The sequence below is a fragment of the Cyanistes caeruleus genome, unplaced genomic scaffold (genome assembly GCF_971803275.1).
Source record: "Cyanistes caeruleus unplaced genomic scaffold, bCyaCae1.hap1.1 HAP1_SUPER_29, whole genome shotgun sequence".
Taxonomy (NCBI): Eukaryota; Metazoa; Chordata; class Aves; order Passeriformes; family Paridae; genus Cyanistes; species Cyanistes caeruleus.
The window spans coordinates 351,415-491,494 of NW_028256297.1; the positions used below are offsets into that span (position 1 = coordinate 351,415).

General features: G+C 49.1%; 6 protein-coding genes and 1 pseudogene across 10 annotated transcripts; 3 read left to right on the forward strand and 4 right to left on the reverse strand.

The window, feature by feature from the left end:
• Positions 1-13,192: 13,192 nt before the first annotated feature.
• Positions 13,193-14,952, forward strand: LOC111944444 (uncharacterized). The gene is made up of 3 exons (XM_023947193.2): positions 13,193-13,996; positions 14,108-14,413; positions 14,695-14,952. The coding sequence occupies exons 1-2, from the start codon at positions 13,820-13,822 to the stop codon at positions 14,387-14,389; spliced, it is 459 nt and encodes a 152-aa protein (XP_023802961.2). The 5' UTR covers positions 13,193-13,819; the 3' UTR covers positions 14,390-14,413; positions 14,695-14,952.
• Positions 14,953-20,061: 5,109 nt separating this feature from the next.
• Positions 20,062-28,959, reverse strand: LOC111924460 (uncharacterized). 2 transcript variants are annotated; one of them, XM_086874962.1, is made up of 5 exons: positions 26,357-28,917; positions 26,040-26,207; positions 25,368-25,734; positions 24,529-24,823; positions 20,062-21,163 (listed from the first exon to the last, which is right to left on the reverse strand). In XM_086874962.1, exons 3-5 carry the CDS (start codon positions 25,696-25,698, stop codon positions 20,428-20,430), a joined length of 1,362 nt encoding a protein of 453 aa, XP_086731088.1. In that variant the 5' UTR covers positions 25,699-25,734; positions 26,040-26,207; positions 26,357-28,917; the 3' UTR covers positions 20,062-20,427. The 2 variants fall into 2 exon arrangements, 1 of the variants encoding a protein (XP_086731088.1); XR_015282440.1 differs by lacking the exon at positions 20,062-21,163 and adding an exon at positions 22,412-22,833 and having other exon boundaries at positions 23,107-25,734; positions 26,357-28,959.
• A 19,032-nt stretch (positions 28,960-47,991) lies between these two features.
• LOC111942969 (olfactory receptor 14J1) lies at positions 47,992-48,941 on the forward strand. The gene has a single exon (XM_023946021.2). The coding sequence runs from the start codon at positions 48,009-48,011 to the stop codon at positions 48,939-48,941; it is 933 nt and encodes a 310-aa protein (XP_023801789.2). The 5' UTR covers positions 47,992-48,008.
• Positions 48,942-62,087: 13,146 nt separating this feature from the next.
• LOC147645196 (serine/threonine-protein kinase pim-1-like) lies at positions 62,088-67,087 on the forward strand. 3 transcript variants are annotated; one of them, XM_086874964.1, is made up of 6 exons: positions 62,088-64,665; positions 64,789-65,009; positions 65,296-65,353; positions 65,663-66,029; positions 66,425-66,530; positions 66,900-67,087. In XM_086874964.1, exons 2-6 carry the CDS (start codon positions 64,879-64,881, stop codon positions 67,054-67,056), a joined length of 819 nt encoding a protein of 272 aa, XP_086731090.1. In that variant the 5' UTR covers positions 62,088-64,665; positions 64,789-64,878; the 3' UTR covers positions 67,057-67,087. The 3 variants fall into 3 exon arrangements, with proteins under 3 accessions (XP_086731090.1, XP_086731091.1, XP_086731089.1); XM_086874965.1 differs by lacking the exon at positions 66,425-66,530; XM_086874963.1 differs by lacking the exon at positions 66,900-67,087 and having other exon boundaries at positions 65,663-66,470.
• A 5,276-nt stretch (positions 67,088-72,363) lies between these two features.
• Positions 72,364-72,482, reverse strand: LOC147645197 (5S ribosomal RNA; annotated as a pseudogene).
• A 33,160-nt stretch (positions 72,483-105,642) lies between these two features.
• On the reverse strand, positions 105,643-107,137 carry LOC147645198 (maestro heat-like repeat-containing protein family member 7). The gene is made up of 5 exons (XM_086874917.1): positions 106,993-107,137; positions 106,556-106,743; positions 106,331-106,468; positions 105,923-106,037; positions 105,643-105,750 (listed from the first exon to the last, which is right to left on the reverse strand). The coding sequence occupies exons 1-5, from the start codon at positions 107,131-107,133 to the stop codon at positions 105,643-105,645; spliced, it is 690 nt and encodes a 229-aa protein (XP_086731043.1). The 5' UTR covers positions 107,134-107,137.
• An 11,795-nt stretch (positions 107,138-118,932) lies between these two features.
• LOC111922545 (uncharacterized) lies at positions 118,933-124,133 on the reverse strand. Of its 2 annotated transcripts, XM_086874968.1 has the most exons (5): positions 121,354-124,133; positions 121,174-121,224; positions 120,425-120,969; positions 120,109-120,173; positions 118,933-119,999 (listed from the first exon to the last, which is right to left on the reverse strand). In XM_086874968.1, the coding sequence occupies exons 1-3, from the start codon at positions 121,732-121,734 to the stop codon at positions 120,511-120,513; spliced, it is 891 nt and encodes a 296-aa protein (XP_086731094.1). In that variant the 5' UTR covers positions 121,735-124,133; the 3' UTR covers positions 118,933-119,999; positions 120,109-120,173; positions 120,425-120,510. The 2 variants fall into 2 exon arrangements, with proteins under 2 accessions (XP_086731094.1, XP_086731093.1); XM_086874967.1 differs by having other exon boundaries at positions 118,933-120,173.
• Between the last annotated feature and the right edge of the window lie 15,947 nt (positions 124,134-140,080).

Sequence of the window (140,080 nt, forward strand, 5' to 3'; positions counted from 1 at the left end):
GGAGCTGGTCTCCTGGCCCGTTTATCACAGCTTGGGGGCTCGTCCGGGATAGCCACGCCCTGAGGAGGACCAGGGACGGGACGGCTACCCACCTTATTGGGCCTCCAGGGGACAGCTGGCTATATTGGACCCAGAAGAACAGCCTGGGATTGACATCGTAGAAGAGCGCCGGATTGGGTAAGCCACCGGTGGCGGGAGTAGGAGGCGAGTGAGTGGATGTGTGAGTGAGACAGGGGCTGGCAGCTCAGACCCCCGGGGCAAGTGCGGACTGCCCAGTACCGCGGTTCCGGACTCCCACGAGGGGGCCGGCCGGGAACAGCAGGAAGCGAAAGAGGCTCACTTGGGCCCAGAGAAACGAGTGAGGCGTCTCCTGGGGATAAAAGCCCCCCCTCTGAGTGCGCAGAGGGTACCTAAGAGAGTGAGTGGTGCACATAGGGGTAGGCCCCTCTACTGAAAAGGGCTAAACGGCCTAGGCTGCTCCGGGCGTGTGGAAGGCCTAGGTGAGTGAGAGTCACACGCAGGCAATCTAGGTAACTCCCGGGGTGGTGTGTGGGGGTGCCTAGGTTAGGTGTGAGTGAACACACCCCCCCCGCTTGGGTACTCAGACGACCTGACCGGGGAATTGGAATTGGGGGTCCCCAGGCCCTACCGGCACCAGGCGGTCAGCGAAGGGCCCTCGCTTCCCAGGGTCTGTGACACAGGACGTGCTGAAAGGCTCTAGTTGTCGCGGCTCAGTCTCGGCTCAGGGGGTTCCTGAGAAGGGAGGTCGTCAACCTGCTGCCGGAGAGCACAGGGGCAGGTAGTCTGCGCGGGCGGGCGAGGCAGCTAGAGTAATACACTCACGCATCCCTTAGCCGAAGCCATTCCCTGGTGGGCGGAGCGGCTAGGAGGCAAGGGGGAATTCTCCCACCACTCACTTACAGTCAGCCCTCGCGCAGAAGCTATTCTCACTGGAGAAGGGGGATAGTCAGGGAGCGGAGGGGCAGGGGGTTCCGGGGTGAGCCTTGCTGACCAAATCTTGTGGACGGCACTGAGACAGGGACAGGGGAAGGTCCCAGGAGCGTCTAGTGCTAGGGTCCCCTCGACGTCGACCCAGGAGTGCTCATAGTCTTCGCTGGCAAGGGGGTCAGGGAGGCGAGGCGCGAGGGGAACGGGATTGGGGTGTAGGGAGGGGCAAGCGGAACCTGCAAGCCCCGCTGGGACCTAACCCCCGGGGCAAGCGGAGACTGCAAGCCCCAGAAAATTCAAAGTGTGAGTGGAAGGCCGGCCGAGTGTAAGAAATGGTGTGGATTCCTGTGTGAGAAGATTGAGTGTATTCCCTAGTGTGAAAGGAGAGAGTGAGTTCCTAGAGTGTGAGTTTTTGTTGAGGTTTGAAAGGTCAGTTGTCTGTCATTAAAAATTTTTAGTTTGAGTAGGAGCACCTTTATAAAGTTTAATTTAAGTAAGGGCCAGTTTTAAGTTAGAGGTTGTGTTGTCTGTCAGTTCCAGTTTCGTTCGAGTAGAAGCACCGTAAGTTTTTTTAAGTGAAGGCCCGGAGATAGGAGGAGCAATGGGACAGTGTTTAAGTAAGAGATTAGGTCCCAAGGGGAATGAAGAGGCCACCAGAACCATTCCCCCTGTTAGGGCAAACGTTAAATTGCTGGGATGCACAAGAGGCCACCAAGGGCCTAGACCGGATCAAGATGATCCATTACTGTATAGAGGTCTGGCCCAAACTAGAGATGCAAGGACAGTGGCCTTGGTATGGTACTAAAGATCCTTGGATGTGCTCCCAACTGTACCAGCATCTGAAAACCAGAACTGAGCCCAGAAAGAGTATCAGGGTATTCTAGCCATACCTGCACCAAAAACATAGAGGGACATAAGAAAACTCTTAAGCCTTTTTAGATATTGCAAACTATGGATGGAACAATATACCCAGAGCATCAAGTTTCTTTATGAAAAGCTAGTTGATTGTGAACCCATAAGGTAGACAGCTGAAGATGAAGCGCAATTAAATCAGCTGAAGGTTAAGCTGTCCTCAGCACCAGTTTTAAGCCTGCCTGACTTAAAAAAAGAATTTGATTTGTTTGTCAACTCTGAAGAAGGGACTGCATATGGGGTTCTGACCCAGGAATGGGGAGGATGTCGTAAGCCCATAGCCTGTCAATCCAAACTGCTGGACCCGGTAGCTTGTGGGTGGCCCACCTGCGTGCAATCAATAGCTGCTGCTGCCATTTTAATAGAAGAGGCCCAAAAGCTAACCCTACAGGGTAAGATCAGAGTCCACACACCACATGATTTAAAAACAATCTTGAGCCGAAAGGCTCAGCAGTGGCTGACAAATGCCAGGATATTAAAATATGAAGTCATCCTAATAGTTACTAGCAATTTGAAGCTAGTAACCTCCAAGGGCCTGAACCCGGCACAATTTTTGTCAGGGGAGCCTCTGCCTGAATTAGAACATGACTGCTTAGAATTGGTAAATCTCCAAACCAAAGTGAGGGAGGATGTGGGAGATGTACCCCTGCCCTATGGGAAGGTACTATTTACTGATGGTTCCTCCAGGGTGGTGGAGGGGAAAAGATATTCAGGGTATGCAGTGGTCATAGAGGTAGGGGAAGGAAAACTAAAGGTCCTAGAAAAAGGGAGACTACCCCCCAGTTGGTCAGCTCAGTGCTGTGAGGTTCATGCTCTAAAGAGGGGTCTGGACTTGCTAGAGAAAGAAAAAGGAACCATCTATACACATTAAAAGTATGCCTTTGGGATAGTCCATACCTTTGGTAAGATCTGGGAGGAGAGAGGCTACCTGAACTCCAAAGGGAAGAACCTGGCACATGAAGGGCTGATTAAATCAGTATTAGAGTCCTTGACCAAACCCACAGAGATTGCAGTGGTCCACATGAAGGGGCATCAGAAGGGAGACTCCTTAGAAAGCAGAGGGAACCGACTTGCTGACCAAGCAGCTAAAGAAGTGGCCTTAGATCCAAAGGAATCAGTAAAAGTTTTTAAACTGGATGAGGTAGTAACTGAAGAGGACGGAAAGAAGGAACCAATATTTACCAAGAAAGAGTGGGAAGTAATAAAAAATTAGAACTGTCTCAAGGGGAACAAGGGGAATAGTTAACCTCAGATGGGCGAAAGTCTCTGAACAAGGCCTTAGCCTGGAAAATATTAAATGAGATACATGAACTGACTCATTGGGGAACCCAAGGGTTGTGTGATCATTTTCTGAGAGAAAACCTATACTTGGGAGCAACATCTAGCAAAGGCCACCTGGTTAGTCAACACCAGAGGTTCCACCAACCGAGCAGGTCCTGCCCAGTCTGAGTCTTTACATGTAGCAGACGGAGACAAAGTCCCAGTAGTACATGTCAGAGGTCTGCTAGGGAAGACAGTTTGGGTCAATTCTACCTCGGGCACAGACAAAACCCATTCGTGGGGTTGTCTTTGCTCAAGGACCAGGTTGTACATGGTGGATAATGCAGAGAGATGGAACGACACGATGTGTACCTCAGGGAGACCTGATCATTGGATAAAAGGTTACTGCCATTGTCTGTACCTTAAACCACGCAGACATGAAACAGAAGGAAATGTGTAAGTGTTGAAGGTATGAGCAGGTGAAAGATGGTATTTTGAGTGAGTAAAATGAGAGAGTGGGGAATCCTGCAGCTCTCCAGCGTGGGGGGGGTCTGGATTCAGTAGCTTGTTGTGAGGCTTGACAGGGGCATGATGGATACGCTGCTTGTATTTTTTTTTTTTTGGGTGGAACGGAGGGGAAGTTTCTATGTATGTAAATGTGTGCAGAGTTAGAATGTTAGTTTTGGCAGTAAGTCGACGATATGGGGATAAGGGGTGGAAGGTCCTGGGTTGATTATGATGTTAAATTGTGTCCCCATTTGTCCACCTAACTCAGACACAGGTTCTGTATTCTTAAAATTCCATCTGAGAGTAAAAGTGAGTGGAAAAGAAGCACCAAGTCTGTTATCAGACTGTATTTGCTCCCCCCCGCATCGGGAGTTTTGACTACAGCACAGACAGACAACAAGACACAAATCGCCTTGGCTTTCCAACTAGCCGGAGCAGAGAGGTCTTCCTGGACCGTTTTCTTTACCTTTTTCTGAAACAAATTGAACTTGCTCTGGACTGGGGACTTGGGGGAGCACCGGGAGCTTGCACCAGTGGACTACCGGGAGCCCAGCCTGGGCAGCGGCATTTTCCAGCGCCAGAGGGACTGATAACAGAGCGAACACCCCCAGGAAAGAGACCCTCTGAAGTTTGTCATCTCTTCTGAAGGGCGAGAGGTTTTGTAATTTGATATCATTCATTTTTGTGCTGGGTAGTGCTGTGCCTGTGAAATGAACAGGTTTTTTTTCCACTTCTCTCAGAGAAATCTCTTCCCGAACTGGTTGGGGGGGGGGGGGGGGAAAAGAGCCACGTGGGTTTGCTTCCCGGGGGGAGCCCCCCCCTGGAAGTTTTCTCCCAAATTTGCCCTAAACCAGGATAAAGAGGCAGCCAGAAATAGACTGAGAGAGAAAGAATATAAACAAAGACTGCAGAACTCTGCTGAGTGAGTTGGTTTAAGTGGGAGTGTTCTTAAAGTTCTTGTGGTTGTTGCTGTTAAATATTTTGATGTTAGCAAAGTTGGTTGAATGAAACCCCCCCCCCCCATTAACTTCTCCCACAGAACATTCTCCAAAAAGGCAACTAAATTAAAGAAGGTGGGAGAAGAAGGACCATACCATCTCTCCTGATTCCCATCTCTCCTGATCCCCCCAAAAAACCTAAGAGGCAAGACCGGGTGAGGCTAACAGGGAAGGTGAGCCATGAAGCTCCCTAAACTAGCTCATACCGGACTCTTAGGTGGACTGATGTTGGTCCAGCTGGTGAGCCTTGGGATGGGGGACAGTGGAGAAGCATGTATCCCCTATATGATGGAGAGGATCTAGGATCACTGATGAGGGTCCACAAAAACATCAATCCCACCTGTTTTGATCACACCAAAATGGAAACCTGTCAGGAGGAAGGAAAGACATATTGGATTACTAGAAATACTGCCTCATTTAGGCAAGGTCTGCTTGGAGAATGCCCTGTAGGAGAATCCTGGCTCTGCTTTGAACAAGAAGGACTGAATGATGTAATAAAGGAAAAACAATTGAAGATAAAGAAAGGTGATCTGGATGAAACATGAGGTAAGAACCTATTCATTGACCTGATGGAGAGAATCAGCAGAGAGTTAAACTTAACCAATTGTTGGGTATGGATGCTAGCTTTAGAGCAGGCTGCAGAGAGCTGCAGAAACTGCAGGCCCATGGTCTCTCAGTCCTGCCTGAGAAACTAGCCTGGGAATTCAAAGGAGGATTTCAAAAAAATCCTCAGAGACAGAAAACAACTGCCAGGTGTTGTTTATCTGTCCTCTTGTTCTCCTTGCAGGAGAGAGTCAGAGGGGTTGTGTGCCACTGACCAATGATGGTGATGTAGCACTTTGCTAACCAATAAGAGTTTCTTTTCTGTACTTTCCACGTATCTGTCTATAAGACAGGCCTGAAGCAATAAACTAGAGGAATTCTCGTGTTGAAACTCCCTTGAGAGTTTGTGTCGTTTTTTCTAGCCGTTCCCAATCGGAACGACAGTTGGGTATGTGGGAACACCCAGATGTCAGATATTTGGCCCTGGGAAGAGATCAGCCTGGCACCTTTAGACATTCTAAGGTGGAAATTAACTGAGCAGAAACCCCAGACAGGGAACAGGGGACGAGAACAATGGGATCTGAAAACAAGAGTGATTGGGGAAGAATGCATTAAAAGGACAGGAAAAAGATACAAAACCCCTGTGGGAAAAATGGCCTGCAAAAGATACGTGACTGTGGAAGACTCAGGTAGCAGGTGGATCCCTCAAGAACCAAACAGGTATTGGGCCACTGGGAGAAAGGAAAGGGGGTGTATTTATCATGAGGGGTACAAACTGCATGAGTGCGCAGAAAAAGGAATAAACCCTTTTTGGGGGTTAAGAGAACTCTCAAAATACTGGGAACATCCTACAGACACACAGGACACTTTCTGGAAGACCCCTGAGTATTTATTTTGGATTTGTGGGAGCACTGCATATACCCACCTCCCAGGGGATTGGGCAGGAAGCTGCACAATAGGGATAATAAAGCCTGCTTTTTTCCTCCTACCTAAGAAATCAGGGTCATACTTGGGAGTCCCCTTGTATGATAACTTAAAAAAAGGCAGTCGAAAGAGAAGGCATGTAATGGACCTAGGAAGCAATCAGAAATGGAAGGGGAAGATCTGGACCCCTGAAGAAATAATTAAGACATATGGACCGGCCACGTGGGCCCAGGATGGATCCTGGGGGTATCGTACCCCAGTCTATATGTTAAATCGAATCATCCGTCTCCAGGCAGTATTAGAAGTGGTGTCAAACAGAACTGCCCTTGCTTTAGACCACATCAGCACACAATTGGCACAAACCAGGGCTGTAGTCCATCAGATTCGGCTGGCGGTGGACTACCTATTGGCAGATGAAGGAGGCATTTGTGGAAAGTTTAATTCCTCTGAATGTTGCCTGGAGATAGATGATAAGAGTGAGGTAATCAAAAACATCTCAAAAGAAATACGAAAGATAGCTTATGTGGGCACCCAGGAATGGACTCCTCTGGTGAACTCAGACTGGTGGAATGACCTTTGGTCCTTCAAGGGAGGGTGGTGGAAAAAAAAATAGTCTTTATTGCTGTCTGTGCATTTGCAAGTTTCTTGTTCCTGCCCTGTTTACTCCCCTGCCTAATCAAGACAGTGACTACCACAGTACAAGCAAGCATCCAGATCCTTGAAATAAAAGATAAGAAGCAGGCCAGGATCATGTTAATGGAAACTCAAAGTCAGGATCGAGAGCACAAAACTGCCAGGGAAATATATGAGTAATATCGAGAATTAAGAGATAAATATTCCCAAGAGCCAGAAGTTAATGGTTGATGCGGGCTAGAGCCCGATCAAAATATAAGAGGGGGGATATTGTTAAGAATAATATGTTACAGTTGCTGTTTGTAAACTCCTTACTTACCTTGTACCCCTGTCGCAAATTGCTGTACCCCATATTTCTTGTTCCTTGTTCAGCCAGGCCCTGCCCCCTCTCCCAAGTTGCTGTACCCTGTGTTTCTTGTTCGTGTTCAGCCAGGCACTGCCCCCACTGCTCCTAGACTCCCACATGGCAACACTGTACCCCTTTCCCGAGTTGCTGTACCGTCCTGAGGAGGAAGATGACATACTGACTTTTATGCAAACGAGAGAGACCAGAGACTTATGGGACACACCCAGACTGGAAAAAACCCTGAAACAATGAGCCACGCAAAAGGGAAGGAATAGAACCAGCACCATCTAACAAGGAAGACCCAGAGGAGTCCCCTGGCTTCTTTCCAGAGGCCGACATAACCTCGAGGATACTCGACTGGGATGACAGCCTACACTACGAGCCCGAAAGGAGGAGTCTTCCCGGGGACTCCCGTGCGGAAGGAAGGCCCAGCTCTGCCCTAGTGACAGAGGTGCACAGATCCTCCTCTTCTGTGGTGTCCAGTGGGAGCAGTGGCGGTGTGCGCGACCCCTCGGGCCCCCACCCCAGAGCTGTCCTGCTTAATAAAGGCCTTTTTAAAAGGAGCTGGTCTCCTGGCCTGTTTATCACACAGTATAGCGTCTGCTGTTTTCTGATCTCCCTCTTGGACGACATTCCGTGCCAATGCAGCCCATGTCTCCCTTCTTTCCCATGCGATAGCCTCACCCAAATCACGCTCTACCCCATGGACAAATTCATTTCCCATAAGGGAAGGTGGTTGCAACCACAAGAATGTGGAACTAGGTGGAGTTGACCTTAAATGAAATATCCAATAATGAGCTTGTTTTTGTACTATGTTTGAGCCTAATAATTGATGATATATAAGTAGTTTTAGAGTTGCCAATAAATGTGACTTACTGATCATTCATATTGAGTGCTGTTTGTCTCCCAGCAAACTCATCATAATCTAGTTTTACAGTTGTATGAAAGGTTGTATTCCAAACTTACTAGATGATTCAATACATCAGTTTAGTAATTTCTGTACCTTTACTTCTCCGGAGAAATTCTCTTTTAGTCAGACACCAACACCTCCACATAAGCATAGCTTTATTTTTATTGTAGTACTGAAAGTAAGTTCAAGCTGAACTGATTGTGATGAATTGGTGCCCTCCATATCATTACACACTGAAATGCTGTTGAACCTCAAAGCCTCAATTTTTCCAGAGGGAAACTGAGACACAGGAAAAATGAAAGGGAAAAATTCCCTCCCAATCATTCCCAGATCTGGGGAAAAAAACCAAAAAAAACCCCCACCCATGCCTCAGTTTCCCTCTGGAAAATTCCTCCCGTTTTCCAGGATCAGGATGGATTTCCATGGAAAAATCCCATTTTTCCCAAATCTGGGAGTGGTCAGGAGGGAATGTTCCCAAATTGGGATTTTAATGAGAATACGACCTCAATCCCAGAAAACAGTAGGGATTTTTCCAGAGGGAAACTGAGGCACGGGTGAGGTTTTTTTCCCAAATCTGAGAATGCTCAAGAGGGAATTTTTTTCCCAATTTTTTTGGGGGGAAAAGAGGTGGATCCAGGGAGCCCCTTCATTTCCTCATGCCTCAGTTTCCTTCCAGAAAAATCCCTTCCATTTTCTGGGATTAGGATCATTTTCCCATTAAAATCCCAATTTTCAAAAAATCTTGGAATGCTCATGAAGGTATTTTCCCTTTTTTTTTTATTTTTAGGGATCCCTTTCCTGTGCCTCAGTTTCCCTTGGGAAAAATCCCTCCTCCCAAGTTCTGGGTGGGGCTGGAATAATTTTCCCATAATTCCCTATAAAATTCCCAGTTTTCCATGGGAAAACTGAGGCACAAGAAAGGGATCCCATAAAAGGAAAGAAAAAATGGGGAAAATTCCTTCCTGAGCATTCCCAGATTTGGGAAAAATGGGATTTTTCCATGGAAATTGATCCCAAATCCCGGAAAACGGGAGGGATTTTTCCTCAGGGAAACTGAGGCACAGGAAAACAAAGCGGATCCTGAAGGAATCCCGGAATTTCCCACCGTTAACCGGAGATTTTTCCCGGGATTTCTCCCCCAATTCCTTCCTGTTTTTCCACCCTGGATGGGGTCAGGAATGGTTCCAGTGATGCTGATCCTTTGGAATTCCGTGGGAGCTTCAGATCCGTGCTGGAAGAATCTGAAGTGCCGGGAGCCGGGAGGAGAGGCCGGAATTCTGGTAAATCCTTGGGATGGGCCAGGAATCGGGAATGGGGAAAGGGAAGGGATGGGAGCAAGGAGGGGGTTTGGGAATTGGAATTTTCCCAGAGATATTTTGGGTTCAAATGGCAAAAACCCCAAAAATTTCAGGGATTTGGGAATCCAATCCCAAAAACACCAAATATTTGATTGATTTGGGAATTAAATCCCAAAAACTCCAAATATGTGATTGATTTGGGAATTAAAAAATGGAGGGATTTGGGTGTGGGAATTTTCCCAGAGATTTTTTGGAATCAAAAATCCAAAACAAGATCCAAAACAATTTGAGGGATTTGGGAATCAAATCCCAAAAATTTCCCCCCCCCCGCAAAAAAAAAGGGTAAAAGAGAGCAAATTGCAAGGAGGAGAGGTCTCTAGATGTACTACTAAAGCAACGTGTCCAGCTTTCATCTTTCAAGAGTGTCCCTGAGAAATAAATGTATCAGTGGAAAACACATAGGTAATTATTTATTTAGAACCAAAACACTGGGATTTTACCCCGTCATCCTTCAAGAGAGCTTGTTCCTGAGCCAAGAGCAGCCACTTGGGAACGTGTCCATCCTTTCATTCTCTTTGACACGGGCAGAACAGCAGAGTTCTCAGCAAGGACCTGCAGCCTATTCTGACTTCGCTCCAGCAAAAACTTCATTATCCTGAGATTATTCCTATCACTCGTGTAATATTTCAAAGAACTCATGAATTTGCTCCTGAGAATTTACTGTGAATCCTTATGTGCTTTGATGCACATTCAGTCTTTAGATTAAATAATTGATTATCATTAAATTAGACTATCAGACTGAGCATCACACATAACATACTAAAGCCTACCCTTAGTCTTTCCTACTCCCAAATATATGAAAATCTCAAATTGGCAGATTTGTTGAGCTCTGTTACCAAGACAACATTGTTGGGAGTTAGGTGTTTTTTTATTTTTAGTTCTGGCTTGCCTGTGGAATTTTTACCCATTAGTTTCAGAGAAAACATAACTGCGGGTACTTGGTGGGTGCTTGTGAAAAAGACAAAGAGTTCAGTTGGGCCCAGGGTGGGAAGGGGGCAGGACCCAGGGGAGGGTGGGGACAGTTTGGCGGCTTCTTCAGCTTCGGAGAAGAACACTTGGGGCGCAGAGCTATTGCAGTGCGGAGAAGGGAATTTATCCATCACCCAGATGGAGCTGCTGCTTCTTCTTCTCCTTCTTCCCTCTTTGTAGGTGGCCTCGCAACCCCTGTCCTGCCGGGACGTGTGGCAGTGCCAGCCACCGCCGCGGAGCTGCTGATCCACCTCAGCCACCGGCCCAGGATCTCAGCTCATCCCTGCTGTTCCAGCTGAGTGTTCCTCAGAGCCCTGCAGGAGCACCAGGACTGACTGCCAACCCAAGAGGGTTTGTGAAGAAAAGCCTCTCCTCCATCCTTTCCCGTCTCAGCCCAGAAAGCTGTCACGGGGTCCCTGGTTCTGTTTTCTTGCTAACACTGTAGTTATTGTTGTTTGTTTGCCTTGTTATAAATATTAGTAAAGAACTGTTATTCCTATCCCCAGATCTCTGCCTGAGAGCCCCTTGATTTCAGGATTATCATAATTCGGAGGGAGGGGATCTACATTTTTCATTCCAGGGGAGGCTCCTGCCCTCCCTAGCAGACACCTGTCTCCCAAAACTGAGACATTTCCATGAGTAAATTTTAAAAATTTTTCAGTGAAATTCTTATTGATAAATTTGGCACCATTTCATTTCTAACAAGCTGTTCCTAAAGATCCCGTCAGGCTGTCTTAGACACTTTGGGCAAGGGATTCCTTCCAAGCTGGGCCACTTGGGGGGGGGATGGGGGCGGCCCCAGGGCGGAGGGCAGGGTGTGCAAGGGCCCTTTGTGACATGCTGCAGCACGGTCACCGTGGGATGGTGGCAACGGGAGCAGATGTCAAAGGGCCCTTTGTGACATGTGCTGACATAGGAGCTGGCGGTGACAGGGCCACGCCACGGTGCTCAGTGCACGCGACGGGTCAGGACGCGCCAGAGCGGTGCTGTGAGGAGCCCCCGCACAGCGCACTCCTTTGTGTTGGACCTGGAGCTTTTCTGAGCCCTTATTACTGCAGCTGAACTCAGGACCACTCCACAGGACTTGGGGACTTGGAGCTTGTCCCAGGCATCTCCAATCCCTGCAGTCACTGCCCCTGAGGCAGACAACAAATCCTTGACCAGGAGACTCCTGTGCTTGTGGAAGGAGCCCTCAAGAGCCGACTGCAGGACTTGCTGTCCTGTAGTCTTGCCAGGACTTCAGTCTTGCAGGTGCCTTCCAGGCACGACTGCAGGACTCCCTGACTCCGAGCTTTTCTCAGGCAACTCTCCTGCAAGTAGCCAGACATCCAGTCACTGCCATGGAGCAGCGACCCCCGAGAGTGCCCAAGTTGGCCTGGGTTGAAGAGGAGGAGGAGGAGGAAGGCCCTCAAACTGCCCCAGCACAGGAGACTGAAGAGGTGCATCCGTTCCAGCTGTCATATGTAGTCAAATACATAAACTAACTTAACAACATTCTAACAACTTTACTACAACAAAATTTCACAAAATTCCAGTAACATCTGGTGAAATTGCACAAAAATCCCACAAAATACACTGAATTTTGTTAAAACCCCACAAAATCCCAGAAAAATCCCAGAAAATTCCCTAAATCTTCACAAAACCCCACCAAATTCCAGAAACATCCCACAAAAGCTCCTCAAATTCCCACAAAAATCCCTCAAATCTCCTTGAAATAAAAAAATCACCTCATGTGAAATGAGGTACACAAAGCCAAAGGCCAGCTGAACCTGGCATCTCTGAATGGGTCTTCACATTCTTCCCAGGAAGATGAATGGCAATCACTATTTTGGCAGGGAAACTGCATCAGTTGGCAATTTGTTGTATAAAATGTGCTTTCTGCTCCTCTCACAGCCAAAACTCCTACCCATTTCTTGGAAGTCCTTCTTAGATAAGGACCGTGTTCAACTGAGTGGCAGTGAAGCCAAATGGCAATCCAGCAATCAACTGTCCTGTACACAATCTCCTCCATCCACGTGGAAGGTTACTCATGGGCACACAGGAGGAAGGAAGAAACCCAAATGCATCATTGGACATAAAGTCAGACGTGTTGAGGGATGAAGAAATCTTGCAGAGATATGGAAAGCTGCCCTGAAAACCCAGTTCAGGAAGAGCCTGAGCTGTTTTGTGCTTCTAGGCCTGAAGATGCTCAGGATCTTTCCCAGATGCTCAGCAGGCAGTAGGATTGTGCCTGAATCTGGCTCTGGAAATGCCAGTGCCTCAGCTGAGAGCTGTGGCAATGATTTCTATTGCATGGAGAGGGGCCACAGTCCTGCAAGAGTCTTTCAGCAGAGCAAACAGCAGCCTGGAGGGTTGGCAGTGCTGGATCTGTACCACTGCATGCTCATCCTTCACCACAATGCAGAGCTGCCCTCAAAGCTGCCATGGATCACTTTTTAGATTTCTCCTGTTGCATATATTTTGGAGAAGTTGTTCCAGGTGGCTTTGGATGGTGATCCTGTAGGAAGCAGCCATATCATCCTGTGATATCCTCACAACTAATCCTAACTTCTCATTGCCTTTGCTTTTATTTGGGTTTTTATTGATTTGCTTGGTTGGTTTCTTTGGGTTTGTTTGTTTGTGTTTCTGTCTCTTTTGGTTTGAGGTTTTTTGCTTTTTTATAAATGACTGGTGAAGTTGGCACAGCCAAACTCCAGAAGTTGTAAACCAGGCTTGACTTTCCAGAAATTGCTTTTGGCTGGCTTTAGCTGCATTCCCCAGCATCAGGATCAGCAGTAGATATTTGCAGGTTTTGCTCTGCATCATCAGCTTGCCCAGACTTGGCTCAGTGTTTCACCAGTGGAGAAGACAATGGATATTTTGCCAAACTTCCTTTGCAACAACAAAACTTGGGGCAGCACGACAGAAAAGAAGAAGAGAAAATATTCCCCAGTTAGAACAGAGCCAGAGTCCCACCATTTTCCCCTCCACTTTTCTATATTTTCTACATTTAGAGGCAAACCTTCCATCTCCAAAAGCTTCCATCTCCCACTTCCTGGTGCCGTTTGCTACCCTTTAGCCTTGACCCCCACGGATCTGAGTGCTGTCCATGTGGGGCTGGGGATGCTCAGCCTGGAAAGAGAAGGTGCTGGGGAGGCCTCCCTGCAGCTCTAGGAAAGATGGGCACAGAGAGGAGAAGGCTTTCAACTGCAGGAGTGAGATTGAAGTTGGATCTAATGAAGCTGCTCTTTTCCACTCAGGCTGCTGGGGCACTGGCCCAGGCTGTGCACAGAGGCTGGGGATGCTCCATCCTTGGCAACATCCAAGGCCAGCTGGGAGCAGGGCTCTGAGCAACAGATTCTGGGGGAAGATTGCTCCGCTTGGAACAAGATGGTCTTTAGGGTCCCTTCCAAGCCCAAGCACCCAGGGATTCCATCATTCTAGCATCCCCCTTGTCCACTTCAGCCTGGGCCTGGACTCCTGGCAGTGATGTCACAGCGCACGCTCCAGCTAGAACTTCCAGCATCCAGCAATGGCCACAACACAACCCTTGGCTCCTTGTGTCAGCACGCTCTTTACCCTGCTCCAAGGCTACCCTTGTCACCTTGTTGTCACCTGCTCCCTGATTTCCCCAGCAGTCCCCAAAGCTCCCCATTGCCTGGATTTTACTATCCATCCCTGCATAATGTCTGCATTTATTCCAAAGAAGGTATGGTACTATTCCACGGAGGTGGACACCCCGCAGCTGCCTGGGTGGGCTGGAGCTGTGTGGGACAGTGTGGGAAAGGGACCCCACTGCGTGATTTTGCTACCTCTGCAGGCTGTCACAGACAGAGAGGAGGAGATGGAGGTCGATATACAGATTGATAGAGAGGAGGACATGGAAGTGGACATAGAGGAGACTCGAGAGGAAAAGATGGATGTGGATGTGACAGAGATGGAGGAAGAGATGGAGGTGGATACAAAGACTGATAGAGAAGAGCGCATGGAAGTGGATGGAGAGGAGACCGGAGAGGAAGAAATGGAGATCGAAATGGAAGACCACATTGAGGAGATGGATATTGATGGAAAAGATGATGAGGAGGACATGGTCTTGGGATGAAGACCGATGCCAGCAGCAGAACAGGCAGGTGCTCCTCACAGGCAGAGTGGGCCCCCTGCTGCCAGCCTAGGGCTGGGCTGGGACACGCTAGCCCATGCACTGGATTCTGGTGGCCATCCCTGGCCTGGCCTGGGCTTGCTTTGGGCCACACAAGCCCTGTTCCAGTGCCTGGGCCACAGCCCCCAGCCCCAGCCAGGCTCACTTCTGGCAGCAGAGTCCCACTGTGCCGGTGTCCCAGCCCGGGAGCACATGGAACACCCCTCCATGCCTGACTGCACTGACCGTGCTACTTGTTTTTCTTCCAGGACTGAGGCATATCCCAGACACAGATGCAACCTTCTGTACATAGGTTTTAGAGAGGTTATGTTCGCAATAGAAGTTTTAGAGTTTGCTTAAATCTACTGTAAATACGTTTCATATAGTTTGGTTAGATATGTTCTTAGGTAAATAGGTTCTATAGTTTCTTGTTGTTGTTACTAATATTCTGACAATGTAAATATGTTGTGTAGTTCATTTTTGTTCCTTTTCTTCTACAAATAAACATTCTTTGTTTTTCACACCCCAGTTCTCTTTGCATTTGCTTCGGGCACATTTGCAAAGTTGTGCTTTCCACTCGCTCCAGGTTCCCAGGGCTGGATGTCCCGGAGGGAGCTGGCACAGCCAGCCCAGGAGTGGGCTCCCTGTGCACAGGGGGTCCCACTGACAGAGCTCACCCTCTCCTTGCAGTTTCTCTGCACACACTTGGGAGCTGGAGGGGCAAATCCCAGTGGGCCCTGTCCCATGGCATCCCACATGGGAGCAGGGCTCAGCCTCATCCATGGCTCTTCCCTGGCTAGCTCCAGGGCTAAGGAGGCTGCACTGGGCTGCGGGCAGCCTGCTTCCTGGGCACCCTGAGGGGCTAGAGCCAGCCTGGAGGGAGCCTCAGCACAGGGGCCTCTGGCCTACATGCACCAAGATTTCCTTTGGAAAGCCCCTCTGTCACCACACTCTGCTACAAGCACAACATCAATTGTTCCTCCTAGTTCAAGGGGAGACCTTAATTGGCACAAATTTGTCCCTTGGACTTTCTAGCACAGCAAATGTCAGCGCTTGTAATCCCTGTTCTGCACTCCCTGCTCGCGCACCAAAACATTGGAACCTGCCAGAACATCTTGAATTAGCCCCAACCTGCAGAGAGCTACCCCCAACCACACAGGGACATTGATGGGCTGGGGCAGAGCTGAAACTAAAGTATTTTAATGCCAAGGGACAGGATTTTTTATTGCTGAATTCATTCTCCCAGGACAAGAATGAAAGCTTTCAGTCTCCTCACCTGCCACACATGTCTATTGCCAAGGTTTGCTTCTGGGTTATGACTGATTTTTATTTATCTCTTCGCAACTCTGATGCTCTTCCTGCCTAAGGTGCAGAGATGATATTTCAGATATTTCAGAGCCAGATGAGCTCAGCACAGCTTGTGCAACATGCAGAATTTCCACACCCAGAGATCTAGGCCATGCAAACTGATGCTTTTTCATCTCTGTGCAAAGATCACTGCAAGGATGTCAGTGATGTACCACACACTTCTCAGAGCTGTCCCTTCTATCCAGCTCTCCCCAGTCACTTCACACACTTCACTCCAAGCACTTTCTGATAGAGTTCAGTTGGAATTCATCCAGCTTTTTCTTCATTTTCTCCTGAGCTGTCTCCAGACACAGTGTGTGGGCACTGCAGCAGCATTAACGTGGCACCTCCCTGACACTGAGATTCATGTCACAACTTTTCATCAAAAGCAGCAAAGAAATGATTCCCACTGGGTCCCACACGGCTCCCTGGCAACTTTGTGCTGCTGCAGCTCCAGCACCAGCCCTGGTACACAGCAATTTCAGGAGGAGACACACAGAAGGAATCAGCCATTCCCAGAGAAGAAACATCTGTTTGCATGGCCCAAATCCCCACAACACTGCAGACTGTGCTGACCCTGCAGACTCTGCATTTGCACTTCAGCCTCTGTGCCTCACTTTTCCTCTCACTAAAGTCCCCCCAGTTTCCCTCATGCTCAGATTTATCCCAAGAGAATTCAAAGCAGCATTAGGAGCAGGGAGAGATGATGGGAGCTGTCTCAAGGCTCAACAAAATTTCTCAGGCCTGACAATTCTAGCCAAGGACAGAGGGAAAACCTGCATGAAAGAGGTGTGAAATCAAAGCAGTCATCAAATTTAGGTAGAATGAGAGAAGCTGAAGAGGTTTTCAATGTTTGCAACAAGCTTGGCAGCTGCAGGCACAGGAGGGATGTGACATTTTCCCCACCGTAACAACTCTGGGATGCAAATTGCATCTCAAATCCTTCTCCCCAGCTCTGGGACTTGTTCAGCCCACAACATGGTGCTGGATTTTCAAAGCAAAGTGGAAGCTGGTCAGAGAGGTGGCTTGCAAATCCAAATCACAGAGGACAGCTTGGAAGCAGCAGCCAGAGCAAAGAGAGGATAAGCCTGGCACTGGGGTGCAGCACAGCCACACAGCACATGCCTGAAAATCTGAGAAATGAAAGAATTTGCCACAGGAGATACAGAAGGTACTTGATGCAATCCCTGCCTCCTTCATGACGCATCAGCATGCAGAAGAACACAAGGATGAAGATGACAGCACCTTCTGCTGCTGCTTCCATCTCCTGAGTCAAATCTCACCAAAATGTCTCACTCTTGGGCATTCCCAAAGCCTCAGATTCTCTCAGTCCTTGCAGGATTTCAGTGCTGAGCAGCATGAAGGGAGAAAAAGGCACTTGCAGAGACCAGAGATGCATTTTCTGCCTGAGGTGCATTTCACTGCCCAGCTTAGTTCCTCTAAAACCATTCAAATCAGCCCCTTGGACAGCACCAAGCCAGCAGCAGAACATCAGCGCCTGAAAATGCTTGGAAATGCCATTCTTTGAGATTTCTCTGCAGCTCTCCCATTTCATGGTGCCATTGCAGGGCTTTATCCCATCACTCAGCACTTGCAGCAAGTCTTGGCAACCAGCTTCAAATGGATTTGTAGTGCTGAGCAAATAAGAGGCAATTTGATTTTGTCTCCAGTGAATGAAATTTCACCTCAATCAGATGAACTCCGTGTTCTGTGATTGGCCATGTATAGAGCAATGGCTAGCTGGCAAAGGTCATGTTCCCATGCAGCAATTAGCTGAGAAAGAATTAAACAACAATAGAGTACCTTTGGTTTGAGATGTTGGAAGGTCAGAAAGACCTTAGTGATAACTGTTAACTGAGAACAGGACACTGTGATCAGACGAATGAGAATTCAGCACAGATGAGAGACCACAAGAATGTGGGACTAGGTGGAGTCAACCTTAAATGAAATATCCAAGAATGAGCTTGCTTTTGCACTATGTATGAGCCTAATTATTGATGCTATATAAGTGGTTTTAGAGTTACCAATAAATGAGACTTGCTGATCATTCATATTGAGTGCTGCTTTTCTCCCGCCGAACTCATCAAATGGCGCCCGAAGAACAGGGATCTTTGGAACCTTTGGAACCTTTGAGACCTTAAAAAGGAGTCGGAGTCGGCCAAGGGAGTCAGCGACAGGGGACGGGTCCTCCGCAGCAAGGACGGCGAAAAGCAACAGCTGTGATCACACAGTAGCGTTGCCGAGCCCAGGCGACCTCAGAGGAGAATCCTGCCATAACGTGCTGCTGAAACCTTGTAGGGGCTGCAACAGCGCTGACGGTAAGATGGAAAGGCAAGCAGCATATGATTTATTTACCTGCTTTTTAGAAAAGTGACAGGTTAAAGATTTTGATTTGCGCAAGGAGCTTCCTGGACTTCTTGCTTATGGGTATGCTCAGGGTTGTTTTCAGAATCCCCATACATGAATTAAGTGAGTGGCGAAAATTTGGAGATAAATTGCGGGAAGCTACTTTAGATGATGATAAAACTGCTAAAAAATTGGGAAAACTGTGGTGGACAGTTCATAATGTTCTTTTGCAGTATCAGGCTGAACAGGCAGCTGCCACAAAGGCATCTGCAGCTATGTCAAAAAATAGATTATTAGAGGGAGTTAATGAGTGTCCATTGCCACCCGCCACGAACACAGTAATCTTGACCCCCCCCCACGCAGTCACTGACCCCTGCTGCAGCTGCTAATTATTTTGTGCCATCTCCAATTCCTTCACCTACTAACCTTGATTCTGGAACGGAGCCTTCGGCACTGTTACCATCCTCCCCTATGGGAAATAAATCTGTCCCTGGGGTAGGGCGTGAGTTAGGTGAGGCATGGGAAAGAAGGGAGACATGGGCTACGTTAGCACGGAATATTTTGCAAGAGGGAGATCAGGAAATAGCAGATGCTGTATTGGAAGTAGCATGTCCCGTAACCTTTGCACTGATGCAAGGGGGAGGAATACAAGCTCAAATTACAGCTTTAGATTGGAAATGGTTATCACAGTTGTGATCTACAGTCAGTCAGTTTGGAGTGACCAGTGAACCGGTTAGACAGATGATTGATTATTTGTGGAGCATACAGATTTTGTTGCCTGCAGATTGTAGGAGTATTATGAAATTGATTCTTAGTCAGCATCAGCAGTTGTTGTTTAATGCACACTGGCAAGCTTATTGTCAAGAAAGTGTAAATGTGCAAAGACAGGCAGGTGATCCACTGCATGGATTAACTTTGGAAGAATTTATGGGATTAGGAGCATATAGTTGGGTAGAAGCACAAGCTATTTTGGGGCCAGACAAGTTGAGAGAATGAATGCAGTTGGCACAAGCTGTGTTTGATCGGATTAAGGAGCCAGGAGGTATTCCATCTTATATGGGTATTAAACAGGGGCAAGATGAGCCATCTGGAACATTTATTGATAAAGCAGCTGCAGCTATGGAGAGGGCAGGTGATCCTGTGTCGTTCCGATTGGGAACGGCTACAAAGAACGACACAAACTCTCAAGGGAGTTTTCAACACAAGAATTCTCCCTAGTTTATTGCTTCAGGCCTGTCTTATAGACAGATACGTGGAAAGTACAGAAAGGAAACTCTTATTGGTTAACAAAGTGCTACATTACCATCATTGGTCAGGGGCACACAACCCCCCTGACTCCCTCCTGCAAGGAGAACAAGAGGACAGACAAACAGCACCTGGCAGTTGTTTTCTGTCTCTGAGGATTGTTTTGAAATCCTCCTTTGAAATTCCCAGGCTAGCTTCTCAGGCAGGACTGAGAGGCCATGGGCCTGCAGTTTCTGCAGCTCCCTGCAGCCTGTTCCAAAGCTAGCATCCATAACTCACCCTTTCTGTTAGAAAAAATAAAAAGCAGTGTTTGTTACATCCTGCTGGGCCCTTGCAGGAGAGAGAACAAACACAGCACAAGAGGGTTCTTTACTAGAACTTTGAATGGATGCTGATCTAGAATTAATCTAGAATTTTGGCTTATGTTTTGGTATTTAAGATTTGTTCTCCTTGCAAGGACTTGATGGTTGACTCTAATGTCTCTAATTCAGTGAATTAGTACACACACTATATACAACACTATATACAACATTGTTAGTCTGTTCGAATTGACAGTCTAACATGTCAATAGAGTAGTTTGAAAGAACACCAAAGTGATAAAAACAATGCACAATGCAATTTATGCTGCTTTGATCCCCTCTTCTTATCCCTTTTTTTTTTTTTTTAATTGGATTTTTTCTTCAAATATAATTGAGGGGTTTTTGAGGGATTTATAAAGTTTACATGGTTGTTGTTATTGTTCGTCGGGTTTGAACTAAGGATAGATAGGATGCAGACTCGTTTTAGGATGATTCTTGATTATTAAAACAGTAGTTTGTGAATTCTGGGAGGTTCAGGGAACTCGAAGTTACCATCTCCTCGCGGCTGGTTGTCAGCTCTGTAAACACAAGACTTAAAAGGTACAAGGTGAGTAAGTTTGGGTCCCGCAGGGACTGCAGGACTTTGGCGCGGCTCAGGCAGCTGGAGCCGATGGACACGGCACCGACTCCGAGGCATTTTCTCCAGGCAGGTGCGGAAGGTCTCGGCGGAAGGATTGCTGCTTTCTTTCCCTCCCCCCGCCACCTTTATGGGTGTGTGGGGGGGCGCTGGTAGAACTCGGATGTGTGCGCAGCACGGTTCGCTCTCCTCTCCCCGCGCCTCCCAGCTGGAGCGCGGGGGGAGCGCGAGGGCGAGCGCGTCTCGCGCACGCGCTGGGCGAGCAAGGCCGCCGGCCCCCCTTGCCGCTCTTTCGCCGACACTTCGGATGCGGGGGGGGCGATGCCCGCCACGGGCCTTGAGCTCGGCTTTTTCGGGGTTCTCGCGGTCGGCCGGCGGCCGCTCGGGCCGCGGCCGGTGGTGGCGGGCAGGTGCAGGGGGAGCGCGAGATTGCTGTCCCTCCTCCCCCCACCGCTCCTCTGCCGGGGGGAGCCGCGCGCCCCGCCGCGTTGGTACAGGGGGGGTTGGTTCGCCCGGGACCCCCAGCGGCGGCGGCCCGCGGTGTTTTGGAGTTGCGCTCGGACCTCTCGGCGGCGGCGTCTCACAGCATTCCGGCGCCGCGCTTGGACCCCTCGGCGGCGGCGGCCCAGGGTGTTCTGGACCCGCGCCCGGACTCCTCGGCGGCGGCACCCCGCGCGCCGGGCGCTGGGGGGGCTGAAGAGAGGTTCCTCTGCTGGCAAAGACCGCGCGCCGAGCTCCGCAGATGGCGAGCGCTTAAACCTCTCTGGAGAGGGAGATTTTCGGGCTGCAGATTGCTCCCGCTCGCTGCCAGAGTCTTCTGAGGGTCCGGGCAGAGCCCAATGAGCACTCTGATGCTCTTCCTGCCTAAGGTGCAGAGATGATATTTCAGATATTTCAGAACCAGATGAGCTCAGCACAGCTTGTGCAACATGCAGAATTTCCACACCCAGAGATCTAGGCCATGCAAACTGATGCTTTTTCATCTCTGTGCAAAGATCACTGCAAGGATGTCAGTGATGTACCACACACTTCTCAGAGCTGTCCCTTCTATCCAGCTCTCCCCAGTCACTTCACACACTTCACTCCAAGCACTTTCTGATAGAGTTCAGTAGCACATCGGATTTCATCCTGTTTTTTCTTCATTTTCTCCTGAGCTGTCTCCAGACACAGTGTGTGGGCACTGCAGCAGCATTAACCTAACCCTGACACTGAGATTCATGTCACAACTTTTCATCAAAAGCAGCAAAGAAATGATTCCCACTGGGTCCCACACGGCTCCCTGGCAACTTTGTGCTGCTGCAGCTCCAGCACCAGCCCTGGTACACAGCAATTTCAGGAGGAGACACACAGAAGGAATCAGCCATTCCCAGAGAAGAAACATCTGTTTGCATGGCCCAAATCCCCACAACACTGCAGACTGTGCTGACCCTGCAGACTCTGCATTTGCACTTCAGCCTCTGTGCCTCACTTTTCCTCTCACTAAAGTCCCCCCAGTTTCCCTCATGCTCAGATTTATCCCAAGAGAATTCAAAGCAGCATTAGGAGCAGGGAGAGATGATGGGAGCTGTCTCAAGGCTCAACAAAATTTCTCAGGCCTGACAATTCTAGCCAAGGACAGAGGGAAAACCTGCATGAAAGAGGTGTGAAATCAAAGCAGTCATCAAATTTAGGTAGAATGAGAGAAGCTGAAGAGGTTTTCAATGTTTGCAACAAGCTTGGCAGCTGCAGGCACAGGAGGGATGTGACATTTTCCCCACCGTAACAACTCTGGGATGCAAATTGCATCTCAAATCCTTCTCCCCAGCTCTGGGACTTGTTCAGCCCACAACATGGTGCTGGATTTTCAAAGCAAAGTGGAAGCTGGTCAGAGAGGTGGCTTGCAAATCCAAATCACAGAGGACAGCTTGGAAGCAGCAGCCAGAGCAAAGAGAGGATAAGCCTGGCACTGGGGTGCAGCACAATGTAGTGGTTTAAATTTGCTAATTTCATTTCCCGGCCAACGCACCAAATAAATGTCATGGTTTTAAAGCAGCAGCTAAAAAATTACTAGAAAACTTACTTATTTCTTGCTGTGAAATATGTATTAAAAGAAGAGCAAAACAGGCTTAAAACTTAAAAGCAATAAAGAAAGTTTATTAACAGAACTACAAGAATAAGAAAACCAAAATAACTTCCAGAAAACCTCTTTCTCCCTCACTACCCAAATATTCCTTTGTTTACATGACAACATAGATACAAAAAACTTGGAACTTCGGTGTTTAAATCAGTCCCAATTCCTGTTAGAGTCTTTTCATCAGTCTTTGTAGAGAAACAGAAGTCTTCTTCTGCTAATCTATGGAGTTTTTCACAGAAAACCATTTCTGTTACAGCTTTCTATTTTCCTGATGCCAGCTGCCCGGAAATCCTGTCATCACTTCACTCCTCCCATTTCACATCACTCTGAGGTGTGTATGGGTCAATGAGTCTAGGGATGTCATTTTAAGGATGAGTTATTCAAAGGCAAAAGTTCTCTTCATCGGTCTCTGTGAGCCTCCCTGGAAAGAGAAGTTTTCTCTTTGCCTCTCAAAAGGCCACAAACCTTCAACTATTACTTCTCCCTCTGTTTCAGGATCTCACAGCATCACAATTACTCCACCTTTTGTTCAAAATCCACACTTTGAACACTCCATTCCTCCCAATATACTCTGTCATCAATTAAAGGAGCTCTTTTTCAGGACACTATTGTCCATCTCCATAGCTTTAACAGAAAAATATTTCAGCTTAATTAAAGCATCTCCTTATTCTCTCTTCCTCATCTAAAACTTAACTCTTTCCTTCATGGTCTTTGATGGTTTTATGATGTCTTTTCATGTTGATTGTCTCTCTCTCTCTGGGAAAAAGGAGTAACCTGCAAGTCTCATCCAGGTAGTAAAAGAATTAAAGGCTTGGAAAGCTGCAGATGTTCATGGTGTCAGGTTTCAGTCCAGCAGCAGAAACTGCAAACCAAGCCAGGACGGCCGGCTCCGTTTCTCCCCTCCCGCCCTCTTCGACCTTGTCCGGCCTAGAGGGGGGGAGGAGGCCGAGACAGAGCCTGTTACCTCGTCAGAAGCCAGAAACCAAAGAGAACAAGAGAGCCTTGGCTTTACATCTTAAGATGGTGTTCACAAGTTGATCTCACTTTTCAATGGTCAAAACTGCTGTCAATTCTTAGAAATGACCAATAATTGGTCACAAGAAAAGACTCCCATCAGCCACTCGCAGCTTCAACTTCCTCCCAGCTCCCAAAGCTATCTTAAAGGTAAAGTCACCCCATGACACACCTGTCTTCCAAAACGAAGATAGATGGGGAGTTTCTCCATCCTCCTTACCTTTGTGCAGCCGGTAGAGGTCTTGGTTCCCCATGCTCTTTTTGTGGGGCCTTTTGTGTCTGTCCCCCTCCACTATGGGGGGGACGGGAGTTGTGTCTGTGCCCCTCCGACTTAGGGGGACAGGGGATATTTGCTGCCCCCTTTCTCCTCCTGGGAAGCCTGTGCGGGCTCTTTGTCCCCCTCTGATTTGGGGGGTGCCAGTGTTGTCACCATCCTGGCAGCCCCCAACCGCTCTTTGCCCTTTGCCAGGCCAGGGCTGTTCTCTGTCCCATTGCAATTTGCGGGGCTGGCACAGGCAAAATTCCCCTCCTCTTTGTGGGGGCTGGCAGTCTCCCCTTCCCACTTGCACTAGGGGGCTACTCTGAGCTCCATTAATCTCTTATTTTGGGGAGGCTGGGTATTTATCTCCCTTTAGTGTTGTGGGCCCAGGGATCATCTCCATCCTCCTCCAGTTCTGAGGGGGCTGGGAGTAGTCTCTGCCTCTCACCGATTTGGGGGGACTGGTGAAGGCTCCACCCCAGTCTGGTTTTGAGGGACAACCTGGAGAAAAGGCATCAAAAGCTTGACAAAGGCTGAAGGGAACGCTGTGATTACCCCTTTTGCCAAGAGGTTCCCTTAGCTGAAGTTGCTAACAAGGACCAGAATTGCCAGTCCGCAGTGGCTTTCGGGTTGTTTTATTTCCTGGGCCCTCAGTCCTGCGTGGGACACGGGAACTGGGTCCTGCAGAGGCTGCGGCAAGGCATCAGAAATGCCCGCCCAACCTACCACCCAAGGGTGGTAGAAGATCTGCTCCAGCACTGGCCGGGCCATGGGGTGCTTGGACAAACAGCAGCGGATCAGATGTTGGCACTCTGGGGAGAGAAGGCAGAAAGCGGCACTCACTTACAGAAGGCTCCTGCCCAGCTGCTCCCGACACCTGCAGAAGCCGGGCCACGCTGCATGTGCTCGGAGCTGCCCTTGGCGGGAGAGCGGCACGGCAGGACAAGCATCCCCTCCTTCAGCCAAGTGTGCCACACCCAGCCTGCCACGGGCCACCTGCTGCAGCCGGCCCTTGAGGGCACATGGACATCCCACGAAGCTGCGGGAGGGCCGGGCTGGGCTGCACGGTGCCACCTGCGAAAGCCTGCCTGCTTCAGGCCGCGTACCAACCTGGAGAGACCTCCTGCGGGAAGAAGAGCTGCCCCAACACGATGTCACGCTCGTTCTCAAAGGGCAAGTACCCGCACACCATCTCAAACAGCAGCACGCCCAGGGACCAGATGGTCGCCCCATCGCCGTGGTAGCAGTGAAGGCCGATCCACTGGGGCGGGCAGTACGTGCGTGTTCCTAGGGGAGACGGGCTGTGCGGCTCAGGCGCAGGCTGCTGCTTTCTAGAGCCTGGCACCAGTCTCCTGCCAGAGTCAGGGGCTGCAGCCATGGCCACAACTTCCCCCCAAGGCCTGCCTGCCTCCCCCTGACAATGGGCCAAAGCCAAGAAACCATTCTGCAAGGCTGACAAGGCCAGCGGAGCAGCCCAAGGCCTTGCGGGCTTGCCAAGCCGAGGAGCTGGGGCCCGGCTTTTGCAGCCCCTTGCTGTCGGCAGGGCCAGCAGCTGGCTCCTGGGGCACAGCACCTGCCCCGTGCCACATGGCAGCCGGCTGAATGCCGCACCCCGCGGCCCAGGAGGGAATGGGGCTGTGCAGTGCCTAGCACTGGGAGCAGGGCCCGCGGTCTGGGCTCACCGGCAAACTCTGTGTAGGCCCGCTCCTGGAGGAAGGTGCCGCAACCAAAGTCGATGAGCTTCAGGTCGCCAGTCTCCGGGTTCACAAGGAGGTTCTCTGGCTTGATGTCCCGGTGCAGGACGCCGCAGGCCGTGCAGTGCCATACGGCCTCCAGCACCTGCCAGAAAAGCCAGCGCGCCGCCTCCTCGCTCAGGAACTCTTGCTCCAGCAGGACGTGCAAGAGATCCCGAGATTGCTCCGGACGCTCCAGAACCAGCACGAAGCTGTCAGGCAGCTCGAACCAGTCGAGGAGCTGGATGATTCTGTGGCAGCCAGAGCCCACCTTCTCCATCAGCACGATCTCCAGCAGAACACAGGTGCCATCGGGCTGTGAGGACGAGACTATGCCTCCATCACAGGGCCTGATGCTGCCCTGTGGCTGCAATGCCCTTGCCCGGGATGCCCCAGTGCCGCCTTGGGCAGCCTCCCTGCTGCTTGGCATTCCTCCCGCCCGGGGGCTGATTGGGAGGTGTCCCCTGCCTGGACCCACCACCGCTGTTTGGCATCCCCTGGCCTGCCGTGCTGGGCCTCGCACGCTGAGCCCACACCCGCTGCCTGCGGCCATGTACCGCCCTTGGCCCCGGCCTTATCCCTGCTTGCCACAGCCCATTCTGTCCTGCTGGCCCCACTCACTCATCAGCTCGTCCCACTGCAGGACCGTGTCCTGGGCCACGCACTTGATGGCCACCTGCAAGCCAGGAGAGAGGGGGGCTGAGCTCAAGCCTTCCTGGGCTGGACTCTGCTGTTGTGGACAGCCGGGGCTACAGCCCGAGGCTTTGCACAGGGGGGTCCCAGGAGCAGCTGCAAAGCAGAGAGGTCTTGTTTGAAGCCCTGGCATCAGTGCCTTCTGCAAACAGCCAGCAACCAGGCTGCCCTCAGGAGCCCTGGCCTGGCCTGGGAATGCCCCCCAAGAGCCCCATGGGAGCCTCAGACAATTCCTTAGATCTCACCTGCTGGTATGGAAACCTTGTTGGTAGTCGGTGGCTGTATGGGAGCAGCTTCCTGGAGATGGAGATAACTCCCTGGTCCCTAAGGAATTTTCTCCTCCACCAGGCACGGGCTGTTGCCAGCTGGCACATCCAGCACCGTGTCCTGGGAGCTGCGGTCCAGCAGCTGCTGGCTCCTGGACACTTGCTGCTCCTCCACCTGCTCCTGAGATGCCTCCCCTGGATCACGCTGGGCTCCCACTTGGACCTGTGGGCTTTCCCTGGCCCATGTCAGTGGTCAGGGTTGTGCCCGTGTTCTTGAGGTCCAAGGGTCCAAGGGAGCTGGGAGACCTGTCCCTGGGCTCTGCACCTTCTGCAGGCTGACAGGTCTGGCTGAGCCTCTCTGAGGGATGGAGGCTGTCAGAGATAGTGGAGGCGCCTGGCACCATGGACATTCTCTGACAGCCTGAGCTTCTTGCATGGGTGGCGGGTCTTCTCTGCTGTGTCATCCTTGTAAGGGCTGAGGCTCTCCCAGGGATGGTGAATCTTGCTGGGAGCAGCCTCCTGAAGGGATGGCAGCTTCTGGAGAAGTTGGGCAAGCCACAGCAGGGCAGGTGACCTCACTTCATCAGCTTCTCCAGTTCTTTCCACATTGCCTGCCACATCCCAAAGAAGAGCGGCACAGATGTCCCATTGTGTGCCCAGTGCCGGATCATCACTTCCTGCAGCTCTTGGGCCATGGCCATGCAGGGACCGCAGCTGCAGGAGCTCTCCAGAGGGCTTGTGGGAGCACCTGACCCCCTGCAAGGGGTCGCCTGAGGCCTGGAGAACCTGGGAGCTGCAGGGGCTGCTCGCTTCCTCCATGGGCCTCTGGGCCTAACCCTGGGGCACTTCCATCTCCTCCTCGTCTGCTGCCTCCATGGTTGCCAGTAGCCAATGGCCCACCAGACAGCCACAGTGGCCAGCAGCAGGACAAATGCAGGCATCAGGACGCCATCGTCACACATGGCTACGGCACGTCCCATGGTGACTGCACTGGCAGCTGCGGGGGCTGGCCCGGTTTATATAGGGCTGGCGCGGTGATGTCACAGTGCTGTGGCCAGCACAGCTGTGTGACATCACGGCCCTGCATCACCCCAGCGCTCAGCCCCTTTGTGACATCACGGCCCCACCCAATTCAGGGATAACACAACCGGCTCATCCCTGAAGATGAACATGGCCGCAAAAAGCCTGGAAATAAGAACCGGAGCTCAGTCCCTTGCAATGAATCCTTCCCTGGAGCAAGTGGCAGCACATCAGGAAGAGTGCTGCTGCCATCTGTGTCAAGCCCCAGCTCCCAGGACACTGCAGCTGCACCAACTTCAAACAACCACTACTCTGTGCTGGAGAAGATCCCCCAGAGACAAAGGGAGGTGAAGTTCCTCTGTCTCTGGGGAGCTCTCCTGAAATGGCTGGCGAGGACTGCAAGACTTTTTTCTTAGCAGCTCACCGACTTCTGCAGAGCCTCTGTTCTAAATCAATCAGGATATTCCAAAGAGCGCTCATTCTTGTCCCACTGCTCTGATTTTGACTGCCACAGGGCTCCTCTCTTCCCAATAGCTGGCACATGCTGCGTTTGGATTCAAGATGGGGATGCTGTGGTTCAGTCAGGGGTGGTTTGTTTTCTACTGAGCAGGGCTTGCCCTTTTCCAGGACTTTGCAGTGTCCCTTGGTATAATGCATGTTTTCCACTGGGAAAGGATGGATGAGATGCAAAGAGAGATGCAAAGAATGCATTAGAAAACCTGTACTGTGTCTGTGTCCGTGTTTGTCAGGTGACCATCCGCATCCTGGGAGGGGATAATGTAATTTCTATATTTTTTTTATAAATGTATTTAACAAGTCAACTTTTATTGTGCCTCACATTTTTGGCCACCTTCGTCTTCAGCTGAGCTTTCATTGCACCCAATTTCTTGCTACAGTGACAAGAAGCATCTCTGTATTCTTCTCCTGACCTTCATTCCTTGTCCTCTACCCATCCCACCCCGCACCAGGGAGCGGCGACCTTCCTGGGGCAGATCCAGGAGGATATCCAGGACCGTCCTTGCCTGGGACGGGTGCCAAGGAGATCCAGGAGGGTTCAGCTCTAAGTCCTGGGACACCCTGTGCCGTGCTCCCAACAGCCACGATTTTTAGGAAGGAGCCACAGCAGCCTCCTGGCCATCCATGGATTTTTCTTCCAGGAATTCGCTGTGGAGCTTGTTTCTGTTTTCCTGCTCTTTCTGAGCTCTTCTCAACATGGCATGGAGCTGGAAGAGGTGGGGAGGGGGCAGAACACACAGCTGGGGAACTCTTGAGGGCTGCTGTGTCTCTGGCACCCTGCTTTCCTCCTCTCCCTTTCGTGTAGCTGTGGGCCGGGACGGAGCATTTTTCTGGGGGAGCTCACGGTGCCCTGGATCCCTGCCCTGAAAGGAGAGGGCCTAGAGCGGGCATCTCTGCCCTGCCTCACGCAGCCAGGCTGTCCCACAGAGCTCCTGCAAAGCCCTGCTCCTGCCCGCCAGGGCATTAATTAGCGAGGTTTTAATGAGGGAGGAAGGAACGGCGCTCATTAGGGAGGGGATGGCGGGGAGCCGCTCCGAGCCGAGGGGGCGAGGCCTGAGCGGGGGGGCGGGGCCAGCGCTGAGGGGAAAAAGGGCGGCAAAAGGCTCAGCCCTGCTGAGGGGAATCGTCGGGAAGGAGAAGACAGAAGGAAATTGCTGGGGAAAAGGGAGACACACACCCCGAACGGTGGCTGGGGAAAGCTCCACACACTGCAGCCTGCATAGCCCAGCCCCAAACCCAGGGGAAGCCCTGGCTAAAATCCAGGATAAGCAGTGCTGAGGGTCCAAGGAATCAGGGCCATGATCCGTGTGGAGAGTGTCCCTGACGGGAGGAACGTGAATGGAAGTGAGCGAGGCTGGGGCAGGAGGGTGAGAGCGAGCAGAGAAGGGGGAGCCTCTGTCCATGGCAAGGCCCAGGGCAGCCCTGTCCTGGCAAGTGGGCAGGGAGCGGATCCTTGAGCTGCTGCACGTTTGCACTGCCCTCGCTCAGCCGGGAACCCCCTCATTGCCCGGGGGGAGCTGGTGGCAGTGGGGAGTGGGAGAGGAAAGAAGCGGAACACAAGGATCTGTCCTACAGCCACATGGACTGCAATGCCGTGTTCATGGGCTGTGCCAAATGGCTGCCCTGTTGGGAACAGAACCAGAAACCTCCACCAACATCCTAATTTACTGCTCTAGAGAAAGAAAAAATTCCCAACTTTAATTCCAGGGAGGATAATTTAATATCTCCTTGGCATCTGGAGATCTATTACCTGAATCCAGTCATGAGTTTCCTTTAGGTCTCCACCCTCGGGACCAGTTAAAAGATAGTGGGGTTAAACTCTTTCCCACTTGTTAAATCTGGATCATCCTGTTCTGTGAGGGACTTTCTTGGTTGCCACAGCCTTAACTTGCTGTGAGGCTTTAAGGATTAGAGAGCCTCCTACTCACCTCACTTACCATTAAAGCCGTGGCTGCACAAGTTTACAAACAATGGGGCCACCTCTCGCCAAGTGGTCTAGCATTTTAGAAAAAGGGGCCATTGGTCTTCAAGAAGTGCCCTGTAGTGTTCCTGCACTAGAACTCCTTTGGCCTGCTTCTGTTCAACACCCACATAAAATTCAAATTCTTTTTCCCTGTTTGGAAGGGCTAGGGCAGATTCTTCAGTTCATCTGCTTTTTAAGACTTCAAAATTCTGACAGTAGTTTTGCCCACTGAAAAGTGACATCAACCTGTGAACACCACCCTTTAAAACTTAATCCTGGGAATTTCTCTTTCTCTTTGGTTTCTGGCTTTTGAAGAGGTCACAGGGCTCCGGTTCAGCCTCCTCCTCCCCAGGTCTGACAAGGGCATGGGGGGAGCAGGGCTGGCCAGAGTTCTGCGGTTCCCGGCGGGGGATGGAGACTGTGAAGTGACAGGAGCCCCTTCCCAGAGGGAAGTACTCCCATCTGTACTACTGGACTGCCCTGACTGTCAGTCTTTGACTTCTTCAAAGGGTCATTGGCTAAACAAAACCTTGGTTTTGCCTGCTGACATTGCTGGTCAGGCAGTGTCCCAGGAGATGCTCTTGATGGTTTCCTCTTTTCCAGGGCATGGCACTGGAGAAGGTCCAGACCCAGGTGATGCCACTGAAGGAAATGTGCCCGCATCCCAGGGATGCTCAACACTGACTCCCCCAGCCCCTCAGTTCCCCGCTTCTGGTCACAGCAGCCCCTGCCTGTCTCCTGCCACCCACACTCTGGTCATCCGTGCCTGCTCCTGGACATGGGGCTCAGCCAGGGCTGGTGCTGTGTGGGCTTTGCTGGTTGTGCCAGCTGGACACTGGGGTGAGAGCTCCATCTCTTTATTTGAACAGAAGAGCTGTGCTGGGCCCTGCCCTGGCAGGAGGGACCCACCTTCAGTCCAGGCCACAGAGCAGGGCGGGTCCCTTCAGGGACACAGGGCCTTGCTGTGGGTGGTGGCAGCATCTGCACAGCAGCAAGCTGGTAATGCAGCTGTGACAGGGACAGTGGGCATGGAGATGTGAAATGTGTGGTGCAGGTGTCCCTGAGGGAGGTGTTTGGCCTTTCTTGTGAAGCTGCAGAGGGGCACCTATTGAGAGAGGAGATGACTGAGGTCCCAGCTGCAGCTGGCACACAGGGACCCTCCTGCACAGCGGGAGATTCTCACTGTGCTCAAAGATTCCCTCTGAACACTAAGAGGGGAGCTTGTCAGAAGTCCCAAAAAATATCTGGGAAAAGGTTTTAGGTTAGTTGTTGAGACTAGGTACAAATCTCCAGCGGGAAAAGAGCCTCTCCAGTAGGCTGGGTGTTTTGGGGTGTCTTAGTTCTTCCTAGAATAAAGATTACCAATTGAATGCAATTTCAGTTTTTATTCTAGATGTGTAAAAATGTTCCAAGATTATCTGAATTCTAAAACTACCTTGAAAAATCCTGAACTACAATGGAAATAAGGAAGAAATGTTTGTAGATTTCTTTCTACAAAAAATATTTCTAAATATTTCTAAAAATTTCAAATTTCTAAAAATGAAAAGCAAAGACAAAACGGGGTCACCTTTTCAGAATTCTAAAGCTCCTTTGAAAAGTCCTAAAGAACTATGGAAATAGGGAAGAAATATTTGGGGTTTACTTTCTACCAATAATAATTCTAAAGAGTTCTAAAAATTTCTAATTTCTAAAAATGTAAAACAAAGACGATATGGTGCCCCATGCCTGGCTGCTGCCTGCCCAGCCAAGGCTGTGGCCAGCCAAGCAGCTGTGCCAGTGCTGGTGGTACCAGCCAGAGCCCAGAGCAGAAGCCCAAAGGTGTTGCTCAAACCCTTCCCTGGCAGGAGGGGCCCACATTCAGGCCTGGCCAGGCACCAGGGCCAGCACCTGCAGGGACAGAGGGTCCTGGGTGGTGGCGGCACAGCAATAAGCTGAAAATGGAGCTGTGGCAGGGACAATGGACACTGGCTTGGAGATGGAGGATGACAGGTGCAGGTCTCCCAGACTAACGTGTTTGGCAGGACATCTGGAGGTGCAGAGGTGCTCCTGTGGAGAGAGGAGGTGGCTGAGGCCCCCAGCTGCCGCTGGCACGCAGGGACCCTCCTGCACAGCAGGGCCCAGAGCGGCCAAGGCTCCCCAGCACGGCTGGAGCTGCTGGCACAGCTTGGCCCAGCTGGACAGCTGCCCCTCAAGGCCCCGGCGAGCAGGGGATGGCTCTGGGCAGGGTCCCCGGCCAGGAGCGGGCCCCAGAGCGCCTCTGCCTTTCAAGGGCAATCTCATCCCTGCTCTTTCTCCTGCCCACCTTGCTTTGCCTCTGCCCGCTGCTCCTGGGGCTACTCTTGGCCAGGCAGCCTCTGTGGGAGCCAGCACTGGCTGCAGCCCCAGCGGGCTCTCCAGGACAAGGCACAGCAATTAAGAGGCCAATGAAAGGCCTGGGCAGCAGCAGAACTCTCAGCAGAGTTATTTGGACAACCACTGACTATCTACAGGTCCACAGCAGACTCACTGGGAATGTTTCTATTCTACAATAGACTTTCAAAAGAAGCTGTTTGAGGGAAAGATGAACAAAACACTCACTGTTTTGTCTTCCAGCAATACCAGATTCCAACACCACATAAAACCAATAAATGGACCAAACAAAGCAGGCCTGCCATTAATTCTGGCCAACAGCGTGTTCCCTGACAGAAACCTCTTCCGATGTCCTTCTGGGAATTGGGAACACGTGTTGTGGTGCTGGCTGCATCTGCGGGAGCAATGGGCAGTGAGAGCTCGTGCTGTGCTGCGCTGCTGAGCTGGCAGCATGGTGGGTATGTCCAGGATGTTCTCGGTTTCCCCCAGAGCTGGGGCCTGCAGGCACCTTGTTGGCCCTTGGCACAGGCTGTGCCACCCAACAAAGCCCAGAAAGCCGGGAGCAGAGCCCGGGGGACAGCACAGCTGCTTGGACAGTGGCTCCTTCCAGGGACATGGGCCAAACCCATCCCTGAGCAGCCACTGCCACTCCTGACCCTCCCTTCTCTATGACAGCTCCCCCAGCCCAAGGGGACAGAGCCAGGCCCTGTCAGGGGCCAGTGCAGCCCCTGCCCAGTTGGGAGCCAGGGCTGGCTGTGGCCCTGGGCTCGTGGCAGGGCTCCCGCTCGGGGCTGCTCCTGTGCCTTGGGCCTCTGGGCGCTCACGGCTACCTCTGGGAGCAGCTGCAGTGGGATGCATGTTGGTGCATGAGTCCCGTTTCCCAGGAGCTGGAAACGAGCTCCAGAGGCCTGGAAGCCGAGGTGCCTCCAGCTTTGGCTGCTGCTGGGTCATGCAAGGGCCAGCCCTAGGGGAAGAGCTGCTGGCACACAGCCCCGCCAAGGGCTGAGCCCAGCACAGCAATTACCTCCTGTGTCTGGGCCTGTGCCTGGCATCGCCTTCTTTCCTGCCAATGAGCCACTGCTTCCTCTGGGAAACGTCTCCACCTGCATGGTCTTTTGGTCCATCCCTTGAGAAAGGAAGAGGCACAGCTGAATCAAATGGAAAAGTTCTTGATTTGGGTGCTGGCATTTTCAGCACCTCATGCTTGTCAAATATGGGGATAAGGTTCAAAATATGCCTTGGCTTTTGAGCCAGGGCCAGGGCCCTCCCTCCTCCAAAAAGCTGCCAATACTGAGCAGTAGTGAGGAGATAGCGTAGGGTGACAGCACACACGAGCACGGCTCTGTCCTGACACCTGCAGCGATGCTGCCCTGGCCAAGCTTTGGGCTCTGAGCTGGCAGCTCTCCCAGGGGGAAAGGCCTTCACCTACCCTCGCCATCTCCCAGAGCCTCAGTCCTGGATGTGGGTTGGGAAGCCAGATCACCTTCAGCAAGAGGCTTGGCTGCAAGGAAAGGCAGGACAGAAGAGCTCCCGTGGATCTGTAGGAGATCCTCAGGCTCCCTGGGGCTGGCAAAGGAGCTGTGCAAGGCACATCCCCGGGGCACAGCCTCTTCCCTCTCTGCTCCTCTCCGTGGCTGCACAGAGCACATGGAAGGAGAAACTGGCATTGCACATGGGAAGAAGATTGACAGCTAAATGCTTCTTCCTCCCACTGACAGCGATGCTGTGGGATCACTCAGGGCTGCAGAAGGGAGCAGGGCAAGGCTTCCAGAATCCTTCAGCCCTGAGATTATGTTAAGGGATATGGCACATGAGTGAGCTCTTGCCACCTTGACATTATTCCATCAGGAAAAGCACATTGAGAACTTGCCTCCAGCATTCTCCAAGTTTTGCCAGCTGTCATCTAGCAGGGCCTCCAGATAATCCATGTCCTGATCCCAGTCTAGAAGCCGGTACAGATCAGAACCACGTCCATGGTGAGCTGGGATCCACTTCTGCCTTAGGGAACTGGGCACTGCAAGGGGTTTGGGTTAGATCGTGAGTACCAGATGTCAGTGGACATGGCCAAAGCTGCAGAGGGGCCTGGGGAGCTCTGGGCTGGCTCTGGTCACTCTCCACCCTCTTTGCAATCCCTGTGCAACATCCCAGGGGGGTTGTCAGGGCCAGAGCAGGGGTCCTGTGGGTTCTCTCAGACAAAACTCCCTCCATCCCTCCCGCGCCCTCTGCCCTTTCCCCACCATGGGTACCCCTTTGCAGTCGCTGCCAGGTTTTGGGATGTGTCTCCCATGGACGGACCCCAGCAGGACTGCTCAGTAGCCGAGTGCCCTGAGCCTGCTGGGGATAATTCCCCTGGGCGGTGCCGGTCTTGTCCGGGCTGTATCCACACTGCCAAGCAGCAGAGATGGCAGCTCAAGCCTCAGCAGGGCTCAGGCCCAGAGGCACAGCAATTACCTCCTGTGACTGTGCCTGGCATGGCCTCCCTTCCTGCAGCAGAGGCTGCCCATGGGCCACTGCTTCCTCCGGGAAACGCCGCCTTCAGCACAGCCACTCTGTCCACTTCTGCAGAAAGGGGCAGCTGGATCAGATGGAACCATTCCCCACTGGGGAAACTTCAGGAGGCAATGCTTGTCAAAGGCATGGTTAAGGATCAGGAAATCATATAAAATTTTTTGGCATTGGCCAGGGCCTAACCTCATCAAAACAGCTGCCCTTTCTGATCTACCTGGGGACTGAGAAATTGCAGGGGATCTCAGTGTGAGCATGACCCCTGCTGTAGTTTGGGCTCCCTGCCTGCTGATGCCAAATGTCGTTCCGATTGGGAACGGCTAGAAAGAACGACACAAACTCTCAAGGGAGTTTCAATACGAGAATTCTCTAGTTTATTGCTTCAGGCCTGTCTTATAGACAGATACGTGGAAAGTACCGAAAGGAAACTCTTATTGGTTAACAAAGTGCTACATTACCATCATTGGTCAGGGGCTCACTACCCCCCTGACTCTCTCCTGCAAGGGAAAACAAGAGGACTGCAAAACAACACCTGCAAGGCTGTTTAGTGTCCCTGAGAATTGTTTTAATTCTTTCTCATATTTTTCCCAGGCTAGCTTCTCAGGCAGCCTGAGGAGCTATGCGGCCTGTAATGTGTACAGGCACTGTGGTTCAGGTTTACCATCCATAGCCAAATGCCTTCCTGCAGAAGCTGGGGAGAAGCTGCAGCCAGGCCAGGCTGGGAAACAGCCTTGCAGGCCGTGAAAGCAACAGTGAGGCAGTGAGGCTGCCATGGATCCGCTTTCTGCTGTGCAAAGAAAGCCCCTGGCTGCTGAGTCTCTGGAGAAGGCTGAGGGACATGGACCCACCTTGTCCTCCCTGCAGCATTTTCTTTAGCATTTGCCTCATGGGTTTCCATGGCACATGGGGTTTCTGGTGTCCTGCAGCTTTGTTCTTTCCACTTGGAGGACCTTAAGAGAAAATAGTTCCCCTTTGCAGGAATGGATCCCAGAAAACCAGTGCTCAGCCTGTGGGGTCAGGAGGGACACACCACTCACCCCTGCCATGGGAGCCGGGCTTGCGTACAGTTACCAACCCAGGAGCTGGGAAAGTCCTGCCTGCAGACACACCTGTAACTCAACAGCCACAGGAGCTTCTGTCATCTCTGCTCATCTGCACAGGCAGCACTGAGCCACGGGAGTGGTGAGGGGATCGCACAGGATGGGGGCACACACGTGCACGGCTCTATCCTGACACCTGCAGCGATGCTGCCCTGGCTGAGCTTTGGGCTCTGAGCTGGCAGCTCTCCCAGGGGGAAAGGCCTTTGCCTACCCTCGCCATCTCCCAGAGCCTCAGTGCTGGATGTGGGTTGGGAAGCCAGATCACCTTCAGCAAGAGGCTTGGCTGCAAGGAAAGGTAGGATAGAAGAGCTCCCATGGCTCTGTAGGAGATCCTCAGGCTCCCTGGGGCTGGCAAAGGAGCCCTGCAAGGCCTGGGTCCAGCCCCTTCCCTCTCTGCTCCTCTCCGTGGCTGTACAGAGCACATGGAAGGAGAAACTGGCATTGCACATGGGAAGAAAATTGACAGCTAAATGCTCCTTCCTCAGCGGTGCTGTGGGATCACTCAGGGCTGCAGAAGGGAGCAGGGAAAATTTTCAGACTCCTTCAACCCTCACGCGACCTTAACGCAAACGGCACATAAGTGAGCACTTCCCACCTTGACAGATTATTCTGTCAGTACAAGTGGCAATTCAGAACTTACCTCCAGCATTCTCCAACATTTTCAGTCTCATTCACCAGAGATCCCAAATAATGCAAGTCATGATCCCAATCTAGAAGGAAGCACAGATCAGAACCATGGCCATGGTGCGCTGGGATCCCCTTCTGCTTTAGGGAACTGGGCACTGCAAGGGGTTTGGGTAAGGCTGTGGGAGCCAGATGTCAGTGGGCATGGCCAAAGCTGCAGAGGGACCTGGGGAGCTCTGGGCTGACTGGTCACTTTCCACCGTCTTTGCAGGCCCTGTGCAACATCCCTGGAGAGGCAGCAGGACCAGCCCATGGCCCCTGGGGACTCTCTCCCTCCCACAGAAGAAACTCTCCCTAAAGCCCTGGGGAAAACCATCCCCAACTCTTCCCAGGGAGAAGGAAGTGCTGTCCCAGGAAAGGGAAGCCAGGCTGCGGGCTCACCTGCTCCCTGTGCTCACTGTGGAGCAGCCTGGGCAGCCCTGTCAGGCAGGGCCACTGCCAGGAGGAGCAGGAGGAGGAGGCGCAGAGCAAAGGCCATGGTGCCTTGCCCTCTGCCAGTCCTGCAGCTCTTGCTGCCACCGCTGTCCTAACACCGCTGTCCCAATGTCAGCACCGCTGCTGCCGCAACAGTCGTGGTCAAGAACTGACTGCTCGGTCCTCGTGGTGCTGTGCAACCACGGGGCTCTGGGACCTCTGGGACCTCAGAGCCTGCTGTCACCTCAGCCTGCTGTCACCCCACAGGCTGCAGTGACCTCATGGCCAAGGTGGAATTGTGTGGGGAGTGGGATCTGCCTTCTTCACTAGGGAGCTCATCCTGCCCAGCAGCTCTGTCCAAGGGCTATGACAGGGTCCCAGCCCAGCTGATCTCACAGGCTGGGGGATGAAGGGATGGAGAGCAGCCCTGCTGAGAAGGACTTGTGGCTGCTGCAAGGAGAGAGGCTGGACATGAGCCAGCCATGTGCCTCCAAAGGAGGCTGCCCAGCAGCTTGAAGGAGGTGATTCCACCACCCCTCTGCTCTGGTGTGAGCCTACCTGGAGTACTGCATCCACCTCTGGGTGCCCAGCACAGAAAGGACATGGTCCTGTTGGAGCTAGTCCAGAGGAGGGACAAAATGCTCTGAGGGCTGGAGCCCCTCTGCTTTGGAGACAGGCTGGGAAAGCTGGGGGTGTTCAGCCTGGAAGAGGGAAGGCTCCACGCAGACCTGATTGCTACCTTTCAGTACTTTAAGGGGACTTGTAAAAAAAAGACAGGACAGAATTTTTAGTAGGGCCTGTTGTGACAAGACTGAGGGGGAATGTTTTCAATCTAAAAGACGGTAGATTCAGACTAGACATAATGAAGATGTTTTTTACACTGTGGGTTTTGAAACCCTGGCACAGGTTGCCCAGGTCGGTGGGCATCCATCCCTGCTGACATTCAAGCTCATGCTCTGAGCAACCTGATCCAAAGGTGTCCCTGCTCTCTGCAGGGCACTGGACTAGATGGCCTTTAAATGTCCCTCCCAAGCCAAGCCATTCTGTGCTGCTGTGCACCTGCAAAGCAGTGCTGGAATAATGCTGGGGTGATGATGCTGGCACCTGTGTTTTGGTAGTTGTGCCATTTAGCTGTTGGCCAAGAGAGGATTGATGGGCTGCACATTGAAGTCTGCAAGGAACAGTGTGCTCAAGGAGAAACAGGAGAGGAACACGGCTCCCAGCTCAGATAAATGCCAGCATTTTGCTGCCCATTCCTTGTAAAGAAATAGAGCAATGTTCTGAACATCCCTTCAGTGTGGGTGCACTATTGGCTGTATCAGTGCTTGTGTTCTGTAAAACAGGTGAGTTGTTACAGCTTCTTGCCCCATTTATCACTGGATAAAATCCAAATATTGCATTGCTCCATGTCTCCTTTCTTCCAAGTAAAGGCAGATTTTGTTCATTCTTCAGTGGTACATATTCATCTGTTGACAAGCAAATTCTTCTTGCCATTCACACAATGTTGATTTTCTCTAATCAGATTGTAATTAAGACTTACCTCTCACTCTAATTAAGGCTGATGGATTGTGAGGCAAAGTGTTGCATAATTTGCCTTGGAGAGAGTTTTTCTCTAATTCAATGACATTTGAAGACAGGTGTAGCCTACCATACTTATGGCATTAGTCTCCGACTGTCCTTTTCTCTCACCCAAGGGGAGGATCGAGGTCTGCAGGTCTCATCTGTGCACAGAAAGAGTTAATATCTCACCCAGACCTGCAGATGGTCATGATGGTTTCTGCTGGGCAGTTGCTGAAGCAGTCACAGTGATGGATTTCAGGCTGCCCTGGGGCTGTGCCAAGATCTCAGGGGGCCTAGCCAGAACAGTCGTGGCCGTTCTGGCCTCATGGCTGGTCCCAGGCCCTGCTTCCTTCAATTTCAGCTGCGGGCTGATGGCTTCCCCTCCCTGTGCCCGGCAGCCGCTGGGGCCACGCGGGCCGTGATGAAGGGGCCTGGCCCAGCCCGGAGTCACTCCCAGGGCCTGGCGGAGCCCGGCTCGGTGCAGGCCAGGGGGGAGCAGGGCCGGCCTGACCAGCACCCAGTTAACTCTTCACAGCTGGAAACAACAGAGAGCTTTCCTGGGCTTGCCTGCCTTTAAAATGTGGATTTCACAGAGGAGGATACAGCTTCTAAATTATTTAATAGCTTGACAATTCTCAGAGCCAGCCAGCTATTGGTTTTGCTAAGCACAGAGGAAGATCTTAGCAGCTCCCTCCTAGAAAAATCATTTGCATGGGTGGCTTCTTCCCTTCTCACCAAATATCAACTAAGACAAAGCCAGCACAGATACTCATGGTGAAACAGGAAGGAATTTTGAAGCAATTGTTTTAAAGCAAAATCAATTATTAAACAGAGACTGATGTCACTCCCCGAGAGCACTGGAGAGGGACAGTGACTCTGCCACCTCCCCCCGGCCAGCCCATTCCAATTCCCAATCAGCCTTTCTGGGAAGAACTCCTTCCTATTGTCCAGCCTAAACCTGCCCTGGTGCAGCTTAAGGCTGTGTCTCCTTGTCCTGCCCTCTAGCAGATCCCCACTCGCAGCCAGCTTGGTGTCATCTGCAATTTGTGAGTGCTGGACTTGACCCCCTCAGCCAGATCCTTAGTGAAGATATTAAACAGGAGTGGGCCCAGCACAGATCCCTGGGGACACCACCAGGGACTGGACACCGGCTGGATGCAGCACCATCCCCACCACTCTCTGGGCCCGGCCTCCAGCCAGTTCTGCAGCCAGCAAAGAGTGCTCCTGTCCAAGCCATGGGCTGCAGCTTTTCCAGGGAATGCTGTGGCTCTCCATGTCCAAGGCCTTGCTGAAGTCCAGCTTGACACATCCAGAGCCTTTCCCGCAGCCACCAGGTGGGTCAGCTGGTTATAAAAGGAGATCTGTGTTCTGGGATGATGGGAGATGAATTTCCCAGCAGTGGCTGGAAGAGGAATCTGTGGGGTCGGGAGCATTCAGGGATCCAGGGATGCTTTGGGGGGTCCCAAACAGGCACTGAGGGGGCACTCGGGGATCCTGAAGAGTTTGGGGGAGACTTATGGGACATATGGGGGGCGATACTGGTGTTCTGGGGAGCGCAGGGCAGTCCATCCCAGTTCCTTCCAGCATGATCCCATTTGCTCTCAACCACTCCCAGTCAACCTCAGTGTAGTTGGACTCCCTGCCAGTATGATCTCAGTCACCTCCTGCATGATTCCAGTTCATCCCAGTATAAGTCCTGTTGCTTCCAGTTACCCCCAGCATGCACCCAGTCACTCCCAGTTCCTGCCTGTTGCTCCTGGCATGACCCCAGTTGCTCACAGGTGCTCCCAGTCAGCCTCAGCATGATCCCAGTCACTGCCATTATATCCCATTTGCCCCCAGCCTGGTCTCAATTGCTCCCTGCAGTTTCCTACTCACTGCCAGTATGATCCCAGTATGATCCCAGTTTCCCTCAGTGTGATCGCAGTCTCTCCTGGCATGGGCCCAGCTGCTCCCGGTATGATCCCAGTATGATCCCAGTATGATGTCAGTACACAGCCAGTACAATCCCAGCCACTGCCAGGATGATCCCAGTATAAACCAGTCCCTTCCAGTGCTGCCACTCCTGGGATCCCCCAGACCACTCTGCGTTCCCCCCTCCCACATCTCCCCAGAGGAGCCCCAAGGGCTGGCAGTCCCCAGCCAAGGTCCCCAGCCAGCCCCAGGTTGGATCTGCAGCCCCCAATTTTCCCAGTTTCCCTCTCCTTTTCCCCGGGCCGGGTTCCCCCCATCCCCAGCAGGTGGGAGCAGCCGAGAGCCCTGCACTGCCCATCCCAACCTGTCCTGGCTCCATCCCCGCTCCTGCCATGGGCTGTGAGGGGTTCAGGAACGGGGCACCGAGGGTGTCACTGCTCCTGGGGGAGGAGAAGGAGGGAAGGAAGAAGAGGAGCAAGAGGAAGAGGAGGGACAAAGGAGGGTCAGGGAAGAGAAGAAGAAAACATGAGGTCGAGCACTCCCTGAATTCACAGCCCCCCACTCGTGGGATCTTCACCCCCCATCCCACAGGTGACCGGGGAGTGGGAGCTTGGCCCAGATATCCTGGGGGACCCTGGGTTGGGTTTTTTGGGGGGATGTTTGGAGAATGAAGGACTCCATAGCTGAGTGGAAAATGCCCCTTGGGGGGATACTGGGGGGTCCCAGCATCCCTAAGTGGGGAGATGAAATAGGGGGAACTTTCTGGATTCCTGGCACTCCCAGCAGCCTGGGGAGGCCAGGGACTGGGTAGAAGGGGAACCCCCAGTACAAGCATGACCCCCAGCAGCTGGGACAGGGGGGAACCACTGAACACCAAAGGGGAGAGAGCAGAAGCAGGGAAGTCCTGGGAGGCATTTTTAGGGCTGAATCTTGATGTTTTGGAAGTTTTTATGGATAACTTGTGATTTCTAGAGATGGACTTGGGCAGGAGGAACCCCCTAATCCAATGTGCTCATGAATTGTATTTTTCCCCAAACCAGAATTTCCCATTCCCAAACCTTGACTGGATGGAGGAGGAGGCTGTGAGGAAGAGGAAGATGCCCCAGGACACCCAGGCGGGTGAGGAGGAAGTCAGTGCCCCTTTCCCCCTCTCTCCTGCTCCATCTCCCAGCACAGCATGGGCCCCCGGCTGCAGGACAACCCCGCTGCCGACGCCGTCCTGCCGGGGACGCACTGGGGGGATCTCCTTCCCCTTCCCTCTGGCACGGAGGCAAATCCCATCCTCTCCTTGTCCTTCCTCCCCCAGACAAGGAGCTGAGGATGAAAATCCGGGAGGACAAATCCCCACGGCAGAACCTCATGGAAGAGGCCGTTTTGAGTGGCTCCACAGTCACAGATGGGGCTGGGACATCACCATCAGAGTTTGTTGTGTGAGGTCACTGAGCAGCTACAGCATCATAGAGGGGATTGTGTGACATCACAGAGCAGGCTGTGACATCACAGAGCAGGCTGTGACATCACAGAGAGGACTGTGACATTAGACATTAGATTCATGACATCACAGAGCAGGCTGTGACATCATGGCATGGCTGTATGACATCATAGACCTGGCTGTGAGATCAAAGTGTGTTCTGTGACGTCACAGGGTATTGATCATCAGGTGTATGACATCACAAAGAGGGTTGAGTGACATCAGTGATGGCCTTGTGACATCACAGAGGAGGGTATGAGGCCACAGAGAACACTCTGCCATCATAGAGGGTGTCTCTGTGACATCAGATATTGGTTTGTGACATCAGAATGTGGCTGTGTAACATCATAGAGCAGGCTGTGACATCACAGTAGACTGTGACAATATCTGCTGTCTTTGTGACATTACAGTCTTCTGTGACATCACAGCACAGCTCTATGACATCACAGGATGACATCCCAGAGTTGTCTCTGTGACATCACAAGGGCTGCCCAGAGTGGGCTGTGACATCACAGGGGGCAGTGTGACATCACAGGTGTCTGTGTGACATCACAGAGGGCAGTGTGACATCACAGGGGGCAATATGAGGTCACTGGGGAGGTCACTCCACCCCAGCCCCCCTCACAGTTCCCCCCAGAGAAGTCCAACGCTGCTCTTGCACAGCGGGGTCCCCTGTCCCCCCGGGTTTCCCCACCCCTGGTGCCACAGCCTCCCCCAGAAGATGTTCCACCAGATCGACCCCAGAGCCTGACACAGGGACGGGGCTGGGGCCGTGGGGGTGGGACAGGGGGACAGGGACCTCCCGGCAGCATCCCTGTGTCCCCCCAGGGCCAGAGCCTGGGCCAGGGCTCCTTCACCCTGTCACCAACGAGGGCTTGAGAGCGCTTGAAAAATCCCCGGCAAGGGAGCAGCAAAACCCAGATTTAATATTAAGTGACAGCAGCAAAAAGTTCCTTGGCAAGAGTCACTCTATGATACATTGGGCCAGAGCTGATCTGGCTCTGTCACTTTGGGCCGCACCAGGAGTGGGTCACAGCCCAGGAGCACGATGAGCCCAGCTGGGACTGCAGCACTCGCTCTGTGGCTTTTGGCTGTCAGTCTGTGCTCTGAGGAGACAAGGATGAGAGGGAGGTCTTTTGCATGGGGTAACAGAGGATTTATTGCTCTGGGGAACCTTGGGGGCAAAAGAGAAAATGCTAAAAGAGGGAGGCAGATCAAAGGGAGGGTACAAAGCATCAGCTAATCAGAGATATCCTGGGGAGGGTAAAAGGCAGGGTTCACAAAATCATTCTCCAAGGAAGGAGGTATGGGGGGAAATTGGGTCACATGGACTAATCAAACGTTGAAATTTAGGGGATTTCTGAAGTGGAATTCCAAGCATGCAGTGGGTCTAAGGTAGAATTTACAGGCAACTCCGGGTAAATTGACCGAGTGGGGTGGGAGGGTCTCATTTGGACCAAACCTTCAACCTGGGCAATAACAGAACATACCATTAACAAGAAACACACTGCAGCAACCACCCTTTGTCCCATTGTGGCAGGCCCCACTAAAACCTTTGTCCACCATTGCATTTCCAATGAGCCGGGTTTCCATGGCAATTGCCAGGACAGGTGACCCAGGTGTGGTGTCCCGGGGAGGGTTGCCATGGAAACAGGTGGCAGCACTGACCCTTTCTGTCTGGCTGAGCTGACCTTTGGCCCTGGCAGTGGCGTTTGCTGCTGGTTCCACAACGCCTGACCAGCCAGCGCGGTACAGGGCAGGTGGCTGTGGCACAAGCCCCCAGCAAGGGATCCCCTCTGGCTCTGGGTGGTAACACCAGCCCTGAGCAAAGGGCTGGCACAGTGGGGTCAGTGCAGTGACCATGGCAACAGCCCTTTGCAATGGCCCAGGTCAGGTTGGGATGATAATCCACCCTCACAGCTGGCCCAGGGCAGCTCTGCAGTGCCCTTCCCCACACCCTGGCTGCACAGAAGCACTTCCAGGGCTCTCTGCATTTCCCTTCCCTCACTCTTGGCTCACTCACACACCTCCCAACCACCCACTTGGTGCTTTCAGCTGCAGGGAGTTCAAAGCTTGTCTGTCCTTCAGCAGCTGCTCTAATTCTGCCTTCAGCCAACTCTGGGTTTGTGATTATTGCAGAACTCCCTGTGTGTCTGAAACATTCCTTGCCTGTTTCTGCCTTGGGGAAGGGGAACCTCCTTGGTGGCACCTTGGGCTGACACACACTTGAGGAGGGTGTCTGTTTTCCATGGGGAAACTCAGCAGTTTTAGATTGCTAAAATAAAAGAAGAAAACCCCCCTTTGCCTGAGTGCAGCCAGTTCTCTGAGCAAAGCAGGTCCCAGGGGAGTGAGGAGAGACAGGATGGGGCTGGGGAAGGTGGAGCAAGGTTGTCCCCACTGGGTCAGACCTCAAGGCACAGCTTCTCTGACCTGGCCAGACCTCCTTAGGAGAGACCCTGGATCAATATCCATCACTGAATGCTGCAATCACCTCTGCTCTAAAGAGAACAGGAATAAAAGACACCTTTAAAATAGTTATTCATATTTCCTAGAAGCTCTTTGAAATATTTCTCCATAACTATTGCAGGAAACTTTCCTAAGAACTGCAGCAGACCAGAGGGAAATCAAGGCACAGCCATGGTTTGTTGGGACTTGCTTGATCCTAATGAGCCCCGTGGTGCATTTGGAGCTGAGCCCTGGAACCTCAGGGCCTGAGAGGAGATTGTACAAACTTTTCCAGGAGTCCAAGTCAGAGGAAACACCCAAAGTTTCTCAAAGCATTAATGGGTCCCACTGAGGTCCATCCCCAACACAGGCTCCTCATGGACTCCTTGGAGGAGAGAACTGGAGGCCAGGATTGCACAGAAACCTCTCAGAGACTCAGTGTGGAAAGGAAAATCCAAAGTAGCTGAAAAAGCCCTGAGTATCTCAAAGTATTGATGAGCCCCACTGAGTGTCAATGCAGAGCTCCCAAGGGACTCATTAAAGCAGATTATTGGGGCCATGATTGCACAAACTTCTCAGAGACTCAGTGTGGGAAGGAGAAAGGAAAGTTCCTTAAGAACCTGAAGTACCTTGAAGCATTAATGAGCCCCACTGAGTGTTGTTACTGACAGAGGCTCTCAAGGGACTAATTACAGCAGATAATTGGAGGCCAGGACTGCACAAACCTCTCAGAGACTCCAAGGCAAAAGCCAAAGTCCTTTGAAAAAGCTGCAGTCCCTGGGAGCATGAAGGTGCCCCCAGGGCCATTCCTGAGCAAGGCTCCCCAGGGACTCCTTCCAGCAGATCCCTGAGGCCACTGGCAGGTGGGCTAGGGGGGATGCTGGCGCAGGCCAAGGGGGTGACAGTGGCCAGCCTTGCTGGGGCTGTGCCAGGAGGCCCCAGGACCTCAGGACAAGGTGTCTCCTCACAGCCCTTGGTGGCACAGCATTGGCTGCTGTGGCCCAGGACACCAAGCCTTGGCTTCTCTTTGTCCCCAGCTGTCATCAGTGCCTGCAGTTCTCTGCTCTGCCTGGGGCCTGGGGACACTTTCTCAGTGCTGTCCCTCAGTGGGACCCATTAAAAGTAAAAGAAACTTTGGAGTTCCATTCTGACTTGGATTTCTTGAGAGGTTTCTTCCCCTCCCTCTCAGGGACTGATGTTCAGGGCCTCAGCACAAAGCCCCAAGAGGCTCATTAAAGTCCTGCTGCTGTGTCTGTGCTGCTGAGCTGTGCCTGGCTCCTGGCACAGAGGGCGATCCTGGAAACCAAGAAGAGTTTCAAAAGCACATTTCTCTTGCTGAGCAGCTCTTCTGCCAGCCCAGCAGGGCTGGGGTACTGCCTGCAGCCACCCTGGGCACAGCCCAGAGGCACAGAGAGCTTCAATCAGTCAGGGCTGGGAAGGTGCTGAGAAGTGCCTGGGGCAGAATCCCTGCCAGCCCTTGACACAGGAAGCCTCTGGCTGCAGCACAATGCAGCTGCAGCTCCTGGAGCCATCTCCTAAAGCTGGAACATGCCAGTGCCTACAGTCTCTGTGAGTACATTCTCTGCCTGTCCCTTGTGCAGAGCAGCCAGGGGTGCCCAGGGCTGTCCTGCAGAGCAGGGTCCTGCAGCCCAGGGCGCTGTGCTGGGGCAGGGACTCTGCTGCCTGCCAGGGACAGCTCTCAGCCGGCCCGGGGAGCTGCTCCCAGCACTGGGGAGAAGCTGTGGGAGGAAGGAGCCACCCAGAGCAGGGCAGGTGCTGCTGCTGAGAGGGGCTGTGTGGGGCAGGGCTGCTCCCAGCTCCAGACCTGCCTGGACACAGCTCCGGAGGGCACTTCCCAAAGGAAGGTGAGACTGGGATTGCTGTAAAGATCAGGAGATTTCCTCAGACTGTTTTCTTTAAGCAGGGTGGGAAAGTTGCGATGATGACAAATGGATTTTTACTTTTTATGTATTTTTAATGTATTTTTAGATCTGTCAATTATTATTATATAGTTATAAAATCATAATCCTTAAGTAACTCTATTAAACTACTATTATATACTTCTATAACTATTATCCTGATTTAGCTCTAGTCCATTTCCTAACCTTTCTCTTAGATTTTAGAACAATAAAGTGACTCTCAAAATAGATTTCTGAAATACTATATAGTCTTATCATCAGAAAGAGGAGCTACAAGAACATTTTGGTTTTTAACCAGAATGTGAGCAGCCATAACAAAAAGTGGGGCAAAGAAACCCTTGGACCTACTCCAGTGGATTGAGTCAGGGGTGTGTAACTGGGGCAATGAATCTCCTATTGAATGTTTCTGTTAAATATCCTAATTAATCAACCTTCATAAATTGTTGAAATAAGGTGCCGGGTGTGCCACATCCCCACTGGGACACCTGGAAGCTTCCAATGAAACTGGTTTTTACTTTACTGTTCTAACACTGTTAAAAATTTGTGGTTTTTTTCTCTTTTGATTATAGACAACAGGGTGATGAGAGAAGCAGAAGAGGAATTGTAATTCCAGAATCACAGAACATTCTGAGTTGAAAGGGACACACCAGGATCAGCAAAGTAATGTTGGAACATTTATAGAGATGCCAGAATTGTAACTTTGGGTGCTCAGTCTCTCTGTTGGGAGCCTCCTAAATGGCCTGAATGCACTGCTCTGATATTGTCATTGTTATCAGGGGCTCTCAGGGAGCCTCTGGCATCTGCAGCAGCTGAGTCAGGCCCTGCCCTTGGGATTGCTGCCAGGCAGGTGTGTCCATGGGAATGGGGTGTCCCAGCTTCCCTGTGACCTGTGGGGCTGTGGGCAAAGCAGTCCATGGTAAAGGGGAATGAGCTGAGTCCCCTCCCTGAGATCCCATCACGGGCACACCTGGGGATGTCCTTGCTGTGTCCTTCCAAGCTCTGAGCTGCCCTCCTGGCTGCAAATCTATGCCAGAGCCTCTTGGAGTTCCCTGAATGTCCCACAGGGAAGGGCAGACATGTCACAGCTGAGGAAATGCTGTTGGCTTTGCCAAGGGAGCCGTGAGTGTCCTTGGCAGAGAGGGGTGCTGAGACCTTGCCCAGAGACCTTTAGAGAGGGTGAGACATTCAGGGATCCCTCTGCCCTGGGCAGGGTCTGGTTTGTGCCAGGGTGACACAGGAGTGTGACTGTGCTCTGATTCCAGCCAAAGGTGCAAACCCAGGGCAGTTGGGAACAAGCCCATCCAGCCCCTCACCTTCCCTAAGCCACAGGGAATCCTTTGCCTCTCACATCTCTCAATGGCAAACTCTGAGTGCAGCAGAAATGCTGGTTATTTCTGACCTCAGAGAACCAGGAATGATGTGTGGGCAGGAGAACAGTTCCTAAAACCAATTCCTGCCATACTTTAGAATTGTGTGTGCAGGTGCTACCAAGCCTTTCTGCATTAGGAGTGATTCCCCTGACAAATCCTGACTATCCAGCCTTGTCCCTCTGCCCCATGGCCACAAACCCAGGGCAGCAGGGCAGGGATGGCACCTGGAGAGCCCCCAGGCACAGGCCTGGCTGCTCCTGGCACACCCAGCACAGCTGGAGCTCAGGCAGGGACCTGGGTGAAGGTTTTGCCAGAGCAGGAACAAAGGTGAGTCCCAGCCTCTCCTGACTTGTCACTGTTCTTTTTCTTCATGAACAGGTCCCCATGTGCAGCCACAGCAAATGTCCAACAGCAGCTCCTTCAGCCACTTCCTCCTGCTGGCATTGGCAGACACGCGGCAGCTGCAGCTCCTGCACTTCTGCCTCTTCCTGGGCATCTCCCTGGCTGCCCTCCTGGGCAACGGCCTCATCATCAGCACCGTAGCCTGCAGCCACCACCTGCACAGCCCCATGTTCTTCTTCCTGCTCAACCTGGCCCTCACTGACCTGGGCTCCATCTGCACCACTGTGCCCAAAGCCATGCACAATTCCTTCTGGGACACCAGAGACATCTCCTACACAGGATGTGCTGCACAGGTTTTTTTCTTTCTGTTCTTCATTGGATCAGAATATTTCCTCCTGACCATCATGTGCTACGACCGCTACGTGTCCATCTGCAAACCCCTGCACTATGAGACCCTCCTGAGCAGCAGAGCTTGTGCCCATATGGCAGCAGCTGCCTGGGCCAGTGCCTTTCTCAATGCTCTGCTGCACACAGCCAATACATTTTCCCTGCCCCTGTGCCAGGGCAACGACCTGGGCCAGTTCTTCTGTGAAATCCCACACATCCTCAAGCTCTCCTGTTCACACTCAAACCTCAGGGAACTGGGGCTTCTTGCAGTTAGTGTCTGTTTGGTATTTGGTTGTTTTGTGTTCATTGTTTTCTCCTATGTGCAGATCTTCAGGGCTGTGCTGAGGATCCCCTCTGAGCAGGGGCGGCACAAAGCCTTTTCCACCTGCCTCCCTCACCTGGCTGTGGTCTCCCTGTTTGTCAGCACTGGCACATTTGCCAACCTGAAGCCTCCCTCCATCTCCTCCCCATCTCTTGATCTGGCACTGTCAGTTCTGTACTCAGTGGTGCCTCCAGCCCTGAACCCCCTCATCTACAGCCTGAGGAACCAGGAGCTCAAGGCTGCAGTGTGGACACTGATGACTGGACAATTTCAAAAACATTAAACTGCTGGCCCGTTTCTGCAAATCACTTGTAATAAAAGTAATCTTTGATAGTTCTTGTTGTTTTCATTTTGGAGATTCTTTTTCTTTGTTTTACATTTAAATCTTGTCCACAAATAAATGTCATTGTTTGTGCCATTTCTCATTTTGTTTCTTTCCACCTTCCCTGTGGCCACGAGGGGCTGCACTCTGGGTGGCTTTAAAGGAACTAAAGGGTCTCCCAGCAAAGTTTTCTCCAGAGATCTGCCTTTTGTTCCCTTCTCTGGAGCTGCAGCAGCAATGTCTGTGTGCAGAGCTGGGGACAAGTCAGGGGTGGCACTGAAGCTCTGCTCCTGATGGCCACACCATTCCTGATCCAGGCCAGGGGCCATTGACCTCCTTGGCCACTGGGCCCACTGCTGGCTCATGTCCAGCCTGCTGTCCATCAGTGCCCCAGGTCCCTTTCTGCCTGGCTGCTGTCCAGCCACTCTGTCCCCAGCCTGGAGCACTGCAGGGGTTGTTGTGGCCAAAGTGCAGGACCTGGAACTTGGACTTGTTAAACCTCACCTTGTTGAGTTTGGCCCCTGGATCCAGCCTGTCCAGGTCCCTGTGCAGAGCCCTCCTACCCTGCAGCACATCAAACTCCCAGCACACCAACTTGGTGTCATCATGGTTCCATGGGGCCCTGGAGTGTCACAATGGTCTCCATGATTCCATGAGGCCTCCCAGGGTCACAATGTCCCTTTGGTTCCATGGGACCCCTTGGTGTCACAAAGTCCTGTGGATCCTTGGGCCCCGCAGTGTCACAATGGCGCCTTGGTCCCCCAAGGCCCCACAGTGTCACAGTGGATCCTTGGTTCCATGAGGTCTCACAGTGCAGCAATGCTCTCCTTGGTTCCAGTGTCACCATTGGGCCTCATGGTCCCAAGGGCACCATGGTGTCAAACATGTTTCCTTCATTCCATGAGTCCCTGAGGTGCAACACTGGCCCCTTGGTTCCATGGGGCCCTGTAGTGTCCCAATGGCCCCATCATGACACGAGGTCCTGCTCTGTCACAGTGCTCTGCATGGTTCCACAAGGCTCTGCAGTGACACAAGGGCCTCTTGATTCCATGAGCCCAAGAAAGAGGTGGCCTCTGGAATAGTAAAATTGATCAACAGCCTCAGAGTGGCTGAGGATCCCTCATCATCACAACAGGAATGAACAGGATTGGACACAGATTTCTGGCTATCCCAGCTTTGGGATGGGCCCTGGACTTGGAGCAGGAGCAGCTCTTGAGGGCCCCAAGGCCAGGGCTGTTGTGCTGGCCTGAGCAGATGAGATGGCAGGAGGGGCTGCAGAGCTCTCAGCACCTCAGGGAGAGGGGAGCAGGGCACCCAGGGAGCCTCCTTTTCCCTTGACTAAGCACTTTCCCCCATGGCTGGGGCTGAGGCCTCTCTGAGCTGCAGCTGCTGCTGTGCCCTGCAGAGGGGCTGAGGCCATGGGGCAGTGCCCAGAGCAGCCTGCCCTGAGCAGAGCTGTGGGGCCAGAGCCGGCTGGGCTGTGCTGGGGAGAGGCCCTGGGGGCTGCTGAGAGCTCAGGGCAGCTGGGACAGCTTGGAGGGAGCTGGGCTGGGCTTAGAGAGCCTGCCAGAGAAACCAGCAGTGTCCATCTCAGCCTGGGTGAGCGTGCAGGACTCACTGGTTCCATGTGGCCTCGCAGTGTCACAATGGCCCCTTGGTTCCTTGAGGCTGTGAAGTGAATTAATGGTCTCTCCATGGTTCCATGAGTCCCAGCAATGTCACAGTGGTCTCCATGATTCCATGGTGCCCCACAGTGTCACAATGGTCCCTTGGTTCCATGGGCCCTGTGCTGGTGCATTCCCCCCTCCTCTTCTCAGGCTGCCCTGCCAGCTGAGAAATGCTCCTTGGGCCTGGGCCTTGGCCAAGGGCTCAGCTCCTGGGCTCAGCTCCTCTGCAGCTCATCAGAAACCCTGTCTGCTCCCAGGCACTGCTGCTGCCAACCAGCTCCTGCTTGCTTCAGGAGCAGCCCTGGGAACTGTTTCTGTTCCCTCTGTGCCACAACATCCCTGTTCTCAGCCTTGCAAAGAAAGCTGTTGATGCCAAGTGTGGCCAGGTTGAAACATTGCTGTGCCTGAAGTCCCTCTCTTGGGGCCCTACAAACAGCGCTCCAAAAGGAGCCCCTTGCAGCTCTCCTGGGCCAGCCACCTCCCTCGGAGTGGGGCCTCTGCGAGCCAGGAACTCTCTCGTTTGCTGCACTCGGGGCATCCCCGAACAACAACAGAACCTGGGCCAATCCCCCCACTCCTCCAGGCTCATCCCCTCACCCGCTGGGGAGATGCCAAAGCATCCGCAGGGAGCATTTCCCTGCCCTGCAGGGGAATTTCTCACAGCTGCCTTGCACTGCCTCTTTGTGTCTGTGTGCACACACCAGTGCTGTGCCCTGGTAAATGTGGCAGAAATGGTGCTCTCAGAGGGGCTGGAGTGCCCTGGAGATCTGAGTCAGTCAGGCCTGTGAGTGAGGTTAAGTCACGAGGTATAAACTAAGTTAAATGCTGCTAAGAATTGTTCTCTTGTTATGTTGTTACATTTAATAGAAGTTATAAGTTATGTTTGATAATGTTAAGTGTTTTTCCTCTACTAAATCATGAAGTCATAGGTTATAAGTTAGTATAAATATTGTAAAGTGCTGATCTTTTGTTAAATTGTGAAGTTGAAGGTATCAATTACGGTTAAGGTATAGGTTAAGTCCTGTTAAGTTTGAGCTCTGTTAAGCTTTTAGGCCGTATTCCTTTTATCCTTGCCCTCACTGTCTTTTTGTCAGACACACACACACATACACACACACACATGGACAGTTCTGGGTTCATTTCTGGTTGGATTGCCTGAATTTTGTTTGGTTTTGTTGTTGCTTTGTTTCCTTGCTGTGCCTGAAGTGTCCAGTCAGGAGCAGAGTGACTCTTGCCAAGGAACTTTTTGCTGCTGTCACTTAATATTAAATCTGGGTTTTGCTGCTCCCTTGCCGGGGATTTTTCAAGCGCTCTCAAGCCCTCGTTGGTGACAGGGTGAAGGAGCCCTGGCCCAGGCTCTGGTCCTGGGGGGACACAGGGATGCTGCCGGGAGGTCCCTGTCCCCCTGTCCCACCCCCACGGCCCCAGCCCCGTCCCTGTGTCAGGCTCTGGGGTCGATCTGGTGGAACATCTTCTGGGGGAGGCTGCGGCACCGGGGGTGGGGAAACCCGGGGGGACAGGGGACCCCGCTGTGCAAGAGCAGCGTTGGACTTCTCTGGGGGGAACTGTGAGGGGGGCTGGGGTGGAGTGACCTCCCCAGTGACCTCATATTGCCCCCTGTGATGTCACACTGCCCTCTGTGATGTCACACAGACACCTGTGATGTCACACTGCCCTCTGTGATGTCACACAGACACCTGTGATGTCACACTGCCCCCTGTGATGTCACAGCCCACTCTGGGCAGCCCTTGTGATGTCACAGAGACAACTCTGGGATGTCATCCTGTGATGTCATAGAGCTGTGCTGTGATGTCACAGAAGACTGTAATGTCACAAAGACAGCAGATATTGTCACAGTCTACTGTGATGTCACAGCCTGCTCTATGATGTTACACAGCCACATTCTGATGTCACAAACCATTCTCAGATGTCACAGAGCCACCCTCTATGATGGCAGAGTCTCCTCAATGGCCTCACACCCTCCTCTGTGATGTCACAGCCAGCTCTGTGATGTTATAACACCCTCTTTGTGATGTCACTTAGCCCTCTTTGTGATGTCATACAGACACCCTGTGATGTCACAGAACACACTTTGATCTCACAGCCAGGTCTGTGATGTCATACAGCCATGCCATGATGTCACAGCCTGCTCTGTGATGTCATGAATCTAATGTCTAATGTCACAGTCCTCTCTGTGATGCCACAGCCTGCTCTGTGATGTCACACAATACCCTCTATGATGCTGTAGCTGCTCAGTGACCTCACACAACAAACTCTGTGATGTCCCAGCCTCATCTGTGACCTCACACAACCCACTCGGAGCTGTCACACAGCCCCTTTCTGACATCCTAGCTGCTCTGGGTCTCCAGGACACAGTCCCAGAGGTGCCGCTGTGACACAGCCCCCTCTGGGACATCGCACAGCCCCTGCCAGTGCTGAGCCCCTGGGAGCTCTGTCTGGGCCTGCTTGTGTCCCTGAGATGCCCTGGCAGGGCCCCAGCCCTGCTGGGCTGTGCTCAGGAGCTGCTCCTGGTCAGAGCTGTCTCTCTGCAGCGCTGTCCTTGCCAGGAGCCCGGCCCAGCTCAGCAGCACAGACACAGCACCAGCACTTTCATCACCCTCTCGGGCCTTTGGGGCTCTTTGCATCCCACTCAGTCCCTCAGAGTGTGCTCCAGAAACTTCTCAAGAGCTCAAAGTCAGATGGAAACACTGAAGTTTCTTGTAGTTGAAATGAGAGACACGAGTGAGAAAGCGTCCCCAGGTTCCAGGCAGAGCACAAGACTGGAGGCCCTGATGGCAGCTGGGGACAAGCAAGGGAAAGGTGTCTGTGGTGCTGAGCAAAGCTGGATGTGTTTCAGGAATGCCAAGGGCCAAGGGCTGAGCCCCAGCCCCTGGCAAGGCAGATGCTGTTCCTCCCTCATTGCTCAGGGCTCTTCCCCAGCCACTGGCATGTGGGGATGTGCAGTGCCAAGGGCAGCACCATGGGGCGGCCCCTGCCAGGCTGCTGAGCAGGGACAAGGAGGCAATGAGGCCCCAGGGCTGCCAGGGTCACTTGTCCCCTGCTGGCCTCAGGCCCAGGGCCAGCAGCCATGGCCAAAGGGCTGCAGAAGTTGCCTCTGGCAGGGCCTTGCAGCTGCTGCCCATCCCTGTGCCCTCTCCAGCCCAGGTTGTCCTACGGTGTTGTGATAGATTGGCACTGAAGAAAACAAAGTGAAACACCAAAGGAAGTTAAAACTGCTGGAGGCTGATGGGAGTTTGTCTCCTCGCCAACAGCTGGCCATTTCTAAAAATTGACAGGAGTTTTAACCATTGAAAAGTGAGATCAACCTGTGAACAGCACCTTAAGCCCTAAGGCTGGGAATTTCTTTGTCTCTTGGTTTCCTGGCTCTGAAAGGTAACTGAGCTCCAGCTGGCTTCCCATCCCTGGCCCAGCCCATGCGGCCCGGGCAGGGGCTGGGCTGGGCCTGCCGCGGCTGCCGGCCGGGAGATGCGGCCTGCGGGGCTTGCCCCGGGCTCTGGCCGGGCCAGGCCGCTCCCTGGCTCGGCTGCAGTTTTTGCTGGGACTGAATTCACCACAGACTGCCCAGGAAAGAAAGAAAAAGCTCTTGAGCTGTGGCGGGCTGAGACAGTGACCACACTCTTCAGAGCAGCCATGAAGAATCTTCCAGCGCACACAGCTCCAGCCGCTGCTCCGGCAGAGATCACAGAACCATCTACAAAGCCTGGGCAAGATTTTAACCTTTTCATTACCCAGATGAGACTTGCAGATTAATCCTTTTACCCAGAGAGAGAAAAAGAGAGTAATCAACATGTGAAGAGACTTTATAAACTATTAGAGACAGTAAAGAAAAGAATTAAGTTTCAGAAAAGGTAGAGAATAAGGAGATGCTTTAATTAAACTGAAATATTTTTCTGTTAAAGCTATAGAGATGGACAATAGTTTCCTGAAAAAACTCCTTTAATTCATGACAGAGTATATTGGGAGGAATGGAATGTTCAAAGTGTGGATTTTGAGCAACAGGGAAAGTAATTGTGATACAGTGAGGTGCTGGAACAGAGTGGGGAGAAGTAATAGTTGAAGATTTGTGGCCTTTTGAGAGGCAAAGAGAAAACTTCTCTTTCCAGAGAAGCTCACAGAGACAGATGAAGAGAACTTTTGCTTTTGAATAACTCATCCTTAAAAATGACATCCCTAGACTCATGGCCCATACACACCTCAGAGTGATGTGAAATGGGAGGAGTGAACTGGTGACAGGATTTCCGGGCAGCTGGCATCAGGAAAATAGAAAGCTATAACAGAAATAGTTTTCTCGTGAAAAACTCCATAGATCAGCAGAAGAAGACTTCTGTTTCTCTACAAAGACTGATGAAAAGACTCTAGCAGGAATTGGGACTGTTTTAAACACCAAAGTTCCAAGGTTTTTTTTGTCTCTATGTTGTCATGTGAACAAGAGAATGGTTGGGTAGTGGAGGATAAAAGGGTTTTCTGGAGGTTTATTCTGGTATTCTTATTCTTGTAGTTTGTTAATAAACTTTCTTTATTCCTTTGAAGTTTTAAGCCTGTTTTGCTCTTGTTCTAATCCACATCTCACAGCAAGAAATAAGTAAGTTTTCCTGTAATTTTTTAGTTACTGCTTTAAAACCACAACAATATAACAACCTAAATCTCCTCAAAATCTCTCAAATTTATTTAAATCTTCTAAAAATCCCATAAAATTCCAGAAAAAATCCACAAAATCCCAGAAACATCCCACAAAATTCGACAAGAATCTGAGAAAATTTCCACAAAATTCCATAAATCTCCAAAAAATCTCATGAAACTATTTAAATCTCCTCAAAATCCACAAAATTCCAGAAATATCCTAGAAAATCCCAAAAGCATCCCACAGACTCCCAAAAACATCCCACAAAATCCCATAAACCTCCCAAAATATTCCAGAAACGTCCCACAAAAATTCCACGAAATTCCCCAAATCTCCTCAATATCCAACAAAATCACACAAAAATCCCTCAAAATTATTTAAATTTTCTCAAATTCCTAAAACATTCCCGATGAATCTCACAAAATTCCACAAAATGTACACGAAAGTCTGCAAAATTTCCACAAAATTCCACAAGAATCCAACAAAATTATTTAAATCTCCTCAAAATCCCACAAAATTCTGGAAACATCCCACAAAATTAATGAAATTCCTTTAAAAAAAGTTAAAATCTCAAAATCCCAACAAATTCCACACAAATTGCACAAAATTTCACAAAAATTCCTTTAATTTTCTCAAAACCCCACAAAATTCCACAGGAATCCCTCAAAATTCCCAGAATTTCCTCAAAATCCTACAAAATTTTACAAAAATTTCACAAAATGCCCTAAATCTCTTGAAAAATCCAACGAAATTCCACAAAAATCCCACAAAATTCCTTAAATCTCCTCAAAATCCCACAAAATAATAGAAAAATTCACAAAATATTAAAAAATCCCACAAAATTCCTGAAATCTTCTCAAAACCTTACCAAGTTCCAGGAAATATCCTACAAATTCTCCTCCAATTTCCACAAAATTCCAGAAAAATTCCTCAAAATTCTTCAAGTCTTTTCAAAATTTCAGGAAACTCTACAACATCCCAAAAAAATCCCACAAACTTCCAGAAACATTCACAGAATTCTATAAATTTTCTCAAGATCCCACAAAATTGCAGAAAAATCTCACAAAATTTATGAAAAATCCCACAAAATTCCTGAAATCTTCTCAAAACCCTACTAAATTCCAGAAAGATTCCACAAAATCTCCACAAAAGTCCACAAAATCTAAGAAAAATACCTCAAAATCCTTCAAGTCTTCTCAAAATCCCATAAAATTCCAGGAAAATCCACAAAATTCAAGAAAAAATCCCACAAAATTCAAGAAGAATCCCACAAAATTCCTCAAATCTATTCAAAACTCAACCAAATTCCAGAAACATCCCAGAGAATCTCAACAATTGTCTACAAAATTCACGAAAAACCCCACAAAATTTCCCAAATCCTGTAAATGTCCCACACATTTCCAGAAAAACCCACAAAATTCTTGTAAAGCCCCATAAAATTCCAGAAAAATCCCACAAAATTCCCTAAAGCTTCTCAAAAGTTTACCAAATTCCAGACACATCCCATAAAATCTCCACGAAATTCCACTAAATATAAGAAAAATCCCTCAAAATTCTTCAAGTCTTTTCAAAATCCTACAAAATTGAAAAAAAATTCCACAACGTCCCAAAAAAAATCCCACAAAATTCAAGAAACATCCCACAAAATTCCAGAAGAATCCACAAAATAAATAAATATTCTCACAACCCTACCAAATTCCAGAAACATCTCACAAAATCTCCTCCAATTTCCACCAAATTCCAGAAATATTCCACAAAATTCTTCAACTCTCCTCCAAATCCCACAAAATCCCACAAAATTCCACAAAAATCTACAAAATTCCAGTAAAATCTGATGAAATTGTTGGCATTCAGGAACACTCATAATCACAGAATGATTATATGCAGGTGCTTTATTAAGGGATCTGGGTGTCAGGGGTACACAGACCCAAATCTGACCCATCTTGGCTTTGAGCTGAACATGTTTTATACTCTCTTGTTGTATAATTTACATATCAATTATTAAACTTCCCCTTCTTACCCTCATTACCTAACCCAAATTGCCAGTTTACACCAAAATGCACCTCAGTGCTGCTGCTGGTGTCTGGTCATGTGTCCCCTGTGCACAAAACAGCCCCACCAGCAAACAACTACCTCATCCCCAATACCCGTTCCTCACTTGTAGTTATTTTTTTTAGAAAGAGGGGGAAGACAGGAGAGGAAGGGGAAAAAGTAAATAGTACCCCCCAAAAAAAGAGCTAATCTTTTATGCTTTGTTATAGAAAATGGAGAGCTAAACCATCCTTGAGTTCCTGACGTTCCTGACCATCTGGATACTCCTGAAAACGTCAGCTGTGGATGCCTGGGTAGTAGCACAGCCCCAGGAGAACGTGTGGATCACCCTGGCAAAGACTCTAAACAAGACCACATGTGCTTGTCCATGGGCAGCGCCACCAACCCTCTGTCACCCTCCCTGCCCCAGTGAAGGCATCCACGCCCGCATCCAGAGACTCCAACACGCGCTCCAGGAACTCCAGACTGAAAAGGAGCCCCAGTGGTTTGAAGACCTTTTTGGGAGCTGGGGACTCAAAGGATGGGTTGCCTCCCTCCTCAAAAACAGTTTTTGGGTTTTCCTAATTATTATTATTATTTTCCTATGTATGTGTTCATGTTTTAAGAAGTTATTAGCCAAATCTCTGGGAGATGCCTTTTTAAGAAGTAAAGAAGGGGCAGTTCTGGGCGCCAGGAAACCGGCTAATTCAAACATCCTGGCCCTCCCTTGGAGGCAAGGCACTTTTCTGTAAGAGAGAGAAAAGTATCACTGCCAGCAATCTTTCAGTTAGTTATGTTAAACCGTTACACTCCATTGGTGTTCTCCCCTGCCATCCCACCCCGATACCTGTATCCCAGTTTTCCCCCCGCCCCTCTCCTCCCCTATAAATACCCCAGTTTTTCCCCTGTTCCAGAGAGCTGCTGTCACTGGCTCCCTTCGCCGAGGGCCCAGCTGTAATAAAGGCCAGTTCTCTGCGGAACGCCACACAGCGCTCTGCTCTCTCCCTCCGTGTCGCCTGCACGCTGCCGCTGAGCTGAGCTGAGCTGAAATCACTCGCCGGGCAGAGGACGTGTCTGTGCCCCAGGCAGTCCAACCGCGGAGCTCTTTTCCGGGAGTTGCGGCACCCCTGCCACCTCCACCGCCGCGACAACCTATGAGAAAGCACAGCTGGGTTCTGCTCAGGCCATTTCAAACTACCTGGGGTGTTTGGGACTTGCCCTTGCAAAGGCAGCATCTCAGGAAAAGTCCAAGTTTCTCTTCATGGACTCCCAGGATGTGTTGGCTTGGAAGGGACCTTAAAGCTCCTCTAGTTCCAACTCTCAGCACACTCAGGACACCTTCCCCTAGACCAGCTTGCTCCAAGATCTTGGCCTTGAACCCTTCCAAGGGTCAGACAATCACAGCTTCTCTGCAACCTGGTCTATTCCTCCCACATCTAAAATCATACCAAACTTAGCAGCCTCAGAGATCGATTTCTGTCAAATAGCTACATTTTTCTAGGAAAGAAATATGGCAAAACTTGTTTGCATCTGACTTTGCAAAATCAACACGAGCTCTTCAGAAAGGGCTGCCGCCCAACCACTTTTCTTATTTTTGCCCATTTGGTGGAACATTTGCACTCTGTTGTTGGTTGGAGCAGTATTTTAATGTATCTGGCTGAGGCTGCTTCAAATAGTCCAGCGAGATACCAGGGTGTGAGAGGTGGAAACCTGAGCTCTTACACATCCAGTACTTCTGTTGTTGGAAGTCTTCAATCCCACCTCTCTGCTGGGATGAAATAGGTGCTACTCATCCAATTTCTAAAGTATCGTGCATCAAGCTGACACAATTTGAAGACTTCAAAATAAAAAAGCCAATTGAAACAAACCTCTGCTCCTTTCCATTTTCTCTGTTCCACAGTTTAGGACAGAAGACAGGAGAGAAAGATTGTTTTGGGAACAATGTTTTCAGGACTCTACAAAGAATATCAAAACCGCTCTGCCACACTCTCAGCTGCTGCAGCCCCAAAAAGCACTGGCTCTCTTTGCTCACAGACTCACAATTGTGGTGGCATTTCTACCACACCACAGGACAGCGATGTTTTTCCTTTTCTCCTGGAAATACCTACAGCACTTCTGGGTAGCAAGGCAAACATGAGCCTCTTTTAATGACCCTTGAAATTGGACATGTGAAATGAGGTACACAAAGCCAAAGGCCAGCTAAACCTGGCATCTCTGAATGGGTCTTCACATTCTTCCCAGGAAGATGAATGAGAACCACTATTTTGGCAGGGAAACTGCATCAGCTGGCAATTTGCTGTAGAAAATGTGCTTTCTACTCCTCTCACAGCCAAAACTCCTACCCATTTCTTGGAAGTCCTTCTTAGATGAGGACCATGTTCAACTGAGTGACAGTGAAGCCAAATGGCAATCCAGCAATCAACTGTCCTGTACACAATCTCCTCCATCCACGTGGAAGGTTACTCACGGGCACACAGGAGGAAGGAAGAAACCCAAATGCATCATTGGACATAAAGTCAGACGTGTTGAGGGATGAAGAAATCTTGCAGAGATATGGAAAGCTGCCCTGAAAACCCAGTTCAGGAAGTGCCTGAGCTGTTTTGTGCTTCTAGGCCTGAAGATGCTCAGGATCTTTCCCAGATGCTCAGCAGGCAGTAGGATTGTGCCTGAATCTGGCTCTGGAAATGCCAGTGCCTCAGCTGAGAGCTGTGGCAATGATTTCCATTGCATGGAGAGGGGCCACAGTCCTGCAAGAGTCTTTCAGCAGAGCAAACAGCAGCCTGGAGGGTGGGCAGTGCTGCATCTGTACCACTGCATGCTCATCCTTCACCACAATGCAGAGCTGCCCCCAAAGCTGCCATGGATCACTTTTTCTATTTCTCCTGTTGCATATATTTTGGAGAAGTTGTTCCAGGTGGCTTTGGATGGTGATCCTGTAGGAAGCAGCCATGCGCCTGCTGTGATATCCTCACAACTAATCCTAACTTCTCATTGCCTTTGCTTTTATTTGGGTTTTTATTGATTTGTTTGGTTGGTTTCTTTGGGGAATATTCTGGGGGAAGATTGCTCAGCTTGGAACAAGATGGTCTTTAGAGTCCCTTCCAAGCCCAGTCACCCAGGGATTCCATCATTCTAGCATCCCCCTTGTCCACTTCAGCCTGGGCCTGGGCTCCTGGCAGTGATGTCACAGCGCACGCTCCAGCTAGAACTTCCAGCATCCAGCAATGGCCACAACACAATCCTTGGCTCGTTGTGTCAGCACGCTCTTCACCCTGCTCCAAGGCTACCCGTCACCTTGCTTCTCACCTGCTCCCTCATACCCCCAGCAGTCCCCAAAGCTTCCCATTTCCTGGATTTTACTATCCATCCCTGCAAGATGTCTGCATTTGTTCCAAAGAAGGTATGGCACTATTCCATAGATTAGGACACCCCGCAACTGCCTGGGTGGGCTGGAGCTGTGTGGGATAGTGTGGGAAAGGGACCCCACTTGGAGATTTTGCTACCTCTGCAGGCTGTCACAGACAGAGAGGAGGAGATGGAGCTGGATGCACTGATCAATACAGAAGAGAAAATGGAAGTGGACAGAGAGGAGACTCGAGAGGAAGAGATGGAGGTAGATGTGAAAGAGATTGAGGAAGAGATGGAGGTGGATACAGATTGATAGAGAAGAAGACATGGAAGTGGAGAGAGAGGAGACCAGAGAGGAAGAAATGGAGGTGGAAAGGGAAGAACACGTTGAGGAGATGGATGTGGATGTAAAAGATGAGGAGGAGGACATGGTCTTGGGATGAAGACCGATGCCAGCAGCCTAACAGGCAGGTGCTCCCCACGGGCAGAGTGGGTCCCCTGCTGCCAGGCTGGGGCTGGGCTGGGCACTCCCTGCTCAGGGACATGCTAGCCCATGCACTGGATTCTGGTGGCCATCCCTGGCCTGGCCTGGGCTTGCTTTGGGCCACACAAGCCCTGTTCCAGTGCCTGGGCCACAGCCCCCAGCCCCAGCCAGGCTCACTTCTGGCAGCAGAGTCCCACTGTGCCAGTGTCCCAGCCTGGCAGCACATGGAACACCCCTCCATGCCTGACTGCACTGACCGTGCTACTTGTTTTTCTTCCAGGACTGAGGCACATCCTGGATGGAGATGCACCCATCTGTATATACGTTTTAGAGTTGTTGTCTTCACAAGAGAGGTTTTAGAGTTTGCTTAAGTTTTCTGTAAATATGTTTCATATTGTTTTGTTAGGTATGTTCTTAGGTAAATAGATTCTATACTTTGTTGTTGTTGTTGTTGTTGTTACAAATATTCTGACAATGTAAATATGTTGTGTAGTTCATTCTTGTTCCTTTTCTTCTACAAATAAACATTCTTTGTTTTTCACACCCCAGTTCTCTTTGCATTTGCTTCGGGCACATTTGCAAAGTTGTGCTTTCCACTCGCTCCAGGTTCCCAGGGCTGGATGTCCCGGAGGGAGCTGGCACAGCCAGCCCAGGAGTGGGCTCCCTGTGCACAGGGGGTCCCACTGACAGAGCTCACCCTCTCCTTGCAGTTTCTCTGGACACACTTGGGAGCTGGAGGGTTTGGGGCTGGGCTATGCAGGCTGCAGTGTGTGGAGCTTTCCCCAGCCACCGTTCGGGGTGTGTGTCTCCCTTTTCCCCAGCAATTTCCTTCTGTCTTCTCCTTCCCGACGATTCCCCTCAGCAGGGCTGAGCCTTTTGCCGCCCTTTTTCCCCTCAGCGCTGGCCCCGCCCCCCCGCTCAGGCCTCGCCCCCTCGGCTCGGAGCGGCTCCCCGCCCTCCGCTCCCTAATGAGCGCCGTTCCTTCCTCCCTCATTAAAACCTCGCTAATTAATGCCCTGGCGGGCAGGAGCAGGGCTTTGCAGGAGCTCTGTGGGATAGCCTGGCTGCGTGGGGCAGGGCAGAGATGCCCGCTCTAGGCCCTCTCCTTTCAGGGCAGGGATCCAGGGCACCGTGAGCTCCCCCAGAAAAATGCTCCGTCCCGGCCCACAGCTACACGAAAGGGAGAGGAGGAAAGCAGGGTGCCAGAGACACAGCAGCCCTCAAGAGTTCCCCAGCTGTGTGTTCTGCCCCCTCCCCACCTCTTCCAGCTCCATGCCATGTTGAGAAGAGCTCAGAAAGAGCAGGAAAACAGAAACAAGCTCCACAGCGAATTCCTGGAAGAAAAATCCATGGATGGCCAGGAGGCTGCTGTGGCTCCTTCCTGAAAATCGGGGCTGTTTGGAACATGGCACAGGGTGTCCCAGGACTTAGAGCTGGACCCTGAACCCTCCTGGATCTCCTTGGCACCCCTCCCAGGCAAGGACGGTCCTGGATATCCTCCTGGATCTGCCCCAGGAAGGTCCCCGCTCCCTGGGGCAGGACAGGACGGGTAGAGGACAAGGAATGAAGGTCAGAAGAATACAGAGATGCTTCTTCTTGTCACTGTAGCAAGAAATTTGGTTCAGTGAAAGCTCAGCTGGAGATGAAGGTGGCCAAAAATGTGAGGCAGAATAAAAGTTGACTTGTTAAATACATTTATAAAAACAATTATAGAAATTACATTATCCCCTTCCAGGATGTGGATGGTCACTTGACAAACAGGGACACAGACACCATACAGGTTTTCTAATGCATTCTTTGCATCTCTCTTTGCATCTCATCCATCCTTTCCCAGTGGAAAACATGCATTATACCAAGGGACACTGCAAAGTCCTTGAAAGGGGCAAACCCTGCTCAGCAGAAACCAAACCACCCCTGACTGAACCACAGCATCCCTGTCTTGAATCCAAACGCAGCATGTGCCAGCTATTGGGAAGAGAGGAACCCTATGGCAGTCAAAACCAGAGCAGTGGGACAAGAATGAGCGCCCTTTGGAATATCCTGATTGATTTACAACAGAGGCTCTGCAGAAGTTGGTGAGCTGCTAAGAAAAAGTCTTGCAGTCCTCGCCAGCCATTTCAGGAGAGCTCCCCAAAGACAGAAGAATTTCACCTCCCTTTGTCTCTGGGGGATCTTCTCCAGCACAGAGTAGTGGTTGTTTGAAGTTGGTGCCACTGCAGTGTCCTGGGAGCTGGGGCTTGACACAGGTGGCAGCAGCACTCTTCCTGATGTGCTGCCACTTGCTCCAGGGAAGGATTCATTGCAAGGGACTGAGCTCCGGTTCTTATTTCCAGGCTTTTTGCGGCCATGTTCATCTTCAGGGATGAGCCGGTTGTGTTATCCCTGAATTGGGTGGTGCCATGATGTCACAAAGGGGCTGAGCGCTGGGGTGATGCAGGGCCGTGATGTCACACAGCTGTGCTGGCCACAGCACAGTGACATCACCACGCCAGCCCTATATAAACCGGGCCAGCCCCCGCAGCTGCCAGTGCAGTCGCCATGGGCCGTAGCCATGTGTGACGGTGGCGTCCTGATGCCTGCACTTGTCCTGCTGCTGGCCACTGTGGCTGTCTGGTGGGCCGTTGGCTACTGGCAACCATGGAGGCGGCAGATGAGGAAGCGCCCCAGGGTTAGGCCCAGAGGCCCATGGAGGAACCGAGCAGCCCTTGCAGCTCCCAGGTTCTCCAGGCCTCGGGCGACCCCTCGCAGGGGGCCAGGTGCTCCCGCAAGCCCTCTGGAGAGCTCCTGCAGCTGCGGTCCCTGCATGGCAGTGGCCCAAGAGCTGCAGGAAGTGATGATCCGGCACTGGGCACACAATGGGACATCTGTGCCGCTCTACTTTGGAATGTGGCAGGCGTTGTGGAAAGAACTGGAGAAGCTGATGAAGCGAGGCCACCTGCCCTGCTGTGGCTTGCCCAGCTTCTCCAGAAGCCACCATCCCTTCAGGAGGCTGCTCCCAGCAAGATTCACCATCCCTGGGAGAGCCTCAGCCCTTACAAGGATGACACAGCAGAGAAGACCCGCCACCCATGCAAGAAGCTTAGGTTGTCAGAGAATGTCCATGGTGCCAGGAGCCTCCGCTATCTCTGACAGCCTCCATCCCTCAGAGAGGCTCAGCCAGACCTGTCAGCCTGCAGAAGGTGCAGAGCCCAGGGACAGATTTCCCAGCACCCTTGGACCCTTGGACCTCAACAGCACGGGCACTGACATGGGCCAGGGTAAGCCCACAGGTCCAAGTGAGAGCCCAGCCTGATCCAGGGGAGGCATCTCAGGAGAAGGTGGTAGTGCAGCAAATGTCCTGGAGCCAGCAGCTGCCGGACCACAGCTCCCAGGACACGGTACTGGACGTCACAGCTGGTAACAGCCCATGCCTGGTGGAGGAGACAATTCCTGAGGGACCAGAGAGTTTCCTCCATCTCCAGGAAGCTGCTCCCATACAGCCACCGACTACCAACAAGGTTTCCATACCAGCAGGTGAGACCTGAGGAGCTGTCTGAGGCTCCCATGAAGCCAGGGCTCCTGAGAGCAGCCGAGTCACTGGCTGTTTGCAGAAGCCCCTGATGCCACGGCCTCAAACAACCCCACTCTGCTTTGCAGCTGCTCCTGGGACCCCCCTGTGCGAAGCCTCGGGCTGTAGCCCCGGCTGTCCACAAGAGCAGAGTCCAGCCCAGGACACCGGGGACAGTGATGGTGCCACCCTGCCCCGCTCCACTCGGGCTCCTGCAGCCGCCTCTGCACCTGCCCTGGCCCAGCTCTGCCGCTCGCCAGCCCGACGGCTGCAAGGCGGTGGCCACTGCCCGGCACACAGCAGGAAGCAGGTGAGAGCAAGGGGTCCGGCGCTGGCTGGGGCCGCTGCACTGTCGGGCACTCAGGGGGTTCCTGGGCACAAGGCTGATGGCTCGGTCTTGGCCGCAGGGCACAAGAAGGAGGTGTGGGAGCTGTACCAGCTGGGCCCACATCTGGGGAGCAGTGGCTTTGGCACTGTTTTCTCAGGGACCCGCCTCTCGGACGGGGGCCCGGTAAGTGGCCAGGACGGCCAGGCGCGGCAGGAGGGCTGGGGGTGGCACGGGGCAAGGCTTGAGCTCAGCCCCCCTCTCTCCACAGCTTGCAGGTGGCCATCAAGTGCGTGGCCCAGGACACGGTCCTGCAGTGGGACGAGCTGGTGAGTGAGTGGGGACAGCGGGACAGAGCGGGCTGTGGTAAGCAGGGATAAGGCCGGGGCCAAGGGCGGTACATGGCCACAGGCAGCGGGTGTGGGTTCAGCGTGCGAGGCCCAGCACAGTGGGCCCGGGGATGCCAAACAGCAGTGGTGGGTCCAGGCAGGGGCCACCTCCCAATCAGCCCCCGGGTGGGAGGAATGCCAAGCAGCAGGGAGGCTGCCCAAAGCAGAACTGGGGCATCCCAGGCAGGGGCATTGCAGCCACAGGGCAGCATCAGGCCCTGTGATGGAGGCATAGTCTCGTCCTCACAGCCCGATGGCACCTGTGTTCTGCTGGAGATCGTGCTGATGGAGAAGGTGGGCTCTGGCTGCCACAGAATCATCCAGCTCCTCGACTGGTTCGAGCTGCCTGACAGCTTCGTGCTGGTTCTGGAGCATCCGGAGCAATCTCGGGATCTCTTGCACGTCCTGCTGGAGCAAGAGTTCCTGAGCGAGGAGGCGGCGCGCTGGCTTTTCTGGCAGGTGCTGGAGGCCGTATGGCACTGCACCGCCTGCGGCATCCTGCACTGGGACATCAAGCCAGAGAACCTCCTTGTGAACCCGGAGACTGGCGACCTGAAGCTCATCGACTTTGGTTGCGGCACCTTCCTCCAGGAGTGGGCCTACACACAGTTTGCCAGTGAGTCCAGAGCGCGGGCCCTGCTCCCAGTGCCAGGCACTGCACGGCCCCATTCCCTCCTGGGCCGTGGGGTGCGGCATTCAGCCGGCTGCCCTGTGGCACGGGGCAGGTGCTGTGCCCGAGGAGCTGGCTGCCAGCCCTGCCGACAGCAAGGGGCTGCAAAAGCCGGGCCCCAGCTCCTCGGCTTGACAAGCCCGCAAGGCCTTGGGCTGCTCCGCTGGCCTTGTCAGCCTTGCAGAATGGTTTCTTGGCTTTGGCCCATTGTCAGGGGGAGGCAGGCAGGCCTTGGGGGGAAGTTGTGGCCATGGCTGCAGCCCCTGACTCTGGCAGGAGACTGGTGCCAGGCTCTAGAAAGCAGCAGCCTGCGCCTGAGCAGCACAGCCCGTCTCCCCTAGGAACACGCACGTACTGCCCGCCCCAGTGGATCGGCCTTCACTGCTACCACGGCGATGGGGCGACCATCTGGTCCCTGGGCGTGCTGCTGTTTGAGATGGTGTGCGGGTGCTTGCCCTTTGAGAACGAGCGTGACATCGTGTTGGGGCAGCTCTTCTTCCCGCAGGAGGTCTCTCCAGGTTGGTACGCGGCCTGAAGCAGGCAGGCTTTCGCAGGTGGCACCGTGCAGCCCAGCCCGGCCCTCCCGCAGCTGCGCGAGACGTCCATGTGCCCTCAAGGGCCGGCTGCAGCAGGTGGCCCGTGGCAGGCTGGGTGTGGCACGCTTGGCTGAAGGAGGGGACACTTGTCCTGCCGTGCCGCTCTCCCGCCAAGGGCAGCTCCGAGCACACACAGCGTGGCCCGGCTTCTGCAGGTGTCGGGAGCAGCTGGGCAGGAGCCTTCTGCAAGTGAGCGCCGCTTTCTGCCTTCTCTCCCCAGAGTGCCAACATCTGATCCGCTGCTGTTTGTCCAAGCACCCCATGGATCGGCCAGTGCTGCAGCAGATCTTCTACCACCCTTGGGTGTTGGGCAGCCATTTCTGATGCCTTGCCGCAGCCTCTGCAGGACCCAGTTCCCGTGTCCCACGCAGGACTGAGGGCCCAGGAAATAAAACAACCCGAAACCCAGTGCAGGCTGGCAAGTCTGGTCCTTGTTAGCAACTTCAGCTAAGGGAACCTCTTGGCAAAAGGGGTAATCACAGCGTTCCCTTCAGCCTTTGTCAAGCTTTTGATGCCTTTCCTCCGGGTTGTCCCTCAAAATCAGAGGGGGGTGGAGCCTTCACCAGTCCCCTCAAATCGGTGGGAGGCAGAGACTACTCCCAGGCCCCTCAAAACTCGAGGAGCATGGAGAGGATCCTTGGGCCCACAACGCTAAAGGGAGATAAATACCCGGCCCCCCCAGAATAAGAGATGGATGGAGCCCACAGCGGCCCCCGAGTGCGAGTGGGAAGGGGAGACTGCCAGCCCCCCTAAAGAGGAGGGGAATTTTGCCTGTGCCAGCCCCGCAAATTGCAAGGGGACAGAGAACAGCCCTGGCCTGGCAAAGGGCAAAGAGCGGCCGGGGCCTGCCAGGATGGTGACAACACTGGCACCCCCCAAATCAGAGGGGGACAAAGAGCCCGCACAGGCTTCCCAGGAGGAGAAAGGGGGCAGCAAATATCCCCTGTCCTCCTAAGTCGGAGGGGCACAGACACAATGCCCACCCACCCTCCCCCATAGCGGAGGGGGACAGACACAAAAGGCCCCACAAAAAGAGCGTGGGCAACCAAGAGCACTGCCGGCCCCACAAAGGTAAGGAGGATGGAGAAACTCCCCATCTGTCTTTGTTTTGGAAGACAGGTGTCTGCTAGGGAGGGCAGGGGCCTCCCCTGGAATGAAAATGTAGACCCCCTCCCTCTGAATCATTATAATTTGTAACTCAAGGGGCTCTCAGACAGAGATCTGGGGATAGGAATAACATTTCTTTACTAGTGTGTATAACGAGGCAAACAAACAACAATAACTACAGTTTTGACAACAAAACAGAACCAGGGACCCCAGGACAGCCTTCTTGGCCGGGATGGGAAAGGATGGAGGAGAGGCTTTGCTTCACAAAACCCCTCGGGTTGGCAGTCAGTCCTGGTGCTCCTGCAGGGCTCTGAGGAACACTCAGCTGGAACAGCAGGGATGAGCTGAGATCCTGGGCCGGTGGCTGAGGTGGATCAGCAGCTCCGCGGCGGTGGCTGGCACTGCCACACGTCCCGGCAGGACAGGGGGTGTGAAGCCACCAACGAAAAGGGAAGAAGGAGAAGAAGAAGCAGCAGCTCCGTCTGGGTGATGGCGAGTTCCCTTCTCTCTGCAGCAACAGCTCCCAGCAAAGTGTCCTTCTCTGAAGCTGAAGAAGCCGCCAAACTGTGCCCACCTTCCCCTTTTCCTGCCTCCTTCCCTCCTGGGCCCAGCCGAACTCTTTGTGTTTCTCAAGTACCACCCGCAGTCAGGTTTTCCCCACAACTAATGGGTAAAATTCCACAGGTGAGCCAGAACTAAAAGAAGGACACCTAACCCACAACAGCTTCTCATCTCCATCTCTTTGCACTCCAAAAGCCAGGAGGGATCAATCTCTCACCTCAAAACAACTCAATCCCACTGGAAACAGCTCCAATATACCACAAAAGGGCTCAATCCCAACTCAAAAGGGCTTGTTCCTCCTCAGAAAATCTCAATCCCACACCAAAATTACTCAGCTCCACCGCCGCCAAGTGAGATGGAGTTGGAAGGTGTTCTGGTTTAGGGCAAATTTGGAAGAAAACCACTGAATGGGGTCCCTCTAAAAAGCAAATTAAAGTTGCCCCTTCCCTGAATATTTTAGGAAAAATATTTTCTTGGAGAAAAATGGAAAAACACAGTTTATTTAATAATCAAAGCATCTACAAGCATGAGCAAGATGAATAATATTAAAGAATAAATCCTCTGGCTGTTTGAAGAGGTGGCAAATCCAGAAAAGTTCTTTCCATGGGGTGTAGTGTTGGAGTCTAGAAATACAGGGACATTTCTCTGTCTATATAATTTTTTAAAAAATACATCAATCATATATAATATTGATAAAAAGGCTTCCAAATATCCCTGAGCAAGCCAGAGTTTGTAAGAGATTAGATAGAAAGTAGAAAAATGTTTCTTTTAACACAGAGGTGAAAGTATAGATTTTAAAAGGTTTGCACACGTGGAGTAAAGACGGAGGAAAAAGGGTGTAGTTTTTAATCCTTCTTCCTTCTTCTCCATGCTTCTGCAGTTTTTAGAAGCACAAAGAATGATTGGTTTAGAGTTAGTCGCACTTTTAATTACGTGATTAGATGTAGAAAACTTATTTGTTAAGATATTATAACAATACACTTGTCTGTAGTTAATAGGGTAAAAATTGGTATAAAGGTGAAAAGACCGCGTGGTTTGGGGCCATTTTGTATCATCAGAACGAAATGAGCCAAGCTGTGGTGATTTAGGCTTGTGCAGCTAGTCTGGATAGACCTGCCAAGTGTTTGTAAGGATCCTTCAATAAACACGAGAAACCAGAATCTAATGAGCCTGGGAGTTTTCTTCAAATAATAAGGACTCAGATAAGTGGGACTCCCCATGAGGAAAGATCCCAAAAGAATTCAGCCCAAAGGAAGCTGAGAGAGAGACTGGAGAAAAGTTACATAAATGTGTAATGATGTTCTAAAAATTGGATAGACAGATAGTGACAACAAATTATTTACTTCCTAATACTAGGTTTGTGTGGCATTTTTCCACAGGAGAGGTTCTATTGATTAAAAATTCATTGTAGATGACTGAGAAAGCATGTCACATGTTCCACTTAGAAAAAAATGTTTTCATATAAGGGTCTGATTGTATATTGCATCTCGTAACAGTTTGGCACAGACTTCTATTTCATGGAAATAGATGGATTCATGGTTTTTCTATATCTATCGAAGTTTTTAGGTAACAGTCAGGTAACTGATGACAACCTCTAGGAAAGTAATATTTATGTAGAAACACTCCAAAGACAGCTTGGCAAAAAGTTGATAATTACTGAATTTGTGGTGGAAACCAATAAAGGAGTCTAGGTTTCCAGTCAAGATAACTTTTGCATCCGTGTATGTCAGATATGTCATGATAACATGGCATAATCATTTAGAAAGTCTTTTTCAAGGCAGCCAGTTAAAAGGTTGGTTTCTATATAGCAGGGCTATACTCCTGTTTATTGTTCTATAAAATCTGGTACAGTTGAGAATAGTGACAACATGGTTATTCTAATGGGAAAATAGAGAGATGTATAATCTTTCAAAATTTTGGTCCTTTTCTTCTAAAGCTTCAAGCATGTCCCATCATGAGGTGGCATATGGACATATAGTAGTTCTACAGAGGCACTGCAGAATACTATGAGGCTCTTTGTCAGTAGGCTCATTCTGCTGTGGAATCTGTGGAGAAAGTCTCTTGTTCTCTGTGGAAAGCTTCTTTTTAGACTAGTGTCAGACTCAGGTATACAGTCCTTGTGGTTTATGATCAAAACTGTGTCTTTTGCTGTTTCTGGCTTAACCACTACTTGGGTGTTGAATCTGAAGCACTTCTCTCAGTGACAGTTTTTCACTGGTATTTATTGTTGGTTATTACAAAGCCAAATCTAAGACAATCAGTATCACAGTTGAAGGTGCAATCTAGCCTGATACAAGATTTTTAAACCTATGCTTTTATGATACTGGTCATCTCCTGGCATTTGTGATATGAAACAACAGCAGTGGAAATGCCTTAAAAATACCTTTTTTAAAAGAAAGTGATGAAAAACACTACTCTCATTCTTTTTCTAACAGTAATTATTCCTGTTTCTTAGGTCAGAAACACTCATCTCTGCCAAGGACAGAACTGATTATCTCGTTTAGGCTGCTAAGCTTGTAGAATAAAGAGAATGTGAATAAGATATCCAATGTAGAATAAGACATCTCAAAAAAAGTGGGATTACTTATGCCTATGTTGGTTTTTTTTATACAGTTGCCTACTATGTTATTGTTTTTCTTTAAAACAAAATTTTGAACTTATTTTTGGCATCATCTCCTCTTAAAGAAACTAGGACATAAATCTTCTGACTGGAGCAGAAGTACGGTACATCCAAGACAGTGATTTTGATGACAGAATAACTGCCAAGAGCATCTCCCTCTTCACACTTGTTGGAGTCTGAGATGCAGATGTGTGTCTGCCCTTGTTTCTGATACTTAGTTCTAAGATCCAGAAAAACACTGAATTTCATATAATATGAAATTCATGAGCATGTTTTCGTGGTGATACATGAGAACAACTGTTAAAGTCAGATAGAAAAAGCTAAAAGTGTGAGCATGTAGATTAGAAAGTTTTCTTAAGTCACTGGGTGAAAAAGTAGTTTGGAGAGCAGAAGAAAAGATGGAGGATTTAGGGTGTTGTCTCTTGTCCTTCTTCTTTCTTCTTCATGTTCTTCTCCTAGAGGTTTTTGGGTAATAGTAAGTGATTGGACAGAAAATGCCGTAGTGCAGCACAGAGGTGATGAGTCATTGGGTCATTAAGAAAAATAATATACGTATCTAGTGTTAATTGGGTAAAAATAGGTATAAAGATAAAAGAACTGTGTATTTCGGAGCCGTTTTGTGCATCAGACACAAAGTGTGCCACAAAGCCTTGTTTGTACCGTCAGAAGAATGAAATGTACCAGATTGCAAAGATTCACCTTGTGTAGCCAGCCTGGAGAGACCTGTTAAGTTTTGTGTTGACCTGTTAATAAAGACGAGAAACAAGATTCAAACGAGCTCGGGAGTTTTCTTCAAATCAGAACTGCGATAAACAGAGCTCCCCACGAGGGAGGATCCCAAAAGAATTCAGTCCAAAGGAGGCTGAGAAATCCAAGAATAAAAAGAAAAACACAGAAGAGATGCAGCAGAATCAGAGAAACAGAAAAAGGATTTTTTTAGAGAAAAGTTACAAGAAGCACACCAAAAGCGCTTGTGTCTGAGAGATGAGATGATTAGGTGAGACTTGCAAAGGAACATTAGGAACATGTGAGGAAAATCAAGAGTTAGGTGTGCTCGCCAGGCTAGCGCGGAGACTTGCTGGACATCTGGAGCTGTTCAGCTGTGTTATCTACCTTTGACTGATGCAAGGAGCTATTAATCATCATGCTGCCTTAATTAATAGGATTAGTCACCCATGTCTCAGGCTAGAGAGTGAAGACACAGGCAAGCAGCTTAGCAGAAGGTTCTCTAGGAACATAAAGAAGGAATCCAGGACATTGTCCTGTATTTCCTTTTAAAACAGCTCTGAGAAATCCCCAGGATACTCATGTTAGGAGAAAAGCCCTAGACGATTTAGGTGCCGAGTCTTCTGCACTTGTGCAGACTCCCGTCCAGTGGCTGGTGCGCGGCAAAAGGAGTCTACAGCACCCGGTGTTCGCCGGCGGTCTCCCATCCAAGTACTGACCGGGCCCGACCCTGCTTAGCTTCCGAGATCAGTCGGGATCGGGCGCTCTCAGGGCGGTCTGGCTGTAGGCACTGCTTCCTCTCTCAGGAGCGCCCACCTTCCTGCCGTGCCCCGCAGCCTCACCAACACAGCCCAGACACGCAGAGCACACAGCCCGGCCACCAGGGCTGCCTATGGCCACAGCGGACTCGGAGCCACAGCCAGCAACACACAGGCCACACAAAGCACAAAACCCACACCACGCCAGGCACACAAGGCACCACCAGCCACCTGTGCCCACAAGCTCCTGCCCCTCGCCATGGCTGCCCAAGGAAAACAAGGCACCTGCCAGCACCTGTGCTACTGTTCAAAGTTATTAGTCTCTGCCATATAATAGGAATAGATGGTCCAAAATTAAATGGCCTCAATGTCACCAGGAGTTCTTCACACAGTGCAGGTGTGACATTTGAAAGCAGACAGAATATTGTCCTTTTTTTCTGTGTAACTTCTGGCCACAAGTCTGTGGCCATAGGGAGATGCCACAATGTGTCATTTAAAAATCATAATTTTTAAAAGCCCAAGCAACCAACCACAGCTTCATCTTTCTTGGAGGACTTTATCAGTTTATTTAATAACAGGAGCATAATCTAACCAAGAGAACACACAACTGTCATTCCAAATACATGGGCTATGCCCCTTTCACTTGGGCTAAGGGGCTGGATTTCCATCAGTGACCACAAGCCAGTACTTTCAAAAGTGTTTGCTGCCTTTTTCTCTAAGGCATCATTTGGGATATTTTATGGCCTTTAATTAAATGCAAAAAAATGCTATCTTTTCAAATACTTTGTAAGGAACTGAAAAGACAAACTTTCCACAGCCAAACAAAAATAGTGTGTATGTCTCTAGATGCATGTATGGAGGTGGAAAAAGACAAGAGGCTAGAAGATAAGAAAAAATAGATACCGTCTGGGATTGGGGAGAGGAGAGGAGGGAGGGGCAGGAATGGGACAGTGCTCCAGGGTCTGTGGCAAACAGTAAAGAAAACTATTTAGAGGTGTCAGAGAAGTAGACGTGCCAGAAAATTAAAGGTGTCTCCAAAAACAGAACTATTTCAATTTTAAGATGGAGTATCTGTAGGCAGCTAGGTAGGGAGATGACAAGGATGGGAGTGTGAAAGAGTTAAGGATCAAAGGAATTGCTCGGGATGGATCTGTCTGTGAATAGCACCAACACAAGTTTGCTGCCATTTTAAGCACCAAGTGCTCCACTCAGCCATACTTTGAGATCAAGTTCCTGTAGAAGTATATATTTAAGCCTGTATGAGGGCATTTCTTCACACAGGAAAAATTTGAGCTATTCCTGCAAAGGCATGCAGCTCAATATTTGAGATATAGAGTGGTTCTGCAAGGAGATCTGTTTTCTTAGACTGATGGACTTGGAATACAAATATGAGTCCGATGTTTCTTGTGACACCTATGTCTGGAAGTTTACAGTAACCTTGAGGTGATGGCCCTGCTTCAAATTCATGCATTATGTCAACGAAGAACTGTGCACGGACTGGAATAGCTGCTTACCCGTATTTTCCCAGGAGACTGAGCTGTGTGAAATCATCTAAGTGTTTCATGGGGCTTTCCATTTCTGTTCCTTTTGGGAAGGCAGATTGCCTCAGTGAGCTGAGCATTGAGTCATGAAGGTCACACAACAAAAAAAGTGGAAAAAATTATTTCAGTTGGAAGAGTCCTACACCAGTCATAGAATGACAGAATCATAGAATGGCTTGGGTTGGAAGGGACTTTGAAGATCATCTAGTTCCAATCACGCTGCCACGGGCAGGGACACCTTCCTCTAGAGCAGGTTACTCCAAGCCTTGTCCAGCCTGCTCTTGAACATTTTCAGGCATGGAGCATCCACAGCTTCTCTGGGCAACCTGTTCCAGTGCCTCACCAGCCTCACCCTAAAGAATTTCTAACATTTCATCTAAATGTACTTTCTTTTGGTTTCAAGCCATTTCCCCTTATCCTATCACTACATGTCCTTTAAAAGTCTCTCCATCTTTCTTGGAGCCCCCCTTTAAGGTGCTTTAAGGTTGCCCCAGAGCCTTCTGTTCTCCAGGCTGAACAAACCAAACTCTCTCAGCTTGTCATCGTAGGAGAGGTGTTCCAGCCCTCTGATCATATCCATGGTCTCCAGCAGTCCCATGTCCTCCTTCAACTGCTTGAATCAATTCAGGGCTGAGCAAAATGTTAAGAATGTTATTCAGCTCATTGTCCAAGTACTTCTCAAACAGACAGGCTTGGAACCATCAACCATCTATTTAGAAAGCCTGTTAGGAAGTGTTTGACCCATCTCTATTGATAAAAATGCTTGCTAAACCTCATCTAGCTCAGTTTGGAACCATTCCCATCTGTCTTATCACTGGATACCGGGGAGAAGAGATCAGCACCTTGCCTTCCTCAGGTGTTTGGAGAGAGCAAAGAGTTTGCTGCTCAGCCTCATTTCCCCCAGCTGCCAGCACTGCTGGGTAATTCCCCCTTTTGACCAATTAATGATGCTGTGTTTCATTTGCCCCAGCATGACGTTCCCTGGGGGCACACTGCTGACTCCTCTTTAGCCAACATCCCCAGATCCTTTTCTGTAGGCCTGCTCTCCCCCCACTTCTGTCCAAACCTATACTTGTGTCCAGCTTAACTTTTTTTCTTAGTGTTGACCTCTACAATTCTGCATCACCAGCAGACTCTGCGGGTTATGTCCTCACATGCTTCTGCTAAATTTATTTGGCCTATCTCAGCTTTTATCTGTGTATCTACTTGTCCAAATTAGAGGATACATATGAAAATAATTCCCAGCCTTGTTTGTGTATTTATCACGGTCAAGTACATACATTGCTTTGAATTGAAGAAGTATTTCAATAGGTGAATGAAAACTACCAGCATTATACAAGGCAAGGTAGAAATGCAAACTAGAGGGAGAAGTTGGTTTTAAAGACGCAAGTGATTAGGGCCAGTCACATTGGTTAATTTTGATTTCAAGGCCACAACTTAGACCCAGTGCTTGGCATTTTCCACAGAAGCATTCAGTCTGGCTTTGATGACATTGAGTTATGAGGCATCTACTCTTCTCTTCATGTTTTCATTTACTGGCCATTCACTCCACATTAAAAAAAAAATAATAATAAGAAAGTTTGATAAGTATTTTGTCCTGAATGTTTGCATCTTTTGTACCCATAGTATTGTTTGCTGCTAGATGAAACAGTTATTTCATATCCTGTACTTTTAAACTGAGAAGGCAGTTAGAAACTATGATCAAATAACCCCTCAGTCCTCTTTTTGATAAGTACATTGATCTCTAAAAGATCTATTTAAAGATCAAAACTGGGGGGGAGAGGGCAATGATCATTTTACTTGCATGCTCCTGTAATTCCTGATGCCATGGGAAAGATATTTATTGCAACAATATGTCTGGAGCTGTACAACATATAGAGAAATATGTGCTCTCCAAATTTACTTAGATTATATCAAGGTTTTTCCTAAGACTGCATTTATCTTGCATTGCCTTGACTGTCAATACATCATTGCTTTTATGTTCTTAGAGGAGCAGGAATGAAGACACTCTGAAATGGTATTAGAATTCCAACTGGGATTTCTTCCAGTGCTGTTCAGCATAAGTAATTGAAACCGAATATTGTATTTTTATATACTCTTTAGCATTTCTTCCAAGGGGCAAATTTCTATTCACTTACTATTGTGTAGGTTATAAATGACATTCTGCATTTCTCCTGATCCATTATTTTAGCATGGGATTGAGATTTTCTGAGGTGGAACAAGCCCTTTTGAGTTGGGATTGAGCCCTTTGGGGGTAAAATGTAGCTGTTTTCCGTGGGATTGAGTTGTTTTGAGGTGACAGATCGATCCCTCCTGGCTTTTGGAGTGCAAAGAGATGGAGATGAGTGTTGTAGTTTAAGGCCTGGCGATGCGGAAGATTTTGGGATGTAACGGAAAGTTAGCAAAAACCCCTCTCTGCTAGGATAGTAAAACCTCCTGCAATTAGCCAACAGCACCTAGGTGTGACGTATGTAGATGGGAGTAACACAGCGACCCCAGGCTATAAAATGCTAAGTTTGCCTGCAATAAATCACCATATTCGTCATCCATCACATTGATGCTGTGAGATATGGACCGAGCGGCTGGAGAGTGGCTGCCGTGCTGGAGCGGGTCAGGGTGCTTATCTTGCTTTAAACCCAACATCTGGTGCTGAAACCCAGGAGAAAAAAGCGGGAAGAAGAGTGAGAAGAAATTAAAAAAGCAAGAATACCCTGAGTCAGCGGACAGCGGCCAAGAGAGCTGGACTGTTTTTGGCGTGAAGAGCCTGGGCCCAGAAGGATGATGGAGTCATTGAAAAAGATTAGATTGCAATTCAGTTGTAAACCTAATTCACTTGTTATTGCAAAGCTTTGGGTTGTTGAAGCCGTTAATTGGCTTGTAAGGTTTATCTAACCTAAGGTGTGGGACAGATGTGCTAAAATCCTTACTGAACAAATTTGGGAAATGACAAGGACCTGTTTGCTGGCTAAGCTGAAATTTGGGGTTAGAGCTTTACAGCCCCCAGACGGGAGAAGCTCAACTGAGTCAGGAGTGGGGCCGGGAGTCCCCTCAGTCCCTAAATTTTTATCTGCTCTCAGAGAAACAGCGAAGAGCAGAAGATTTTTGGAAAAAGTTAACAGAAATAGCCAGAGGTGTAGCAGAAAAAATAAGAAGAAAGCATCCCCCCAAAGACATAAAGATGGCGCAGGGAAAGAAGTTGTAGCGTGGGAAAAATATGTCTCGAACAAAGAACTAAAGCTGGCCTTGGAAGGTGGGCACAGTCGGGGGGATGGGAGAGAAAAGGAATGTGAAGAAAAAAGAGAAGCTGAAGTGAAAGAGATAAGACGCAGTGAATGGGAACAGAGGCACAGAGATTGGAATGCAGGAGAGGAGAGAGGGGGGAGCAGAAGGTGGAGGCGGAGTGGAACCAGCGGGGAGGGAACAGCCTGCCCACAGAGGTGGTAACAGGGCCTGGGCCCAAGAAAAAGGCACAGAAAACAGGAAATAACCAGCCAGTTTTAACTCCAGCCGAGGTACAAGCGGTTCACCCCCCACCCCCCCACCCCCCCCCCCCCGAGAAGAAGCGCCGAGATAATAACCAGTTTGTTACAAAGTCATGATTTATTGAGCTTTTATTGGAGTTAATTTTGTGTTTTAAGTAATTATGAGTTTATGCAGTTGGAGTTTTCGGAGTTTTTCTCAGATTTAAAAAGTAACCCAGCGCGGACGAGTTCAGGAAAACACACACGGCAGAACGCTGTTGCCATGGAAACCACCGGTGAAACAAGTAACATTGACTTCAATAAACCGGAAAGCAAAGCAATAAAACAACAAAAAACAACAAAAAGCTGGATATTTTGGAGAGGGATAAAAAAGAGAGAGTTTTAATTAGACAATTCAAAAATTAAAAGCTTTATAAATTGTATTGTTTGTAAATCAGCAAATTGCTATAATCAAGATTAAGATTTAAAAATAAGTTTCTATTGAATGAAGTGCCTTTGAAAATAGATTAAAAAGTTTAAATGTTGTATTTTTGCATCCCAAGAAACTTAAAGGATTTTTGTTTTGTTTTAGTAATTTCAAAATTATGTTAACCATGTATTGCCCATTTGCTGGGTTTTTGACAATTTTAATGAAAAAATTTTAATGTAAATCTTTTTGTTATATAAAACACATATAACTGCATATATATAAATTTGAATTTTGGATTTTAGTTTAAAAATTGGACTTGATGTTCCTGAAAAGTGCTACAAAAGCTAAATGACAACTTGCCTAATCCTGTGTTGTTGTGGCTTTTTTTTAGAGAAGCTGCACTTTAGAATTTTAGCTAATTTGAGCATATATTAAGCAAATTTTTGTTGTGAATGAGTATTTTTGGTAACATTTGCAGTTATTATGGGTCTTTTTTAAAGCTAGATAGCATAGAATTATGATGTGTTTGCTACATTTTTATAATTTTTATAGTGAATCCATGTTACCATTGGCTTGAATGTTTTTAAGTTAAGTTGTATAACTTAGATATTCTTTAAAAATTAAGTTTTGTTATTTTCTTTTGTTATAAATAATTATTGTTAAGTTTAAATTTTGTTTAATTTGAATTGTTTTATGTTTTATTGGAAACACTTGTTTAAATTGCAAAATATAGTTATTTTTCTAGACATATGAAGACGGCCACAACTGGAGCAGCTGTGGCGAAGCGCTGGTGAACACCTGCTTGTAGATGGAAGTGGATGCTGTCTGTAACACCCTTGATTTCATTGAGAGCTCTATTGGTTTTTGCAATCTTTGCAGTTTTTGTTTGTTATAGCTCTCTTATTTTTCAGTGTTTCCAGAATTTTAATAAGATGTGCCATTGCTAAGGATTAGCTGCCATAGAAGACGCTTCAAATTAAACCAACTGCTGAATTAATTAGTCTGGTACCTAAAGTTTTTAATTATTTGCTTTGTACAAATGCATTTTAACAGTTTGCTATGCTGTAAGCATCTCATAACTGTTGCTATTAAAAATCTTGTTTTAAAAATATGTTAAGAGACATCTTTCCAGTTTGAAGTCTAAGACCCTGGCCAAGTCTTAACTTTACCTGGACAGAATGTTTATCAACTGATCCAGATGTTTTCTGTATCAAATCAGTATTTGAGTCACTTTTTAACTCAACACTTTGACCCTATTAATATGACAGCTGGATCAATTTTGAAGTGGGCTTGGAGAATCATTTCCGGACTGATTGTCCAATCCTTCACTGATAATTTTTTGTTTTGTTTGTTTATTAACTATGAGATGCTGGTGCAGTGTTTTAATAATTAACAGTACTTTTATATTAATTGATTTTTAACTGGTATAGGTTTTTACTAATTGTGTATAAGGTTTTGTGTTAAACAGAAATACATTTCATTTTTATTTTTTAGAAAATGGGGGAAATTGATACCCTAAAAGCAATTTGATTAGTGTAATTCATTAACTTCAAGGAGAGAAGTGCCTGTGTTTTGTTGGCAGATTCAGAAAAGTCACCTGTTCATCTGACCAGACTGTCTGCCTCTGAATACACGAGATCCAGTGAACAGAGAAGTCATCACACAGCCTTAGAACTCTAAACATGGATCAGAAGTGGAGCTGTCAGGACACAGTTGTGTCTGAACACTACACAGACAATTGCCAACAGAAATTTTATGTTGTTATTATGATGTTGTGTCTCTATGAATTGTTCAGGTATCCTTTGTTTTAAGATTTAGAAGGATGTGAAGGACAACTTGAACATCAAAGCCCTCAGTCACCAATCAACTGCCAGCTGACATCACGGGAGCAGTGAACATTCCAGGACTGAATCGTGTTAGAGAAATTTTATAGAAGATTTAAGAGGTGTAGAGACTCCATCTAACTATATACAAAGCAAATTGTAATTGTGTGTTTATTTTTCTAGCAAATTGTTTTTATGTTTAGACTACATATATACCAGAACACGTATGTTGAAAGTAGTTAGATAATAGTTTAAGATAAAGTGTTTAGCCTATGTAGTAATTGTTATGTTAGTGTCATGGAGTTACTTTACCTTTAAGGGAGTTGGAGTTGCTGGGAGGTGCTTGGAGTCTTTTCTCCTGACCAATTATCGGTCATTGCTGAGAATTGACAGCAGTTTAGGCCATTGAAAAGTGGGATCAACTTGTGAACCCTACCTTAAAATGTAAAAGCAGAGCTCTCTGGGTTCTCTTTGTTTCCTGGCTGTGAAGAGTGGCGGAGGTCCAGGCCTCCCGTCCCTGCCCAGGCCATGCGGCCGGGCGGGGATGGGGCCGGGCCTTCCCCGTCCCCCGGCCGGGAGATGGGGGCAGGCCTGGGGAAGGTTTTCTTCGGGCCCGGGCCGGGCCAATCTCTGGCTCGGCTGCAGGTTTTGCTGTAACTAATTCACTAGAAACTGCCAAGTGAAGAAGGAGAGAGGCCCTGGACTTGCAGCGGGTTAGAACAGCGACTACACGCTCCAGAGCAGCCATGAGGAACTTCCCATCGCAGACGGCTCCAGCTCCTGTTCGGCAGAGATCTCCGAACCATCTACAAAAGCCTGGGCAAGATGTTAACTCTTTCATTACCCAGATGAGACTTGCGGATTAATCTTTTTATCCAGAGAGAGAGAGAGAGAGAGATCAACATGAAAAAAGACTTTATAAACTACCAGTGACAGGAAAGAAAAGAAGCTTCAAGGAAGGTAGAGAATTAAGAAGATGCTTTAATTAAGCTGAAATATCTCCCTGTTAAAACTATGGAGATGGACAATGAAGTCCTGAAAAGAACTCCTTTAATTCATGATATAAGATCTAGAGAGGAATAGTGTTCAAAGTGTAAATTTGAGTAAAGAGTAATTATAGTATAGTGAAGTGCTGGGAGATTAAAAGCCTTGAGAGGCAATGAGAAAACTGTTTTCTGGTGAAGCTCACAGAAACAGATGAAGAAGACTTTTTTTGCCTTTGAATAACTTATCCTTAAAAATGCTATCTCTAGACTCATGGCCCATACATACTTCAGAGTGATGTGAAAATGGGAGGAGTGAAATGCAGCTCTGAGCAGCTAACATTAGAGCAATAGAAAACTATAACAAAAATAGTTTTCTTGTGAGAAACTCCATAAATTAACAGAAAGAAACTTCTGTTTCTCTATAAAGACTGGTAAAAAGACTAGCAAGAATTGGGACTGTTTTAACCATCAGAGTTCCAGAGTTTTTGTCTCTGTTGTCATGTGAACAGGGGAATAGTGGGTAGATAGGGGATGGAAAGGTTTTTCTGGAAGTTTATTCTGGTGTTCTTATTATTGTGGTTTGTCAATGAACTTTCTTTTTTTTCCCTTTTAAGTTGTATGCCTGTTTTGCTCTTATTCTAATCCATATCTCACAGCAAGAAGTAAGTAATTTTCTTAGTTAGTGGTTTAAAACCACGACAGTTAGTATAAAATATAAGTATTTTCCGTTAAGAGGTAGTGTAAGTATCTTTGAAGGTTCATTTAACGTTAAAGTTTTAGCTGTGAGTTTGTAAGCATGGTGTCATTTACATGGTAAACTGCTTATGGTAATTGTGCTGTGTATAGTCATAACACCTGAAGCAGTGAGCCCCAACCCTGTGGTACAAGCTGAGAACCCATGATTTAATAGTCTAGCCCTTGTATTTATACCCAAGCTTTAACTCCTCTGTTGACTTTTGTGTATTAGCTGTTATCATCCCCAGAGTCCTTTACCACCTGGATGAAGAGTTGAGCCTGCAAGTGGAGAGACTCACCTGACTTCAGAAAAGAGAAGTGGTGACAGGTGTAACCATAGCGATGCTGCTTAACCTGAAAGCAACTGGTGCTGCCACAGGTGTCTCTGTCATCGTGACCCAACAACAGACACTGTTTTAGCTACAGATGACTGTAGATGAAGATCTACAGAGAATTGAGAAATCCATATCCTTTCTAGAAAAATCAGTTTCCTTACTCTCTGAAGTTGTTTCGCAGAACAGGCGAGGTCTCGACCTTCTATTCATGCAGCAAGGAGGCCTCTGCATCACCCTGAAAGAAGAGTGCTGCTTCTACACAGATCACCCCAGAGTAGTGAGAGACACCATGGCAGAGCTACAAGACAGGCTGTCTCAAAGGAAGGAAGAAAGAGAAGCCCAGCAAAACTGGTTCCAGTCCTGGTTCGACCAATCTCCATGGCTGACCACCCTGGGTGTCTATCCTAATTAGACCAGTTGTAATGATCTCACTTGTGTTAATTTTTGGACTCAATTTTCTATTATCCATTTTTAATATTTTTATATTTTAGCAAATTAATTATTCATAAAGAAAGGGGAATATGTTGTAGTTTAAGGCCTGGCGATGCGGAAGATTTCGGGATGTAATGGAAAGTTAGCAAAAACCCCTCTCTGCTAGGATAGTAAAACCTCCTGCAATTAGCCAATAGCACCTAGGTGTGACGTATGTAGATGGGAGTAACACAGCGACCCCAGGCTATAAAATGCTAAGTATGCCTGCAATAAATCGCCATATTCGTTATCCATCACATTGATGCTGTGAGATATGGACCGAGCGGCTGGAGAGTGACCGCCCTGCTGGAGCGGGTCAGGGTGCTTATCTTGCTTTAAACCCAACAGATGAGAAGCAAACTGTGGCCAAAGGAGAAGGATAAGCAGCCAGGTGTATTGCCAAGGTAGATCCCAGGGAATGTGCCAAAGGTGGCTCCTCCAGTGGGGGATGGAGCTGCAGCAGCGCACGAAGCTCTTCCCGCACTCGGGGCACTCACAGGGCTTCCCTTGCCGGTGCCTCCGTTGGTGTCGGGTCAAGTGAGAGCTCTGTGAGAAGCTCTTCCCACACTGGGAACACTCGTGGGGCCTCTCCCCGCTGTGGATGCGCCGCTGCTTGACCGGGTTGCTGTTTTGCTTGAAGCCCTTCCCGCAGTCGGGGCAGCGGAAAGGCCTCTCATCCCTGTGAATCCAATAGCGCCGGAAGAGAATGGATCTGTTGGGAAACCTCTTCCCACACTGAGAACACTCGGAGATCCCTGTTCTGCTCTGGGAGCGCTCCTGGTGTTGATCCCAGCCCCTGTGCTGGCCTCGCTCTCAGTCTCGGAGCAGTCCCGGGGCACTCCCGGAGCCGATTCCGGTCACGGTGTCGATCTCAATGGCGCAGTGGTGCCGGTCCCGGTCTCAGACCCGGTGCCGGAGCGGTGCCGGTCTCGGTGCTGGTGCCGGATTCAGTCCCAGTCTCAGACCCGCTCTAGGTCTCAGTCTCGGTCTCAGTCTCCATCTGGGTCTCGCTCCCTGTCCTGGTGCCTCTCGAACCGAGCCCTTTTTGGGTGATTTCAGGTCCCTTTTGGGCGTTTCAGGCCACTTTGGCTGATGTTGGGGCCCTTTGGGTGATTTGAGGCAAAACCAGCGACTTTCAGGGTGGATCTTGCACCCATTTGGGAGATCCCAGGGTGATTTTAGGCCATTTGGAGTGGGTTTGACACCACTTTGGGCATTTTTATGCCCTTGTGGTTGCACTTTGGACCCCTTGGGATGATTTTAACCACATTTGGCTGATGTTAGGCCAAACCACACGGATTTAGCATGGAGTTCAGGTCCGTTTGGATGGTTTTGCTTTTCTCCTTTCTTTACCAAAATTTCAGCAGTTTTAACACTTTATTTCCCTGTTTTTTTCATCAAAATCTTCATAAAAATCTCCCAAAATGTTCGCAAAATCCTACAAAATTCCAGAGAAACTCCACAAAATTCCACAAAAATCCTACAAAATCTCCTCAAATTCCCACAAAATTCCAGAAAAATCTCACAGAATTCCCCAACCGCTTCAAAATCCTGAAAATTCCAGAAGCATCTCACAAAATTATAGAAATATCCTACAAAATTCCCTAAAACTTTCAAATATCCCACAAAATTCTTCAAAAAATCCACAAAATTCCACAAAACCCCTACAAAATTCCAGAAAAATCTGATGAAATTACACAAAAAAAATCCCACGAAATTCCAAAAACAACACACAAAATCTCCTCTACTCACCCAAAAATTCAGGAAAAATTCCAGAAAAAAATCCAGAAAAACACCACAAAATTCTTCACATTTTCTCAACATCGACAAAATTCACGAAAAATCACAGGAAATTGCAGAAAAATCCCACAAAATTACTTGAAATTTCTCAAAACCCTACTAAAATCCCAAAAACATCCCACAAAAATCCCACAAATTTCCAAAAAATATAAGAAAAATCCCTCAAAATTCAAGATACCTAAAAATCCCTCAATATCCTTCAAAATTCCACAAAAACACCAAAAAAATTCAGAAACATCCCACAAAATCCCCTCAATATCCCACAAATACCAGAAAAAACCCAAAAATTCCAGAAAAAGTCCCAGAAAAATCCCTACAACTTCTGAGAAGCCTACCAAATTCCAGAAACATCCCACAAAATCTCTACAAATTTACACAAAATTCCAGAAAATCCCTCAAAATTCATCGTCTCCTCCAAATCCCACAAAACTCCAGAAAATTCCAAAACATTCCATAAAATTTCACAACACTCCAGCAAAATCACAAAAATAGCAGTAAAATTAAAAAAATACCTAAATCTTCTGAAAACCCAACCAAATTCCAGAGATATCTCACAAAATCTCCACCAATTTCCACAAAATCTAAGAAAAATCCCTCAAAATTCAAGTCTCCTCCAAATCCCACAAAATTCTGGAAAAGCCCCACAAAATTCCAGAAAAATCCCACAAAATTCCCTAAATCTTCTCAAAACCCAACCAAATTCCAGCAACATCCCACAAAATGTCCACAAATGTACACAATATTCAAGAAAAATCCCCCAAATTTCCCTAAATCTCCTCCAAATCCCACAAAATTCTGGAAAAGCCCCACAAAATTCCAGAAAAAATCCCCAAAAATTCCCTAAATTTTCTCAAAACTCTACCAAATTCTAGAAACATCCCACAAAATGTCCACAAATGTCCACAGAATTCAAGAAAAATCCCTCAGAATTCTTCAAGTCTCCCACAAAATCCCACAAATATCCCACAAAATACCACAAAAATCCCACAAAAATCTCCTCAATATCCCACAGAATTCAAGAAAATAGCACAAAATTCCCTACATCTCCTCAATATCCCACAAAATTTCAGAAACATCCCACAAAAATCGTCTCATACAAATCCCACAAAATTCTAGAGAAATCTTCCAAATTCCAAGAAAACCCCACAAAATTCCCTAAATCTTTTCAAAACCCAACCAAATTCCTGCAACATCTCACAAAATCTCCACAAAATTCCACAAAATTCAAGAAAAATCCCAAAAAAATCCGGAAAAATCCCACAAAATCTCCTCCAAATCCCAAAAAATTCAGGAAAAGCCCCACAAAATTCCAGAAAAATTCCACAAAATTCCCTGAATCTTCTCAAAATTCTTCCAATTTACAGCAACATCCCACAAAATATCCACCAATTTCCACAAAATATAAGAAAAATCCCTCAAAATTCTTCAAGTCTCCTCAAAATCCCATAAAATGCCACAAAAATCCCATACAATCCCATAAAAATCCCCACAAAATCTCCTCAATATCTCAGAAAATTCTGGAAAAGCCCCACAAAGTTCCAGAAAAATGCCACAACATTCCCTAAATCTTCTCAAAAGCCTACCAAATTCCTGCAACATCTCAAAAAATATCCACCAATTTCCACAAAATCTAAGAAAAATCCCTCAAAATTCTTCAAGTCTCCTACAAATTCCACAAAATTCTAGAGAAATCCCTCAAAATTCCAGAAAAATCCCACAAAATTCCCTAAATAATTTCAAAACTCAACCAAATTCCAGCAACATCCCACAAAATGTCCACAAATGTCCACAAAATTCAAGAAAAATCCCAGAAAATTCTGGAAAAGCCCCACAAAATTCAAGAAAAATCCCACAAAATTCTTCAAGTGTTTTCAAAATCACACAAAATTCAAGAGAAATTCCACAAAATTCCAGAAAAATCCCACAAAATTCCCTAAATCTTCTTAAAACCCAACCAAATTCCAGAAACCTCCGACAAAATCTCCAATTCCCAGAAAATCTAAGAAAAAATCCTCAGAATTCTTCAAGTCTCCTCAAAATCCCACAAAAATCCCACAAAAATCCCACAAGATTCCAGAAACATCCCACAAAATTCCAGAGAAATTCCACAAAATTCCAGAGAATTCCCACAAATTTCCACAAAATCTCCTCAATATCCTACAAAATTCCAGCAACATCCCACAAAATGTCCACAAATGTCCACAGAATTCAAGAAAAATCCCACAAAATTCCCTGAATTTTCTCAAAATCCCACAAAATTTCAGAAACATCCTACAACATCTCCTCAATATCCCACAAAATTCTAGAGAAATCCCACAAAATTCTGGGAAAATCCCACAAAATTTCCTAAATCTTCTCAAAACTCAAATTCCTGAAACAACCGACAAAATCTCCAACAATTCCCATGAAATCTAAGAAAAATTCCTCAAAATTCTTCAAGTCTCCTCAAAATCCCACAAAATTCCAGTAAAATTTGATGAAATTGTTGGTGTTCAGGAACACACATAATCATGGAATTATATGAAGGTGCTTTATATTTATTTTTATTTATATTTATTATATGAATTATATGAATTATATGGATTATATGAAGGTGCTTTATTGAAGAGCTCTGGGTGTCAGGGATACAAAGACCCAAATCTGACCCATCTTGCTTTGGAGCTGAACATGTTCTATACTCTATCATTATACAACTTACATATTCATTATTAAACTTACATTGTTCTATTGTATGCATTGTTTTTACCCAAGCATGGATATCTCATGATCCCCCTCAGCCCCCTAACATTTTTCCTCATGTTCTTTAAACAATAATTATATCTAATCACATCTAACAATTGTATTATTTATCATATATTGATTACACAGGTGCAGTTTCACAAGATCTTTAGCAAGCACAAGGCCTAACATTTCCCAGGGCCTACTTTTCCCAGGGCTTGCCAAACCTAACTTTCTTTCTAAGTCCCCAAATTTTCTAGGATTTTAAAACCTTTTACTATCATTTCCCCCTTTGAAAGCATTTTCACTTCACTGTAAGTGCAAATGTTTTCACTTGATACAGTCCTTTGTTTCTGAGTTTACACTCGATGTTCTTCGAATCCTTGATTGATGTAAACGTTGTCCTGGATGCTGTCAGGAACTGGAGAACCAGAAGATGGTGGGGGTGGATCTCGTCTCAGTGCCTTTATTATTTTCTGGTTCCAGGATGTTTTCTTCTGTATTTCTCCCTTGAAGATGCTGTAAACTAACCAAATTGCTAAGAATACAATTAGTAAGATTATCACACTCTCAATGATAGATTTAATCCGTGAACTCACATTCCACCCTAATCCTTTGAAGATTTTGCCTAACCAACTTGTAGTCAAATCCTTTTGCTCTTCCTGTGCTTTGTGCTCTATTTGTTGCAACTGATTGATGTCATATTCTACATCTGCAGTCACATTTGGGATGTGGACACAGCAATGATCAATCCATCCATTTAAAAACCCACACACTCCATGCTCTTTCAGGAGTAATAAATTGTAATTGTACATTTAGTTCTTTAAATCTTTCCCAGGTCACTCTTGCTAATTTATCTACCTGACCTGTAGGTTTGTACAACATTTCTTTATTCTGATAGTTTGCTATAGGACTGAGCAAAGACTCTAGGGCCCACCCAAATTTCACATCACCAGAGGGTTCTTGCCAAGTGTCATCCTGATTCTATTCCTATCCTAATCTTTCTTAGCTATGCCTGTGTCTTGCCACTGAGTTGATTTTGAGCAGATTTCACATTTTGACATTACTGAGTTTGCCATTGTTAGCATCCATACCGAGATTAATTTTTGTTTCATCCATTTTACCAATGCCTCTGCACCCCAATGACATTTGTTATGTTTAATTTATAGAACTTCTCTCATTATCAAGGGGGTTAACACTATTTGTCTTTGTGCAGTTACATACCTCTCTTCTGAATTCTTTTGTGCATTTAGAAAATGTCCAAATTTCTCATCTTCTCTGGCATATTTTGATTTTGGAGGCAAATTAAATTGAGATACATTAACTTTTAAAGATATCAATACCATTGTTCTTTGCCCTTTTCAAGCAATCTGTCTAGCTGTCCAGTCTGCTTTTCCATTTTCTTCACAAATTTTGGAGTTTCCTGATTGGTGTCCTTTGCAGTGCATAATTGCTACTTGTTCAGGTTTTGTATTGCTTTTATCAATTGCAGGACTGCATCTTGATGTTTAATGTGTGTACCTTGAGAAGACAGTAGTCTTCTTTCTTTCCACAGTACTCTGTAGACATGCACCACTCCAAAGCATACTCTGAGCCAGTCCAGATGTTTATCCTTTTCCCTTTACTCAATTCTAGTGCTCTGCTTAAGGCAACCAGTTCTGCCCTCTGGGCAGATGCATTTGCTGATAATGCTTTTGCCTCCACTATTGTACTGACTGTTGTTACCGCATATCCAGCGTATCTGGTCCCGTTCTCCACCAAGCTGCTTCCATCTGTGAATAGCTCTCACTCTGCTTGCTCCAGTGGGATGTCTTTCAGGTCTTCTCTTGCCAAATAGGTGTTCTCTATTACTTCTACACAGTCATGCTCTAATGGGCCTTCTTCAGTTGTGGTACCCAGGAACAGAGCTGGATTCAAGAGGTCAGTTGTCTTTAGTGTGACATCATCCTGCTCAGTCAGGATTACCTGGAATTTCATCATCCTGCTTGGAGATAGCCAGTGGCCCCTCTTTTGTTCTAAAACAGTGCTCACCATGTGTGGCACATAGACATCTATCTACCCATGGTGAGTTTCCTGGCTTCTTGTGTCAGCATCACGCTGGCTGCAACTGCCCGCAGGCATGAAGGCCATCCAGCACTCACCTTGTCAAGCTGTTTGGAAAAGCAGCCGACCAGCCTTTCCCAGCTTCCCAAACCTTGGCTCAGCACTCCCAGTGCTAGGTGTAGTCTTTCATGCACAAACAGCTGGAAATCTTTGGACAAATCTGGCAATCTGAACGCCGGAGCAGTTGTCAATGCCTCCTTCAGATTGAGGAAAGCCTCCTTCTGTGCTCTGCCCCAGGTAAACGGCTGCGTCTTCTGGGCCTCATCCAGGGGTTTTGCAATTAGTCCATAGTCCATGATCCATAGGCAGCACCACCCTGTCATCCCAAGGAAGACTCGCAGCTCATGCACGTTCTGGGGTTCTGGAATAGCACAAATAGCTTGAATACAATTAGTACCCAGCTTACACTGCCCTTGTGAGATTTCACATCTCAGGTAAATCACAGTCTGCCTGGAAATTTGTGCCTTTTGTTTAGACTCCTTATATCCTCCCATTCCCAGCTGATTTCAAATTTCAATTGTTACCTTTATGCAGGTTGTTTTCTCTTCTGTAGCTATCAGTATATCATCAACATACTGTAACAGCAGGTATTGTTTTCTCAGTACTTGCCTGTTCTCAATCCAAATCTCCAGCTCCTTCCCCAGCTGGCTTCCAAATAGGGTTGGACTGTTCTTGTAGCCTTTTGGGAGTCATGTTCAGGTGAGCTGAGTTTTCCTTCCTATTTCTGGATTTTCCCACTCAAAGACAAACAGTTTCCTACTTTTTTTTTGTCAAGGGGCATGCAGAAAAAGGCATCTTTTAAATAAAGTACAGTAAACCATTTCTATTTCATTTTTACAGATGCTAAAAATGTGCAAGGATTAGCTACCACTGGGTAAATATCTTTAGTTATTCCATTTATTGCTCTCAAATCCTGCACTAGTCTTTATTGGTCAACACAGAAATTTGGGCTCCAGTGTTAACTACAAAAGTAAAAAGTGGATGTATAGGACCCACTGTTACTGAGAAACCGCTCAGACTATTCAGCCTAGTCTTCACAGAAGTATGGAGAACATCATTTATTTCTATCTTTAGCACACTTTTATAGGGTTTTAAAGGGTCCCCGGGCTAAGCAAGTTACTCTTGGTTAATCCACACAGGTTTACATTTTTTCTCTTATACACAAGGATATTGTTTTGCTTCATTCTCTCTGCTTCAGGAAAGTTTCAAGGACATGAGCCTTTAATATCACAACTTATACCAAAGGCTGGTTTGTGCAGACAGGCCATTACTAAAATATCATGCCCACCTTGTGTTCAAATATTCTCTACACACTATTGCTGTAATCAGTATGTCTCCAGTTTTGTTATTTCTAGTGAGCACTTGAAATAAAAGCAACCTCTGCCTCTCTGCTCACCCATGAGAGGCACAGTTCCCAGTTTCCCTGATTCTGAGGCTCTTTGGGCTCCACTCCCAGAAGCTGAGAAGGAGACGGCTTTGGCTCACAGCCCAGAGCCTGTGGAGCTGTGCTGGGTTATCCAATGGGGCATTCCATACAATGAACTTGGGACAGTGCCAATTAGAAACAACTTCACTCAACTTTGAAGTGAGAAGCCATCTATTACCTTTCTGGGGACCCCCTTCTTTATCTCTAGTGACCACCAATACTGGCAGTGAGAGATTTGTGTTCTCTTGTCTGGGTTTTCCTTAAGAGAACCAATGCATCTAACACCTTTGCTTTCTCTGATTTTTCTTCTGCCATTTTTACAGGTCCATCATTTCTACTGGAATGAATTAGCTCTTTTGGAGGGCAAATTTGATTCAGGAGAGGGGTTTCCCCCTCTTCTGTTTCTTTTAGCGAGTCAGCATTTTTGAATTTTCATCCTGGAGAGCTGCTCGCAACAGATTGATCTTACTCTTTTCTGCATTGAATTGTTTTTGCAAAATTTCAACTAGGTTTTGGAGGGAGTCTATTCCAGTTCTATCCTCACTTCTTTGCTTAAAGCCAGTTTCTAGAGCTGCTGTAAAACAAGCTCCCAAAACTGAGCAGAGTATAGTTTGATTTTTGCCCAATTTAAATTTTCTTTCATCTTGTAAAGAACATACTCTATCAATCACATTTTCCAAATTAAACCAGTAACTAAGGGCCCACTTTTCCCCTCTTGGAGAAGGTCGGGCATTGTGTTTTGCTAACAGAGCATAAAATGCAGCTTTAACTTCTGCACTGCCCTTTTCAGTCATTTTTACAAAGGGAAAACCTCTACAGGGAGGTATAAACTTCAATTATACACACACACACACACACACACACACACACACACACTCTGCTTTTTGCTTCCCTGTGTGGGTAAAAAGACCAAATCTGCTTGGGAGGCACTCTTTCAGTTTAAAATTCTGATTGTCTCTTCGCTACACCAAGCACTCAAAATTCATACACACAACAACAACAAAAACATTCCCGCCCTTTTGCACTAAGAGATCTCTTGTGAAATTCTGCAGACAGAGCCCTCAAGTGAGTGTGGGGTGATCTTCACCTCGGTGTGTGCAGTTTGCGTGAAATTCGAGTCACCCCCTTGCTTTCTAGACACTGCTCACTCTCTTGGGAGTGTCGGGCTGGGTGCGGCTGGAGCAAAATATCTTTCCCCTAATACAGACTGCACAACAAACCTGCAGCCCCTTCTGTCTGTCAGAAATCCTGTCCGTGACTCCAGTTTAAATGTCACAATTCGCTAACGCCAGTGGGAGTCACGAGAAATTTGTTTGATCTCAGAGTGCAAAAAGGACACAAAGGGATTTCAGTTTAAATCACAACAATAATGTACCTTTATTTTAGTGCCAACAAGGGTTATGTGATAGAGGAGAGGGAGAGAGAGAGAGATAAAGAAAACAAAGTAAAGAGAGAAGAGGAGGTTATAGCTACCAACAGATGAGACGGGGTCTCTGGGGTCTTTTTCCATGGGGAGATCTCGCCAAAATTAATTTAGCCTTATGTAATTCTTCCCCAAAGTGACCTTGTTTCCAATGTGCTAATAAGCACCCCAAAGGAGAAGTACCTGCTATGAGAGCATTGCTGCCCAAAATCCCTTTAAGCTTCTCCATGTCACAACTACAACACACCACAAATGCCGAACCTGCAACGCTTTCGCAGTCGTCTGATGGACGGCACCTGGGCAATACCAACAGGAATTCCTTTAGCCCAACCAAGCGCAGCTTTTGCTGCGTCTTATTGGCAGGCACCCAAACCAAAGTGAAAGCTCCTTACCTCTTCTCCTGGGGACGCTATGAGCAGCGCAGACGGTCGCGGCCAATAGGCTCCCCGAGAATCCCTCGGTGCCGGCTGGAGCAGGATCGGGTCATGAGCTCGCTCAGCAGCACTCACAAGGTCCCATCTGGGTCACCAAAATGTTAGAGTTCAGGAACACACATCATCACACAATGATTATATGCAGGTGCTTTATTGAAGAGCTCTGGGTGTCAGGGGTACACAGACCCAAATCTGACCCATCTTCGTTTTGAGCTGAACATGTTTTATACTCTATTGTTATACAACTTAGATATTAATTATTAAACTTACATTGTTCTATTGTATGCATTGTTTTTACCCAAGCATGGATTTCTCGTGATCCCCCCTCAGTCCCCTAACATTGTTCCTAATGTTCTTTAAACAATAATTATATCTAATCACATCTAACAATTGTATCATTTATCATATATTGATTACACAGGTGCAGTTTCACATGATCTTTAGCAAGCACAAGGCCTAACATTTCCCAGGGCCAACTTTTCCCAGGCTTGCCAAGCCTAACTTTCTTTCTGAGCTCCCGAATTTCCTAAGATTTTAAAACATTTTACTATCACCTCCAGACACAAACAGTCCTGCCTGAACAGTCAGAGAGCTACATCTATTTTTAATTTTAACTTTTTTCAATTTTTCCAGATACTGCTGGCTGTGTTCAAGGTTTTCTCCCTATTTTCTTCCTAATACACATTCTCCAGAAATTGTGCTTATACATCCATTTGCTTTGATTAATAAATTTACCTGCAATGACCAGTCAATCCAAACCCTTGGAAAACTTGAACTTCGGGCTGTTTCCAGGCAAAATATTTAACTCCCACATCTTGGAACCCATGAGCTGCCAAGTACTGTCCCCACTGTCATACCCTGTCCCCTGGAGGTCTGCTGATGCCATTTCAAAGGGGTTGCCAATGAAAACAAGTTTGAATATTTTGGTAGTTTCCACATTGGCATTAAAATCCTTGACTAGAAAAATCACAAGTCAAGATTTCTAGGATTCTTCCATACTGTCATTCTCCCCTGGGATTTTAGAGTGTCTGAACAGTCAGACAAGGTTTTAGTTTAAGACACTACAGACAAAGTCCCTGCTGTTCGGTGATCCCATTCCATCAGCATATAGTCCTGATGATTCCTTTAGGCAGGAGCAGCAAAGGCAAGAATGAGCCAAACAAGCTGTTTCTGTGTTCTCATGTCCTGCACAGCAGCAGTAACTGGGAGTTCAAGAATGGATTCAGGAGACAATGGGTGCACAAGGAGCCACCAAGACTTTGGGATGCTGAAATGGACCAGCCTGGTGCCTGTGCCCGGGCTGCACCGGGCTGAGCTCCAACTGGGCAATCTAACAATGGTTGAATGGACACACCATGGGCCACTGGAGACTCCAGCTCCTAGTTCTGTGAGCTACACAATTCACCTGTCATTCATCAGATGATTTTTTCATCTTTGCTTGAAATCCAGAAGAGGAAAAGGTCAACATGGAAAAGTGTTCTCCCAGTTCTAGTGACACCTGTGCCTGCACACCACCTGTGCCCATGGCAGGGTGGTTGGAGACTGGATGATGTTGATGATACTTTGCAACGCCAAGTGCTCAGGGATTCTGGGATTGCCCAAGTGGAGAGCAAAACTGAGCCGTGTAAGTCCCTGCTTTTTTTCAGCACATGCTGCTTCTTCCTTTGTTCCAAGCAAGTCCAGGATTTGGTTTCATGTGTCTTTAAGGTGCCTGGACAGAAGAGAGGGAGGGCAGCTGCAGCACAGGGCTCCTGCCCCATCAGACTCTCTCTCTCTCTCTCTCTCTCTCTCTCGCTCTCTCTCTCTTTCTCAGGATGGTGCCAATGCCGCTGCCTTGGGACACCTGAGTGTGGAAGGCGAGCTCGCCCTCAAGCACGGCCATCCAAGTCAGTCACGGGCACAGGCTGCAGCTGAAGCTGGCAAGCGTTGCTGTGAGGCTGCAAGTGAAGAGAAAGCCATTGTGGCCAACTCTGCTGAAGCCTTTTGCCAAAGCAAAGGCAATTGTGCCCACAGCCTCCCCGTTTGGCACCCGGCTGCTGCGGATGCCTCAGTGCGCAGGTGCCGATGTTGGGGCTGCTGCTGTTCCTGGGCACACTCTGCTGCTATCTCTGTGGGCTCCAGAGCCGCTTGGGCAGCAGCCACTGGGCAGCCCTGCTGGAGGAGACATCACCACCCTCCCCATGGTGGCAGCAGCTCTGTGGGCCCCGAGCTCTGTGTCAGGAGGGCCTCGGTCACAGCAGCGTGGCCTGGGCAGCCGCGAGGGCCCGGGCTGGCCGCCAGCCCTGCCTCTGCCCACTGCCCCTTCCTGGAGGCACCCAGTGGCCGTGGCCTGGCAGCACCCCCCTGCCCTCCATGTCCCCAGCCAGCCCAGCCTGGGCACCTCGGGCTGTCCCCACCCTCCCGCTGGGGTGGTGTCCCAGCCTCCAGGCCTTCTGCTGCAGGCCTGGGGGACATTTTGGGGAAGCACCGGAGCAGCCGAGTGTCAGGAAAAAGGCGGCTGCCCGGGGGCTGCTTATGACCTCTGACACCCAATTCCTCAGGGCTTCCCACCACCCTGGCTCCTCCAGGGCCTTCTGTCCCCTTGGAACCTCCCGCCACCCACTCCCTCACACATCCCCCTCATGCCTTCCCACTGCCTTGTCCCGTCTGGGCCTCCACAGCCCCTCATCCTTTCACGGCCTCCCAGCACCCCGTGCCCTCAGGGGCTCCCCCAGCCTGGCCCAGCAGCAGCGCCGCAGCCCCACAGGAGCTCCAGCAGCTCCTCAGCCATCACGGCAGCAACACACGGGCAGCAGGACACAGATGGTGCTTCCTGCCTGCCACAGGGCTTGTGGCTTCAGCACAACCACCAAAGGCCAAGGGGCTTCTGGCCATTTCCCCTGCACCACTGCACGCCCCAGCAGGTTGCTGAACACAAGAACCCTTTTCCTCTCTTCCCCTATGCCCCGCACACCCTGGGCAGCAAAAGAAAGGTCTTGGGACTCTTGTGGTTTATAACATATCCTATATTATTTATGTACTAAATGGAAATGAAACGAAGAAAAGAACAATCTCTATGAAACAAAAAATAACAGATGGCCCATGTGGCCCCAGAAGACAGAGCCTCTCAGCCCTAACATATCCAATATTATTTACATACTAAAAAGAAAAAAATAGAAGAAAACAATTCTTATGAAATAAAAAATCCTGGCTGGCCCAGGTGGCCCCAGAAGACAGAGCCTCTCAGTTCAGCTTTGAGTACACCTCCAGCAGAGCAGCCAGCCCAGGCCCGACAGACGAGGCCGTGTCCTCCATGCCCTGAGGATTTGGTCATGCATCCTCTGGAGAATAGAGTATCGGCCACTCTGGATGGCCCGGAGGACATACAGTGTTTCAAGTGCCAGGTCTGACACAGCACAGCTTCTGTCCTCCGTCAGGCATTCGAGGGCTGCAAGAGAGACGAACAGAGCCACGGTCAGGCCCCAGATCTGTGGGGGCCCAGCGAGAGCCCCCTGCCAAGGCCATGCCAGCCGGCTCTTGCCTTGGCCAGGAGGGAGCAGGGACCAAGGGGGTCAGCCCGAAGCTGCTGGCCACAAATGCCCCACGTGGCCCTGAAATCTCACTGTGCTCTGCCCACGCCGCCCCTCATTGGCACAGGGAGTGTTAAGAATAATATGTTACAGTTGCTGTTTGTAAACTCCTTACTTACCTTGTACCCCTGTCCCAGGATATTGTTAAGAATAATATGTTACAGTTGCTGTTTGTAAACTCCTTACTTACCTTGTACCCCTGTCGCAAATTGCTGTACCCCATATTTCTTGTTCCTTGTTCAGCCAGGCCCTGCCCCCTCTCCCAAGTTGCTGTACCCTGTGCTTCTTGTTCGTGTTCAGCCAGGCACTGCCCCCACTGCTCCTAGACTCCCACATGGCAACATTGTATCCCTTTCCCGAGTTGCTGTACAGCCCTGAGGAGGAAGATGACATACTGACTTTTATGCAAACGAGAGAGACCAGAGACTTATGGGATGCACCCAGACTGGAAAAAACCCCAAAACAACGAGTCACGCAAAAGGGAAGGAATAGAAGCAGCACCATCTAACAAGGAAGACCCAGAGGAGTCCCCTGACTTCTTTCCAGAGGCCGACGTAACCTCGAGGAGACTCGACTGGGATGACAGCCTAGACTACGAGCCCTAAAGAATGAGTCTTCCCGGGGACTCCCGTGAGGAAGGAAGGCCCAGCTCTGCCCTAGTGACAGAGGTGCACAGATCCTCTTCTTCTGCGGTGTCCAGTGGGAGCAGTGGCGGTGTGCGCGACCCCTCGGGCCCCCACCCCAGAGCTGTGCTGCTTAATAAAGGCCTTTTTAAAAGGAGCTGGTCTCCTGGCCCGTTTATCAGAGCTTGGGGGCTCGTCCGGGATAGCCACGCCCTGAAGAGGACCAGGGACGGGACAACCCTATTGGGCCTCCGTGGGACAGCTGGCTATACCGGACCCAGAAGAACAGCCTGGGATTGACATCGTAGAAGAGCGCCGGATTGGGTAAGCCACCGGTGGCGGGAGTAGGAGGCGAGTGAGTGGATGTGTGAGTGAGACAGGGGCTGGCAGCTCAGACCCTCGGGGCGAGTGCGGACTGCCCAGTACCGCGGTTCCGGACTCCCGCGAGGGGGCCGGCCGGGAACGGCAGGAAGCGAAAGAGGCTCACTTGGGCCCAGAGAAACGAGTGAGGCGTCTCCTGGGGATAAAAGCCCCCCCTCTGAGTGCGCAGAGGGTACCTAAGAGAGTGAGTGGCGCACATAGGGGTAGGCCCCTCTACTGAAAAGGGCTAAACGGCCTAGGCTGCTCCGGGCGTGTGGAAGGCCTAGGTGAGTGAGAGTCACACGCAGGCAATCTAGGTAACTCCCGGGGTGGTGTGTGGGGGTGCCTAGGTTAGGTGTGAGTGAACACACCCCCCCCGCTTGGGTACTCAGACGACCTGACCGGGGAATTGGAATTGGGGGTCCCCAGGCCCTACCGGCACCAGGCGGTCAGCGAAGGGCCCTCGCTTCCCAGGGTCTGTGACACAGGACGTGCTGAGAGGCTCTAGTTGTCGCAGCTCAGTCTCAGCTCAGGAGGTTCCTGAGAAGGGAGGTCGTTAACCTGCTGCCGGAGAGCACAGGGGCAGGTAGTCTGCGCGGGCAGGCGAGGCAGCTAGAGTAATACACTCACGCATCCCTTAGCCGAAGCCATTCCCTGGTGGGCGGAGCGGCTAGGAGGCAAGGGGGAATTCTCCCACCACTCACTTACAGTCAGCCCTCACGCAGAAGCTATTCTCACTGGGGAAGGGGGATAGTCCGGGAGCGGAGGGGCAGGGGGTTCCGGGGTGAGCCCTGCTGACCAAATATTGTAGACGGCACTGAGACAGGGAGGGGGGAAGGTCCCAGGAGCGTCTAGTGCTAGGGTCCCCTCGACGTCGACCCAGGAGTGCTCATAGTCTTCGCTGGCAAGGGGGTCAGGGAGGCGAGGCGCGAGGGGAACGGGATTGGGGTGTAGGGAGGGGCAAGCGGAACCTGCAAGCCCCGCTGGGACCTAACCCCCGGGGCAAGCGGAGACTGCAAGCCCCAGAAAATTCAAAGTGTGAGTGGAAGGCCGGCCGAGTGTAAGAAAGGGTGTGGATTCCTGTGTGAGAAGATTGAGTGTATTCCCTAGTGTGAAAGGAGGAGAGAGTGAGTTCCTAGAGTGTGAGTTTTTGTTGAGGTTTGAAAGGTCAGTCGTCTGTCATTAGAAATTTTTAGTTTGAGTAGGAGTACCTTTATAAAGTTTAAGTAAGGGCCAGTTTTAAGTTAGAGGTTGTGTTGTTTGTCAGTTCCAGTTTTGTTCGAGTAGAGGCACCGTAAGTTTTTTTTAAGTGAAGGCCCAGAGATAGGAGGAGCAATGAGACAGTGTTTAAGTAAGAGAGTAGGTCCCAAGGGGAATGAAGAGGCCACCAGAACCATTCCCCCTGATAGCCCACTAGGGCAAACGTTAAATTGCTGGGATGCACAAGAGGCCACCAAGGGCCTAGACCGGATCAAGATGATCCATTACTGTATAGAGGTTTGGCCCAAACTAGAGATGCAAGGACAGTGGCCTTGGTATGGTACTAAAGATCCTTGGATGTGCTCCCAACTGTACCAGCATCTGAAAACCAGAAGAGGAACTGAGCCCAGAGAGAGTATCAGGCATTCTAGCCATACCTGCACCAAAAACAAAGAGGGACATAAGAAAACTCTTAAGCCTTCTTAGATATTGTAAACTATGAATAGAACAATATACCCAGAGCATCAAGTTTCTTTATGAAAAGCTAGTTGATTGTGAACCCATAAGGTAGACAGCTGAAGATGAAGTGCAATTAAATCAGCTGAAGGTTAAGCTGTCCTCAGCACCAGTTTTAAGCCTGCCTGACTTAAAAAAAGAATTTGATTTGTTTGTCAACTCTGAAGAAGGGACTGCATATGGGGTTCTGACCCAGGAATGGGGAGGATGTCGTAAGCCCATAGCCTGTCAATCCAAACTGCTGGACCCAGTAGCTCGTGGCTGGCCCACCTGCGTGCAATCAATAGCTGCTGCTGCCATTTTAATAGAAGAGGCCCAAAAGCTAACCCTACAGGGTAAGATCAGAGTCCACACACCACATGATTTAAAAACAATCTTGAGCCGAAAGGCTCAGCAGTGGCTGACAAATGCCAGGATATTAAAATATGAAGTCATCCTAATAGTTACTAGCAATTTGGAGCTAGTAACCTCCAAGGGCCTGAACCCGGCACAATTTTTGTCAGGGGAGCCTCTGCCTGAATTAGAACATGACTGCTTAGAATTGGTAAATCTCCAAACCAAAGTGAGGGAGGATGTGGGAGATGTACCCCTGCCCTATGGGAAGGTACTATTTACTGATGGTTCATCCAGGGTGGTGGAGGGGAAAAGATATTCAGGGTATGCAGTGGTCATAGAGGTAGGGGAAGGAAAACTAGAGGTCCTAGAAAAAGGGAGACTACCCCCCAGCTGGTCAGCTCAGTGCTGTGAGGTTCATGCTCTAAAGAGAGGTCTGGACTTGCTAGAGAGAGAAAAAAGGAACCATCTATACAGATTCAAAGTATGCCTTTGGGATAGTCCATACCTTTGGTAAGATCTAGGAGGAGAGAGGCTACCTGAACTCCAAAGGGAAGAACCTGGCACATGAAGGGCTGATTAAATCAGTATTAGAGTCCTTGACCAAACCCACAGAGATTGCAGTGGTCCACATGAAGGGGCATCAGAAGGGAGACTCCTTAGAAAGCAGAGGGAACCGACTTGCTGACCAAGCAGCTAAAGAAGTGGCCTTAGATCCAAAGGAATCAGTAAAAGTTTTTAAACTGGATGAGGTAGTAACTGAAGAGGATGGAAAGAAGGAACCAATATTTACCAAGAAAGAGTGGGAAGTAATAAAAAATTAGAACTGTCTCAAGGAGAACAAGGAGAATAGTTAACCTCGGATGGGCGAAAGTTTCTGAACAAGGCCTTAGCCTGGAAAACATTAAATGAGATACATGAACTGACTCATTGGGAAACCCAAGGGTTGTGTGATCATTTTCTGAGAGAAAACCTATACTTGGGAGCAACATCTAGCAAAGGCCACCTGGTTAGTCAATACCAGAGATTCCACCAACTGAGCAGGTCCTGCCCAGTCTGAGTCTTTACATGTAGCAGACGGAGACAAAGTCCCAGTAGTACATGTCAGAGGTCTGCTAGGGAAGACAGTTTGGGTCAATTCTACCTCGGGCACAGACAAACCCATTCATGGGGTTGTCTTTGCTCAAGGACCAGGTTGTACATGGTGGATAATGCAGAGAGATGGAACGACACGATGTGTACCTCAGGGAGAACTGATCATTGGGTAAAAGGTTACTGCCATTGTCTGTACCTTAAACCACGCAGACATGAAACAGAAGGAAATGTGTAAGTGTTGAAGGTATGAGCAAGTGAAAGATGGTGTATTGAGTAAGTAAAATGAGAGAGTGGGGAATCCTGCAGCTCTCCAGCGTGGGGGGGGCCTGGATTCAGTAGCTTGTTGTGAGGCTTGACAGGGGCATGATGGATATACTGCTTGTATTTTTTGGGTGGAACGGAGAGGAAGTTTCTATGTATGTAAATGTGTGCAGAGTTAGAATGTTAGTTTTGGCAGTAAGTCGACAATATGAGGATAAGGGGTGGAAGGTCCTGGGTTGATTATGATGTTAAATTGTATCCCCATTTGTCCACCTAACTCAGACACAGGTTCTGTATTCTTAAAATTCCATCTGAGAGTAAAAGTGAGTGGAAAAGAAGCACCAAGTCTGTTATCAGACTGTACTTGCTCCCCCCTGCATCGGGAGTTTTGACTACAGCACAGACAGACAACAAGACACAAATCGCCTTGGCTTTCCAACTAGCCGGAGCAGAGAGGTCTTCCTGGACCGTTTTCTTTACCTTTTCTGAAACGAATCAAACTTGCTCTGGACTGGGGACTCGGGGGAGCACCGGGAGCTTGCACCCGTGGACTACCGGGAGCCCAGCCTGGGCAGCGGCATTTTCCAGCGCCAGAGGGACTGATAACAGAGTGAACACCCCCAGGAAAGAGACCCTCTGAAGTTTGTCATCTCTTCTGAAGGGCGAGAGGTTTTGTAATTTGATATCATTCATTTTTGTGCTGGGTAGTGCTGTGCCTGTGAAATGAACAGGTTTTTTTTCCACTTCTCTCAGAGAAATCTCTTCCCGAACTGGTTGGGGGGTGGGGGGAAAAGAGCCACGTGGGTTTGCTTCCCGGGGGGGAGCCCCCCCCTGGAAGTTTTCTCCCAAATTTGCCCTAAACCAGGATAAAGAGGCAGCCAGAAATAGACTGAGAGAGAAAGAATATAAACAAAGACTGCAGAACTCTGCTGAGTGAGTTGGTTTAAGTGAGAGTGGTAAAATATTTCAATGTTAGCAAAGTTAGTTGAATGAAAACCCCACCCATTAACTTCTCCCACAGGACATTCTCCAAAAAGGCAACTAAATTAAAGAAGGTGGGAGAAGAAGGACCATATCATCTCTCCTGATCCCCCCAAAAAAAAAAAAAAAAAAAAAAAAAAAAAAAACCTAAGGGGCAAGACCGGGTGAGGCTAACAGGGAAGGTGAGCCATGAAGCTCCCTAAACTAGCTCATACCGGACTCTTAGGTGGACTGATGTTGGTCCAGCTGGTGAGCCTTGGGATGGGGGACAGTGGAGAAGCATGTATCCCCTATATGATGGAGAGGATCTAAGATCACTTATGAGGGTCCACAAAAACATCAATCCCACCTGTTTTGATCACACCAAATTGGAAACCTGTCAGGAGGAAGGAAAGACATATTGGATTACTAGAAATACTGCCTCATTTAGGCAAGGTCTGCTTGGAGAATGCCCTGTAGGAGAATCCTGGCTCTGCTTTGAACAGGAGGGACTGAATGATGTAATAAAAGAAAAACAATTGAAGATAAAGAAAGGTGATCTAGATGAAACACGAGGTGAGAACCTATTCATTGACCTGATCGAGAAGAATCAGCAGAGAGTTAAACTTAACCAATTGTTGGGTATGTGGGAACACCCAGATGTCAGATATTTGGCCCTGGGAAGGGATCAGCCTGGCACCTTGAGACATTCTAAGGTGGAAATTAACTGAGCAGAAACCCCAGACAGGGAACAGGGGATGAGAACAATGGGATCTGAAAACAAGAGTGATTGGGGAAGAATGCATTAAAAGGACAGGAAAAAGATATAAAACCCCTGTGGGAAAAATGGCCTGAAAAAGATACCTGACTCTGAAAGACTCAGGTAGCAGGTGGATCCCCCAAGAACCAAACAAGTATTGGGCCACTGGGAGAAAGGAAAGGGTTGTATTTATCATGAGGGGTACAAACTGCATGGGTGTGCAGAAAAAGGAATAAACCCTTTTTGGGGGTTAAGAGAACTCTCAAAATACTGAGAACATCCTACAGACACACAGGACACTTTCTGGAAGGCCCCTGAGTATTTATTTTGGATTTGTGGGAGCACTGCATATACCCACCTCCCAGGGGATTGGGCAGGAAGCTGCACAATTGGGATAATGAAGCCTGCTTTTTTCCTCCTACCTAAGAAATCAGGGTCATACTTGGGGAGTTCCCTTGTATGATAACTTAAAAAAAGGCAGTCGAAAGAAGAGGCATGTAATGGACCTAGGAAGCAATCAGAAATGGAAGGGGAAGATCTGGACCCCTGAAGAAATAATTAAGACATATGGACCGGCCACGTGGGCCCAGGATGGATCCTGGGGGTATCGTACCCCCGTCTATATGTTAAATCGAATCATCCGTCTCCAGGCAGTATTAGAAGTGGTGTCAAACAGAACTGCCCTTGCTTTAGACCATATTAGCACACAATTGGCACAAACCAGGGCTGTAGTCTATCAGATTCGGCTGGCGGTGGACTACCTATTGGCAGATGAAGGAGGCATTTGTGGAAAGTTTAATTCCTCTGAATGTTGCCTGGAGATAGATGATAAGAGTGAGGTAATGAAAAACATCTCAAAAGAAATACGAAAGATAGCTTATGTGGGCACCCAGGAATGGACTCCTCTGGTGAACTCAGACTGGTGGAATGACCTTTGGTCCTTCAAGGGAGGGTGGTGGAAAAAAAAAGTCTTTATTGCTGTCTGTGCATTTGCAAGTTTCTTGTTCCTACCCTGTTTACTCCCCTGCCTAATCAAGACAGTGACTACCACAGTACAAGCAAGCATCCAGATCCCTGAAATTAAAGATAAGAAGCAGGCCAGGATCATGTTAATGGTGACTCAAAGTCAGGATCGAGGGCACAAAACTGCCAGGGAAATATATGAGCAATATCGAGAATTAAGAGATAAATATTCCCAAGAGCCAGAAGTTAATGGTTGATGCGGGCTAGAGCCGGATCAAAATATAAGAGGGGGGATATTGTTAAGAATAATATGTTACAGTTGCTGTTTGTAAACTCCTTACTTACCTTGTACCCCTGTCCCAGGATATTGTTAAGAATAATATGTTACAGTTGCTGTTTGTAAACTCCTTACTTACCTTGTACCCCTGTCGCAAATTGCTGTACCCCATATTTCTTGTTCCTTGTTCAGCCAGGCCCTGCCCCCTCTCCCAAGTTGCTGTACCCTGTGTTTCTTGTTCTGTGTTCAGCCAGGCACTGCCCCCACTGCTCCTAGACTCCCACATGGCAACACTGTACCCCTTTCCCGAGTTGCTGTACCGTCCTGAGGAGGAAGATGACATACTGACTTTTATGCAAACGAGAGAGACCAGAGACTTATGGGATGCACCCAGACTGGAAAAAACCCCAAAACAACGAGCCATGCAAAAGGGAAGGAATAAAAACAGCACCATCTAACAAGGAAGACCCAGAGGAGTCCCCTGACTTCTTTCCAGAGGCCGACATAACCTCGAGGAGACTCGACTGGGATGACAGCCTAGACTACGAGCCCAAAAGGAGGAGTCTTCCCGGGGACTCCCGTGAGGAAGGAAGGCCCAGCTCTGCCCTAGTGACAGAGCTGCACGGATCCTCCTCTTCTGCGGTGTCCAGTGGGAGCAGTGGCGGTGTGCGCGACCCCTCGGGCCCCCACCCCAGAGCTGTGCTGCTTAATAAAGGCCTTTTTAAAAGGAGCTGGTCTCCTGGCCCGTTTATAACGGGGAGCAGAGCCCTCCACAGCCAGGCCAGGGCTTGCAGCTGCCCCCGACAGCCACCGCTGTCAGCCCGCTGCCCTGGCTCACCTCTGCACAACACCTGGAGCTCTGCCTGCTGCCCCCTCAGCTGCTCCCCGGCCATCCTTGAGAACACAGAGCCTGTCAGGGTCCCAGCAGCACAGCTCCCTGCCAGCGGCGCTGCCAGCACTGTGGCCACACGGCCTCCTGCCCCGGCATGCCTCAGCCCGGGCCCTTGCCGCATCCTGACTCAGCCCAAGGGCACGGCTGCCAGAGGCCGGCAGCAGCAGCCCCGAGGGCAGCCGGGGATCCAGGGCGCCGGGTCCGGGTGCCGCTGCCGGGGCAGCAGCCGGGGCTGGGGCCGAGCTGCGGTGGGGCGGGGAGGGAACCCGGGCTCAGGACTCACCGATGACCCTGATGGCCGCCGCTCGCAGGGTCTCCTGTGGGTCCTGCAGGTACTCGGCCAAGGGGATCCTGTTGTCTGCCAGCTGGAGAGAGCGGCAGGAGGGAAGGGTTGGCGCGGGCTCTGCCCCTCGGCCCGGCGCTGCTGCCTGCGGCCAGCCCCGGCCGCCCGTGCCCGGCCAGTCCTGAGGCCCGGCCAGCAGCCGCTGGCGCCGGGCTCCGGAGGGGGCAGAGGGCCGGCTGCTGCCCGGGGAGCCGCGGTGCCGGCCCGGCCCGCAGCCCCACTGGGCCGGGGCTCCATCGGCACCCGGCTCGGGGCCACAGGGGGCTGGAGAAGAAGCCGTGCGGCCCCCGGGTGCAGCAGTGGGCAGGGGCGCAGCTGCCAGCCCCACACACTGAGCACCGGGGCCAGGGGGCTTCTCTAGCCTGAGGCTGGCACTTCCAGGCCGTCCTTACCACGAGCTTGGCAAACTTCCACAGTTTCTCCTTCCTCACAGCTTTTTCCAGGTCTGGCCTCTTCAGGAAGTCAGCCACGCGAAGGAGCGTTGTTCGAGAGGCCTGGAGAGCAGCAGAGAGCTGCAAATGGCCCCACAAGCCAGGGCACGGGAGTGTCCCAGTGCCAAGGCCTGGAGGAGGCTGCAGCCTGCAAGCCTGCATCAGGGCAGGAGGCAGCTGAGCCCCCTGCCAAGGCGCAGCAGCAGCCCAGGAGTCCTCACCTCTGCCACATGCCGATTCTCATTTTGGCAGTGGAAAAAGAGTGGGAGCAGGCTCTGGTACACTTTTTTCTTCAGGGGCTTTCTTCCTTCTTCTTCTGCCAAAGACATTATTCTTCGAAGGAGACATGGAGAGCAGCTGCACCTGGCTATCAGGCTGTATGAAAGAAAGGAAGGAAAAATGACCTCATCATTGGCTTCTTGTGGCCCACATTGGCGCAGGCCTGCAAATGCACAGGGCACAAAGTGTCCGGGCAGCAGCCAGTGGCCGTGGCTGGGACACAGAGCCTTACATTGTCCAGGAGTTTCAGGAGCGGCTCAGCCAGCTGCAGGGCCCTGCGCCAGGATATTGGGGTGTCTTCATTCAAGAAAATATAGCTCAGGAGAAAGAACAATGCTCATCCTGGCCACGTCACTATCAATGTCCCACAGGAGGTGCACTAGTCTTCCTGTCAGGCTCTGAATTCTTTCGGCCTGTGCAGAACACAAGTGTGTGAAAGCCCGGGCAGCTGCCGCAGGGCCCAGAGGCCAAAGGCCTGTCCCAAAGCACTCGGGCAGCTGAAGCAGGAGGCAGGAGAGCTGGGAGGAGCTGCCTCAGCGCCCAAGGCAAAGGCCAGCCCAGGCCAAGTGACAGCATTGCCCAGCCTCATGCTGCCCACACGGCTTCAGCTGCTGTCCCCTTCTTACCATGGAGGGATGGTCCCTTAGCAGGAGGAGAGCCCTGAGAACCTGGTGATGCATCTCTCTGGAATTGTACCACAGGTATCCATTAGGCTGTCACCACACTCACTCAAGTCCAGACAATCTAGGAGCTGAAAGGAACAGGGCAGTGAGAGGGGAGCTGGCTGGCAGGAGCCTGGAAGTGCGCAGGGCTGGGCCCAGGCAGCAGCACAGGGCATGGGTGCCATCCCAGGCAGCTGTGGCTATGCAAGGGGACAGGGCTGGCAGGGAGCTGAGCGAGGTAGTGCTGGCCATCAGGCTCACCTCCACAAGGAATGCCATGGCAGGGACATCCCAGTGTGGCATCGGTTTGCTGAGCAGCTCAAGCAGGTAGCTTAAGATGCCTTTACACAGGTGGACGGATGCACGGCGCATTTCCCTGGAAGGCAGAAAACGGCACAAAGAGCCTCAGCAAGGGGGAGAACAACCTCTCCCAGGACTGACTGACCCAGTTCTCATATTGCCCCAGCACCCTGTGAGGGGATGTGGGCCCTTGAGATGTGGCTGCTCCTGGACATGCTCCTCTTGCAGCCTTTTGCAGTCTCCTTGGCCATCCCTCGGTGACGAGGCCCTCGGTGATGAGGCCCTCAGGCCCATGGCCACGGGGACTGTGGGGGGCATCCCGGGCAGGGGGCACAAATGTCAGAGGCAGTGGGGAGAAGGGGGGCTCACCTGGCCAGCAGACCCACGGCATAGTGGTGGGTGTCAGCACAGAGCAGCGTGTCCCAGCCACGCTTGCGTTCCATTGCCACCACCACATGCTCCAAGTGGAGACTGCAGGGCAGGGCCTTCAGGGTCTGCACTGCAAACCTGTGTGCACAGCAAAACCCAGGTGACGCTGGGAGCGCTGGCTCTGAGGCTGGGGAAGTGGCAGGGACAGGGACTGGCATGGAGCACCTGTTGGGGCTGGTGGAGAGGCCGTGTTGCTCCTGGCATTCCTTCCAGAAGGTATGGACGTCCTCTGTCATATACAAAGTACTGAAGTGCATTTGGAAGAGCAGATGCACAAAGAGGCGGGGGAAATAGACTGTGAGGATCTGTGGGCAACAGGGCCCCTGGAGGATCTTCCACATCACCAGAGTTGCCTGCAGAGGACAAAGCAGCCCGAGACAGCGCTCAGTGCCGGGGCGTCCGTGTGGCAGGGCCTGAGTGTGGCAGGGAGAGGCCGGGAGAGACACAGGGGGAGCAGTGGGCCTGGTGGCCCTGAAGCTGCCCCTAGGCCAGGTTTGTGCCCAGTGCCTGAAGCAGGGAGATGCAGTGGGGGAAGGAGGCAACAGAGCTGCTGGAGAGGCGGCCGGCCTTGTGGTGAGCAAAGGCCAGCTCCAGAAACTCACAGTCAGGGAAAAGACAGCCGTCTTGTCCCCATCAGAGGTGCACAGGTTTTTCTGCGGCCAGCTCCCCACCACATTGATGAGGAGCGGTGTCACTTCCTCTGAAATCCAGGGCGAGAGCAAGATGTTCGTCCACATGGCCATAGCAGCTCTGCGGGGTCAGACACAGCACCATGGGCTGGGCAGCAGCGGCGAGCTGAGCTGGCCGCCAGCTCTGCCTGTGCCCCCTGCCCCTGAGCGGCGGCAGCAGCCAGGCAGCCCAGCCCTGTGGGGACAGGCCCCTGAGGGGCAGGCTGGCAGCACGGCAGCGGGCTCGGGGGCTGACTTTGTAGCAGGGCTGGCAAAGGGAGCAGTCAGAGGGCCCTGGAATTCTGTGTTGCTCACAGCCCTGGGCTGGGCTGTACAGGGTGAGAGGAATGATGGGTTTGTCTTTACAAACAAGCTGTGGGTCTGCTGATAAGATGCAGCTATCAGTGAGAGACAACAGAAACAATGGGATGGATTCCACTAAAAGATCAAAGGAGCACTGAAAGAGAATCATGAATTCCACAAAAGTTAAGAATTAAGAAGGGATTATGCATGGGGGGGAAAAGGTACCCCAGGTATCAGGCGTTCCGGGAAGCCTGTACCTCTCAAGTACCTCAGCCTATGGGGAAAGAGAGAAGGGACAAGCGGCCGGGAATTAGGATAAAAAGGAAGCTGCGCCCTTCAAAAATTTGAGAGACCCCAGGGGAATGCCCCATGGCCTCTCCCTTTATTCGAATAAAGAAAAAGGACTCCTCTGTCTCCTTTTTTGGACATAAACCTCTGGTGTTCGTGGATTAATTTTTCTGACATATTTTTGGGGGCTCGGTCCGGGATATTTCCACCGTCCAGGGCGGCGGGCAGCGAGCGGAGCTGAAGGCGCGCCTCACCCAGTTTCGGTGATCAGCTCCCCTTGGTGGCGGCCGGCACCGGGTTTCAGTTATGAAGCCAATGCTGCAAGTCATACCTTGTGGGGAACATCCCCACCAGTCTGTGGTTTGTTGTAGCCTTAAAGCAAATTCTGTAACTGCAACCTTGTAAAAATAGTGTCCTATGGAAGGCCTGGGTATTTGTCATGCACTTCCTCTGTGGAAGTTACGAGAAAACTTTAAAGGAAAGTATTTTGTTTCTTTTCTTAATAAAAGTTTTAAATGTTAAAAGTTATAAAATGTTATAAATATTAGAGTTTCCTTAATGGAAGTTAATTTGTTAGTCATCTCCCTATGCCTAAGATGGACTTAATGCAAAAATTAAGATAAGGAGTGGTTAGTTACTAAAAAGAAAAAAAAATAAAGAAAGAAATGTAATGTAATTGGCTTGAAGCAGTGGCATTACTTGCTGCTGAACTAAATCATGTTTATACAAAGTCACGCAAAAGAAATTTTGGTTCAGGAGCATGGGAGAACACAAAGACCGGTTGCCTATTTTTCGAAACTGTTAGACCCAGTAGCCAGAGGCTGGCCCTATTGTCTGCAGAACTGCGCAGCCACAGCTCTGATGGTGGCTGAGGCCCGAAAGCTGACAAGGGGGGGTTATCTGATTGTTAAAGTTTCACACCAGATTAAAGCGTTGTTAACTGAGAGAGCCTCTAAGTGGATGACCAGCTCTCGGTTGCTACAGTATGAATCCTGTCTATTAGAACAGGAGGATTTAGAATTTAAAAGCAAGGAAAGTTTTAACCCAGCCTCCTGTTTGAATGGCCCTGAGGAAGAGAGCCAAGGAAAATTCCATGATTGTATTCAAGTAATAGATCTACAAACTAGGGCAAGGAATGATCTGAGAGACATCTCGTGGCCTGAGGGGGAAAACGTGTTTATTGATGGGTCTTCAAGGGTGATAGAAGGAAGACGATTTACAGGATACTCTGTCGTAAGTGGAAAGCAATTAAAGGAAGGGGGGAGGTTACCAGCCACCTGGTACCACCTCAGATGGCCGAGCTGTATACCCTCGTGAGAGCTTGTGAGTTATACCAAGACAAGACAGTAAATATTTTTACTGATTCTAAATATGCATATGGTGTGATACACGCATTTGGGAAACTGTGGGAAAAGAGAGGTTTATTAACCTGCAGAGGAAAAATGTTGGCTCATGAGAACTTAATCTCCCGCCTATTGGAGGTGGTGAATTTACCAAAAAAGGTAGCAATAATACACATCAAGGGACACCAGGCAGGGAGCTCGGAGGAGGCAGTAGGAAATAGACAGGCTGATGAAGAAGCTTGGAAAGCTACATTGTTGCCAGAAATCGCTAAGTTACTTCCCTTGCTCCCAGTAACTGCCCCCTTGCCAGAAAAGCTGTCTTTTTCACCAGAAGAACTAGACATAGTTAAAAAGAGTGGGGCATAAGAAAGAGGGGGTAATTGGTTTACAAGAGATGGTAAGCAGTGGATACCAAAAGCTTTAGCCTCCCAACTGCTAAAACAGCTCCAGGAAGGGAGTCATTGGAGCTCCCGAGGGATAGCAGAAGCCTTCCTCAAAATGTATGCTGCTGTGGGTCTTTTTGTTCTGGCAAAACGAGCTGTTGATGGTTGTTTGATTGTGCTAAGACAGATAAGTTACAAAGAAACTGGCCAGGGGTGGGAGAAGGCCTTGGGCTGTACGTCCCTTCCAGAAATACCAAGTAGATTTTACTGAGATGCCCCGGGTGAAGAGATTTTTTTGGTAATAGTATGTCTGTTATGAGTAGCCAGAGGTGTTCCCAGGTGTTTCCGCAACTACAGGGTCAATTATTAAAGTATTTTTTTAAAAAACAAGATCAGGTCGAGTTGAAAAGATGAATGGAAAAATAAAGAAGCATCTTCTAAAGCTGGTGATAGAAACTGATATGCCATGGGTGCAGCTCTTGACACTAGCTTTAGCAAGAGTAAGGGCCAGACCGAAGAGAAATATTCAACTATCTCCCTTTGAACTGATGTTTAGAATTCCTTATCCTTGTAATTCTCAGCCTGAGTCAGGAGTAGAGTTTAGTGATGTATATTTAGAACAATTTGTAGCCTGGATACTGTCTCTTGTGAAATTTATTCGACAGGAAACTCTGCTGGCACAGACCCTGCCTTTGGACAAGTGAAAACCAAGAGACTGAGTCCTAGTTAAGGAGTGGAAAGAAGCACCACTGGTGGCTAAGTGGCGTGGACCTTTCCAGCTGTTGCTGACCACAGAAACAGCCGTCAAGACAGCTGAACACCAGTCAAGGTCTCTGAGGCCCCAGAGGTTTGGACATCTCAGCTGGAGGAGAAGGATGAGAAGCTGTGACTGACACTTCGCAGGAGTGGACTGGAGCAGTAGCTGGTGCATCGACATCGGGGGAAGCCCTGAGTGCCTCCCCACAGACTGGCTGCTGAAATAGCCTGTATGGGAATCCCTACTCTCAGATCTCCAGCCACTGGGGGCCAATCCATGCTGTCATTGCTTTCTTTATGCTAAGCTGTTTCTGTGCTTTCACTTGCCACAGGTGGTGTAGAAGACAACGTGAAATTGAAAATTAGAAATTAGGTTATAACACTATTAGAATGTTCCTCTTAATAATTTTACCTTTATATTTTCAGTTAAGTTGGGGTCTAAAGTGGGAAAATAAGTTTTTTTTTACTTTAGGAGAACAAGTAGCAAAGACCTTTAACCTTAAAAACTGTTGGGTCTGCGGAAGGCCAGGAGGATCTGAAAGCTGGCCATGGGTGGCCAGCCCAGTTGAGCCTAAATGGTGGGTTAGCACCCTGAGTGAAGTCCATAATGGAACTGGATTTTGGGACAAAGAAGGAAGTCCATGGCAGCTTCATTCTTCTGAAAGAGGCATTTATTGCTTAAACAGAACAGGAAGCACATATGTGGGAAAGAGCGTTTGTGACTGGACTTTAAGTTTAGATTGTTGGGCCCCCAACTGCCCTCCTTATGACTGTTCCAGGTATCAAGGCAGATGGAATCAAATGCATGTTAAGCTCACTAATGGTAGCTGGGTAAAGTGTTCCTTCCATAATTACCAAAAAGATTTTGAAAGCTGTAAAGCAGTGGGGAAGGATAAGTTTTCTGACCCTTTATTTTTAAGCTGCCCCTGGGATAATTCCACAAGTCAGACACATGTTGTCCGAGACTATCAGGAAGTGGCAGCACCGACCGGAGTGGAGCTCGAACCCTTTTCAGTAAGTTCTGGTCCAGATCTAATAAAACAGATCTGGGATGTGATTGCAAGTAGAAACCTCATGTAAGAGCTTGGAAATGTAAATATTGTGATTCTTATGGCAAGGCAACTGTTGTTGGTGGACCACTAGGCCCTGGAAGCAAGCTGTATTTTGACCCACCAGTTGATGATAAAAATTGGAAAGGTCCCTTCACTAATGGGACCTGGGCTCTAAAGGGGCACTACTGGATTTGTGGCCAAAATGCTTACCGCAGGCTACCTCCAAACTGGTCAGGAATATGTTATGTGGGGTATATTAGACCATTGTTCTTTCTGCTACCACAAGTTCAAGGAAATCAGTTAGGAATCAAAGTATATAATGATCTAATTAGAGAGAAGTGGTCCATTGATACATCCCTGGTTGGAAGGAGCACCCAAAAGTGGGGAAAAGATGAATGGCCACCTGAACGAATCATACAACACATATGGACCAGCTACCTGGAACCCAAATGAATTAATATCAGGTGCCAGAGAACCCATTTATAATTTAAATCAGATAATTAGGTTGCAAGCTGTCTTTGAAATAATAATCAACCAGACAGCTACAGCTCTTGACCTTCTTGCTGACCAGTCTACTCAGATGAGAAATGCAATATTTCAACATCGGATGGTATTAGACTATTTATTAGCAGAAGAAGGGGGGGTGTGTAGAAAATTGAATGACTCAAACTGCTGTTTGCAAATAGATGACAATGGAAAAGTGGTAAAACAAATAACAAAAGGAATAAGAAAGCCCATGTACCGGTCCAAACATGGAAAGGATGGGAATGGGACATGTTTTCATGGTTACCTGGTGGCCTATGGGTCAAACAAATGCTTTTTTTCCTCTTATGTGTTGTAGCAACTCTAATCTTTTTACCATGCATGATCTCTTGCTTAATACAACTCATTCAACATGTGATCAAAAGAATGCAGGTAGTAGCCTACTGATCCAGAGATAGCTACAAAAAGGCAGAAAGTAATACCACTGCAAATAATTGCAAAGCCAAAAAAGATCCAAGAACAAAAAAATTAAGTCAATGATAACTAAAGTTTGTAAAGACAATTATTAACAAAAATTAAAAGAGGAGGGATTGAGAGGAATGACGGGTTTGTCTTTACAAACAAGCTGTGGGTCTGCTGATAAGATGCAGCTATCAGTGAGAGACAACAGAAACAATGGGATGGATTCCACTAAAAGATCAAAGAGGCACTGAAAGAGTATCATGAATTCCACAAAAGTTAAGAATTAAGAAGGGATTATGCATCGGGGGGAAAAGGTACCCCAGGTATCAGGCGTTCCGGGAAGCCTGTACCTCTCAAGTACCTCAGCCTATGGGGAAAGAGAGAAGGGACAAGCGGCCGGGAATTAGGATAAAAAGGATGCTGCGCCCTCCAAAAATTTGAGAGACGCCGGGGGAATGCCCCATGGCCTCTCCCTTTATTCGAATAAAGAAAAAGGACTCCTGTCTCCTTTTTTGGACATAAACCTCTGGTGTTCATGGATTAATTTTCCTGACAAGGGGGATGGGCTGGGGAGCCCTGAACCCTCGGGGCAGCTGGGCCCCATACCTGTCACACGTTGGGGCCACCCACAGGAGAGTGATGGCCACATCATCAGGCTCTGCCTCGGCCACTTGCATCAGGGCCCAGTCCATCCTGTGCTCAGCAGCCTCATTGGCCATGAGCCACTGGTGGATGTACCTCACCACGGCGGGCACCTGGAGAAGGCACAGGGAGACTTAGAATGCTAGCAGAGGGAGTCAGCAATGTCCCCAGCTTCTTCCCCAGACAAGTGCTTCTCTTCCAGCATGCTGCCATGGCCTCAAAAGCTTCAAGTGAGCAGCAGGCGTGGCTTGGAAAGCCAAGCAATTGCTGGAGGATCAAAGGCTGGCCACAGGCTGCTTACTTGCTCTGGACTAAAAAGAGCCGTCTCTACAAGCTGGGCAGTGCTGCTCTGTTCTTCCAAGACCTCTGAGGATGCCTTGACCTCAGTGTCCATGGGTCTGGTGTCTTCCTATGGATGCTAAATCTGAACCACAGTGCCTGTACACATTACAGGCCGCATGGCTCCTCAGGCTGCCTGAGAAAGTAGCCTGGGAAAAATATGAGAAGGAATTAAAACAATTCTCAGGGACACTAAACAGCCTTGCAGGTGTTGTTTTGCAGTCTTGTTTTCTCTTGCAGGAGAAGGCCAGGGGGGTGATGAGCCCCCCTGACCAATGATGGTGATGTAACACTTTGTTAACCAATAGGAGTTTCCTTTCTGTACCTTCCACGTACCAGTCTATAAAAAGCAGGCCTGAAGTAATAAACCAGAGAATTCTTGTGTTGAAACTCCCTTGAGAGTTTGTGTCGTTCTTCGTAGCCGTTCCCAATCGGAACGACATCTGGTGACCGCCGACGTGTGGTGCTACACCGACCCTCCGAGGTCTGGTAACCGACGTGACTTCTGCTAATCCCCTGAGGGTAAGCAGCGAGCGGGAAAAAGCCAGCCCTTCCCCCTAGAGGGGTAAGTGGAATTCTCCCGGGCTTTCCAAGAGAAAGCTGGTTTTGAAAACCAACGGGATAGTGGAACCTGCCTGTGAGTGGGTTTGGAACGGCTCGTCTTGGCGAAGCAGAGCTCAAAATCCCGGGTCTGAGCCGATAGCGTGTGCATAATTGCATTTGCGAAGCCGCCAAGATCAAGTCCTCATAATGGGGAACTGTACTTCAGCTGATGAACAGCTGGCCTACCTTGCATGGCAGGATGCTCTGCCCCGCATGGGACTCAGTGTTTCTGAAGATGCCATGCGCACTTTATTTCAGTGGGTGAAAGAGCAAGGTTTTGATATAACTATGGACAATGCCTTTGATCTCGAGATTTGGCTGTCGATAGGAGACTATTTATGGTCGGAATTGATTAACGGAGATACCAGCGTGTGTGGCCTGGTAGCCACCTGGGGAGCGCTTTTTAAGGCGCTGGAACGGAGCCAGTCTGAGGACAGTGAGGTCGGGATGGAAGACTTAGATGCCAGGAGTGCCTCTTTTGTGCGAGATGAGAGACGGAGGGGATGACACCGTAGATGAGTGGCGTAGCGCTTCCTCGGAGCGGCCCGGGTCCCCAGAGGACTTGGGCCGCAGGCGGAGGCAGGCTGCGCGCCAGAAATTCCCCCCCACCAGGGCCGATGCAGCGAGCACCGCCGCCAGCAGCGGCTGGGGGTGCTTCCGCCCCCCCGCTGCCTTCCATGGGGCCCATGCTGGGGCTGGCGCCGCCCCTCCCCCGGACTCGCTGTGGCTGCTCGGCCGTGGCAGCGGCGGGGGAAGCTTCCGCCCCCCCGCTGCCTTCCACGGGGCCAGCGCTGCCCCTCCCCCGGACTCGCCGCAGCTGCTCTGCCACCGTACCTGCTGTAGCTTCTGAGCGGCAATCTACATGGCCTGAGGTGACCGGCCCGCCCGCCTCTTCTGGTGCTCCGGACGACCCAGCTGACAGCCCGCCCTGTGACTATCTCAGGCCGTCCCCACCCCATCCAGTAGCCGCGTGTCCGCAGCGACGGGCACATTTTTGGGATATGGTGAGACAGCGAGCTTTGGAAATGGGGGATTGGGAGCTGCTCGAGAGGCTGGGGACACCAGGGACTGGGATTTTTAACACCGTAGTTGCTGCGGCGGGGGAGACGGAGGAAGGGCCGGAAGTCACTTCGGCTCCTGATGGCTGGGTTCAGTGGGAATGGGAAGTTGGAGGGGCGCCCCAAGGGGCGGCCCAAGCCTTCCCTGTGTTTAAGGCTGCCCCAAATACGGGACAGCCCGACAGGCACGATGTGATAGCGTGGAAGGTGGTACAGGATATACAGAGTAAAGTTGCACAGTACGGGCTCGGATCTCCCGAGGTTATGCAAATCATTAGGGTGATAGACACTGATCTGCTTGCTCCATATGATATTAGACACCTGGCTCAAGTTTTGTTCCAGCCTGTGCAATTTAAAGTTTTTGAAGATAATTGGAGACAGATGGCTCAGAAGGCTGCAGACGGGAATACGTGTCTGCCTGCACATGATCCCAGACATGGGATCAGAGTAGAGGCCCTGATGGGTATTGGTGACTTTTCTAATCCTGATATCCAGGCCCGTTGGGACCCTAGAGTCCTTGAGCAGGGGCAAAGAATTGGTATTGGAGCACTGCTAAAGACTATGGAAACGGCTGCTCCCAGGCCACGATATGTGACAATCACTCAGGGTTTAAAGGAACCCTTCTTGCCATTTGTTGAAAAAATTGCAGCAGCCTTGGAGAAACAGGTTGAAGATGATAACCTGAGACAGCTTTTGTGTAAACAACTAGCAAGAGACAATGCTAATGAAGATTGTAGGAAGATCATAGAGGCTCTTCCAGGACACCCTTCGATACCAGAGATGGTCCGAGCCTGTGCCAAAGTGGGCTCTGTGGGACACAAAATGTCTGCTCTGGCAGCCGCTCTGGCATCAGAACAACCAGGATGCCAGGGTGGTTCCAAGAAGCGAAAGAATGCTCAAGGCAAGGCTCGGCAGGTGCAGCAGAATAATAAAGGAAAAGGAAAGTTCTTGTGTGCTAGATGTCACAGACCGGGTCATTTTGCTGATCAATGTACATCTAGATATCATGTCAATGGTCAGCTTTTGGGGGATTCGGGAAACGTGTACAAGAGCGCACGGGGGACCTGCGCTCTGACACAAGTGAGTTCCCAGGGCACAGCCCCCCCACAGGCCTACTCGGCCAGCTTAGAGGCAGCACCCAGGGGGCAGCTGGAGTGGATGTATACACCGCAACAACAGTGACGTTAGATTCTACTTATATGCATAAGGTTCCCCTGGCTGCTTTTGGTCCTCTGGGTCAAGGCTTGAGTGCACTGCTTGTGGGAAGATCTAGTGCAACCCTGCAGGGGATTTTTGTACACCCAGGGGTCATTGATGCTGACTTTATGGGACAAATTTGTGCCTTGGTTTCTACTCCTTCCCCCCGTTACCATCCCTGACAAAACTCGCATTGCTCAACTTGTGCCTTTTAAGTCCTGTGTTCCTAGGACTGTTGATCGGACTCGCGGGGATGGTGGCTTTGGATCTACCGGACTGCCCGAAGTCCTTTGGTCTGCCTGTATATCTATTCAGCGTCCTCAAATGACGTGCACCCTGAGTCTGACGACTGCCAGCCCGCCGCAAATTCAGCTTCGAGGTCTCATCGACACCGGGGCGGATGTGACGATCGTCTCCTTCTCTGCGTTGCCTCTGTCCTGGCCCCTGACTCCTATGGGTTCAGCCATTGAGGGATTGGGAGGTACCGCGCAGACATTTGTGAGCCAGTGGCCCGTGCTGATCAAAAACCCAGAAGGGCAAACAGCTACGGTCCAGCCTTATGTCACTGCAGATCCATTGAACCTCTGGGGGCGGGATGTCTTGGCAGCATGGGGGGTGCGGATTGGGACACATTTTTGATAGGGGCCACTGTGGCGAAGGGCACACAACCTTCCACGCTGCCCTTACGGTGGCTGGTGACTAAACCCATCTGGGAAAACCAGTGGCCCCTGGCTAAAGAGAAATTGGTTGCCCTTCGTGAATTAGTCCAAGAACAGTTACAGCAGGGACACATTGAGCCTTCCACTAGTCCCTGGAACAGTCCTGTTTTTGTGATTAGGAAAAGATCTGGGAAGTGGAGATTGTTGCAGGATCTCCGCAAGATCAATGCAGTCATGGAAAGCATGGGGGCACTGCAGCCTGGCATGCCATCACCTACCATGCTTCCCATGGGGTGGAAAATCCTGATCCTTGATTCAAAAGATTGGTTTTTTACTATTCCATTGCATTCTGAGGACAAATGCAAGTTTGCTTTCACAGTACCTACGATCAACAACGCTGAACCCGTGCAGAGGTATCAATGGAAAGTTTTGCCACAGGGCTGCAAGAACAGCCCTACTATTTGTCAGTGGTATGTAGCTCAGGCCTTATCTGGAGTCCGTGAGCAGTTCCCTGACGCTTATTGTTATCATTACATGGATGACATCCTGGTGGCAGCATCCACCCAGGATGAACTGCTGAGGATACAGCCCCAGCTGTTTGGAGCTCTGCGTTCTTATGGCCTGCAAGTAGCTCTGGAAAAGGTTCAGCAGCATCCTCCTTGGAAATACCTAGGAGTCAAAATCTTAGATTGAACCATTTGCCATCAAGAGGTGCAGTTTGTGGATTCTATCAAAACTCTGAATGATGCCCAAAAATTGATGGGTATCATCACATGGTTGCGTCCTTACTTGGGACTAACCACAGCACAGTTGTCCCCATTGTTCAATCTTTTAAAGGGGGACCCTGATCTGAATTCCCCTCGGGAGTTGACCCCTGAAGCGCAGCAAGCGCTGGAGGATATTCAACAGGCTGTTTCTGCTCGGCAGGTTTACAGGGTGGATCCATCCATTGATATCACTATTTTTATCACTTGTCCAGAGTCTCATCCTACAGGTATCATTGGCCAATGGAGTGAACAATGGGCTGATCCGTTGCATATTTTGGAATGGATCTTTTTGCCCCATCAACCAAAAAAGACGGCTCCCACATTATTTGAATTGGTTGCTCAATTGATAATTAAATGCCGTCAGCGGTGTTTGCAGTTAATGGCAGCTGACCCTGGGAAAATTATCCTCCCGATCCGGCGGGAGGAATTTGAATGGAGTCTGACCAACAGTGCCTCTTTACAGAGTGCGCTGGAGAACTTTTCAGGGCAGATTACCTATCATCTGCCCAGCCACAAATTGCTGCAATTAGCAGGGTCAGCTGAATTGTCCTTTCGGCAAAAAAGTAGTCGGGTGCCAGTGCAAGGACCCACCGTCTTCACTGACAGTTCGGGAAAAATGGGGAAAGCCATTGTTACATGAGTCTGAGTGGCAAGTGCTGGAAGGCCATGAGTCAGGCTCAGCCCAGCTAGTCGAACTAAGGGCCGCTATCATGGCATTCCAGCGGTTTTCTCAGGTACCGCTGAATTTAGTTACTGATTCTGCTTATGTAGCAGATCTCGCTAAGCGTTTAGATTGTGTGCTCCTGAAAGAAGTTGATAATGAGCATCTATTTCAGCTGCTGAAGTCTTTGTGGTGTGTAATCCAAGCTCGAGTTCACCCATATTACATTCTGCATATTCGGAGTCATACCAATCTACCAGGTTTCATAGCAGAAGGTAATGACAGGGCTGATAGGTTAGCTAACCCTGCTTGGGTAGCGCCTCAGCCTGACAAAATTGCACAAGCCAAGGCATCACATGATTTTTTCCATCAAAGTGCACATACTTTGCAAAAACAGTTTCACTTAACACTGACTGAAGCGTGTGACATTGTCAGTTCTTGTGCTGACTGTCATGGACTCACAGCACCTCTGCCAGCGGGGGTGAACCCCAGAGGGTTGAAAGCCCTGCAGCTTTGGCAGACAGATGCCACTCACATTGCTGAATTTGGCAGACTTAAGTATGTGCATGTGTCTGTTGACACCTTTTCATCTGCTATGTGGGCATCTGCTCACACCAGAGAAAAGGGTCGTGATGTTATTGCCCATTGGAAAATCGCATTTGCAGTCTTGGGCATACCTTCTGTGAAAACTGACAATGGTCCTGCCTACACCTCACAGAAGACACGACAATTTTTACAATTATGGGGAGTTTCACACGTATTTGGTATCCCACATTCTCCCACTGGGCAGGCTATTGTCAAACGCGCTCATGGTACCCTAAAACATGTTCTAGAAAAACAAAAAACGGGGATGGTTGGAGAAACTCCACACAGCCGACTGGAGAAAGCCTTGTACACAATTAATCACCTCACAGTGAAAAAGAATTCAGATAACCCTGTCATCTTGAATCACTTTCTTTCATTGCAGTCTTCAGGCGAGGTGCACCTGCCTTGAGCGAAAGTTTGGGTGAGAGACCTAACCACCAACAAGTGGCAAGGCCCGTGCGAGCTCATCGCTTGGGGTCGTGGGTATGCATGCGTTTCCACGGACACTGGAGTACGGTGGATACCTGCAAGGTGTGTTCGCCCTGATCTGCAGCATCAAAAGCAGAAAGCAGTCAACAGGCGACCGTCAGATGATGACCAGGATACCGATCATCATTCAGATGGTCCTTCTACAAGCAGAGACTAAATATTCTTACCTGTCGACAAGTTAAATTGTCAGTTTGAACAGATTAACAATGTTTTATTTGTTGTGTGAGAGTGTGTATTAGTTTACTGGATTAGAGATATTGGAATCAACCATCAAATCCCTGCAAAGAAAACAATTCTTAAATACCAAAACGTAAGCCAAAATTCTAGATTAATTCTAGATCAGCATCCATTCAAAGTTCTAGCAAAGAAACCTCTTGTGCTGTGTTTGTTCTCTCTCCTGCAAGGGCCCAGCAGGACGTGACAAACACTGCCTCTTATTTTTTCTAACAGAAAGGGTGAATTATGGATGCTAAATCTGAACCACAGTGCCTGTACAAATTACAGGCCGCATAGCTCCTCAGGCTGCCTGAGAAAGTAGCCTGGGAAAAATATGAGAAGGAATTAAAACAATTCTCAGGGACACTAAACAGCCTTGCAGGTGTTGTTTTGCAGTCTTGTTTTCTCTTGCAGGAGAAGGCCAGGGGGGTGATGGGCCCCCCTGACCAATGATGGTGATGTAGCACTTTGTTAACCAATAGGAGTTTCCTTTCTGTACCTTCCACGTACCAGTCTATAAAAAGCAGGCCTGAAGTAATAAACCAGAGAATTCTCGTGTTGAAACTCCCTTGAGAGTTTGTGTCGTTCTTTCTAGCCGTTCCCAATCGGAACGACAGTCTTCCTTGCCAATTCTCGTGATGAATTGGTAAAGAAGCTGTAGGAGAAGGGCAGGAAGGCAGGGAAGTTGCATGGAGTGCTCCAAGTGCGGTGCTGGGCTGAGCAGTGCCAGCAGGCCCAGCCCAGGTGGGGATGGCTGCAGGTACTTGCGCTGCTCTGCGGAAGCGGCCACGGGCGGTGTCCTGCTCTTGTGTGCCGTCCATGGCTGCATCTGGCAAAGAGCAGCCAGAGCTGAGGGGCTGCAGGAGAGGCCGGAGAGCACAGCCCAGCCCTGCGTTCCCCAGGAGGGACAGTCCCGGGATGCCCCAGGGGATGCAACACAGTCACTGCGGGGAGAGGCAGCCCTGGCCTCTCTTCCATCCTTTCTGTGGCCTTTTCCAGGGGACGGGACAGGACGGGACGGGATGGGATGGAGCCAAGCCGGCCACAGGCAGAACCCTGTTGGCCAGCTCTGCCACTCACCCTCCTGCAGTGGCTGGAACGGCTGCACCTCTTCAGTCTCCTGTGCTGGGGCCGTTTGAGGGCCTTCTTCCTCCTCCTCGTCCTCTTCAACCCAGGCCAACTTGGGCACTCTCGGGGGTCACCGCTCCATGGCAGTGCCTGGATTTCTGGCTACCTGCAGGAGAGATGCCTGGGAGAAGAACCAAGGCAGCAAGTCCTGCAGTCATGCCTGGAAAGCACCTGCAAGACTCAAGTCCTGGCAAGACTACAGGACAGCAAGTCTTGCACTCGGCTCTTGAGGGCTCCTTCCACAAGGACAGGAGTCTCCTGGTCACGGATTGTGGTCTGGCCTCAGGGGCAGTGACTGCAGGGATTTCAGATGCCTCGGACAGGAACCTCCATGCTCCAATGAAATGCCACAGGTCCTGACACCACTCCAGGCGCTCCAGCACCATCACGATGGCATTGGGGAGCTCAAACCACTCCAGCAGCTGCACCACACCGGGGAAGCCTGTGGACACCTTGTCCAGCAGCACTATCTCCAGGGGTGCGCTGGTGCCGTCGGGCTGCGGGAGGAGCACGGTGCCGTCAGTGGGGCTGAGGCCGTGCCAGGGCTCGGGGAGCCCTCAGCCAGCCCGGGATGCTCTGCGCCCTCCGCTGGCCCCACGCCCACTCTCCCTCCAGGTGTCCTGGCGGCTCCCACCCTGCCGGGCCCCGGCTCATCCCCGCTCGGCACGGCCCGGCTTCTGCCGCTGGCCCCGCTCACTCACCAGCTCGCCCCAGTGCCGGACGCGGTTCTGTGGCACCTTTTTGATGGCCACCTGCAAGCCAAAGGGAACAGCGGATTCAGCTCGCCGCCCACCACATCCAGCCCCATCCTACTCCTCTGCTCCTTCCTCCTTCTTCCGCCCCCTCCTCCTCCTTGGCCCGCCACCAGCCCCACCGCTCACCGGCAGTCCGTCCGAGAGCCTCGTGGCCGCAAAAACTCTGCCGAAGCCACCGCGGCCCAGCAGCGGGCCCAGCTTGTAGCGCTGCTGCAGGGCCTGCTGCGCCTTCCCTGGGGAAGAGACGCTGCCGTCAGCGCTCGGCCCGGGGCCAGGAACGGCCCCCGAGCGCTCCCCGACCTCCCCGGGCCGGGCATCCGCAGGCGTTCCCTCATTGGAACGCGGCAGCGGCGGCTCGGGGCCGGCGGCCGCGCTGCTGAGCGGCGGAGCTCGGGCCGGGAAGCCGCAGCGGAGGCGGCGGCAGCGGCCGCTCCGCCTGTGTCCTCCGCGGGCCCCGGGAGGAGCCGGGGCCGGGGCCCGAACCAGAACCGGAACCGGAGCCTGCATTGGGGCTGGGGCCGAGGGCGGGGCAGGCGGAGCCAAAGGGTGGCAATGCCGCCCCAGCCCCAGGCACTGATGCCGGCCCAGCACAGCCAGAGCCAGGCAAAGAGGAGACCTCCGCGGGACGGGCGGGGGTGGGGACGGGGACGGGGACGGGGCAGCCCCACCTGGGGCCGGGGGCGGGCCGGGGGCATGGCCCAGCCGGGCAAGGGGAGAGGGAGACTTGGAGAGGAGGGGGCACCGGGAAAGGGAGACCGGGAGGGGATGAGGGACTGTGAGAGACGGAGAGACAGAAAATTGCTAAATTCTCTTCTTGCTGCTGCTGCCGCCGCTGCCGCTGCAACTGAAGCACCGGGGCCGTTTGTCCCCGTGTCCGTCTGTCCGTTGCCCGCTCGGCCCCGCGCCGAGCCCCGCGCTCCCCGGGCAGCCCCTGAGCCTGGCCAAACACGGGAACTTTGCCCTGGTGAGCCAAGAGCCAGAGTCTGGACTCCTGCACAGGGACACAGCAATGCCCTTGGCTGCTGCTGTGCCTTGTCCCTGCTGAGGGTCAGACACTGTCTGAGCACATTCCCTGAATGCAGAATTTGTAGCTGAGCCAAGCACTGCACTTGTGCTCCAGCATTGCTTTCCAAGTAAAACAGGGCAAGGCAAACTGGGTATAGCTCATGGTATTTTACAGTGTCTAAAACTTGCCAAGTCTCAGATCTTAGAGGTGAGATCCATTTGGAATGAATGGGATGGAGAAACAGTGCAAGATGGAAAAGGGGAACATAAAAATAAATAGAGAAAAATAGAGAAAAACATATTGGTTGTTTGTTTTGATTTGATTTTCATTATTTTAAAAGCTGTTTCAATTTTCCCAGAATCTTCTCCACAGTCCTGTCTGTTATTTCCAAAAACCTGTCCTGGAGAACGAGGCGCAGCTCCTGTCACAAGATGTGCCCCCAACTGCAGCTTCTCTTGGCTTCCCACACTATGAGTGCAGCACAACTCTTGCAGCAAAGCAGGACAAATGGTTGAAGAACTTGACAACTTGTTCTTTCTTTTCCTTGTGCACTGGGGAGTTGTGCCATTGGTAAGGTTTTCATTGTTACTCTTCTACCCAAAGAAAACATGATGAGGTACCAGGAATTGTGAGGGAATACAAGCCTGGCTGAATGTGGAGAAAATCTCCAGTGCCTGCAGCCAGCAGTGGAGAGCTCATCATTCCAACAGCCCCATGGACATCTTGAAAGTGATCTGGAACTTGAAAATGGGCTGACAGAGAGAGTTTGTTTCTGTGTTCAGTTTAGATTATTCTATATCTTTTGCAGCGGTAGAAATCAAGAGCACAATCAGTTGATGATAAGCACCAGAACATGATAAGCTGGACCTCTCAGTGGATGACAGAAAGACTGTGAAAAGGAGAAATGCAGGGAATGACTTGGTGAACTTTGTGTGTAAGAAGGGTCATTTTTTCCTAATAATTCCCAATTCATTCCCTTTGCTTTTATCCCTTTAACAAGACCAATTGCATCTCCGATTCCCCAGGAAATGAGAACCCTGAGCTTGTGGAACTGCCCGAAAGGTGCCCTGTTCCTTTTTCTTCTGCTGCTTGGAAGAAACAATGAAGTGAATTGGGAAGTTCTGTTTTTTCTTTCTCCTGGTGGATTTTTTCATTTTATTTTCCACTGGTAATTTCTGTGATGGCCTCTGTCAGTTGATTCTATTTCAGCAGCAGCAGCAACAGCAGCAGCAACAGGGCTGTGTTTGAGCACTGCAAATGTGACCTGTGTGGCTTTAATTCCCCTCAACTTAGTGCTCAGGGGCTTGGGAGCATTTTAATGTCTGCTACTCATGATGCCTGAAACAAAAATCCTGAGTTCCCCATGACAAAAGCACAGTGGGTAGCACTGATTGGAAGAGGCAATTGCAGCTGTACTGCTAAAATTCAGGTGGCAAGCAGAAGAGTGGCAAGAGCAGCCAGGATCTAAAACTGCCAAGGCAAATGTAGGTTAAATAATTCCGTGTGACTTTTCTGGAATTTTGTGGGATTTTGAGAAGATCTTAATAATTTTATGGGATCTTTCTGGCATTTTGAAGTATTTTTCTTGAATTTTGTGGGATTTTTGTGGAATTTAGTGGAAATTTGAGGAGATTTTGTGGGATGTTTCTGGCATTTGGTGGGGTATTGAGAAGATTTAGGGAATTATGTGGGGTTTTTTATAATTTTGTGGGATATTAAGGAGACTTGAAGAAATTTGAGGGATTTTTCTAGAATTTTGTGGGATTTTGAGGAGACTTGAAGAATTTTGAGGGATTTTTTCTTAGATTTTGTGGAGATTTGTGGAGATTTTGTGGGATGTTTCTGGAATTTGGTGGGGTTTTGAGAAGATTTCTGCAATTCTGTGGAATTTTTCTTGAATTTTGTGGGATTTTTCTTGAATTTTTTTGGATATTCAGGAGATTTTGTGAGATGTTTCTGGAATTTGGTAGAAATTTGAGAAGATTTAGGGATTTTTTTTTTTAGTTTTTGCAATTTCATGGGATTTTTTTGAGTTTTATGGGATTTTGCAAAACTAATTAATTTTTGGGGATTTTTGTGGAATATTGAGGGATTTTGAGGTGACATGAAGAATTTTGAAGTATTTTTCTTAGATTTTGTGGAAATATGTGGCGATTGTGTAAGATGTTTCTGGAATTTGGTTGGGGTTTGAGAAGATTTCTGCAATTTTGTGAGATTTTTCTTGAATCTGGTGAGATTTTTGTGGGATTTTGAGGGAATTTGGTGGGATTTTTTTGTAATGTTGTGGAATTTTCTGGAATTTTGTGGGATTTTGAGGAGAGTTGAAGAATTTTTTTTATTTTTCTTAGATTATGTGGAAATTCGTGGAGATTTGGTGGGAGTTTTCTGGAATTTTGTGGGATTTTTGTGGGATTTCATGCAATTTTGCTGAAATTTTTTGGGATTTTGAGAAAATTTAAATAATTTTGTGGAATGTTTGTGGAATTTTGTGGGATTTAGAGGAAATTTTGTGGGATGTTTCTGGAATTCTGTGGGATTTTTTTGGATGTTGTGGAAATTTGTGGAGATTTTGTGGGATGTTTCCGGATTTTCGTAGGGTTTTGAGAAAATTAAGGGAATTTTGTGGATATTTTTGGAAAATTCCAAGGCTTTTCAGGAATTATGTGGGATTTTGAGGAGATTCAGGGAATTTTGTGGGATTTTCCTGGAATTGTGTGGATTTTTGTGTAGATTTTGTGCTATGTCTCTAGAATTTGGCTGGGTTTAGAGATGATTTAGGGAATTTTGTGGGATTTTTTCTCGAATATTCTAAGGCTTTTCAAGAATTCTGTGGGATTTTGAGGAGACTTGGAGAATTTTGAGGGACTTTTCTTAGATTTTGTGGAAAATTGTGGAGGTTTTGTGGGATGTCTCTGGAATTTGGTAGGGTTTTGAGAAAATTTAGGGAATTTTGTGTGACGTTTCTGTAATTTTGTGGGGCTTTTGTTAGATTTTGTGGGATTTTGAGGAGAGCTGAAAAATTTTGAAGGATTTTTCTTAGATTTTTGGACATTTGTAGAGATTTTATGGGATGTTTCTGGATTTTCGTAGAGTTTTGAGAAAATTTAGGGAATTTTGTGGGATTTTTTCTAGAATTTTGTAAATTTTTGTGTATATTTTTTGGGATGTTGCTGGAATTTGGTAGAATTTTGAGAAGATTTAGGGTATTTTGTGAGATGTTTCTGGAATTTTGTGGGGTTTTGTAAGAATTTTGTGGTGTTTTTCTGGAATTTTGTGGCTATCTGTAGAGATTTTGTTGGATGTTTCTGAAATTTGGTAGGTTTTGGGGAGATTTAGGGAATTTTGAGGGATTTTCCTGGAATTTTGTGGGGCATTTCAAGAATTTTGTGGGATTGTGAGGAGATATGAAGAACTTTGAGGGATTTTTCTGGAATTTGTGGGTGTTTGTGGAGATTTTGTGGGATGTTTCTGGAATTTTGTAAGGTTTTGAGAAAATGTAGGGAATTTTGTGGGATTTTTTCCTGGAATATTCTAAGGCTTTTCAAGAATTCTGTGGGCATTTGAGAAGACATGTAGAATTTTGAGTGATTTTCTGGAATTTTGTGGATTTTTGTGTGGATTTTGTGGGATGTCTCTGGAATTTGTTACGGTTTTGAGAAGTTTCAGGGTATTTTGTGGGATTCTTCGGGAATTTTGTGTACATTTGTGGAGATTTTGTGGGATGTTTCTGGAATTTGGCAGGGTTTTGTGATAGATTGGCATTGAAGAAAACAAAGAGAAACTCCTAAGGAAGTTAAAACTGCTGGAGGCTGATGGGAGTTTGTCTCCTCGCCAACAGCTGGCCATTTCTAAAAATTGACAGGAGTTTTAACCATTGAAAAGTGAGATCAACCTGTGAACAGCACCTTAAGCCCTAAGGCTGGGAATTTCTTTGTCTCTTGGTTTCCTGGCTCTGAAAGGTAACTGAGCTCCAGCTGGCTTCCCATCCCCGGCCCAGCCCATGCGGCCCGGGCAGGGGCTGGGCTGGGCCTGCCGCGGCTGCCGGCCGGGAGATGCGGCCTGCGGGGCTTGCCCCGGGCTCTGGCCGGGCCAGGCCGCTCCCTGGCTCGGCTGCAGTTTTTGCTGGGACTGAATTCACCACAGACTGCCCAGGAAAGAAAGAAAAAGCTCTTGAGCTGCGGCGGGCTGAGACAGTGACCACACTCTTCAGAGCAGCCATGAAGAATCTTCCAGCGCAGACAGCTCCAGCCGCTGCTCTGGCAGAGATCACAGAACCATCTACAAAGCCTGGACAAGATTTTAACCTTTTCATTACCCAGATGAGACTTGCAGATTAATCCTTTTACCCAGAGAGAGAAAAAGAGAGTAATCAACATGTAAAGAGACTTTATAAACTATTAGAGACAGTAAAGAAAAGAATTAAGCTTCAGAAGAGGTAGAGAATAAGGAGATGCTTTAATTAAGCTGAAATATTTTTTTGTTAAAGCTATGGAGATGGACAATAGTGTCCTGAAAAAACTCCTTTAATTGATGACAGAGTATATTGGGAGGAATGGAGTGTTCAAAGTGTGGATTTTGAGTAAAAGGTGGAGTAATTGTGATAGAGTGAGGTGCTGGAACAGAGGGGAGAAGTAATAGTTGAAGATTTGAGGCCTTGAGAGGCAAAGAGAAAACTTCTGTTTCCATGGAAGCTCACAGAGACAGATGAAGAGAACTTTTGCCTTTGAATAACTCATCCTTAAAATGACACCCCTAGGCTCATTGACCCATACACACCTTCAGAGTGATGTGAAATGGGAGGAGTGAACTGTTGACAGGATTTCCGGGCAGCTGGCATCAGGAAAATAGAAAGCTATAACAGAAATAGTTTTCTCATGAAAAACTCCATAGATTATCAGAAGAAGACTTCTGTTTCTCTACAAAGACTGATGAAAAGATTCTAGCAGGAATTGGGACTGTTTTAAACACTAAAGTTCCAAAGTTTTTGTCTCTATGTTGTCATGTGATCAAGGGAATGGTTGGGTAATGGGGGTTAAAAGGGTTGTTCTGGAAGTTTATTCTGGTGTTCTTATTGTTGTAGTTTTGTTAATAAACTTTCTTTATTCCTTTGAAGTTTTAAGCCTGTTCTGCTCTTGCTCTAATCCATATCTCACAGCAAAAAATAAGTTTTCTAGTAATTTTTTAGTTACTACTTGAAAACCACAACATAACTTTAGTGCGCAGCCTGGGAAAATGAAATTAGCAAATCTAAACCACTACACTTCCTCCTGTGTGCCCGTGAGTAACCTTCCATGTGGATGGAGGAGATTGTGTACAGGACAATTGATTGCTGGATTGCCATTTGGCTTCACTGCCACTCAGTTGAACATGGTCCTTATCTAAGAAGGACTTCCAAGAAATGGGTAGGAGTTTTGGCTGTGAGAGGAGCAGAAAGCACATTTTCTACAGCAAATTGCCAGCTGATGCAGTTTCCCTGCCAAAATAGTGATTGCCATTCATCTTCCTGGGAAGAATGTGAAGACCCATTCAGAGATGCCAGGTTCAGCTGGCCTTTGGCTTTGTGTACCTCATTTCACATGTCCAATTTCAAGGGCCACTAAAAGAGGCTCATGTTTGCCTTGCTACCCAGAAGTGCTGTAGGTATTTCCAGGAGAAAAACAAAAAAAATCACTGTCCTGTGGTGTGGTAGAAATGCCACCACAATTGTGATTCTGTGAGCAAAGAGAGCCAGTGCTTTTTGGCACTGCAAGAGCTGAGAGTGTGGCAGAGCGGTTTTGATATTCTTTGTAGAGTCCTGAAAACATTGTTCCCAAAACAATCTTTCTCTCCTGTCTTCTGTCCTAAACTGTGGAACAGAGAAAATGGAAAGGAGCAGAGGTTTGTTTCAATTGGCTTTTTTATTTTGAAGTCTTCAAATAGTGTCAGCTTGATGCACGATACTTTAGAAATTGGATGAGTAGCACCTATTTCATCCCAGCAGAGAGGTGGGATTGAAGACTTCCAATAATAGAAGTACTGGATGTGTAAGAGCTCAGGTTTCCACCTCTCACACCCTGGTATCTCGCTGGACTATTTGAAGCAGCCTCAGCCAGATACATTAAAATACTGCTCCAACCAACAACAGAGTGCAAATGTTCCACCAAATGGGCAAAAATAAGAAAAGTGGTTGGGCAGCAGCCCTTTCTGAAGAGCTCGTGTTGATTTTGCAAAGTCAGATGCAAACAAGTTTTGCCATATTTCTTTCCTAGAAAAATGTAGCTATTTGATAGAAATCGATCTCTGAGGCTGCTAAGTTTGGTATGATTTTAGATGTGGGAGGAATAGACCAGGTTGCAGAGAAGCTGTGATTGTCTGACCCTTGGAAGGGTTCAAGGCCAGGTTGGATGGGGCTTGGAGCAAGCTGGTCTAGGGGAAGGTGTCCTGAGTGAGCTGAGAGTTGGAACAAGAGGAGCTTTAAGGTCCCTTCCAAGCCAACACATCCTGGGAGTCCATGAAGAGAAACTTGGACTTTTCCTGAGATGCTGCCTTTGCAAGGACAAGTCCCAAACACCCCAGGTAGTTTGAAATGGCCTGAGCAGAACCCAACTGTGCTTTCTCACAGGCAGGGGTGCCGCAACTCCCGGAAAAGAGCTCCGCGGTTGGACTGCCCGGGGCACAGACACGTCCTCTGCCCGGCGAGTGATTTCAGCTCAGCTCAGCTCAGCGGCAGCGTGCAGGCGACACGGAGGGAGAGAGCAGAGCGCTGTGTGGCGTTCCGCAGAGAACTGGCCTTTATTACAGCCGGGCCCTCGGCAAAGGGAGCCAGTGACAGCAGCTCTCTGGAACAGGGGAAAAACTGGGGTATTTATAGGGGAGGAGAGGGGCTGGGAGAAAACTGGGATACAGGTATCGGGGTGGGATGGCAGGGGAGAACACCAATGGAGTGTAACAGTTTAACATAACTAACTGAAAGATTGCTGGCAGTGATACTTTACTCTCTCTTAGAGAAATGTATCTTGCCTCCAAGGGAGGGCCAGGATCTCTGAATCAGCGGGGTCCCCAGCCCCCACAGTCAACCATTGAAAAGCAGCTTCTGAACAATAAAGATTGCTCTTGCCGTGCGAACCTCGCTGCATCGTGTGTTCGTCTCGAGCGCCACAGCGACACTCTGCAAACAGAGCTGCACCTGACTGAAAATGAATGGGACACAAATCAGGAACTCTGAAAGTTTGATTTCCTATCAAATACAGCCCACCCAGCCAGCCCCACACAATCCTCATCCTGTTGCCTTTTAAGCAAGGCAGACACCCTGGTTCAAGAGCAGCACGGTGGCCGTGCCCAGGCCACTCGGTCCATTCCGCACACAAGGCATCAATGTGATGGATGGCAAAATGGCATTTATTGCTGGAGAATTTGACCTTTTATAACCTAGGTCCACTGTGTTACTCCCATCTGCTTTCATCACAGCTAGGTGCTATTGGCTAATTGCAGGGATCCTTACCATACTAAAGAGGAGGGGGGGTTACTATCTTTCTGTTACATCCCGATATCTTACGAGCCGCCAGGCCCTGCTTCTACACCATCCCACCGCTCCAAATGTGGATCCCACTTCTCCCAACCTCCTTCTGCCCTGGGGTGACTTTATGATCCTTGGATCCCCAGGTGTCTGTTCTGTTTCTGCTGGCCATTAAGTTCTGCACCTTCAAGACTGGCTCTGAGAGTGAAGAGGGGGAATAAGAAGCTGCAGTTTGTTTGCAGAAATGGCACTCACTGCCACGCACGCTTCCCCGGCCTGTGTTGTCTGCAGCAGGGACAGACAGTGGGACAGAGCTCTCCTTTGCTTCTAGACACTTCAGTTCAGTTTCCTTTTTCATTAGTTTTTAGTTTAGTTTAGTTAGTTTTTAGCTAGCTGAGGCACAGGAGTTCACCGGAGTGTTTTTTGCCTTTTTCCTTGGATCTGTTCAAAGCTGCTCTGGACTGAGAACCCAGACAAACCCCGGGAGCTCACGGCTGTGGCCCACGGGGGCCTGGGCCTGGGCCCTTTCCAGCGCCGGAGGAACTGATAAGAGACTGAGCGAGCTGAGCTACACCCCATGGAAAGGACTTTTCTGGCTTTGCCATCTCTTCAAGCAGCCAGAGGATTTATTCTTTAATATTATTCATCTTGCTCATGCTTGTAGATACTTTGATTATTAAATAAACGGCATTTTTCCATTTTTCTCCAAGAAAATATTTTTCCTGAAACATTTGGGGAAGGGGCAACTTTAATTTGCTTTTTAGAGGGACCCTATTCAGTGGTTTTCTTCCAAATTTGCCCTAAATCAGAACACCTTCCAACTCCATCTCACCTGGCGGCGGTGGAACTGAGTAAATTTGGTGTGGGATTGAGATTTTCTGAGGAGGAACATGTGGATGCTAAATCTGAACCAGAGTGCCTGTAGTTATTACAGGCCACATAGCTCTCAGGCCTGACTGAGAACTAGCCTGAGAAATTCATGAGAAGGAATTAAAACAATTCTCAGAGATACTAAACAGCCTTGCAGGTGTTGTTTTGCAGCCTGTTGTTTCTCCTTGCAGGAGAGAGTCAGGGGGGCAAAGTGCCCCTGACCAATGATGGTGGTGTAGTACTTTGTTAACCAATAAGAGTTTCCTTTCTGTACTTTTCCACGTATCTGTCTATAAGACAAAGCTGAAGCAATAAACTAGGGAATTCTCGTGTTGTGACTCCCTTGAGAGTCCATTGTCGTTCTTTATGGCCGTTCCCAATCGGAGCGACATCTGGTGACCGCCCGACGTGATGCTACACCGACCCCTGAGGTCCAGTAACCCGACATGAACTGCAGCCGACCCCCGAGGTCAGAAAGCAACCGACGTGATCTGCTAATCCCCTGAGGGTAAGCAGCGAGCGGGAAAAAGCCAGCCCTTCCAACTAGAGGGGTAAGTGGAATTCTCCCGGGCTTTCCAAGAGGAAGCTGGTTCTGGAAACCAACGGGATAGTGGAGCCTGCCAGTGAGTGGGTTTGGAACGGTCGTCTTGGTGAAGCAGAGCTCAAAATCCCCAGGTCCGAGCCATTAGCGTCTGCATTACTGCATTCGCAGAGCTGCCAAGATAAAGTCCTCATAATGGGGAACTGCACTTCAGCTGATGAACAGCTAGCCTACCTTGCATGGCAGGATGCCCTGCCCCGCACAGGACTCAGTGTTTCTGAAGATGCCATGCGTGCTTTATTCCAGTGGGTGAAAGAGCAAGGTTTTAATATAACTATGGACAATGCCTTTGATCTCGAACTTTGGCTGTCGATAGAGCACCATTTACGGTCAAAATTCATAAACGGAGATATCAGCGTGTGTAGCCTAGCAGCCACCTGGGGAGTGCTTTTTAAAGCGCTGAAACGGAGCCAGTCTGAGGACAGTGAAACCGTGGATGAGCTGCATAGTGCTCTTTTAGCTCTGCCCAGACCCTCGGAGGACTTTGGCGGTGAGCGAGAGCAACCCGCAGCCCAGAGATCTCCCTCTCCAGAGAGGTTTGAGCGGCCACCATCCGCGGAGCTGGGCGCGCGGGCTTTGCCAACGGGAGACTGCCCGCCTCCGCCTGTGCCACCCGCAAAGCCTCCGCCGGCGCCAAAAGCGCCACCGCCGGCCGCCGCAGAACCTGCTCTCTCTCGCACCTCCGCGCTGTCCGAGCTTCTTCCTTCTGTGCCGCGAACAAAAGCGCAGACATCCCCGCTGCGGCCTGTCAGCGCGGCGGGGGAGGGGGAGAGAGTCAGCGCTCAACTCCCCCGCGCCCGGCGCGCGGGCCGCCGCCGCCGAAGAGTCCGAGCGCAAATCCAGAACACGGCGGGCCGCCGCCGCCGAGGCGGGGGGAGGAGAAACAGCAGCCGCGTTCCCCCTGCGCCTGCCCGCCGCCACCAGCCATGGTCTGGCCGGCCACCGGCCGACCGCGGGCGGAGGAGTGACGGGGAGAAGAAAAGCAGCAGCTTCGCTTTCCCCCTGCGCCTGCCCGCCGCCGCCGGCCGGGAGAACCCCGAAAAACCCGAACTCAAGCCCAGATCTGGGGCCGGGGCCAGGCCCCCCCCGCGCGTCCGAAGCACCGGCGAGAAAGCGCCGGGGGGGGGGCAGCGAACCTTGCTCGCCCCGCGCCTGCGCGGGAGGCGCTAGCCCTGCGCCCACTTCGCTCCCCCCGCGCTCCAGCGGGGAGGTGCGAGAGGAAGAGAGAGTGCTTGCCGTGCTGCGCTCCCGATCTGAACTCTAACAGCAGCCCCCATAAAGGTGGCGGGGGGAGAGAAAGACAGCGGCAGGCCTCTCCACCGGAACCTTCTGCACCAGCCCAAAGAAATACCTCGACAAAGTCTGTCAACTCCAGTGGCCTGAGCCGTGCCAATGTCCTGCAGTCCCTGCGGGACCCAAAACTAACTCATTTTGTATCTTTTAAATTTTGTGTTTACAGAACTGACAAACAGCCGTGAAGAGATGGTAACTTCAAATTCCCTAAACCTTCCTGAAATCCATGAACTACTGTTCAAACCCGACGAACAATAACAAAAACAACCATAAAAACTTTATAAATCCCTCAAAAATCCCTCAATTGTATTTGAAAAAAAAAAAAAAAAAAAAAAAAAAAGCGGGATAAGAAGAGGGGATCAAATTGCATATAAATTGCATTGTGCATTGTTTTTATCACTTTGGTGTTCTTTCAAACTACTCTATTGACATGTTAGACTGTCAATTCGAACAGACTAACAATGTTGTATATAGTTTTGTATAGTGTGTGTATTAATTCACTGAATTAGAAATATTAGACTCAACCATCAAATCCTTACAAAGAGAACAAATCCTAAATACCAAAACATAAATCAAAATTCTAAATTAATTCTAAATCAGCATCCATTCTAATTTCTAGTAAAAGAAACCTCTTGTGCTGTGTTTGTTCCTTTTCCTGAAGAGCCCAACAGGAAATTACAAACACGGTACATTTTTATTTTTTTTTCCTAAGCGAAAAAGGTGAATTGTGGATGCTAAATCTGAACCAGAGTGCCTGTAGTTATTACAGGCCACATAGCTCTCAGGCCTGACTGAGAACTAGCCTGAGAAATTCATGAGAAGGAATTAAAACAATTCTCAGAGATACTAAACAGCCTTGCAGGTGTTGTTTTGCAGCCTGTTGTTTCTCCTTGCAGGAGAGAGTCAGGGGGGCAAAGTGCCCCTGACCAATGATGGTGGTGTAGTACTTTGTTAACCAATAAGAGTTTCCTTTCTGTACTTTTCCACGTATCTGTCTATAAGACAGAGCTGAAGCAATAAACTAGGGAATTCTCGTGTTGTGACTCCCTTGAGAGTCCATTGTCGTTCTTTATCGCCGTTCCCAGTCGAAGTGACAGGAACAAGCCCTTTTGACTTGGGATTGAGCCCTTTTGGGGTAAAATGGAGCTGTTTTCAGTGGGATTGAGTTGTTTTGAGGTGAGAGATCGATCCCTCCTGGCTAGTGGAGTGCAAAGAGATGGAGATGAGAAGCTGTTGGGGGCTAGGTGTCCTTCTTTTAGTTCTGGCTCAACTGTGGAATTTTACCCATTAGTTGTGGGGAAAACCTGACTGCGGGTGGTACTTGAGAAACACAAAGAGTTCGGCTGGGCCCAGGAGGGAAGGGGGCAGGAAAAGGGGAAGGTGGGCACAGTTTGGCGGCTTCTTCAGCTTCAGAGAAGGACACTTTGCTGGGAGCTGTTGCTGCAGAGAGGAGGGAATTCGCCATCACCCAGACGGAGCTGCTGCTTCTCCTTCTCCCCTCTTTGTTGGTGGCCTCACACCCCCTGTCCTGCCGGGACGTGTGGCAGTGCCAGCCACCGACACGGAGCTGCTGATCCACCTCAGCCACCGGCCCAGGATCTCAGCTCATCCCTGCTGTTCCAGCTGAGTGTTCCTCAGAGCCCTGCAGGAGCACCGGCACTGACTGCCAACCCAAGGGGGTTTGTGAAGCAAAGCCTCTCCTCCATCCTTTGCCGTCCTGGCCGAGAAGGCTGTCCTGGGGTCCCTGGTTCTGTTTTGTTGTTAATGCTGAAGTTATTGTTGTTTGTTTGCCTCGTTATAAATATTAGTAAAGAACTGTTATTCCTATCCCCAGATCTCTGTCTGAGAGCCCCTTGAGTTACAAATTATAATGATTCAGAGGGAGGGGGTCTACATTTTCATTCCAGGGGAGGCCCCTGCCCTCCCTAGCAGACACCTGTCTTCCAAAACAAAGACAGATGGGGAGTTTCTCCATCCTCCTTACCTTCGTGGGGCCAGCAGTGCTCTTGGTTGCCCACGCTCTTTTTGTGGGGCCTTTTGTGTCTGTCCCCCTCCGCTATGGGGGAGGGTGGGTGGGCATTGTGTCTGTGCCCCTCCAACTTAGGGGGACAGGGGATATTTGCTGCCCCTTTCTGCTTCTGGGAAGCCTGTGCGGGCTCTTTGTCCCCCTCTGATTTGGGGGGGTGCCAGTGTTGTCATCATCCTGGCAGCCCCCGGCCACTCTTTGCCCTTTGCCAGGCCAGGGCTGTTCTCTGTCCCCTTGCAATTTGTGGGGCTGGCACAGGCAAAATTCCCCTCCTCTTTAGGGAGGCTGGCAGTCTCCCCTTCCCACTCGCACTCGGGGGCCGCTGTGGGCTCCATCCATCTCTTATTCTGGGGGGGCCGGGTATTTATCTCCCTTTAGTGTTGTGCACCCAGGGATCGTCTCCATGCTCCTCGAGTTTTGAGGGGCCTGGGAGTAGTCTCTGCCTCCCACCGATTTGGGGGGACTGGTGCAGGCTATACCCCCTCTGATTTTAAGGGACAACCTGGAGGAAAGGCACCAAAAGCTTGACAAAGGCTGAAGGGAACGCTGTGATTGCCCCTTTTGCCAAGAGGTTCCCTTAGCTGAAGTTGCTAACAAGGACCAGACTTGCCAGCCTGCACTGGGTTTCGGGTTGTTTTATTTCCTGGGCCCTCAGTCCTGCGTGGGACATGGGAACTGGGTGCTGCAGAGGCTGCGGCAAGGCATCAGAAATGGCTGCCCAACACCCAAGGGTGGTAGAAGATCTGCTGCAGCACTGTCCGATCCATGGGGTGCTTGGACAAACAGCAGCGGATCAGATGTTGGCACTCTGGGGAGAGAAGGCAGAAAGCGGCGCTCACTTGCAGAAGGCTCCTGCCCAGCTGCTCCCGACACCTGCAGAAGCCGGGCCACGCTGCATGTGCTCGGAGCTGCCCTTGGCGGGAGAGCGGCACGGCAGGACAAGCGTCCCCTCCTTCCGCCAAGTGTGCCACACCCAGCCTGCCACGGGCCACCTGCTGCAGCCGGCCCTTGAGGGCACATGGACATCCCGCGCAGCTGCGGGAGGGCCGGGCTGGGCTGCACGGTGCCACCTGCGAAAGCCTGCCTGCTTCAGGCCGCGTACCAACCTGGAGAGACCTCCTGCGGGAAGAAGAGCTGCCCCAACACGATGTCACGCTCGTTCTCAAAGGGCAAGCGCCCGCACACCATCTCAAACAGCAGCACGCCCAGGGACCAGATGGTCGCCCCATCGCCGTGGTAGCAGTGAAGGCCGATCCACTCGGGCGAGGAGTACGTGCATGTTCCTAGGGGAGACGGGCCTACAAGTCCCCTAGGAATCCATCAAAATTCTTGAAAACCCCAAAAAAATTCCAGAAAAATCCCACAAATTCTTTACAAATGTTCACAAAATTCAAAACTCCTCAAAATCCATAAATCTCCTCAATATATAATGAAATTCCACAAAAATCCCACAGAATTTCCACAAATTTCCAGAAGATCTAAAAAAAATTTCTCAAAATTCTTCAAGTCTCCTCAGAATCCCACAAAATTCTTGAAAAACCCCACAAGATTCCAGAGAAGTCCCACAAAATTCCCTAAATCATTTCAAAACCTGACCAATTCAAGCAATGTCCCACAAAATCTCCACCGATTCCCACAAAATCCCACAAAAATCCCACAACATTCCCTAAATCTTCTGCAAACTTGACCAAATTCCAGAAAAATCCCATTAAATCTCCACAATTTCCAACCAAATTCAAGAAAAACACCACCAAATTCCTTAAATCTTTTCAAAATACAAAAAAATTCTTGAAAAAGCTTACAAAATTCCAGAAATATCCCACAAAATTTCCTAAATCTTCTGAAAACTCAACCAAATTCCAGAAACATCCCACCAAATCTCCACAAATTCCCACAAAATACATGAAAAATCCCTCCAAATCCCTAAATCTCCTCAATATCCCACAAAAATTCCACAAAAATCCCACCAAATTCCCTAAATCTTCTGAAAACTCGACCAAATTCCACAAAATCCCACAAAAGCTCCACAAATTCCCACAAAATACATGAAAAATCCCTCCAAATCCCTAAATCTCCTCAATATCCCCAAAAATTTCACAAATATCCCATAAAATACCACAAAATTTCCCCAAAAATCTAAGAAAAATTCCGCAAAATTCTTCAAGTCTCCTCAGAATCCCACAAAATTCTTGAAAAACCCCACAAGATTCCAGAGAAGTCCCACAAAATTCCCTAAATCATTTCAAAACCCGACCAATTCAAGCAATGTCCCACAAAATCTCCACCGATTCCCACAAAATCCCACAAAAATCCCACAACATTCCCTAAATCTTCTGCAAACTCAACCAAATTCCAAAAACGCCCCTAAAATCTCCACAATTTCCCACCAAATTCAAGAAATATCCCTCAAAATTCCCTAAATCTTTTCAAAATACCACAGAATTCATGAAAAGGCCCACAAAATTCCAGAAATATCCCACAAAATTTCCTAAATCATTCTAAAACTCTATAAAATTCCCACAAAAATCCAACAAAAACTCCACACATTCCCACAAAGTACATGAAAAATCCCTCAAAATCCCTAAATCTCCTCAATATCCCACAAAAATCCACAAAAATCCCACCAAATTCCAGAAATAGCCCTCAAAATCCCCACAAATTTCCCCAAAATTCACTAAAAATCCCTCTAAATTCCCTAAATCTTCTCAAACCCTAACAGAATTCCAGAAACATCCCACAAAATCTCCACAAATCTCCACAAAATCTAAGGAAAATTCCGCAAAATTCTTCAAGTCTCCTCCAAACCACACCAAGTCCTTGAAAAGGCCCACCAAATTCCAGAAAAATCCCACAGAATCTCCACAAATTCCCACAAAAATATAAAAAAAAATCCTCAAAATTCTTCAAGTCTCCTCAGAATCCCACAGAATTCCAGAAAAATCCACAAAAATACTGAAAAATCCCACCAAATTCCCTAAATCTTCTGAAAACTCAACCAAATTCCACAAAAATCCCACCAAATCTCCACAAATTCCCACAAAATACATGAAAAATCCCTACAAATCCCTAAATCTCCTCAATATCCCACAAAAATCCCACCAAATTCCAGAAATATCCTTCAAAATCCCCACAAATTTCTTCAAAATTCAGTAAAAATCCCTCTAAATTCCCTAAATCTTCTCAAACCCCAATGGAATTCCAGAAACATCCCACAAAATCTCTACAAATCTCCACGAAATCTAAGGAAAATTCCGCAAAATTCTTCAAGTCTCCTTAAAACCACACAAAGTCCTTGAAAAGGCCCACCAAATTCCAGAAATATCCCACAAAATTCCCTAAATCTTATGAAAACTCTACCAAATTCCAGAACCATCCCACAAAATTCCCTAAATCAACTTAAAACCTTACCAAATTCCAGGAACATGCCACAAAATTCCCTAAATCGCCTCAGAACCCAACTGAATTTCAGAAACATCCCACAAAATCTCCACAAATGTCCACAAAATACATGAAAAATTCATGATAATTCATCAATTCTCTGCAGAATCCCACAAAATTCCCACAAAACTCCCTCAAAGTTCCAGAAACATCCCACAAAATCTTCTCAATATCCAACAAAATTCCTGAAAAATCCCACCAAATTCCCTAAATCTTCTGAAAACTCAACCAAATTCTAGAAACATCCCACCAAATCTCCACAAATTACCACAAAATACATGAAAAATCCCTCCAAATCCCTAAATCTCCTCAATATCCCCAAAAATTTCACAAATATCCCACAAAATCTAAGAAAAATTCCGCAAAATTCTTCAAGTCTCCTCAGAATCTCACAAAATTCTTGAAAAACTCCACAAGATTCCAGAGAAGTCCCACAAAATTCCCTAAATCATTTCAAAACCCGACCAATTCAAGCAATGTCCCACAAAATCTCCACCGATTCCCACAAAATCCCACAAAAATCCCACAACATTCCCTAAATCTTCTGCAAACTCGACCAAATTCCAAAAACGCCCCATTAAATCTCCACAATTTCCCACCAAATTCAAGAAATATCCCTCAAAATTCCCTAAATCTTTTCAAAATACCACAGAATTCATGAAAAGGCCCACAAAATTCCAGAAATATCCCACAAAATTTCCTAAATCATTCCAAAACTCTACAAAATTCCCACAAAAATCCAACAAAAACTCCACACATTCCCACAAAGTACATGAAAAATCCCTCAAAATCCCTAAATCTTCTCAATATCCCACAAAAATCCACAAAAATCCCACCAAATTCCAGAAATATCTCTCAAAATCCCCACAAATTTCCCCAAAATTCACTAAAAATCCCTCTAAATTCCCACAAAATCTTCTCAAACCCTAACAGAATTCCAGAAACATCCCACAAAATCTCTACAAATCTCCACAAAATCTAAGGAAAATTCCGCAAAATTCTTCAAGTCTCCTCCAAACCACACCAAGTCTTTGAAAAGGCCCACCAAATTCCAGAAAAATCCCACAGAATCTCCACAAATTCCCACAAAAATATAAAAAAAATTCCTCAAAATTCTTCAAGTCTCCTCAAAAGCACACAAAGTCCTTGAAACAACCCACACAATCCCACAAAAAATCCCACCAAATTCCCAGAATCTTCTGAAAACTCAACCAAATTCCAGAAACATCCTACCAAATCTCCACAACTTCCCACAAAATACATGAAAAATCCCTACAAATCCCTAAATCTCCTCAATATCCCACAAAAATCCACAAAAATCCCACCAAATTCCAGAAATAGCCCTCAAAATCCCTACAAATTTCCCCAAAATTCACTAAAAATCCCTCTAAATTCCCTAAATCTTCTCAAACCCCAACGGAATTCCAGAAACATCCCACAAAATCTTCACAAATCTCCTCAAAATCTAAGAAAAATTCGTGATAATTCGTCAAGTCTCTGCAGAATCCCACAAAATTCCAGAAAATACCCTCAAAGTTCCAGAAACATGCACCAAAATTTCCTGAAAATCCCACAAAAGTCATGAAAAATCCCACCAAATCTCCAAATTCCCACAAAATACATGAAAAATCCCTCCAAATCCCTAAATCTCCTCAATATCCCACAAAATTCCAAAAAATCACACAAAACCTCCATAAGTTTCTACAAAATCTAAGAAAAATTCTTCGAAATTCTACAAGTCTCCTCAGAATCCCACAAAATTCTTGAAAAGCCCCACCAAATTTCTGAAAAATCCACAAAATCTCTTCAATATCCCAGAAAATTCAAGAAATATCCCTCAAAATCCCCACAAATTTCCCCAAAATTCCAGAAAAATCACACAAAATTCCCTAAATCTTCTCAAACCCCAACGGAATTCCAGAAACATCCCACAAAATCTCCACAAATCTCCACAAAATCTAAGGAAAATTCCTCAAAATTCTTCAAGTCTCCTCAAAATCCCACAGAATTTCAGAAAAATCCACAAAAATCCTGAAAAAATCCCACAAAAATCCTAAAATCTTCTCAAAACCCTACAAATTCCAGAAAAATCCCACAAAATCTCCACAAATTTCCATAAAATTC

Bases quoted from the DNA above. Each gene is read 5' to 3' on its own strand.
- LOC111944444 (XM_023947193.2), top strand. From the start codon at position 13,820: ATGGCCACAACACAACCCTTGGCTCCTTGTGTCAGCACGCTCTTTACC. The intron at 13,997-14,107 runs GTATGGTACTAT...CTACCTCTGCAG, and splicing joins CTGCATTTATTCCAAAGAAG to GCTGTCACAGACAGAGAGGA.
- LOC111942969 (XM_023946021.2), top strand. From the start codon at position 48,009: ATGTCCAACAGCAGCTCCTTCAGCCACTTCCTCCTGCTGGCATTGGCA.
- LOC111922545 (XM_086874968.1), bottom strand. From the start codon at position 121,734: ATGCAGGCTCCGGTTCCGGTTCTGGTTCGGGCCCCGGCCCCGGCTCCT. The intron at 121,225-121,353 runs GTGAGCGGTGGG...TTTGGCTTGCAG, and splicing joins GGCTCTCGGACGGACTGCCG to GTGGCCATCAAAAAGGTGCC. The intron at 120,970-121,173 runs GTGAGTGAGCGG...CTCCTCCCGCAG, and splicing joins TCCGGCACTGGGGCGAGCTG to CCCGACGGCACCAGCGCACC.
- LOC147645198 (XM_086874917.1), bottom strand. From the start codon at position 107,133: ATGGCCATGTGGACGAACATCTTGCTCTCGCCCTGGATTTCAGAGGAA. The intron at 106,469-106,555 runs GTGCTCCATGCC...CTGTGCACACAG, and splicing joins CTCTCCACCAGCCCCAACAG to GTTTGCAGTGCAGACCCTGA. The intron at 106,038-106,330 runs GTGAGCCCCCCT...TCTGCCTTCCAG, and splicing joins GCCGTGGGTCTGCTGGCCAG to GGAAATGCGCCGTGCATCCG.
- LOC111924460 (XM_086874962.1), bottom strand. From the start codon at position 25,698: ATGGAGAAGGTGGGCTCTGGCTGCCACAGAATCATCCAGCTCCTCGAC. The intron at 24,824-25,367 runs GTGAGCCCAGAC...GTGTTGGGGCAG, and splicing joins GGCCTACACAGAGTTTGCCG to CTCTTCTTCCCGCAGGAGGT. The intron at 21,164-24,528 runs GTGAGTGCCGCT...TCTGCACCTTAG, and splicing joins TGGGCAGGAGCCTTCTGTAA to GCAGGAAGAGCATCAGAGTG.
- LOC147645196 (XM_086874963.1), top strand. From the start codon at position 64,879: ATGGTGCCACCCTGCCCCGCTCCACTCGGGCTCCTGCAGCCGCCTCTG. The intron at 65,010-65,295 runs GTGAGAGCAAGG...CTCTCTCCACAG, and splicing joins CGGCACACAGCAGGAAGCAG to CTTGCAGGTGGCCATCAAGT. The intron at 65,354-65,662 runs GTGAGTGAGTGG...TCGTCCTCACAG, and splicing joins TCCTGCAGTGGGACGAGCTG to CCCGATGGCACCTGTGTTCT.